General features: G+C 35.9%; 4 protein-coding genes across 10 annotated transcripts; 2 read left to right on the top strand and 2 right to left on the bottom strand.

Annotated features, from left to right (window-relative positions):
* The first annotated feature begins 4,503 nt into the window (after positions 1–4,503).
* On the top strand, positions 4,504–11,418 carry LOC125662617 (prostaglandin E2 receptor EP4 subtype-like). The gene is made up of 2 exons (XM_048894896.2): positions 4,504–5,610; positions 10,637–11,418. Exons 1-2 carry the CDS (start codon positions 4,846–4,848, stop codon positions 10,892–10,894), a joined length of 1,023 nt encoding a protein of 340 aa, XP_048750853.1. The 5' UTR covers positions 4,504–4,845; the 3' UTR covers positions 10,895–11,418.
* A 4,140-nt stretch (positions 11,419–15,558) lies between these two features.
* LOC125662903 (receptor-type tyrosine-protein phosphatase epsilon-like) lies at positions 15,559–82,486 on the top strand. Of its 6 annotated transcripts, none has more exons than XM_056147054.1 (29): positions 15,559–15,720; positions 17,533–17,730; positions 22,219–22,443; positions 25,330–25,422; positions 35,086–35,181; positions 38,540–38,695; positions 40,091–40,225; positions 40,482–40,616; positions 42,039–42,170; positions 42,332–42,421; positions 44,488–44,637; positions 48,251–48,373; positions 51,985–52,131; positions 52,645–52,799; positions 54,512–54,593; positions 54,781–54,851; positions 55,003–55,039; positions 66,024–66,106; positions 66,439–66,561; positions 69,032–69,195; positions 70,226–70,361; positions 71,242–71,364; positions 71,579–71,672; positions 73,534–73,610; positions 73,785–73,919; positions 77,048–77,167; positions 77,243–77,391; positions 81,560–81,695; positions 82,251–82,486. In XM_056147054.1, the coding sequence occupies exons 1-29, from the start codon at positions 15,651–15,653 to the stop codon at positions 82,323–82,325; spliced, it is 3,510 nt and encodes a 1,169-aa protein (XP_056003029.1). In that variant the 5' UTR covers positions 15,559–15,650; the 3' UTR covers positions 82,326–82,486. The 6 variants fall into 6 exon arrangements, with proteins under 6 accessions (XP_056003029.1, XP_056003028.1, XP_056003031.1 ...); XM_056147053.1 differs by having other exon boundaries at positions 42,332–42,475; XM_056147056.1 differs by lacking the exon at positions 35,086–35,181 and having other exon boundaries at positions 42,332–42,475.
* A 1,699-nt stretch (positions 82,487–84,185) lies between these two features.
* On the bottom strand, positions 84,186–101,712 carry LOC130049448 (cartilage matrix protein-like). 2 transcript variants are annotated; one of them, XM_056147060.1, is made up of 9 exons: positions 101,476–101,712; positions 100,428–100,727; positions 94,474–94,737; positions 91,725–92,330; positions 90,570–90,614; positions 90,441–90,467; positions 88,048–88,292; positions 87,720–87,920; positions 84,186–84,365 (listed from the first exon to the last, which is right to left on the bottom strand). In XM_056147060.1, the coding sequence occupies exons 1-9, from the start codon at positions 101,540–101,542 to the stop codon at positions 84,243–84,245; spliced, it is 1,878 nt and encodes a 625-aa protein (XP_056003035.1). In that variant the 5' UTR covers positions 101,543–101,712; the 3' UTR covers positions 84,186–84,242. The 2 variants fall into 2 exon arrangements, with proteins under 2 accessions (XP_056003035.1, XP_056003036.1); XM_056147061.1 differs by lacking the exon at positions 94,474–94,737.
* A 5,128-nt stretch (positions 101,713–106,840) lies between these two features.
* Positions 106,841–123,675, bottom strand: LOC125662902 (cartilage matrix protein-like). The gene is made up of 9 exons (XM_048895248.2): positions 123,538–123,675; positions 119,808–120,107; positions 119,002–119,265; positions 115,528–116,118; positions 114,940–114,987; positions 113,426–113,452; positions 112,937–113,181; positions 109,640–109,840; positions 106,841–107,029 (listed from the first exon to the last, which is right to left on the bottom strand). The coding sequence occupies exons 1-9, from the start codon at positions 123,602–123,604 to the stop codon at positions 106,907–106,909; spliced, it is 1,866 nt and encodes a 621-aa protein (XP_048751205.2). The 5' UTR covers positions 123,605–123,675; the 3' UTR covers positions 106,841–106,906.
* Between the last annotated feature and the right edge of the window lie 4,512 nt (positions 123,676–128,187).

The following is a 128,187-nucleotide window of genomic DNA, read 5'->3' as shown; positions in this document are numbered from 1 at the left end:
TTTTAAAGAAAATGATAAAAGAACTGATTGAAAGGAGGGGATGTGCATGGTAATGTAGTTTTGTGTTCTAAAATCAAGATAATTTAAAAAATCAGGTTTGGGATATATGTCACTTAATGTTTATGTACGAGATATTAACATGCAAATCAGAGAAGTAAGATTCCATGTACGAGTCTGTCATTTTTCGCTCATTTTCAGATACATACAGATTTCGGTAATGTGGAATGTCTTTAGTGACTTCGAAACTTTTGTGTAATTCGCTAAATGAAGACCGCCGCGGTGGTCTAGAGGTTAGAGCATTCGCCCCGCATGCAGAAGGCATGGGTTCGAATCCCGGCCGCGACAGACCTAAGTCATTAAAACAGGTAGTGACAGTTTCGACGCCAAACGCTCGGCATCAGGTGTGAATGTCACGGGACCTCGGAGATGACCTTAGAAACGGATATCCCGTGTCACAGGAGGTGTGGCACGCCAAAGAACCCTCACTGCTCAGGGCCGTAAGTAGGGTTCTAAATCAGGGGAGGCAGGGGATTGGGGGCCGCCGATTGACTTTACGACTGAAAATGACACTTTTTAAATCCCAATTTATCATGTTTGTGTTTCATTTGTACTATGTAAAGAATCGTAATATGGTGTCAAAGACAAAGGTGCTTGTCTTCATTTTAAACATATATCCTATAATATAACATTTATATAATTTTATTTTCTTTTTTGCCAAAAAATCAGACGAGGCAGTTGCCTCGTCTGCCTCATCGGCAGTTACGGCCCTGCTGCTCAATGGCCGTAAGCGCCGAGCAAAGGCCTAAATTTGAAGCTTTTCACCGGTCTTTGTGACGTCTTCATATGAGTAAAAAATTCTCGAGACATACGTCAAACAAGATACAATTATTAATCAATCAATCGCTAAATGAAATGTTCTGAATATTAGACAATTTCACAATATGGATGTTGACGATAGCATATGCAGTATATATGAATATCTGTAAAAGACAACTTAAACAAATTACGAGACTATATCAGATATTTGTTTTAATTAGGTACCCCGCCAATAGTGATCAGCCTGTGTGTGCGTCTGTGCATGGGCAGTTTTCCCGATCTCTTTTGGCAATATCTGCAGCTAATGATTTGAAAATGTATACATTAAGGTAAGACGGAAGTTCCGAGTTCCCCAAGAGTTATTTCCCTTTGTCGAACTCTTCCGTAAATTATGACGTAAAATATGATGACAGTGGGTACATTTGCTAATTGCTATCGTTGTATTATTTCTTAAAAGATGATATCCAGAGATTCTGAGACCATCCTATCTCAGGGAAAAGGCAATTTTAGTGAGTTTATGAGTATTGGATAACAAAATGTCTCAAACAAATATTGTTAATTGCCATCTTTCTTTGATAAAAGCGTCACTCATGTAGAAGAGGAAACGAATAATGATTCAATACCCAATTTGATGATCTTATTCAAACAAATTATGCTTGATATGGCCAGAATATGCATACCAGTGATTGATATAAACAAAAGTTACGCTTTTATTACATTAATCGTACGTAATCGTTATGTACAATGCCAGTCTACGATATAATGTATACATTGTGTACCCACCATACGTCATAAAATGCGAAAGAGTTCGACAAAGGGAAATAACTTTTGGGTAACTCGGAACTTACGTATTCCATACTCGCATTATAATCTGATGAAAGTTTAAAATGTGTATTCCTTTCACTTTGTTAGAGTTAAAACTAATAAATTATCAAATATAATATATAGTTCATCACAAAACATACATACACAAAACCATATAACAACGTCAGAAAATTGCAATTTTCCTTCAACAGCATGATCAAAATTTCATAAAAACTGGATAAAAAGATACAGTGGTATTCATAATATTTTCATGAATCTGTTTCTTTACACAACTATTCAAAGGTTCTGGAATTTTTTTAAAAGAAATTCTGTCGCATACTGAACATGATAAAGGATTCAATGAAAACATTTAATATTTTGAAACTGATCATTGTTATCTACCTATCACTTTTGAAATATCTTATGATTTGTTTAACAATAACCATTGGAAAAGATTCCAACAAAATGTATGATAATATCATGCATAAATCTAAATAAATCATTGATTTTGCAAAATCTTATGACGTCACAGGAGGGTGGAACTACTTTGATTTATATCAAAGGGTTACATGTCATATTTGAGAATGGGCTTGAATAGTGTACCGATTTTTAAAAGAGTCGTCGACCCTGAACATAGGATACATGAATTTATTATATCGATGGGTTACAGATTAAATTTCTTTTGAAACCAAAGTTTTGACCTTATGACCTAAACCTATGAGTTAGACCCAAATTTCGAAACTTGAACCTTGCCTATAACTTTTGAGTGGTGAATGATAGGCCCGTCACATTTCCTTTGCACAATCCTTTTTTGGTATCAAAGTTTTTTGACCTTGTTTGTTGTTCTATGTTGGCATAGGGTGGTATAGTGTTTTACAAACATATCTTGTTGTTTCAGTTTTATGCTTCACACCCCCTTGTCTAGACAACTCACCCTCTTGGTTAGATAACTCGAGAATGAAATGTTGTTTTTTACAACTTACTGTCTATAATCAATCAATCATCAAATTAATTCTAATCACAAGTAGTAGATTTAGACATAATGACGACGTTTTGTTAATTAACAACAATAATTTTCATTCACATGTCAATTCGATCTATTCCTGTGAACTTGAAATAAAAGACACCACAGAGTCATCCACTTCTGCTTCATACTTAGATATTTTATTGAAAATAGATATCAACGACAAACTAACAACTCAACTTTATATGACAAACGAGATGATTTCAGCTTCTCCATCGTCAACTTCCCATATTTATGTAGCAATATTCCATTATCACCTGCATGTGGTGTTTATATCTCTCAACTGATTAGATAGACAAGAGGTTGTTCTGCTTATGGTCATTTTTTAAATCAAAGCAAGCTATTGACAAACAAGTTGATTGTGCAGAGGTTCCGGCAGTCTCGTTTAAAGTCAGCAATTTGCAAATTCTATGGTCGTTGTGGCGGTTTGGTTTACTGGTGCGGCCTGTCGTTGGCTCGAGTGCTGTCTGGCGTGTTTCATACCGATTGTTAGGCCGTTTTTGGCACACTGATTTTGACTAAGGATAACTCCATTTACCTGATCAAGATATAAGGCTCACGTCGGGTGTGACCGGTCGACAGGAGATGCTTACTCCTCCTAGGCACCTGATCCCACGTCTTGTATATCCAGGGATCCGTGTTTGCCCAACTCCCTATTTTTTTTATTGCTTATAGGAGTTTTGAGATTGATTGCTATTCGTTATCTTCACCTTTCATGGAAGCATTGAAGATGTGCATGTGGTTTTTTTTTTTTTGGAAACGATCGGACTTTCTTTAACTTGAAAAATTTACACGTACATGATGTTGTTGAACTTTGTCATTTTTATGCATGGTACCTACTTAGTGTAAGCAACTCCTCTCTATATGTAACATTTTTCAGATCTCGTACATTATAGATGTTATAAAAACATTGAAGATATATGTGTTCTTGAATCGATTTTGTAATACATGGCACATTATATGCTTTGATATGCGGATCAAGCAATCCCCATAGTGAAAATATATTTTATGATAAAACAGCAAAGTTGCAACTACTTGATATACCATTATTTCGCAAATAATATCGTTGTACCAGAGTTAGAATAGAGGTTTTACTGTGAATGTTTTGTGTACTTATGCCTTGTTTCACATCGAGAAAAAGTCAAACAAAGGTGTTTTATTGTGTGCGTTTTGTTCTGCTGATTTTCTACTTAATCAGATAACCACAGTACTGTTAAGTTTTCACTATAACTGTTCTATAATGATAATAATAAAGCCTTTATTTATCCAGGATTACATATTTAGCGATAACGCTAGTTTTCAATATGGTCCTGCATATAACATACATACAGACAGATATTAGTAAAATAAACACAGATTAAAAGAAGTAGAATACATATAAACTTAAGAAATAATTATGAATGTAAGATAAATAGAAACAAAATAACTTGTATTTACAACTTAGCGGTGCTACGATATAAAATTGTTTTAAACAGTAGTGCCGTTTGGATTGTCAAGTGAGCGTGTCCCCATACCAAGTTACATTATACAATATAAAGTAATTTTTTCAGTGTACTCAGCCAATCAAATTGCGTATTACAAGTAAAATTAAATCATTGATTAGTCTATATAATTTCTATACATTAATTATAGACCAAAATATAATAATTTAAAATTCCTTTTAGTATTTGGCGTACATGTATATCATTCTAGTATAAATGGAAATTGTGCAAAATATGTTATTGTTACATTAAACAAAAACAACACTGTGCAGAAGTTGAAACAGCTCACACTGATTCTATAAAACGGTGAATGAAATCAATAGGTGTAGCACCTAAAGCAGTCATAACTGACGTCACAATGAAAGACCACAATTTTCAACGAAGATAACTTTTATTGAAAAAATATTTTCAAAACGTTTCAATAATCTTTGATCCGCTCACTAATTGAATACACGTGATTTTGTGTGTATGAGAAATAAGGATGCATTAAACATAAACGGAAACACACACTTAACGAATAAATATATGTATGATATATGTTTCTAAATATAAGTCGGTCAACATTCACTCATTGAATGACTGAGATGGTAAAATAATAACAGTCACAATGGCGTCTTTGTGAGCATCAGCTGATGTTTACATCGTGTAGTTTACAGTCATACCGTTGCTCAGAGAAGCATTCACTTTTGTGGATTTGGATGTATGTAAACTTTCCACACAATGTCAGATAACACAAGTTATTGCAGTGGGAATGCTACAGAACATGATCACCAGTTTACGGTTACATCAGGGCTTTATATTGCTCTTGGAGTTATTGGGAATCTAGCGGCCATTGTTGTGTTGGTTAAACAATCAAAGTTTCACAATTGGAAAGTTTTTTACCGACTAGCTCTGTCGCTCGTCAGTGTTGACCTGTTAGGGGTCTTGATGTTTGGCAGTATCAGTGTGAAAGAAAACTCGACGTCAAAATGGGATGGTGGATATAATCTCTGTGTAGCAGAATCCATCATCATAATTTTCATTTCGTTGACAAATCTACTAACAGTGGCAGTCATATCTCTGGAGAGATTTCTAGCTCTATGGCATCCATATTTTTATTCCTCGCTGAAAAACCATCCAATTATAAAGTTGATCCCGGTAGTCATTTTGAGCATGGCCGTTGTCATGGCAATCCTTCCAGCGATAAGCATTGGACATTTTGAAAGAATATATCCTTGCGACTTCTGTTTCATTAACATCTATGACAGTGAATTGAGAAACTTTATTTACGCTTTACTGTACAGCATTTTCGGACTCATTTGCATCACAATTGCCATCGTGTTCAACGTTTTGGTGGTTACTGCTTTGTCTCGTGGTCAACGAGGTTACTCGAGACAACGCGAGAGTCGCATTTACATCAGTTACGACAGACGGGATTACTTTGGAATGATGTTTCAGTTGTTGGCCCTCATTGCAGAGTTAGCTGTGTGTTGGGGTTCAGTAATGGTAAGAGACATAGATAGGCGTATATTTCGTGAACTTTTAAGAGTGATTCAATTACTGCAAACTGCCTTCTCATATCCTAATTACTATACCACGACATGATCCTCGTCCATAAGTGTATCACTATATCATTCCCCTATTGATCTGGAATTTTAACTTATCAAATTACTTCCTGAAAGTACAGATTTTCATGAACATTGCACTCCCTCACAGGATCGTGATTGATGTAATCTAGTGTATCTGTCTTATGAGTGCATTAACCTAGTGAATGTGTCTAGTGAACTAATCTAGTGGATCTGTCTTATGAGTGCATTAACCTAGTGAATGTGTCTAGTGAACTAATCTAGTGTATCTGTCTTATGAGTGCATTAACCTAGTGAATGTGTCTAGTGAACTAATCTAGTGTATCTGTCTTATGAGTGCATTAACCTAGTGAATGTGTCTAGTGAACTAATCTAGTGTATCTGTCTTATGAGTGCATTAACCTAGTGAATGTGTCTAGTGAACTAATCTAGTGTATCTGTCTTATGAGTGCATTAACCTAGTGAATGTGTCTAAAGAGTGAACTAATCTAGTGGATCTGTCTTATGAGTGCATTAACCTAGTGAATGTGTCTAAAGAGTGAACTAATCTAGTGGATCTGTCTTATGAGTGCATTAACCTAGTGAATGTGTCTAAAGAGTATATTAATCTAGTGGATCTGTTTTATGAGTGCATTAACCTAGTGAATTTGTGTAGTGAACTAATCTAGTGGATCTGTCTTATGAGTGCATTAACCTAGTGAATGTGTCTAAAGAGTGAACTAATCTAGTGTATCTGTCTTATGAGTGCATTAACCTAGTGAATGTGTCTAAAGAGTGAACTAATCTAGTGTATCTGTCTTATGAGTGCATTAACCTAGTGAATGTGTCTAAAGAGTGAACTAATCTAGTGGATCTGTCTTATGAGTGCATTAACCTAGTGAATGTGTCTAAAGAGTGAACTAATCTAGTGGATCTGTCTTATGAGTGCATTAACCTAGTGAATGTGTCTAAAGAGTGAACTAATCTAGTGGATCTGTCTTATGAGTGCATTAACCTAGTGAATGTGTCTAGTGAACTAATCTAGTGTATCTGTCTTATGAGTGCATTAACCTAGTGAATGTGTCTAAAGAGTGAACTAATCTAGTGGATCTGTCTTATGAGTGCATTAACCTAGTGAATGTGTCTAAAGAGTGAACTAATCTAGTGGATCTGTCTTATGAGTGCATTAACCTAGTGAATGTGTCTAAAGAGTGAACTAATCTAGTGGATCTGTCTTATGAGTGCATTAACCTAGTGAATGTGTCTAAAGAGTATATTAATCTAGTGGATCTGTCTTATGAGTGCATTAACCTAGTGAATGTGTCTAAAGAGTGAACTAATCTAGTGGATATGTCTTATGAGTGCATTAACCTAGTGAATGTGTCTAAAGAGTGAACTAATCTAGTGTATCTGTCTTATGAGTGCATTAACCTAGTGAATGTGTCTAAAGAGTGAACTAATCTAGTGTATCTGTCTTATGAGTGCATTAACCTAGTGAATGTGTCTAAAGAGTGAACTAATCTAGTGGATCTGTCTTATGAGTGCATTAACCTAGTGAATGTGTCTAAAGAGTATATTAATCTAGTGGATCTGTCTTATGAGTGCATTAACCTAGTGAATGTGTCTAAAGAGTGAACTAATCTAGTGTATCTGTCTTATGAGTGCATTAACCTAGTGAATGTGTCTAAAGAGTATATTAATCTAGTTGATCTGTTTTATGAGTGCATTAACCTAGTGAATTTGTGTAGTGAACTAATCTAGTGGATCTGTCTTATGAGTGCATTAACCTAGTGAATTTGTCTAAAGAATACATTAATCTAGTGTATCTGTCTTATGAGTGCATTAACCTAGTGAATTTGTCTAGTGAACTAATCTAGTGCATCTGTCTTATGGGTGCATTAACCTAGTGAATGTGTCTAAAGAGTATATTAATCTAGTGTATCTGTCTTATGGGTGCATTAACCTAGTGAATTTGTCTAAAGAGTGAACTAATCTAGTGTATCTGTCTTATGAGTGCATTAACCTAGTGAATGTGTCTAAAGAGTATATTAATCTAGTGGATCTGTCTTATGAGTGCATTAACCTAGTGAATTTGTGTAGTGAACTAATCTAGTGTATCTGTCTTATGAGTGCATTAACCTAGTGAATGTGTCTAAAGAGTATATTAATCTAGTGGATCTGTTTTATGAGTGCATTAACCTAGTGAATTTGTGTAGTGAACTAATCTAGTGGATCTGTCTTATGAGTGCATTAACCTAGTGAATTTGTCTAAAGAATACATTAATCTAGTGTATCTGTCTTATGAGTGCATTAACCTAGTGAATTTGTCTAGTGAACTAATCTAGTGCATCTGTCTTATGGGTGCATTAACCTAGTGAATTTGTCTAGTGAACTAATCTAGTGGATCTGTCTTATGAGTGCATTAACCTAGTGAATGTGTCTAGTGAACTAATCTAGTGTATCTGTCTTATGGGTGCATTAACCTAGAGAATGTGTCTAAAGAGTGAACTAATCTAGTGTATCTGTCTTATGAGTGCATTAACCTAGTGAATGTGTCTAAAGAGTATATTAATCTAGTGGATCTGTTTTATGAGTGCATTAACCTAGTGAATTTGTGTAGTGAACTAATCTAGTGGATCTGTCTTATGAGTGCATTAACCTAGTGAATGTGTCTAAAGAGTGAACTAATCTAGTGTATCTGTCTTATGAGTGCATTAACCTAGTGAATGTGTCTAAAGAGTATATTAATCTAGTGGATCTGTTTTATGAGTGCATTAACCTAGTGAATTTGTGTAGTGGACTAATCTAGTTGATCTGTCTTATGAGTGCATTAACCTAGTGAATGTGTCTAAAGAGTATATTAATCTAGTGGATCTGTTTTATGAGTGCATTAACCTAGTGAATTTGTGTAGTGAACTAATCTAGTGGATCTGTCTTATGAGTGCATTAACCTAGTGAATGTGTCTAGTGAACTAATCTAGTGTATCTGTCTTATGAGTGCATTAACCTAGTGAATGTGTCTAAAGAGTGAACTAATCTAGTGGATCTGTCTGATGAGTGCATTAACCTAGTGAATTTGTCTAAAGAGTGAACTAATCTAGGGGATATGCCCTATGAATGTTCTGATCAAATAGGTCTGTCGTAAGAGTTAACTACTTTAGTCGATCTGCCTGTGGTATCAGATGCTTAGGAGGAGTAAGCATTCCCTGTTGACCAGTTACACCCACCGTGAACCTTATATCTTAATCAGGTAAACAGATTAATCTGTGTTCAAAATCAGTAGGTAAGGAAAAGCCTAAACAATAGGTATAAAACACACCAGACGACATTCGACCCAATGATGGCTTGTATTTGCAAATTAGATCATTATAATGACCATTACATTTGCGAAATGCTGACTCTAAACGAGACTGTTAAAACCTCTAATCTAGTAAATATTTCTTAGAAGTAAACTAACCGCGCACAGGTGTAGATCTGCCCTGTGGATGTTCTAATCTTAATCTAATAATTCTGGCCTATGAATGAACTAATATAGTTGATCTGCCCTATGAGTGAACAAATTTAATAGATTTGTCCTATGAATGAACTAATATAGTAGATATGACCTATGACTGTTCTGATTAAAATATATCGTTTGGGTGTAATATATAATGCCCCACATGTTGATATAGTGTGAGCATCTATATACATGTGTATGGAATATATCTCTAGTTCCTTTGTATCTATCAATGTATAGAATAATAAAAGCATTGAGATAATTCGCATTCATCGATTATGCAGAAATTGCTTCTTGCTCCATCGTTGCGCCCATCATATAGACATACACAAACTTGACATGACACACGTGTCTTATATAGACATACACAAACTTGACATGACACACGTGTCTTATATAGACATACACAAACTTGACATGACACACGTGTCTTATATAGACATACACAAACTTGACATGACACACATGTCTTATATAGACATACACAAACTTGACATGACACGCGTGTCTTATATAGACATACACAAACTTGACATGACACACGTGTCTTATATAGACATACACAAACTTGACATGACACACGTGTCTTATATAGACATACACAAACTTGACATGACACACGTGTCTTATATAGACATACACAAACTTGACATGACACACGTGTCTTATATAGACATACACAAACTTGACATGACACACATGTCTTATATAGACATACACAAACTTGACATGACACACGTGTCTTATATAGACATACACAAACTTGACATGACACACGTGTCTTATATAGACATACACAAACTTGACATGACACACATGTCTTATATAGACATACACAAACTTGACATGACACACGTGTCTTATATAGACATACACAAACTTGACATGACACACGTGTCTTATATAGACATACACAAACTTGACATGACACACGTGTCTTATATAGACATACACAAACTTGACTTGACACACGTGTCTTATATAGACATACACAAACTTGACATGCCACACATGTCTTATATAGACATACACAAACTTGACATGCCACACATGTCTTATATAGACATACACAAACTTGACATGACACGCGTGTCTTATATAGACATACACAAACTTGACTTTACACACATGTCCCAAGTTTGTGTATGTAACATTTTCAGTTTTTTCTCAATCTTACAGTAGAAAAATATCAGAAAGGAAAAAACGCTATTCAAGCTCTGACTTCCCCCATTGATTAAAGCTTTAACTTCAAAGATATCTGGAATGACTCCATATAAACTGCCCACCCCTTGTCATGAATGTATATACAGGGACATTGACACGTCCAGCTGATTTATACATGCATATACACTCTGTACTCATAATACAAGCAAAGTATTCTTGAAATGGTTTTATAAAAATCTTAGAATTCCGAAGACAATGCAACATTTAATTTGATATTTGTGCATACGATATTTTTTCGCTTTTACAGATTAAAAGCATTATCACAATGCTTTCAAAAGAAAATGACGAAGATACGCAGAAGGATAACTATTTATTTTTCCGTTTCGCTGCTTGGGTCCTGGTTTTGGATCCATGGATCTACGTCCTCTTAAGACGAGAAATCATCAGCAGTGTCTGTGCATTCTGCACACGACAAGAACGCCCCCATCTGACGTCATCAGAGGACAAGATGGAGGAAAAGTCCTTGCAAAACAATCAGTATAAAACAAGTTATGGAACGATATGATTGTGTAACAGATTTTACGAGTCATTCTCTGTAAGCATCAAAATTTCCTTAATACTGCTGGATATGACCATAGCTGGCTATAACCATAACTGGATATCACCGGTTTTGCTGAAATGTGATTTGATACCGTCTTATAGAATTTGGCACCAAAATTCGTAATTCAGGTGCCGTTGCCATGTTAACAAGAACACATTGAAAATGGCACCCAAGATGCTTTAAAATGTCCTATTTTTGCCTTGCTTTTTATGATTAAAGAACACATTAATTTTTTTCTGGTATACAGATGCCTTTATTGCTTTATTAGGTTCAGTATAACAAATAGATAATAAAATATCACTAAATCAAGATTGGATAATCAATTGTTTCTGAAGTTTAAAAATCAATGTTTTTGGCATATTGGGGGAAAATCAATTTAAGGTCATTTTATGGCATCATTTACAGAAAAATGCAACAGATAAAAGTTATATTTGTTTTAATTCATATCTTTATGTACAAGATATATAATAAAAACAACAGATGTCTTATTTTGCTAAATAATTTTTTTCAAAAACTTGAAATTTGGTTGCTATGGCAATATGAAAAAATCTCACCATCTGAATATTTGAGTCAAATTTCTTTATAAAAGATGCATTGAGCCCAGACTTACATATCCTTAAATGTAGAAAGAAGAAGGAAAATTAGCGTAATACCTCTTGAAAAACTTTATTTGGCGATTGTTGGCCACGACTGTTATTTACAATAAGGGAGCCATGCATCAACTATTACCTTTCTGGCATACATAAACAATACAAGCATGAACAGGTGGGTCTTGGGCATATATGCTCACCTTCTTGATCACCTAGTACGGAAACATTCATTCATTTAAACACTAGTCAGATAGGAAGCAAAGTGTTGAGCACTACTGGTGAGCCAAATAGCTGACTTGTCCAGAAATATTCAATCATTTAAACACAAAGTCAAATAGGAAAACTGTTGAGCACTACTGGTGAGCCAAAATAGTCACTTTGACCATAAGTGGTTGTTGGCGCAGCATGTCACGATTGGGATATTGGCATGTAAGGAATACACCCAACTGCTTATCTGAAATATAAACGCACAAAAGCAGAGAAAGCGACAGTAACAGTAAATTGTTGGATACGAGTTTTAACAACTATGATTAAAATGGGGTGTGGCAGAAAGGGTAGCTTTTTTATACAGACGACTGTGCGTTTGACGACACAGTTTTTACTGTGTTTGGCTAATATCCCAAAAACATGACATGGATGACTCTAAAACCGGGGTAGTGCCCTCAGGATGACGGAAATGATACAGTAATAAATTAACAGGCTCAATGTCACATTGATAAATGGATTTAACTCTGAGTAGACTTGCACATCCTTATGCAGAAAGAAAGAAGAAAAATAGCACAAAACCTTAAAAACTTTATTTGGCTATTATTGCCCATGGCTGCTATTTACAATAAGGGAGACAGGCATCAATTAATACCTTGCTGGGTATCCCTAAACAATACAGGCATGAACAGATGGGCCTTAGGCACAGATGCTCACCTGCTTGACCACCTAATCAAGAAAAATCCATTCATTTAAACACAAAATCAAATAGGATGCAAACTGTTGAGCACTACCGGTGAGCCAAAATAGCCGCCACGAGACCATGCCTAAGCATAGGCTGCACCATCAGTATGATACCACGCTGTCATGAAAAACTATCGGAGTATGATTCACACTAATAATACGAGGCAAATTCTCTCTAGCCAATATGTGGCTTTAGATTTTAAGTCCCCTGTCATCCTCCAACCCCCAATGGATATGCATGTCAATCATGTACTTGGTCAAAGTTGACCTAGACAATAACACTAAAATGACTAGGTGAGACAAATTGTCAATACAAAATCATAGACCTTCAATAGTCTATAACTGGTCAATAGAAGTGGAGAAAATGAAATTATGACTAGATGAACAATCAATCAGTCATAGCGCAGCCATGACCCATTTTCGCCAAGTCTCGGGGACATAAGAATAAAATCATCCTTAAAAATGAAAAAAAAAAAAAATAATGCTTGCAACAACTGTTGCTATCAATACGAGAAACAATTTTTTGCCCAAGTCAGAGAGGTGAACCTTATCTCTAAAATTTATGTATGCGTTGCCCTGATGTAAATCTGGATACACATGTATCTGATGTAACCCCCAGCCCTGACCTATGCAAGAAAGTAGCCACGTGGCTGTTTACTCGAATTCTTATTTCCATGGCAGCTTGGTCTATCCGCCCTTCCTCCAGTAAAGACGTTGCAGTATCTGTGACCATATCGATATTGTTGATGGTAGTAATGCTGGTAATTTTAGAAACACTCCCTTTAATTTTAAATGCAAATCACATGACTTTGCCCCTTTGTACAATGGAATGTTGTCCCCCTAATGGATAAAGGGGCTATGAAAGTAATGGCAACCATTTAAAAAAATAATCTCTCAATGGCATAGGAATATATATTTATTAATGACCAATAAAACAATTATTTTGTTCAACAAAAAAAAAAACCCTAATAAAATTATGTTAGATAACCGTTTTTAGTATAAGAAATATATATTAAGGAAGAATTATTGTCTTGCAAGACAATAATTATTAATCACCAAAATCACATATTCATGTGCCTGTTTTGAGGTTAAAAAGTGTTTGAAATAATCAAATACTGGCATTACTGAAATATATAATAGAGAAGAATTTTCATTGAATTCAATTTTGGTGACAAAAGACCTCCCGACTTTAGCTGTGACATACGGCCCCAATGATTTAGTAAAACATCAAAGTTTGAATTATGCAATTTACAATGCCCCAAGATGTTTATTAATACCTAAACGTAGAGGTTTGGCACTTTATTTTGATGAAAACTTCGTCAAGGAGGTACTCTACATCGTCATAATCGCTGACTTCCTTTTAAAACATGGATGAAAATATAGATATCGGACAAATGTCTGTTCATTTAAAAAAGCAACGCCTAGCTGAGTAGTTCAGTAGATTAGCGCATCGACTGCTGAATTGCAGTTCACGGGTTAGTCCAGCAGGGGTTTTATAGTTTTTTCCATATTGCTTTCTACTAAAATTGCACTTTTTGACTAAATAAAGTAAATTTGAAAGTTTTCAAATTCAAAATATTGTTATACATATCATCCACTTTTCATCTATATCAAAGTTCTTTGGTGTAGCATACCTCCTTAACATTGAGAGCTATGCCGTGTTTTGAAATCGCGTTTGTCAGTTTTTGTTAAATCTCTATTGTTATTCATCGAATGACAGGTTATTAAAGTCTTTGTTTATATCAAGCACAAAGTTGTCAAGATTTCTCTTTTCTACTTATAAGTCATTTTTGTAATAGAGAAAAGTATATCCAAAAGGCAAGACTGGACAATCTTGTGCAGGTGATGAAATTCATAAAAATAATACAATGAAAATCTACAAAAACAATACGTTTTCTTTCTACCTCATTTACCTGTACTGACCCCTGGTAGTAATTCTGAAGTTTTCAGACTGAGGATGACCATTTAAAACTTAGTTTCTCTACCATTATATTTCAATATTCCAAGGAAAAAGGACTGCACACTTACTGGAGATATATCAGTGTTTAATATTCACCGAGAAGTATATATAAATTTAATTTTTCTTTGAGAAGAGGGATGGTAAAAAGGGACCACCAGCTACAGCTAAACTATGTGTGTGTGTGGGAGGGGTAGGGGTCTGTACAGTTAAACTATATATATGTGGGGGTGGGGGGTGGGGGTCCGCACAGCTAAACTATGTGTGTGTGTGTGGGAGGGGTGGGGGGTCCGTACAGCTAAACTATGTGTGTGGGGGGAGGGGTGGGGGGTCCGTACAACTAAACTGTGTGGGAGGCAGCTAATGCCCCTTTAAACTTTACTGCCGTTATATATCGCATCCAGTGTGGACCGGGACATTGAGCTATATCCGCCAAGCGGGAAACAGGGGAACACAACTCACTACGACATGTATCTCCCATTGAGGTTGTAGTGCAACGGAACTTGGCATTCCCTTAGCCGTTGCAGCCTTGACGTCACAATGTAAATTTCGAAAACCTTAAAATAAAACATAAGAGAATATATTGCGGACGTCAACCGAGTATTACATGTACTTTAATTTATTGGATTATCTTTATTACATCATGCAGGAAAGGAGTTATATGTAGTTACAAAATAAAAACAATTGTATTTCATCCATGAGAAAGTATGGAGAACGCTATCAAAATAACTCGTGTACCTCGAGAGTCCTAAAATAAAATGCATGGAAACAAAAGTGATGATGAGGGTTTTCTTACTTCAAAGACTATAAAGAGCTATGAATATGACAGTGTCATCATCGTGTCTTTTACTTAGAGAGTGAATCGGTATTTATGTAAGTAGGATAAGGAGATACTAGAAAAAAGGAAACTCAAACATATACATCTAATACACAGTTATAGCACGGAAAGTGGCATATTTTAACAACTGATGTACAGAGGAACGTTTAAATACCCTTTTCCTGTAGGTGTATGTATTTTAATTGTCTTCCAGCCAATAAGATGATATATTTTTACAGTATACAGTTTTCATCCTTGAGCGTGTTCTCTGTAAGGCCTTCATTTTGAAGCTGTTGGTAGATTCCATTTTCTCTTCCTTGTTGTTTCATTTTGAAGCTGTTGGTAGATTCCATTTTCTCTTCCTTGGTGTGTTTCTATACAGACTTTCAGATCTATGTACAGGCAGTGATGAAATCTGTACATATTTCAGTATTTTATTTCGTTTTTCTTTTCTGTTTTCCTGTGCATAACAAACAAGGTGAGTTTTTTACTATTTGAATTGATGTTTAAAATTTTACTCATAGTAGATTATAAGACTCTCTTATGAGTAGCCATGAAATATAAGGTGATTACACCCGAGGGTTGCAAAAAATCTGTGAAACCCGAGGCTTTGCCGAGGGTTTTACCGCTTTTTTGCAACCCCGAGGGTGGAATCACCTTAATATTTCATGGCAACTCATAAGAGAGTATTTTTCTCTCATATTTTTAGAGTTTTCCGTTTTCCTTGAGCCTAGCGACGCCATTTTGAGAAATTTCCAATTAATTAAATTTTCGCTGTACATTAAAAATAACACCAGAATCGAATTCTACGACCTTCATTTTGGTAACTATGTTGCCGACAAAAAATCGGCCGACGAGTGTTTAAGTGAATGATATTAGAGTTAAATCAATAATCAGGGTGATGCGTGACGTAACTCGACAGTCCATCAGCGCGAAACATTTTGACAGACCTAATCAGAATATGAATCCTCAACTGCACGTTTTTTGTCTTAGAGGAGCATTGCTATTGATATTAATTGAGCAGTTATTTAATGACGAGTATGTGAAGAGAGATTCCAAGTGGTTTTTGTTGGTGGATATGGGCATGGCTAGGCTTTCGTTTTCCACGCGTGCAAGGACTCGAGTCTCATGGACATTGAAGGCACTTATTTCACCTGAGACACGGACAGTAGACGTTGACAAAGTGAATGTGGAGGTAGGCTTAGAACTAATAGAACGTGTGGGCTGGGTTTCTGTGAACTGGCATAATGCACAGGATGACATACCGTAGGTGTATGAGGAATTTGTGACTGTTGTTGACTGTGCGGTAATTGTTGAAGGAATGTGTATTTTTGTGTCCGGTCACATACACCTGGAGATTATCAGGGACATTACAATCTGTCATTTTTTTTTGTACAAGAGCTTTGCAGACGCTAGTGTTCGTCAATCGAGGCGAGGTATGTTGCAAGCTAGTTGTGTATTGATTATGACGTCACGGGATATGTAAGATAAACGTCACGTGATATGAAAGATTAATAGAATCCTTCATTAGTACGAGTGTGAGATAGGGAAATTCCACCGAGGGGACAAGATTCGCAGTCTTGGACGAGGCTTTGCCGAGTCCTAGACAGCGAATCTTGTTCCAGAGGTGGAATTTCCCTATCCCACACGAGTAAATAATGAAGGATTATTTTTCTCACATTTTAACTACAGTTTAGTGCATAAAATTAGGAGCTTTCAGAAAATTTTAGATTATCAAAATCGTCATTTGAACTTCGATGCAAAAACTAATTAGATAGGCAGAAAGAGCATACCCGAAAATGGTTTACACTGTAAGTGTAAACTAAAAAACCCAAGGTTGTCCACCAGAAAGCTATACTACATTAAAATTTAAAGATAACAATCCAAAATATTTTTACTTCACTGTGTAACGTAAATCTTCACCGTGTAATGTAAATCATAGAAAATATATGACGTCACAATCAAATGACGTCGCAGCAGTGTGAGACAGAAAAATCTCACATGGCTGTCTCACATGGGTAAAGTCGATCTCACACTGGTGATAATGTGAGAAAGAAATATCTTACATACCTTTCTTTCATAGAATATCTGTATCTTACATACGTAGATATGAGAGAAATACTCAATGCCAATATAATTGAAATTTTATTAATACAGTATTTAATTTTTACGTTATTTGAAGAAAAAACAATTTGATGTGTAGTATTTTAAAAGCATATTTAGATGCAAATCTCAAGTTTTAAATTAAACTTTCATCTTGGTACTCAATTTAATTTATTTCACATTTTAGAGAATCTGGCACTTAATAAAGATGCTAAGATGAGTCCTAAAGCCACTGAGGAACACAGAATGACGGATGGTAATAGGAGCCAGACCGAAAATCTTTGTACGCATTCCGACAGCAAAACGAAGAACTTCACATACGCCATCGTAGATTTGGGAAATTTGTCCAATATCTACAATATCACTATTTACTACGGAGAAGGTTGTAAGTATATCACCCAATCATAGGTATTTAATTAATTTCTATTATAAATAATTCTTTACACGTTTGATAATTATTTTGTCACTGTGAACGAATGTTCTCTTCAAATCAGCATTTTTTTTTCATTAGTTGCTTTTCAAAGATAGTGGGATCTTTATGGGATTTATGAGATTGATCTCTGTTCGTTATCTTCACCTTTCATAGTTGTATTTCAGCTTACATTGTATCATAAATATCATTTCATTTTTGTTCGTTATTATAGCCTTTTCGAATAACAGTATGTTTAACAGTTTCTGATTTTTGAATGCCTGTGAACACGCAAGGCTACTTTTAAAAAATCTTTTTGATCTGTCAGTTACGATGACACATAGTTTAATGTTTACAATACTATTTTGATTCGTCACGTGATTGGATAGTGATGTGGGTGCTGTTTCTCATACAAATGCAGCAGGTCAAGGACAAAACGACAGACGTTCAAGATATAGAATCAATTGACAAATATAATGCTCAAACTTGCAATATCTACTGTATAAGATGTATACAAAATGTATGATTCTGTCTAGAATTTTCAATTGAAGAGAGTGGGTTCTGGACCCTTGCTGGATCTGCCTTACAATAAAATACAAATGGGGTGGGGTAAATTTCAATTCAAAATATATGATAAAATAAAGTTGTTATGACATGCAGTGATATTGTTCGAATATATTTTTGTTTATATTTTTTAATCAAGGCAGGGGTTCTAGATGCTCCTACAATTAAACACAGACAATTAGGGCAAGGGATGGGTGGATAAACTTGATACTTCAAAAGATGAAATTTTCGTGATTTAGTTCAAACAATTTACACACGCGCGCGAAATTACTGTTTTAAAATGAATATTTGAATTATGACATTGTACATGTAAAAGAATCCAATAGGTTTGAACAAAATATGTATAGAAAATTGCCACCTTACTAACTACAGGAGAACCAGAAGTGACACATGCTCTTCCACAACTTGAGATGGAGGGTGGGTGGGTTGCAGATGTGTATAATTATGTTCCCGTTGTTAAAATAATATCCGGAGTTCGTCATTGATTGATTGATATAATATTGTTTAACATCCCGCACGAGAATATTTCACTCATATGGAGACGTCACCACTGCCGGTAATTTTGGGAAGGTCTTCTCACAAGAAATGCACATTCTTGATGTAAAAATACAGCACCTCTTGCGATTTGAATGATATGGCTTATATTCAAATTTTTCAAATAATCAAAGGTCAATGTTAAGGTCACTAGGACAAAGATTTGATGGCATTGCAAATGTCTCACCACAAAGAACACACATACCAAATATGAAAGGTCTATTTCTTTTGGTGTAAAAGATATGACCAAGATTAAAGTTTTTGCCACAGACAGACGGACAGGCCAAAAATTATACTGTATGTTCCCGAATGTTCGACTCTGGGACATAAAAACAAAGCAAACTAAACAAGGGAATACTTCTTGAGAGCATACCCACAATGAGCGTTTCTTACAAACCGCCACAGCCTTGGACATGGGAACGATGATTACCGAACTTATCGGTTTGCTGAGACCGAAGTCATAGGAAGATGGAAACTGACGTGAACAACTACAATTTTCGTTTCTTTTAAAACATTACACCGTGTCTTGTATGACTCTTAAGTTTTATAAGTTTAAGAAAGTAATGATAACGCAAATATCTGTCCTTTCAAAAGATAAAATTCTTCAAAACCATGCTTCAGTTTTAGACACATTTAATATCCCAGTCAATGGGTCGAATGAATATGAGTTGCCGTACCTATACTGGATTCCTAAACTACATAAAAACCCTTACAAACAAAGCTATATTGCTGGATCTAGTAAGTGCTCTACTAAGCCCATATCTTTCCTCCTCACGAAAATATTAACAACTGTGAAGGAGAAACTTCAAACTTACTGTGCGACTACATATGCCAGAAGTGTTGTTAATCAAATGTGGATTCTAAAAATATTCTGAAGAACTTTTAGTAAACTTGAAATCGCAAAACTTTACCCAAATCAATAACATCAAAACCTATGACTTTTCAACACTTTACACGACCATTCATCACGATAAATTAAAGATTAGACTTTCTGACATCATATACAGTTGCTTCTTCAACAAAAATGGAAAACGGAAATATTCAATATTCATATCTACATGTAGTGATCAGTCATCCAAAGAATTACTTTGTTAAACACCACCCCGATTCCACGCACAAATACTCTGAAGTAGAAATAAAAACTATGCTAGAGTTCCTCATTGACAATATATTCATGGTCTTTGGTGATCAGGTTTTCCAACAGTCTGTTGGAATTCCCATGGACACGAATTGTGCTCCTTTGTTAGCTGACCTATTTCTTGCGGAAGGCCGGGGTTCGAATCCCGGCCGCAACAGACCTAAGTCGTTAAAACAGGTAGTGACAGTTCCAAACGCTCGGCATCAGGTGTGAATGTCACGGGTCCTCGAAGATGACCTTAAAAACGGATGACCCGTGTCACAGTAGGTGTGGCACGCTAAAGAACACTCACTCTTCAATGGCCGTAAGCGCCAAGCATAGGCCTAAATTTGAAGCCCTTCACCAGTCTTGGTGACGTCTCCATATGAGTGAAAAATTCTCGAGTGAGACGTTAAGCAAGATATATTCAATCAATGTATTCATATGAAGTAGATTTTATTTTTAAAAAACTTCTACGTGAGAAGAAAAAAATCTCTTGCCGTGGCCTTCAATTCGACATTTAGATATATCGACGACGTTTTATCTATTAACAATAGTAACTTTCATTCATGTCGATTCGATATATCCCTGCGAGCTCGAAATAAAAGACACAAAAGAGTCGTCCACTTCTGCTTCATACTTAGGTATTTTATTGAAAGTAGACATTAATGGCAAACTGACAATTCATCTTTATGACAAATGGGATGATTTCAGCTTCTCCATCGTCAACTTCCCATATTTATGTTGCAATATTCCATTATCACCTGCATATGGTGTTTATATCTCTCAACTGATTCGATACGCAAGAGCTTGTTCTGCGTATGGTCAGTTTTTAAATCAAGCCAAGGTACTGACAAATAAGTTGATGGTACAGTGGTTTCAACAGTCTCGATTGAAGTCAGCATTTCGCAAATTCTATGGTCGTTATAATGAACTAGTTCGTCAATACAACCTATCATTGGGTCAATTGCTGTCTGACGTGTTTCATACCGATTGTTAGTCCGTTCTTGGCACAGTGATTTTGACTACGGATAACACCGTTTACCTGATCAGGATATAAGGCTCACGGTGGGTGTGACCGGTCGGCAGGGGGTGCTTACTCCTCCAAGGCACCTGATCCCACCTCTGGTGTATCCAGGGGTCCGTGTTTGCCCAACTCACTATTTTGTATTGCTTGTAGGAGTTATGAGATTGATCAGTGTTCGTTACCTCCACCTTTCATATGCCACTCAAATGAAATTTTGATAATGAATTTGCTATAAAATTGGCATATTAATTTGTTAACAAATCTGGCACTTCCGCAGTACTTACCTCTCTTCCGCATTTACCAAATTTGGTGACATTCGAGACCAGGGTATACCAGAGTTACATGTACGAACAGGAATGACCGTCAGGAGGACAATGATTCACGAATCGACATTTTGTGCTGATTTGACGGGTTTATCGCTTCAGATCCATTCAATGAGATTATATATATTCAACCACAAATATGTCATTAGTCCTCTACCGGTTTGTAAAACCGAAGGGGACTAGATGTGTTTTCCCTGTCTGCCCCGATGGTTTTCCACACATATATCCTCCGTTATGCGTGCAAGGATTCATTTGAAATTGTGGCAAACTACGGATCCATTTCTAATTTTGTGACGCTTGGTGAAGAAACAAATTCTCATTTTTTACGTTTTTAATCGGTATCAGATTCCAAAGGAAAGGCTGTAAATGTAGGACATCTGAAAAGAGGCAGTTGACAAAATCACTTCATTAATTTCACGTTTCAAGCTCATTAATCGCAAAAGGAGCATATCAATGAAAATATATGTCAAATATGTCAATCACGCGAGTATTTTCAGTAATCAGTGAGTGAAGTCTGATCAGTTGGTAGTACTCCGACTGAAATCGCTGGTATTCGAAATCGACCTTCAAACAGTTGATAGTAAGTAGTATTACGAACAGGGTTCAGAAGTCACAGTTCAAGGTCAGACAGCATCAAATGTACATTATCTCGAATATTAAAGCTGCCGGTGGGGGGACGTGTATTGCTTTTGTAATACTTTCAGAATACTTGTTCTATTTGTTATTTTATTTTTCAATTTATTTACCGTCAGTTACACACGTAACTTGTATTGTTTTAACGGTAGAGTTGTAAAGAAAATGGAAGGTCTTCGACTTTTGAACGATTTGTTACAATCATTTTCCATTTTACTTAACTTGACCTTTTTGCTCATAGATTATGCATGTTTCCATTCTTGTAGATGTACACAGATTGAAAGGTTATGCTTTATATCATTCAAAAGAGATGAAAGAGGGCCCAAAAGAGTGGGAAATATGTTACAAACACAATACCTCTGAAGATGACCCGGAAACAATTGTGTCGAACAGTTGTAAAGCCAGAGCACGCTACCTTTACGTATATCAAAACAACACCTCTGACAAAGAGAAGCGGCCATTTCTTGATATTTGTGAGATAGAAGTTGTTGGTAAGTCTTCATAATTTTGAAACGGATTTATAATTGATTTATACAAAAATTTCAAAATTAAGGATTATCTCCCTCATGCATAGCTCTTATCCTTGGACGAATTTGGCTCCACTTTTTTTGGCACGCTGTTTTTGGCTATATTTAGCTCTAAAACTTAATAGTTATATCGGATTTCAAACATTTCGGTTGAGCATCACTGAAGAGACATTATTTGTCGAAATGCGCATCTGATGCATCAAAATTGGTACCGTATAAGTTTTACATTAGTACTTTTGCTTAAATGAATAAGCTTAAAGTATGATAGTAGTTTTGCTCCAAACTAAGCATGAGTATTCCTCTATTCATTGCGTGAACTTAGATGTCCACGTATAAATGTATACGCGAAGTTAACCGGATGCTTTGTGGAAAAGTTAGCTTGCGCCTGTACGTTTATCTGAATCGGGACCGGCCATTCCCTGGCTCCACTAATGAGGAAAACTTTAGACTCTGTTTTACGTCCCGTCGAGGATTTTAATCTCACATTGATACATCACAAGCTGTAAGTGAAGTACAGAGGGGTAGCAATGTGCTTAACGCCTGCTGCGACACGGGACCTCCGATTTGAAGGTCACATGAAAGACCCGTGAATCTCACTTAAGACTAACCACTACCTATGTTTAGGTCTTCGGTTTTACGCGCCACGGCATGCATTCCAGGTTTATCGTGTGAAGGTTAATCAACTGGAAAAATGTCTGCCAATTTATTTGTTACGGTATTAGTTGATTAATAAATTTGTTGAGTTTTTACAGTACTTTATAGAAATAGCAGTTTAATGGGTTACTATATCAAAAGACTTATTGCATTAATATGAATTACGTATCAGTAAAACGTTTTCAGCGATAGTAAGAAGATGTAGAACTGATAACGATATTTTTACTACTACGTAACAGAGACGATAATACCATTTTTCAATAATCTTTAATGCATATAAAACATGAAAAAATGCGTTGATTTCAGATCAGAAAAACAATAAGGTGGGTGGGGTGCATGATCCATGCCGTAAGGCCTGTGGTTTAACATGGATTTATTCTAACGAACTGCACGTCAATGTAACTGTACATCAACGTATAATGTAAATCCATTCTCATAAAGTGCAAATACTGGCCATTTTATCTGAAATTTTATCACACCCTTCCGAATATATCAAGTATCAGCTAGGGTCTTATATGCAAGGTTTCGATTTAACATGGCATCTGGAGAAATTGTGTTGAAGGAGCGAAAGGGGATAGGGTGGCCTCTGGCTTCAAGTGGGCTCAGGCGAGAGTTATTTTAAAAGTAAATTGATTGATAGATCAAATATTGTTTAATCGAGAATTGTTATGAGCCCGCATAAAAATGCGGGCGTATTATGATATACCGCTGTCGTCCGTCTGTCTCTTTATCTTTGTCTTCGCAACTCCTCCTAAACCCTTTGGTTGATTTTGATGAAACTTGGTACAAAGAAAGATGACAATGTGGAGCTGTGCATATTGCAAGGGGAACACTGGTCAATGTTTTTTTAAAAGGAGTTGTGGCCTTTGGACTTAATTTTTTTTCTATTCAAAATACTTTGTCTTCACAACTTCTCCCAAACCCTTTGGGGGATTTTAATGAATCTTGGAACAAAGAAAAATCACAATGTGGAGGTATGCATACTGCAAGGGAAATGTTGTCCAATGTTTTTTAAAGGAGTTATGGATCTTGGACTTGGTTTTTTCTATTCAAAATACTTTGTCTTCGCAACTACTCCTAAACCCTTCAGGGATTTTGATGGAACTTGGTACAAAGAATATGACAATGTGAAGATGTGCATATTACAAGAGGAATGCTGCACCCCTATTTTTGAAGAAGTTAGGGCCCTTGGACTTATATTTATTTTATGCAAGTAACTTGTCTTCGCAACTCCTCTTAAACTCTTGGGGGATTTCAATGAAACTTAGTACAAAGGAAGATCACAGTGTGTAGGTGTGCATATTACAAGGGGAATGCTGACCCACTATTTTTGAAGGAGTTACAGCCTTTGGACTTAGATTTGTGTAATGCAAAATACATTATTGCAACTCCGACGAAATCCTTTTGTGGATAATCCTTTCTTACTTGTTCAAATTCCTGGGTCAATAATGTATGCGGGCGTATCATGTACCGGTTTATCGGTGCCCTATTTTTCACTCATATGGAGACATCACCATTGCCGGTGAAGGACTGCAAATTAGAGCCTATGCTCGTCACCTCAAAAACTAAATAAAAATGGGAACTACAACTAAACTACAAAATCTGATAACAAACAAAACGTCTACATATTAAAATTATTGAGTGTAATATGTGGGAATAGAAAAGTCTGTTCCCATCGAGCGTCAATACTGATCAGTCTTATTTAGTTTTCTTTTCTATGTAAATATTCTATCGTCCTGAGGAAGGGACAGGTTCTCCCGAAAATTTAACAATTCACTGTTGTTCGTGTCGTTGGTCATTTTTAGTGCTTTTTAAATCCTTTTTTATTTGACCTCGTATCTACTATTAGATCCGACACTTTGGATGTTGAGTGTTGTTGGATTATAGCTCTCTCTCTCTCTCTCTCTCTCTCTCTCTCTCTCTCTCTCCAAATCAAGTGAAATTTTCTGTGCTTTATATTAGATATTTCTTTACTTAGGGCAGGTATGTTCATTTAAGAGTTCATTGCTATTTCCGTGCTTTATATAAAATAGTTCAGATACAATGTGTAATACGATAATATTGCAAATTATGTTAAAATTATATATATATATATATATATATATATATATATATATATATATATATATATATATATATGATTGGACTATTGTTTTCACTGAAGTGAAAAATTTCGTCTTTATTGTATTCTACCAGGCTGCATTTCAAACCAGTACATGAAAGGATCGGACTGCGTGCAATGTCCCGGTGCATCCTGTAGAGAGTGCGATCCCGATGGAAAATGCCTAGGTATAGAATTTTTGGAACACATCAAATTAACAAAATAAAGCAATAATGAACTTGTGACGAATATTGTGATTGTTGCAGGTTATTTCATTTCAATTAACCTCTAAAATGAGTATATTTTTCATCAGCTTTAAAGCACGAAACACATTTTTACAAGGAAAACAAGAGGCCCATGGGCCACATCAATCCCTTTAGCAATCAAATGTCAATCTAGGCTTTATGGAGTTGTTTGCATACCAATTTGGATTTTATTTCAAACTTTGAAGACAAAGAGACTATGCCATGAAGAAATCCGAAACTTCACGGAAGAAAGATTTGATTGGTTGTACCACTTGAGGCAAAAGGTTTTCAAATATTTTTACTATAAAACTATTGTGATTCCACATTGGCTCATGGTATGAACAAACTTTGGGGGTATTCATGAGAAGAATTTTAAAGATAAAGACAGTCAATTCTGAAATACATTAAAATGTTTTCATCTACAGAGCAATATCCAATGAACCAGATTGTTCACCTGTTTAAAACGCTGTTGTGGCCCAACCTTTGTACTGGGGCTATTCAGCTGACCTTTTAGTTTCTAGAGAAGATGTTATAGAAAAAATTCTGTATATACCATTTTCAAACATTTCATGGTCCAACTTAGTCTTGTGAACATTTGAATGCTTGCATTTTAAGATGAATAAATGTGCATTTTTACAGAGATTCCCAGATATTCTACTAAGAACCCACCTAACCCGGGATAAGTCACAACAATATTCAATGAAGAGTTTTTCTATGTATTATCAACTCTTGTTGTGGCCACACCCTGGTACGGGATGTAATGTTCTAAACAAAATGATTTTCTATCACATAAAGATGTTTCTAAAAATCTGGCAATGTGGATTCTTTTTGGAAAATATTTTTCAAATCTCCATTGATTGTGTTTTTCAAAGTATATTTCAAATTCGCATTACATGAAGATCCCTGCACAGTGTATCGGCGGGTGAGACAGGTCGACAGGGGATGCTTACTTCTCCTAGGCACCTGGACGGCGTTTCATCAATAAGTGTAAATTTTTAACTAACTAAGTCTTACGCCGACTACGTAAATCTAGTTACGTGTAATCTTAGTTTAGCGCAAACCACGTTTCATGAAACGACGTAAATACATGCGTACGTTACTACTCGACTAAGTTTTCAAGTAAGCTTACGTGCTTAGTTACTGCGTCCTGAGCATGCGTACATAATACTTTCGGGTTTTTTCACTTGTCGTCTGGACCAAAATAATGAACGAAAAGAACGCAAAGAAAATGCACAAGCGGAACTGGGAGGAGATAGAGATGGCCGTGTTGGCAGAGGCAGTAAAATTTTCCTATACCATACTATTTGGGCACTGCATACTAAATCAAACATATCACTCTATAAACAAAATTTGTTTTTATCTATATAGGCCTATGTATATATTTTACATCTCTTCTTCTACAAAAAGTAGTTGTTTTATGATTTCAAAGGTTATTATATTTTAAGTGCATGTAGGTCGACACGATACATCTACATTGTATATAGATATTAACTATATATTTATACTTTAATTGGATAATTAATGTAGACTCATAGGCCTAAATGTGTTTTTAAAACAAATTGAATATTTGTGCATATTTTACAGTTTGGGATTATATACAGGCACGTACCGTCGTTTTGCAAAGTGACGGGGGGGGGGGGGGGGGGTGCAGCTGGGACATAAATTAGATGTTGGCTTTTCAAATAATCTTTTTATCTTGCGTTATAACGCAAAAAAAATGTTTTGTCCTATCTGCAAAATCCTAATTCGGAGGTGGGGTGGAGTGGGTGGTGTTGGTATCTTTTGCAGTGATTTCCACAATTTTTTCTCTTTCATGTTTCATTTTCTTCAATCGTGGGGGTGCTAGACTCTATTATTAAGAGTGCCTCAAATTTTCCTACAAACATCATGTGTGTGGGGGGTGGGGGGGGGGGGGGTAGACTTCTTCTATTAATGCTCATAATCATACCTCACTAAATAGTTTTTATTCATAAATTCCTCTCATTCACTTACAGTACAAAATTAAAACAAGAGGCCCATGGACCTAGAATCGCTCTTCTGATACATTGTAGAACAGGCAAAAATTCTCACTAACCAAGATTCATCAATTAACAAGGTTTTAAAGACCTATCGCATGATAGTGTATGAAGGGGATATCATACAGTACACTATTAGATTAGGCAATCAAAATATTACAAAATGAAGTTACTTAACCCACGTGCATATCTGGGTAGTACATATTTCTCTTCTACATGAATTTTTTCAAAGGACATAGAGACGGCTGGGATGCTAAATACCGAATTTACTATAAATACATTTAGAACAAGGGGATCGCATTGTATTTTGTCCGATTTTTAATGCAATTATATTTACTATATACAGAGGATTGATTATCATTTTTTGAAAGGAGTGGAACATCAATGCTAATAGATTTGATAAGTATCCTTACCAACTTTGAAACAAGCATAACTTGAACAGAGAAGATTTATCTATCTTATACAAAATAGCTGTAAATTCAGGGATTACATCGTTGTGACATACTGTTTGTTTGATACACTATGAGGCCTTGAGATACATCAACTGACAAAGTTTAATGATCCTAGGCTTAACAATTCATAAGGTAGCATCTAAAACAATTTGACTAACTGAAAAAATATAAAAGAAGGGGGTCATCCTGACCTACTTTTATCCTGAGGTCCTGAGATGCATCTACTAACAAGGTTTGATGATCCTTGGGTTTTTAGTTTGAAAGATGTATAAATCTGCAAAAAAAAGCAAAAGTAGGTCACAGTGACCTACGTTTTAGCTGACACACTTTGAGAAGCCAAGATGCATCAACTTAATAAGTTTGATGGATCTAAGCCACTTAGTATCTGAAATATCTAAATATAGCCATGAAATTCAAAAAGTATATCACAGTGACCTACTTCTTAATTGACACACTCCGAGGACTCAAGATACATCAACTGAAACAGGTTCATGATTCTAGGCTTCTTAGCATTTGATTTAAATATAGCTTTGAAGTTAAAAAAAGTAGATCAAGGTGACCTAATTTATAGTCTGCACACTCCGAGGAGTCAAGATGCTTCAACTGACAAAGTTTGATGATGTTAAGTCAAATAGTACCTGAAAATTTAAATGTAACTGTCCAAAAGTAGGTCACGGTGACCTACTTTTGGTCGACACACTGAAGACTCAAAATGCATCAACTGACAAGTCAAATAGTATTCAAATATAGCCGTCAAAATCCAAAAATAGGTCACGGTGACCTACTTTTTAGTCAACACACTCTGAAGACTCAAGACCCATCAACTGACAGTTTGATGATTGTAGGTCAAATAGTATCTGAAATATTAAAATATAGCCGTCAAATTCCAAAAGTAGGTCACGGTGACCTACTTTTTGGTCAACAAACTATGAAGACACAAGATGCATCAACTGACAAAGTTTGATGATCCTAGCTTTCATAGTGTCCAAAATATGCATCTAAAATTGAAAATGTGAAATTTGAATGTTTGTAAAATTCAAAAAGTAGGTCACTGTGACCTACTTGTTTTTAATAAATATGTTTCGAGGCTTCTAGACGCATTAACTTACAAGGTTTGATGATTCTAAACATCTCGGTATCTGAAATAACAACCTAAAATGTATTCATAAATGATTAGCCATAAAATTCAGAAAGTAGGTTATGGTGACATACTTTTCACATGACGCAGTTCAAGGTCTCATGATCCATTAACTGACAACTTTTGATAATCATAGGCTCAAAAGTGTCCAAGATATGCATCAAAATCTATTTAATAATAATTACCTGCGAAATTCAAAAAGTAGGTCACCATGACCTACTTTTGAAGCAACATGATATTAGGTCCTAAGACGCATCAACTGACAAAATTTGATGATCCTAGTCATTATACTAAGCAAAATATCAAAGTTTTAACAAAACAAAATTTAAGGTCAACTTTGAAGTGACCTTGAGACCATACCCTTTGCTCCAGGATGATGCCTTGAACAATTTTTTTTACATATCCTCATCCTTATGCATAAGTTTGGTGATAATTTTCCAAGTGGTTCTTGAGAAGATTTTTTTTTAGCAACCACTACTTTTGTTTGCATTTTCCTAATTATCCCCCCTTGTTAAAAGGTCACAACCCTAGTTTTAGTACAAATGAAAGCCCTTGGGCCAAGGATACCCTGTGACAAACTTGACAAAAATTGACCAATGGGTTCTTGAGATATAGCCCTCTTTTTAAAAAGTTGACGCACATCGCACGCCAGATATATGGCCATATGATTAGCTCTTTGAGCCTTCGGCTCAGAAGAGCTAATAAAATCGTATTGTTAAAAAAAGTGGAGTAACAAGGCAGGGTGACCCCCCCCCCCCCCCTCCCATTCACTCCGATTCGTGCCTGATATACATGTACATGTAGATGTTTTTCTTTATTTGATAACATAAAATCTATATCTGTACGGTTTATCCTGCACATCACTTATCACCGAAATTCGTCAAGTATCGAACTGTTACGAAGACCTTTTTTTTTTATTTGGAAGAACTTTATTATTGATATTTTAAAAATCTTTAAAAAAAAAAGTCTTAATAATTAAATACATAATATAGTTATATGATGTATCTCTTAAAGGACACATCGCATGTTTTTAAACTTTTTAATTTTTTCAGCAAAATTAATTCATTTCATGCCTAAAACTACTTTACATGTGTTTTAAATAAAACATTTTGCGTAGTTTTCGAGTTTGAAAGCGATGAAATTCAAATTTTGCGATATGCATATTTTCTTCGATAATTTACGCGCCATTATCTGTGACGTCATATGCGACCTCGAGCGAGAAGATTTGAAAACAGTTGTTAGCCATTTCATAAACATATTAGATTTAATTGACAAACAAACAATTATCACATTAACGGCTTGTAAATAACACTGCATTAGGGTGTTTTGTGCCGTTTAAGGGTGCACTTGCAGTCAGTAGAGAGGCTTTGAACTGTGTTTTTTTCAATTTTCGAAGGAAGGTATGAGGGACAAGACGTGAATATTTTTTGTAGGCACAACGACTTTGCCATAAAAAACCAGTAGAATTTGTCCCTGTACTTTTTTAAACAAGCACTTGGACAAAGACGTAGATAAACTGCGAGAAAATGGTTCTATCGAAGCTACGCACTGTTACATATAGGGCTACGGCTTATGCTTTCCGTTCTGCTTTCAAATTCAATACACACTCGCACCAACTGACCTTCACCTTGTAACAACATAAAGGCAGAACTTCGCTAGCAGTGTCTGCCAACTGGTAGTTTTAAAAAAAGAAATTTAAAGATAAAAGTTAATTGAACTTTCAATTATAAATAATAAAATATGATATTTCCCAACTTTGAATTGAATTATAATGCTTTCATTTTTTTAGGGACCGCGTACGTGTTTACAACAACAGCATGCCGCGCTCCCACTTCCTAAGTAACAACGTGTAGATAACAAAAAAATAAGGATTAATAAAATTGCTTGAATAAAATAATATAAAAGTATTGGGATTTTCACCATAAGTTTGATCATTTTTCTTTTCTTTTCGAAATGCACCCGTGACAGTAGGCCTAGTTGTCAATGATACATAATCGTATCATAATTTAGGTCTATCTAACTTCTCCAAAAATAAATTTAATAATATTTGCACTGTTTATTTTCAAAAAGCAACAACGCTAATTACAGTTGTTTACAGAAATGACATTACCAAATAGTGTTTAGACAGTGATCCCAAGTAAACATTATTTACTCACAGATTTCATACTCGCTTTCCTCGCTACATTTGGGTCGCTATTTGTGTGCACTGGTGGCTAAAAGATATAAGACTCGGGAAATTTGTCAACATCGAAATAAATGTTATCCATGGTAAATAAATTAGGGCCCTAAAACCCGAGTTTTTAAAAATATCTAACACTACTTTTACAACAAGTTGATCGAACGAAGGTCGCATATGACGTCACTGTACCACGTGACTACCTATCTAATTAACTAGGCTTTTTGAAATCGGGGCTTAGATTTAAGTCCGTATTGTGGCTGATTATCGCAATACTTCAGCGAACGAACTATTACAATTAATTTCTATTAGCATAAGGAAGACAAAATGCATATAATTTTGTATACTTTGAAAACACGATATGTGTCCTTTAAGACGGGATATTTTTTCAAGATTTAAGATATACAATGGAAAATAGTATATCCTAAAGTAACTGTTCATGAAATATACATTACACTCCCGTAAATCCACCCACCATAAGACAGAGATCGAATTCAATCGGGGTCGCTAATCATTTGTTCCAAGTTTGTCAGAGCGGAAGTTTTGAAGAGATTTATAAATAGCCTACATACAATACAACACAGTGAATGTTCTCTTTACGGTGGACTACTTTACAAAGGGATTTGGGAATAACACTGTACATTCATCATTCATGTACAGATAGGCACTTGTGAAAAATAATCATACAGTAAAGGCAAGCCATTTTACTAGTTTTCAAAGGGAAGTAACCCTTATGGCCTTACATATTTATCGTTGTAAACGTCTTCCAGCATCCTGTCTTGAAAAAATCGATCACGACGTAGGTAAAAATTCCATATATATTTACAAACAGCTAACAGTCGACCATGATTTTTGCTTACGTAGGTACTTACGTAAGAGTTCGCCCTGACGTAGTGTTTCTACTAGTTAGTAGAAAACTTGCGTAAATTCTAATCTTACGCCATTTGATGAAACGGACTTACGTCAAATATTAAGTCTAGTCAGAAGGTTACGCCAAACTAAGCTTACGCAACTAGTTACGATGTTTGATGAAACGGCGTCCAGATCCCAACTCTGGTATATCTAGAGGTCCGTGTTTACCCAACTCTCTATTTTGCATTGCTTGTAGGAGTTACGAGATTGATCACTGTTTGTTATCTTCGGCTTTTATTCAATTTCTTTCGGTTTTAAATTTTTTGATTTTTAAAACCAAAATCTTTTCGTTTCCACTTTAAACACACACAGATCCGCATGATCATGGTTTGCACTAATTGTCAGTACGTACGGAGCTTACACTGGGAATGTGATGGTTCTCGAGATCCTGAAATCCTTAAACCTCAGGGCCGTAAATTACATGGAGGCGGAGGAGGCAGCTGCCTCCTCCAACTTTTGAGCCAAAAAAAATTAAAATTTAAAGTTCATTAGAATTTATGTTGTTTCCAATAACTAAGAACATGATACCTCCCTTAAAAAGCATTCCAAATCTTTCTTTTAGAATGAGTTAGTCAAGTAACATCTTAGAAGGCCCTAGAATCAAGGATTTTGCACGAAACGTGTTCAGTGTGCACAAAATGTGCCCCGCCTAATTTCCTGCCTCCTCCAAATTGAAGGTTAATTTACGGCCCTGAACCTAATGCTATTTTGTATTCAATTTTAATGAAATCGGCCACGTGGTTTATGAGAAGAAATTTACACAGACAGACCACAGAAAACTATGATCAAAGATAGCGGTATTAACTTGAGCTAAACATTAATAACAATCCGTAATTCGTATATGATAGATAGAAAAAATGACAGTAACAGTGATCAATCTCATAATTCCTATACAAAATTAAGGGTGTTGCTAAAACGCGGAATGGAACGGAAGATTTTTAAAAGAACTAGAATGATTAATGTAGACCCTGTAAAATAACACCGAAAATCGGGAAAATATGCTTGATTTTGTTGAAATCAAAATTTTAGGATTTTGTTTACAAGCGGTAAAACAATCTTAAAATTCTACACTATCAATTGATTAAGTCAAAATGGTTTTACAAGAGTGTACCTAGCGAGTCACAAAAATCTTGAACTTTCGGCATTGACAAATTGGAAAGAACAAGCAGGGTTCTCTCGTGGCAAAACGTCTTTAACGTACATGCATTTTCACATTATAGGTGCATGTGCGTACTTAAAGAAAGCAGTGTGATATATATTAAACAACGATAATTCATGATCTTATCAAGCCAACAAGTTAAACATCTTGTGTTTGATTTACTACTAATAGAGAATTAGTGACCGCAGCATTCCATTCCTAAATAGGCGAGGACTTCTAGCAGTTTATTGCTAATCTAAATATTTATGTTAATAATCAGATTACCTTTTAATTCCATTCAAACATAAATTCTCCTTTAGCCATTTCATATATTATGAAATAAATCTGTTAATTCCTCTTTCTAGGATCATAAACTTCACCAGAGTTTTCATTGGATCTGTTTCAATCTTTCTTTCCCGTTGTATCTCTTCGGGTTCAACACATATCCGTAGGATACCAACACATGTACAGTGTATTAACTTTCACTTTACATAAATCGATCCCAAATAATCGAGGCACACCTTTAATGCACACCGGACTCCTTCGCTTTATAATTTGATGTCATACATAATTGCACATTATACCAGGTGTGAAACTTAAATCACTTCAAGTTTAATCATGATGAAAATATCTAGGTGCCCACAGGTGTTTGCTTAATATTTTTCATAATAAGTTATAATGGTTTTAAAATGCATATGCATTACTATGAAGTATATAAATTTTAAGGATGACTTCCCGTTCTCTCTTTAAGAAGCAGGTACAGTTTCTATTGTCAACTGGCCCAGAAAATAGATGATTTCAGTAGGGGTCCCAAAATCTGGCTTTCAAATAAGGAATATATAAGCAAATCAAAACTAGATTTAATTTGATCCGAAATTGCTTTGTGTTGTATGACAGGAGCGTGAAGTTGGCATAAAATTGCCAAAATCAATGAAAAATTTCATAAATTCAGGGTGTTTTCCTTTTAGAAAACATACAGCCCATGTGTCGAGCAAATTCATATTCAAATACATTTTTCGTCTTTTCTTAATACACAATATATATTAATTGCATTTTGCTCGACGGATGGGCACACCTCTTCCTAAGCAATAATCTGGATCAAATTTAACAGTTATCAAACTCTTTTTAAAAAATGGCGGGAAAAACTCTTATTTATGACGTAATAATGCTATAAAATTAGAAATGACTTTGATTTAAGTTGAGATAGTATACTTGGCATGTATTGAACTTATTAAAAACACATATCAAGCTTGATTCAAGACGCATTTAAATCAGTGAAATTTTTTGGGCCTTTTTATGTACACAAAATGCTTATATCCTCACAATATTATTGCATACATTTTCCGTTGCGGGGTTTAGGGATACCTCAAAATTAATAGTAGGGTAAACAAACTCCTGCACATACTAGAGGTGGGAACAGGTTCATAGGAAAATTAAACATCCCTTGTTGACCGGTCACACCCGTTGCGATCCCCACATCTTGGTCAGGCAAACGGAGTAATCCGTTGTCAAAATTAGTATGTAAAGAACGACCTAACAATCGGTGTGAAACACGTGAGACAGCATTCGACCTAATGGCAGGGTTGTAAATTAGATCATTATAACGGTCATAATTTTACATTAAATGAGACTGTTGAGGTATTCCAAATAATGTTGAAATATTTCAATTACAGCGTATGGCATGCTTTAACAAGCCATTTTAAAGAGTTTGGTTCCACTTTTTTTCCAAATGTGTTTGATCTGTATATGTGTTACAATGATATCCATTGTTTCAGATTGCAGGAATGGAACATACGGGGATCATTGTGAACAGAGGTGTTCCGAATCATGTAAAGATAATAAGTGTGACTTAAATACAGGAAAGTGTGAGAGTAAGAAGAGTTTTGCAAATTTAGTCTCATATCTATACTCCCTCGCAATAAGGGTTTTTGACCCGTCCGTCTGTCTGTCAGTCATGTTCTCGTCAACACAACTCCTGAAACTGCTTTACAGAATTTTATGAAACTTTGTACCTAATAAGGACATACTGTGTAGATGCGCATTCTGATTTGTTTTTGTTTTTTTATGAGAGATATGTCCCCTTTAAACTTACATGTTTGGCCAAAATAAAATAAGCTACTGAAACATTTTGTCAGCGCAACTCCTCTGAAACTTTTATATGGACATACTGTGTAAATGCGTAGGAAATTGATTTGATTTCTCTGGAAATTATGCCCCATTCGAACATAGAAGTCTGGCCAAAATCTACCTAGTACTAACTGGTGCAACTTGCTTGAAATCTGTTTTCTAGCCATATGTACATGCAATCAAAATATTTCTATTTACAGAATTTTCATTTCTAAATAATATCACATATGACCTGACAGTAGTACCATCTAGTTACATCCGTGAAAATAGTACAGTATAGCACAAGTGCATAATTTTGTATATTTTATGCATTGCATTGCCATTCTTTATGGATGACCAGGAACAGGTAGCAATACAAGATCTTTATCACCTGGTTTGAATATTCTGTTCCTACCAAACTATCATTTTGACTTGCCCAATTTCCAAGCATTGTAAAGTCTCACTTTTGAATTAGATACATAGTCTAAAAGGTTAAGTCCCGTGGGGGATCCAGGATAGAATAGGTCCCCGGTATCCCATGCTCGTTGTAAGAGGCGACTAAATGGGTCGGTCCTTCGGATGAGATCGCAAAAACTGAGGTTCCGTGTCACAGTGGGTGTGGCACGATAAAGATCCCCTTCCCTCTGTTCAAAGGCCATAAGCGCCAAGCATAGGCCTAAATTGTGCTGCCATTCACCGGCAATTGTGACGTCTCCATATGAGTGAAAATGTTTCAAGATGGACGTTAAACAATATACAATTGTTTAATCAATCTAAAAAGTTCAGAGCACTAGTGTCAGTCAAACCACTTGTCCTTTAGAATTTCAAAGGACCTCTAACTGTATGACCGAACACTAATTCAGAGGACTGAAACCAAGAGACTTCTGAACTGCTTCTCGTGCAGCAAATAAAACAATGTGAACCTCTTCATCCCACTCACTGATGACAATATGTCTTCAGCATAGTTTTAAATGTTTAATCAAGCGCCTCTTGAGACTCGGTTTAATAAGCAGTAGACAAGTACAGTCTGGCACTTAACTCATGCATGATCTGTTGAAACAACTCTAACATAAAATTGGAACCTTGATTTGATTGAATGGCCTTAGGTACTCCTGTAAAACTGAAAACAAAGTTTGGTAAGGGTCTTATCATACACACAATAGTAAGCAAATATTTGTTCCCTGGCCTAGTCTTAGGGGGAAATCCTACACAATCCACTTCCACTCTACTAAAAGGTTCTTCAAAAGCTGGAATGGGTTGAAGAGTTGGAAATGGACCGGCAGAAATCAATCACAAAGGATTTAACAATTTATTTACAAAAGCTATCGATACAAAATAACCAACTTACAGTAGGTCTAATCAAATTTCATAAAGCAGTGTCCGATGCTGGTTTACTTACCCTCTGGAAAACATGAATCGGAAAGATCCTTTCTCAACTTAAGCCAATAAAAATGACTCAAAATTCTGTTGACATGTCATGGAATTTCCAAGCCCTATACTGGCCTGCCATGGGTGTGTCGTGATTCAAACTCATGACTTCCCTACGATATATTACTAGGACTACTATCTGGTGAACGACACGCCACACGTCATCCGGGGATGCGTCAGGTGGTCGCCGTTTTGCATTAGGATCCCATCTTTGGTGTAGAAGCATTCAACTTCCACGGCCTCTTATGATGGAAGCGCCCTCTTGCTAATATCGGGGTCCTTATTTTGCTCGGACAACATAACTGCTCTCGATTAAGGGTGTCCTTGGCCTGGTCAACCATAATTTGGACGATACATATTTTATACATTTCATCTCTGGTTTTCACCAGACTTGCTGTATATGGCTGGTTGTTGTTGTTGTGGTTTTTTTTTTTTTTTTTTTTTTTTTTTTTACGTCTAATGCCATCAAGGTTGATGAATCAGTCGTATAAGTTGAACATGGTTAGCCTCAATTTCCTTTCTTCTTGTCATAACTCTGGTAACGGCACATACTGGATATAGATCGTCTTTAATGGATGGGATATTGGAAATGATTTTGTAACAAACTATGGGATCTTGTTCAAATTTGCCACCACCTAAGTCGTTGCCTAGCAACAAGGAAATGCTTGATTGATTTTATATTGTTTAACGTCCCACTCGAGAATATTTCACTCTTATGGAGACTACACTATCGCCGGTGAAGGGCTGCAAAATTTAGACATATGCCCGGCTTTTACGGCCTTTGAGCAGGGAGGGATCTCTATCCTGCCACACCTGCTGTGACATGGGACCTCGGTTTTGCGGTCTCATCCGAAGGAAATTCTTGAAGAAAAAAGAGTTGGTTGAACACCTACGATGACTGGTCCAGTAATTAAGTCTTCCAATTGAAGTTTGGAGGCATTATTTTTCATCGCTTCTTGGTATTCTTTCTCGCGCCTAAACTGTCCGCAGTCATTCTCCGTAACCCGTAGATGAAAATATTAGATATTCCAGGATATGATAGGTTAAGGTATCCAGTTGTGCAGAAATGTTTTAGTTGTCAGAATGAAAGGGGATAGGGTACATTGGGGGATCAAATGGGGATGGAGTTTAACATATGGGTAAAAATTAATTCCAAATTTCAACAGACATATAACAAGTATGACAGTCTTTGGAAGCGAGAAGAGAATGACATTGTCAAGAAACTAGTATCAAAGTCAAGTGACACCATTAACCGATCAGTATATAATGACCATGCAACAGGTTGAGAATGCTTCCCCTATAGCGAGATATTCTTGCTAAAACGCAGTTATCCCTTTTTAGAGAGGTCAAATATATCTCATGCAATCGAAAAAGACGGTCGAGGAATACGTCTATTCGTATTTCACGAAAAAAGAAAGAAAATGTGCTAAAATGTCCGAAACTACTGTAAATATGTAAACCAAAACAAAAGTACTCATTTTAGCCTCCTCTCTTACGCAGCAATGTTCATATGGACTTTCTTGACTGTGATATCAATTTTACAAAGGCAATTCGAGCCACTTTGAGTTGTGTGTCACACTTATTCAGTATTGCTTACTTTCTCGCCAAAGAGGGATAATGGCGTGTTAGTGAGATCTCGCTATAGGGGAAGTCTTCCAAACCTGTGCAATACGAAATATTATTATCCCGAATTAGAATGCCAGAAGAATAAATATGGTTTCAACTGTACCGAAACGTGTGGTCATTGTGACGTTGATCCAAAGTACAAATCCTCTGACAATTGTGATGACGATAATGGCAAATGTGTAGAGGGATGTATGCCTGGTTTTTCCGGACGACTATGCACAGAAAGTAAGGATTCTTTTAATCAGCGAATGTTTTACAATTAGTCATATTATATGCATTGCTGACGTGGCATGTTCGTTATCTTCACTATGTTTATATTACGTATAGTTAAGGAAATTTTCGAAGACATTCTTTGCAAACATTTCAACAATTAGGTAACAAGTGTTTTTTATGAGAAATTTTTCTCTAAATCTGGTAATGTAATATAAGCATGCTATTTTTTTTTTTAGCGATTTCATGTGTTGACAAAAATAAATATATGTAAATGTAAAAGAAACAAGACCTTAATTCAATCAAGGTTGCATGTAAAATATGATATCAACATCCCAAAGTCCGGTTGCATAATAATGTTGTCACTCATATATTTCATGCATCAGAAATTCCACTTTCTTTAAACCTTTCTAGAATATCTGATTTGCTTTTCAAATAGTCTTATAACTTTACCAGGCATTTTGCTCCTAATGGCTTCATACAATTCAAAGACAGATTGACATTTATACACGCGGTGCAGCCTTCACACAACCTGTTGTGAGCATACCACTTCTAACTTGCGTTTCATAAAACCGTTCGCACACTCTTATTTACGTTAAGATCCATAGGTGCAGTTAGACGGAACGGTCACATACTGAAGTCGATGTTTTTTCTCAAAAGATCATGAAATTTGTCAGTCATTTGATCGCGAAAGCAAAAAGCTTATTGGGTTATCGAGATACCCCCCCCCCCCCTCATCATGCACGTTATTTACATAATGGACAATGATCTCTCTCATGTAATCTTTCATTGTTGATTCACTGACCCAGTGGTTCTCATAGTGGGTAGTATTTTCTTCATTTAGAAGTTCATGTGCCGGAGTGAAATGTCCTATTTCTGGAAGTTCGAATTTATTTCTTCTTCAGAAATCTCAGTATCGCCATTGTGGATGCAATGACAATAAAAAAAACTGAATACAAAGTTTGCAGTGAATACAATTTTTATTGTCATATTAATTTTGAGAACATCTCACCAAACCGTCTCTACGGAAACTTGCCTGTTACAAGTAGGTCTATAGGGAAAACTATTTAGTTCCATGAAATTGTCCAGAGCGTGTCAAGCAGGATTTAACAGTATTTGTTTTTTAAGCAAAATTATAGCTCATGTCAGTGTATCATTAGCGTGAATTATTTTTATCATTACCAGAACCACTGCTAATAATGCCAAAGTTAGATTACCATTAACAAACCCAGCTACACAACATGTGATTCATCTTACCAACTCTTTTAGTGATTGAACAAAAATAGATTTGATTGACAAAAAGTAATCTAGATCAGCTTAGTTTGTGGATTATACTTCCTCTCCTTCAACACGACAAATCTATAATCAAATTCAGATGAATTAAGTAAATCATTCAATTTGATTTTTTAGAATGTACTAAATATAAGTATGGTAAAAACTGTAACGAATCCTGCAGTGAGGTATGTGTGGACCAGCAATGTAACAGAACTAGTGGGGCCTGCCTCAGATGTGTGGCGGGGAAAAGAGGAGAGTTATGTGACGAAGGTACATGTATAGAATGAAAATAGCATTACCGGGTCTTACATTCATATCGAGCTTAAAACACAAGTTACATGTCCTTTTGCCATATTCTTGAATTACGCCAATTAACATCCTTGCATCTTTGATAGTAGTGATCAGTCTGATTAATTTCCCACAACAAGGTAGTGAACACTGTGATACTATAGTGCAGAAGAAATTATGTTTTCAAGTGGACTATGATACCTTACTCGTTGACTTTCTTTTTGCAAATTGCCATCAGAATGTGGCGCCATGTCTTATGGTGAGAATTGTACATTTAAATGTGGACATTGTCTGAGAAGAAAATGTGATCCATCGGATGGAAAGTGCATGGAAGGCTGTGATCGTGGATACCACGGATCATACTGCAGAGAAGGTAGATTTCTGTAAAAAGTCCCTATAATGAGTCTTTGATCAATTTCGGTTTAGCATCACTGAAGAGACATTTCGAAATACGCATCTGGTGCATCAAAATTGGTACCTTATAAGTTTTACATAGTATAGAAATATTAAATCTTAGAAAATCTTCCTCTTGGACATGGGTGGGAAAAACTAAATGCATGGTTATGATGCCCATTGTGAAAATCATGGCCCCTGGGTTAAAGGTTTAGACCTTAGGTTGAGGGGTCAATACGGCGATATACAGTTAAAATGCATTAAATCTTAGAAATAATATACTTCTTTACTTCTGTAGTAGTTAAGATAAGCTGAATGCATGGTTATGATGTTCATGAAGCCTTAATCTACATTTACTTAAATTGTGATATGCATTGCTCCTGGCCGGGTCAGGGTTTCAGACTATGGCTGGGCCAATATGGCTCTTTAGTGAAAATGTATTAAATTCTAGAAAATCATTTTCTCTACTTCCGCAGCAGAAATTCCCTTTAATCTTGTATATTGTGACAATTATTTTTTGCATAAGAATATGATAATGTCCTTGGCCTTGATGGTCAGGTCAGTTGAGACGGGGTGGGGTAACTTGGCCATATTGAAGGCAAATGAAGAAGGACTGAATTGAATGCTTCAAACATTATCTTTCCTTCTATTGTAATTGAATGGAAATTGTATGCATATTTAGAAAGATCATAGAGCTGTGCACAAAAGACTCCGGAATGAGGCTTAAATGCATATGTGAGACTTTCTGACAGGCCTATGTATGGGCTATGGTTCTCGGGTGACCATTAAGTCATGTGGGACTCTTGTTTATTTAATTTTTTTGTAACCTCTTCGTGAGTTTTTCACTTATTGAGACGTTACCAGGAGCCTCCGTGGCCGAGTGGTTAGAGCATCGCGCTCACAATTACACGGCCTCTCACCTCTGTCGGTGTGGGTTCGAATCCCGCTCGCGCCGGTAAGTGAGAAAGTTTCCCAGTTTACTTTCGGAGGGTCGGTGGAGGTACATTGTATCTGGGTTCTCTCTTCCACCAATAAAAACTGGGCGCCACCAGATAATTGAAAAATTGTTGAGTGTGGCGGAAAACATCAATCAATGAGAGGTTACCATCTGTAGATGAAGTATCAGCAGTTACGCCTATGTTTAGCGTTACCATCTGTAGATGAAGTATCAGCAGTTACGCCTATGTTTAGCGTTACCATCTGTAGATGAAGTATCAGCAGTTACGCCTATGTTTAGCGTTACCATCTGTAGATGAAGTATCAGCAGTTACGCCTATGTTTAGCGCTCAGGGACGTTGCAGTGTGTGTTTATGTGCATTTTCACATATTAGTAAATGTATGCATATAATGTACATGTTCTTATATGCTATGAAATAATCAACGTGAATATGATTTTATGTAGTTTGTGTCAATAAAACTTTCGGCGAGGACTGTGTTAATACATGTGGACACTGCATTAACGATTGTGACCCCTTCAATGGATCATGTGCCGGTGGTTGTCAGGATGGGTACCAAGGAACTACCTGTACCGAAAGTAAATATAGTAAAATATAAAATTTCTGAAAGATTGTTAAAAACTAATTATTGTAAACACTATCTTTTATGCTTTTCCAATCGGTTTATATCTAGTGACGTGTTTAGTCCGTGAATTACAATAAAAGAGAATACCTCCATTCTTAGATTTTTTCTTCACAGGATGTGATGACGGTTATTACGGGAGTAACTGTACTGAAACATGTAATGAACACTGCTTAGTATCAAAGACCAAATGTGACCACGTTACTGGTGAATGTCTACATGGTTGCAAAGATGGTTGGAGAGGGAAATATTGTGAATCTGGTATTCATAGGATTTATCAGTTGCCTTTATTACCAGCAGTCCTATATGATAATCCATCCATGTGCATGCATCCTTGTTGAATGTTTGATAATATCAAATATTACATTGTTTAGGAGAATACCTGCAATATATATTTCATATAGAAAAAATTGAACAAAAGAGATGTTGTACATATTGTAGCCCTGCCGTTGAAAAACATATCAGTGTTCGCAATGCCAAAACCTATAAATAAGAAGGATTGTTATTCAGTCAAATTTCGGCTTGAGCATCACTGAAGAGACATTATTTGTCGAAATGCGCATCTGGTGCATCAAAATTGGTACCGTATAAGTTTAAGATTATGACCCCTTGGTCGAGGCCTCTATTGGTGGACTGTTAGTCCCCGAAGGTCTCTACAGCCCAGCAGCTAAGTACTTAGTTACTAGCTTGAAAATACCGATGTATATTTAATTGCTGGGATAAAATTTGGAAATTCATTTCAAAATCAAGGATGATATCTCCCTCATGCATAGCTCTGATCCTTGGACGAATGTGGCTCCAGGTTTTTTTTGGGGGGGGGGGTGGCACTCTAGTTTTCCTTTTAGCTGTTACAAGTGTTTTGTCATTTCGAATTTCCAAAATTTCGGCTTGAGCATCACTTAAGAGACATTATTTGTCAAAATGCGCATCTGGTGCATCAAAATTAGTATCGTATAAGTTTAAGATTATGACCCCTGGGTCGAGGCCTCTGCTGGTGGACTGTTAGTCCCCGAGGGTCTCTACAGCCCAGCAGCTAAATACTTAGTTACTAGCTTGAAAATTCCGATGTATATTTAATTGCTGGGATAAAATTTAGAAATTCATTTCAAAATCAAGGATGATATCTCCCTCATGCATAGCTCTGATCCTTGGACGAATGTGGCTCCAGGTTTGTTTTTTTTTTGGGGGGGGGGGGTGGCACTCTAGTTTTCCTTTTAGCTGTTACAAGTGTTTTGTCATTTCGAATTTCCAAAATTTCGGCTTGAGCATCACTTAAGAGACATTATTTGTCAAAATGCGCATCTGGTGCATCAAAATTGGTATCGTATAAGTTTAAGATTATGACCCCTGGGTCGAGGCCTCTACTGGTGGACTGTTAGTCCCCGAGGGTCTCTACAGCCCAGCAGCTAAGTACATGTACTTAGTTACTAGCTTGAAAATACCGATGTATATTTAAATGCTGGATAAAATTTAGAAATTCATTTCAAAATTAAGGATGATATCTCCCTCATGCATAGCTCTGATCCTTGGACGAATTTGGCTCCAGGTTCTTGTTTTTTTTTGGGGGGGGGGGGGGGCACTCTAGATTTCCTTTTAGCTGTTACAAGTGTTTTGTCATTTCGAATTTCCAAAATTTCGGCTTGAGCATCACTTAAGAGACATTATTTGTCAAAATGCGCATCTGGTGCATCAAAATTGGTATCGTATAAGTTTAAGATTATGACCCCTGGGTCGAGGCCTCTGCTGGTGGACTGTTAGTCCCCGAGGGTCTCTACAGCCCAGCAGCTAAGTACATGTACTTAGTTACTAGCTTGAAAATACCGATGTATATTTAAATGCTGGATAAAATTTAGAAATTCATTTCAAAATTAAGGATGATATCTCCCTCATGCATAGCTCTGATCCTTGGACGAATTTGGCTCCAGGTTCTTGTTTTTTTTTTTGGGGGGGGGGGGGGGGCACTCTAGATTTTCTTTTAGCTGTTACAAGTTTTTTGTCATTTCGAATTTCCAAAATTTCGGCTTGAGCATCACTGAGCATATTTGTGGAAATGCGCATCTGGTACATCAAAATTGGTACCGTATAAGTTTTAGATGATATTAATCTTACGTTTGAAGGTACACCATTGATTATGCTGTTATTGATATGATATTAATCTTACGTTTGGAGCTACAACATTGATTATGCTGTTATTGACATTATATTAATCTTACGTTTGGAGCTACAACGTTGAATTTGCTGTTATTGATATGATATTAATCTTACGTTTACAGAGTGTACTAACGGAACCTTTGGAAAGCAATGCACTCTAAGGTGCAACCGATGGTGCTCAGGAAATTCGCAAACGTGCGACCCAATGAATGGACGATGTTTAAATGGCTGTATTGCTGGTTACAGTGGCTTACATTGTAACATAATTGATCGTATGCTTTATAATCATGTTTTTGGATTTATCTATATTTTATTTATTTCACTCATGTAAAGACATCACCACGGTTAGATGAGATGTTATCAATGTTATATCTGAAAGACCCGTGATTTCACTTCTAATGTCGCTTGTTTGGGGAAGGAACACTCATATTTAAGATTCAGATATAGAGAATCGAACTAAAAAAGCTAGCATCCTAACCATTAAGGTACTATAACCAGTTCTTACTTACTTACACCAATCTACGTTCAACGGTCGTAAAGAGCAACATGACCGTCTTAAGATTGTTTCATTGTTGTAAACTAGAACTGTCCTGATGGGACTCATACCACCGCAGGTCACATTGGATGGTGGGAAATAGTGAATTTGTGCTCAATGAAGAATAAACACATCCTTTTGACATGAAGAGGAACTTTGTTGCGGGTGTACAAATTTTCTCTGAAACCCATGCTCTAGTCTCCTAAAAATGTTTTTGACAAAAGCATTCTCAAAAACAGATGGGCAGGCTGACAAATGGACTGATGATTATATTACACCCTCTCCTAAACTTATGTAGTAGTCTCCGTGAGAGAGCAGGTCGTTACAAATTCTAAAAGAAAATGACTAAGTCCATAAAGTTGAAAAAAAATCCATAACTTCCTTGAATGTTTTTCTTGAATCAAAATACATGTAACAGGTGTACAACTTCATTATTCATATACATGTAAGAATAGGATATACATAAAGTTTTAATCAAATCTATTCATATAAGATATACATGATAGGATATACATAAAGTTTTAATCAAATATGTTCATATAAGATATACATGATAGGATATACATAAAGTTTTCATCAAATCTGTTCATCGGTGTTAAAGACGAATTGTGTCTATGAACGGACAGAAAGATTCTAGCATACCCCCTAAACTTAGTGTGCGAGGAGTATCAAAAGGTAATCTTCTTCAGAATTATCATTTCTTTTGATCTCTTCCTAAAAATACTCCCTTTTAAGGGAGAAATATAACTTAAGAATTAAAAAACATACCAGCAATTCCTCATCTTTCTGAGATAAAAAGTTAAACATTTTTAAATCAATGTTTTAAAGTCACACTTTTTATCGACATTTCTATGCATGTCACATTGATGTCTATGTTAAACTTATACGGTACCAATTTTTATGACCATGTATGTAAATGAACAGCAATCCAAACATTCTCTACCTATACTGTGAATGTCTATCAATCTATGATTCATTGCTCCAAGTGAACTTGCATTTCTTCGTAGTCCCTCTATAAAGATAGTTATCAAGGACCAAAGTGTAATGCAAGTATGTTCAAATAATAAAATATAGTAACTGTTATTCTAAGTTCATAATAATAGGCAAAACTACTGACAAATGAATTGATATTATAGGGGTTTAACAGTCGTTGAATTCAGGATTTCATTATAATGATCTTCTTTCCAAATACAACCTTTAGGCCGAATGGTGTCTGATGATGTATCTCATACCATTTTAATACTAATTGTTAGGTCACATGAGTAAACTCAGGTTTACTCAGGTGACCTATTGCAATTGGTAGTCGTCCGTCGTCCTTCGTGTGTTAACAATTGAACATTTTAACTTCTTGATAACTACTCTTCCACTTCTTTTCAAATTTGGTATGAAGCATCATTGGGACAAGGGGGACATAATTGTAAAGTACAGGACTCTTGGGGCCCTAGGGACGAGGAAAAACTGCCCAAAACTGTAAATTTCATGATCCCTGGGGTAGGGGTTCTGATCCCAGTGTGGGGCCAAACTTACAATATAGTGTTTAAGTGTAAAACACTTAAATAACATCTTCGTTAGTGTTATTGATACTAGATTGAAGCTAAATGGATTGACAATATCTTCGTGGTCTTTGGTGATCAGGTCTTCCAACAGTCTGTTGGCATTCCAATGGGCACGACTTATGCTCCTTTGTTAGCTGACCTGTTTCTATATTTATAGGAAGCAGAATTTATTCAGAAACTTCTACGTGAGACGAAAAAATATCTTGCTGTGTCCTTCAATTCAACATTAAGATATATCGACAACGTTTTGTCTATTAACAACAAAAACTTTCATTCATATGTGGATTCGATATATCCCTGTGAGCTCGAAATAAAAGACACCACACAGTCGTCCACTTCGGCTTCATACTTAGATATTTTATTGACAGTAAACATTAACGGTAAACTGACAACTGAACTTTATGAGAAATAGGATGATTTCAGCTTCTCCATCGGCAACTTCCCATATTTATGTAGCAATATTCCATGATCACATTCATATGGTGTTTATACCTCTCAAATGATTCGATCACCAAGAGCTTGTTCTGCTATAGTCAGTTTTTAAATCGAGGCAAGCTACTGACAAACAAGTTGATGGCACAAGAGGTTTCAACAGTCTCGATTGAAGTCAGCATTTCGCAAGTTCTATGGTCGTTATAACGATCTAGTTCGTCAATACAACCTATCATTGGGTCAAATGATGTCTGAGGTGTTTCATACCGATTGTTAAGCCGTTCTTGGCAGACTGATCAGGATATAGGGCTCATGGCGGGTATGACAGGTCGACTGGGCATGCTTACTCCTCCTAGGCACTTGATCCCACCTCTGCTTTGACCAAGAGTCCGTATTTGCCCAACTCTGTATTTTGTATTGCTTATAGGAATTATGAGATTTATCACTGTTTGTTATCTCCACCTTTCAAATTTAGAAAGAGCAGGTAGTCCGTTACCAAAATTGTAAATTCGATGATCCCAGGGGTAGGGGTTTTGGTATCAGGATAGGGCCAAAATGGTCAATTATTAAATATGTGAACAATAGAAATTTTTACTTCTCCTCGATAACTATCTTTTGAATTCTTTTCAAATTTGGTATGAAGCATCTTTGAAACAAGGGGGCATAAATTGTAAATTTCAGGATTCCTGCACCCATGGGGCCTTAGATGCGGGGTAAAAACTGCCCAAAATTGTCCAATTTTCAAAAATCGTCGCCTCTAGAACCGCACATGTTTAAGAAGAATTAAATGGACAATGATATAGCTCTCTAGCAGGAAGGCATCTACCAAAATTGTAAATGTCATGATCTCCGGGGTAGGGGTTCTGACCCCAGGGTGGGGCCTAACTTAGTATATAGTGTTTAAGTGGAAGTTTGCTGATACGGTATAAAATCTAAATGGATACTTAGGAATACATGTAGTAGAAAAGGATGTAAAAAAAAAAATGGTGAATTTCACAACCTAGGGTTTTGATTCTAGGATGGGTCCAAATTAGTCATATCTTTTAATGCTAATACACATATTATATTATGTAAAACCTTTCATTAGTGTATGTACTTTTGAGGGCATTGAAGTTTTAAGAACACATCTTGTTTTATACTGTTGCTAAACATTAGACTTTAGCTTAGATATTGAGAACAGGATTTTTTTTTTCTAAATTTCAATGCCCTTGGGAGTAGTGATACTTATTCACTAGTACTCAGGTGACCGATAAGGCCTGTGGTCCTCTTGTTTTGTAATGCATCCAGAAAAGTTTGTCATGTGGTCACATCTTTGTACTGCAAATACAGGCTGGTTCAGTGTTATATTTACTTATTTTGTAGCTTGTGATGCCGGCAGATATGGAGTGAATTGCTCTAAGTCTTGTGGAAACTGTTTTCTGGACATCTGTTCTTATATTACGGGGGAATGCATTTTTACGGAGCCCATTTCTACATACAAGTATGGTTGGTAATTTGTTTTACATCCCGTCGAGAATTTTTCATTCCTATTGAGGTGTCACTAGTTGTAGGTGAAGTCCTATTAAAGATTAGATTTTTTGACACCATAGACAATTGCTTCTTCAGCAAAAATAGAGAAACGAAATATTCATATCTTGTGATCAGTCATCCAAGAACTTACTTTGTTAAACACCACTCTGATTCCACGCAGAAGTATTGAAATAAAAAATATGCTAGAGCTCCTCATTGAAAATTTCTTTGCGGTCTTTGGTGATCAGGTCTTCCAACAGTCTGTTGGAATTCCCATGGGCACGAATTGTGCTCCTTTGTTAGCTGACCTGTTTTTATATTCATATGAAGCAGAATTTATTCAAAAACTTCTACATGAGAAGAAAAAATCTCTTGCTGTGACCTTGAATTCGACTTTTAGATATATCGATGACGTTTTGTCTATTAACAATGATAGCTTTCATTCATATGTCGATTTGATATATCCCTGTGAGCTCGAAATAAAGGACACCACAGAGTCGTCCACTTCTGCTTCATACTTAGATATTTTATTGAAAGTAGACATTAACGGCAAACTGACAACTCAACTGTATGACAAACGGGATGATTTTAGCTTCTCCATCGTCAACTTCCCATATTTAAGTACCAATATTCCATGATCACCTGCAAATGGTGTTTATATATCTCAACTGATTCGATACGCAGGAGTTTGTTCTGCGTATAGTCAGTTTTCAAATCGAGGCAAGCTACCGAAAACAAGTTGATGGTACAGGGGTTTCAACAGTCTCGATTGAAGTCAGCATTTCACAAATTATATGGTCGTTATAACGATCTAGTTCGTCAATACAACCTACCATTTGGTCAAATGATGTCTGACGTGTTTCATACCGATTGTTAGGCCGTTCTTGGCACACTGATTTTGACTACGGATAACTCCGTTACCTGATCAGGATATAGGGCTCACGGCGGGTGTGATCGGTCAACAGGGGGTGCTTATTCTTCCAAGGCACTTGATCCCACCTCTGGTGTGTCCAAGGGTCCGTGTTTGCCCAACTCTCTATTTTGTATTGCTTATAGGAGTTATGAGATTGATCAGTGTTTGTTATCTGCACCCTTTCGTGCTTAGTGTTTACAGCCGTAGCAGTGAGGGTTCTTTAATGTGTGAACGCCTTCCCCGACACGGGACCTCCGTTTATAGTGTCATATCACTTCTAAATGCTGAACGTTTGGCGAATGAGTAATCACTACCTACGTTTACATCGTAGGTTTGACGCAGTTATCCAGGACGAAATTGTGATGTAAATATGTGCAATTACTAGTCAACACAAATTACTATGCATTATTACAGTATAATACAAGAGTACTTAATTTAGCAAATCTATGTTCAGCGTAAATTCTGGAGAACGTAAAATCATAGTATTTTTACTAGTTTTGCACGGTCACTGGAATCCTGCAACTAATGGTGTACATTTCTGCAGTTACCGAGAGTTAGGAGTGCGCTTACCATTGTGGTCCTCGAGTTTCACATAAATAGTATTACGTTACCACATTCTTTATTATCATGAGTTTTAACAGGTTCTATGACAAAAAACAAGGCTTACTTTCTTCGAGTTTATGAAGAAATTTTTTGGAAATGTGCATTTCGTCAATTTGTAGAGTTGGAGAAGGGGGGAGGTGTTATGGCCGGATCTGTCGTTTATTCCTGTTCAAGATATAATGCAATTGATAACGAGGAATTCAGAAATAATTGTTTTAAAAACAACAGACACCTAGAATTCAAAGCACAATGAAAGCATGTGACATAATCAGGCACGTAGCATCGTCAAATCAAATGGAGCGGTGGAGGGGGGACGTTGACTTCATAATATTTCCTGTAAGTTCTTGACAAGTAAATTTTATAAGAAATTCAAAGCTCTAAATACTGAATCTTGGGTGAAGGCAAGGATTAATCCTTCAATGCAATTCTGATTAATTCATCGGATACATTTTACATTTCCACAACGATTCGAAAGAATACTATCTGTTTTTAAAAGAGGAGGAAGGCAATCAGCCTTCCTATAGATCGATCTCTGCACGTAAAAATAACAAACTTTGCATGTGATACAAAGACGACAGACCCTTTGTTACTAAGTACCTGATAATTGGATGTATTGTTGTTCATAAATGAGCCGTTCCTAGCAAAAAGACCCTTGTCTTATACAACAATGTTTTTTAAAAAAAACGTCATGAGAAAACGTGACATCAGTTTTTGCACACTTGTCGAGAAAAAAGGACACGGTTACCAATCACGCGTTGGTTGTTATCTTTGATTGACTGTAATATTTTAACAACAATGAAAGCTGCTGTAATATTTTGAGGGATTGTTCTTTATAGTTAACACTTAAGCACTAAAATACGTAAGGGCCTTTTTGCTAGGAACGGATTAAATGAAGAAGAAAAAAACACTCAAGCTAAATGTGACATCACAATTCACCGTTTACGTCGCTGGTGTTATATTCTCCGCATTAAATAAATAGGTGGATCATGTAGTTATTCTCATATATTCTCTCTTTAATATTTCGATGTTACTGGGCGATTAGCACAAGGGAAATTTCACAAATGATGTATATTTTGAAGTGAATGGTTATTTCTACTTCTAATACTTCTTATTACCAGCTTGTCAGAGTTATGGCGCTTTGATGACTCTTGTGGGTCATTGGATAAGATGTGTTAGATATATTGACGACGTATTATCTATTTACAAAAATAATTTTCATTTATATGGCGATTCGAAAAATCCCAGTGAACTCGAAATAAAGGACACCACAGAGTCGTCCACTTCTGTTTCATACTTAGATATTTTATTGAAAGTAGATATTAACGGCAAACTATCAACTCAAATTTATAACAAACGGGATGATTTCACCTTCTCAACTACCCATATTTACGTAGCAGTATTCCATTATCACCTGCATATGGTGTTTATATCTCTCAAATGATTCGATACGGAAGAACTTGTTCTGCGTATGGTCAATGTTTTAAATTAAGGCAGGCTATTGACAAACACGTTGATGGTGGAGGGGTTTTAACAGTCTCGTTTAAAGTCAGCATTTCGCAAATTCTGTGGTCGTTATAACGATCTAGTTTGCCAATACAACCTATCATTGGGTCAAATGCTGTCAGGTGTTTCATACCGATTGTTAGGCCGTTGTTGGCTCACTGATTTTGATTCTTGTATATCCAGGGGGCCTTGTTTGCCCAACTATTTTGTATTGCTTATAGGGGTTATGAGATTGATAATTATCCGTTATCTTCACCATTCATACTGTAGACATCACATAAAGGACAAAGTACATATAGTGATGATATGTACTGTAGTTATTTAAGGACCTATATTATACGATATAATGTATAATTTAATGTAAAAAGACAAAATTACACTAAATAAATCTTCATTTATACAAAAAAGTAAACAAACACTGAGAAATAGAAATAGTTTGCACCGCGCAAGGATTCACTTAGCGACAGTATACTGTCAGTTAAGTCCAAAGATGTTAGATGTGGAAATATGTTGGAAAAAATGAATTACTTATAAGTTATTGTCATTAAAATCGATATGTACTTTTTAGAGTCAGAAAGAAATCCAAGCAGTGAAGAATTCAAAGACTTCCTTCTCCTTGTTTGTGTCAGCACTGCGGCGTTACTGACGATTATGGTATTGACAGGGACGTGGAGAGTAGGAATGCACTACAGGGCTCGACGTGGAACCAACCGTAGTAAGCAGCAATGTTAAAACAGATTTAAGTTTAGAAATAGACTGAGGATGTTTTATGCTTATTTGTTGACATCAAAGTGACATTGTATTTCACCCTTGATATACATGTAATATCCGAGTACACCGTGGACAGCGTGTAATTTACATATACAGTGTAGTACGTGTAATTTACCGTGTAGTGCGTAAGAGTTACAGTGTAGTACGTAAGAGTTACAGTGTAGTGCGTAAGAGTTACAGTGTAGTACGTAAGAATTAAAGTAGCTGCATTCAGGTAGTCTGTATTGTCCATGTTGACATTTTCAAATATATAATTTGATATTCTGTAAACGCGTAATATTGTAAATTTAAACATCACCATTGCTACGAATATCAAAATAGTTTTAATGTCTTTTAAAGTATACTGAATATGAATACCTCAACTTGAAGATGTTGAAAACCAAGAATTATGAACTGATATTAATTTAATCGTATTGCAGGATATGGTTATGAACTAATTAATTCAATTGTATTGCAGGGCATGATTTGTTTGACGATATGGCTGTCGGGATGTCAGAGGAACCATTCATACCAACGTTTGTAACAGATACATGTATTCCAATAGAGGCATTGCACAGTGTAATTGATACAAAAGCACTGGACAATAATTCGATATTTGTTGCAGAATTTTCGGTAATATTACGGTCCTGAAAATTACTGTATCAATATTATGTGACCCCTCTTTCAAGGGGAGCATTTTGTTTTTGTACTTTCTGTCCGTCCGTCTGTCTGTCAGAAAATCTTGTGAACACTTCTCCTATTTGGCTTATCGGATGGATTTGAAACTTTGTACAATGCTTTATTGTCATTTGTAGATGTGCATATTGTCGGGACAGGAGGATCCAATTATTTTCCTAAAAGTTATAGTGGATCTAAAAGGGGTGGAGGATGTTAAAATAGCTTGTGAATGCTTCTTTTCCTACATGGCTTATCCGATAGACTTGAAATGTTATACAATACTTCAATGCCATTTGCAGATGTGCATATTGCAGGGACAGGAGGATCCAATTGTTGTCCGTAAAGTTATAGTGGATCTGAGGGATATAGGGTGTAACATAGTTTGCGGACACTTATCCTACATATGTATATGGCTTATCGGAGTTCATAATGTCTCTATTCCTGCTCTTGCATTCTCCACCATACCATGCAGTGCATTAAGGGGAGGAGGTTTCAATTGGAACACTTCTAATTTGGGGAGACATTTGTTTTTCATTAAAATAATCTCTATTTTCTTTATATCATCGTAAAGAGGCACCATGGTGTTTTGACATCATTAAGGCTAGTATCGAACTAAAAAGTAACATGGGGATAGCTACCGAGGGAGGTCATGCTATACATATGTATTATTCTTATGAAGATCTAAATTCTTTACAACACCACTGACGTCATTTGTTGTTAACCTTTGTTCTTAATATCATAATAATGGACATGCATACATGTATTACATTGCGCGATATTCATCCGTTCGTCTGATGTACTACGAGTTTAAAAAGGAAAAACGTTAAAATGTCCATTTCCACACACGTCTAAATGTTCACTCAGTTTTATTTTACGGTATTCCGGTACTTGAATGTGTTGCTTATGTACACGAATTCTGGCTCTAGGAGTTGTTCCTGTCTCTCCGATATAGAGTTTTCTACACCCGCTACATGTAATTCTTAGAGCCACAAGACATATTCGCATTTACGTTGAATTCCTTTCCGTTGAAATTGAAAGTTTGTCCCTATATATATATATATATATATATATATATATATATATATATATAAAGCACTAGAAATGACCAACGACACGAACAACAGTGAATTGTCAAATTTTCATGTCAACCAGTCCCTTCCTCAGGACGATAGAATATTTACATAGAAAATAAAACTAAATAGAAAACGAAACTAAAACTACAACTTAACTACAAAAGCTGATAACAAACAAAACGTCTACATATTAAAATCATTGAGTGTAATATGTGGGAATAGAAAAGTCTGTCCCCATCGAGCGTCAAGACAGATCTGAACTGACTCATCCTACGCTGGATCAAGTCCATATATATATATATATATATATATATATATATATATATATGTTTATGCCATGACCATAACACGATTCTGATTTATAAATATAAAAAAAAATAGAAGACGGATTTATATACGTGCTAGCACTTGTTTCCGAATCCTGTTTCATTATACACCTCTTTGTATGTTTCATGCAATGTTTCATTCAATAAATATAGTTTAAACCAAAACGAAATGAATCTAGTCCATATGAAGGGGCTCAGTGGATTTAGGATTTTAAAACCATGTATTTAAAGTTTTCATATAAGAAATAATTTATTCCTTGTATTACAGTCACTTCCTGTTGGAGTGATCCATGACCACGAGACAGAAAACGTATCCAGAAAAAGACATTCCAAGATATATATGGCTTCGGGTACGTTTCTTTGTTGTCATTATCAAAGCCATTTTTATCAATAAAACCACGAGGCTATTTTTTCATGCAAGGTTAATCCATCCATTACTATCCCATGCAGCATAAAATAAAACTCCAAGATTAATTCGTTTACTATGTTTCATTGAATAAAATACTGGGTTTTTGTTGTTGTTTTTTTAACTTAAAGATGAGGGGGGAAAGAATAGTGTACCATTTGGTATCAGTTCCTCGGATTCTATATATGCCAGCTATATAAAGGTGAGAAAAACAACCTATGTTAAACTACTAGATGTATATGATTTTAGATATATATTTTTTCTCGCTTCCATGCAGAACGAGAAATAATCAATTCATACAGATCCAAAACTAACTCGTATTTTAAAATGAAAACAAGTATTTATTATTGTAGAATGTTGATGGTAAAATAGCCTACATTGCTTCACAAGGTGAGTAGTAAAATAATTACGTTGGAAGTTAATGTAAATAATTTATAAGATGGCAACTATACTTCATCTGAAACGGAGTACATGTATATTGCAATACCTATGCAAACTACATCTTTTGTAAGAATTTTTTTTTCGTGTTTTTTTTTTCCATTCATCCCATTCACGAATTTTTCACTCTTGTAAAGACGTCACCAGCTGTACGTAAAGTAACCACAAATTTTCAACTGAGCTTGACATTCAAAGCTGTAACTGGGAGAGTTATGTGTCGTGTCAATCTCTGTTTAATATATACATGCATGATGTTCTAGGCTTTAGGAGGGAGAGTTATGTGTCGTGTCAGTCTCTGTTTAATATATACGAAATACCGTGTGGTTTACTACCGGGTCTTTGGTGAAGTAAAATTACCCACCTGTATGAAAGCTGACATTATTTAAGAAGTAGAGTAGATTCTCTTTATCCGCCATATTTCTCTGCCTATCCGCCGTATGAGATGAATGTTTTATTGTTCTATGTATCAGGGTTTGCATGGTATATAAGGGGATGAGTTTGCTACGCTTCACATCAGTGGTTTCGATTTACCTGTGCTGGTAGCTTCGACAGTGCTCAAAATTCCGATAAAAATCATTCTAAAAGCTTTAAAACTAAATTTAAAATAACTTTTCTTTACAAAACTATACGAAAACGCGGAGAAATATTTTATCTATTATCTATTGATAGAATGGAATAAGCAAAGGACATAAAATTTATGCCATTCACTTCAAGCAAAATGCAAATGCATAAATACTACTGTACTTATGCACATGGCATAACAAATGTAATGATTGAGTTAATCATATTCTGAGTCGTTATCAGGCACATAGAATCAAGGGGAGGGAACAAGGGGGGCCTGACCCCCACCTTTATTAACAATGACCATTATTTGTTATTTTGTAATGCAAATAAAAGATATATTGGGTGATCCCCCAATTGACCCCAGCTTGAAAGTTCTGATATGATAGTAAAATACACCCATCACCACCAATTTAGAAAGTGAAGATTGGGTAAAAACAAAATTATGAGGCACTCATAGTAGAGGATTCTAACCACCCCATCCTACCCAACATCCAAGGTTTGAGGAAAATGAAGTTTGGGGGAAGTTATTGAGGCAGTGAAAGTAAAAGATTCTTTAAACCCCTCCCCAACTAATTAGGACTTTGCTCAAGTGTATATGTACGTGCAGTCATTATCAGATTCCTGATTTCTATAAACTGCAAAACACCTGACTAGTCAAGCATTCAATATAGGATTTTTTTTCGACTCTGATATCTCCCCTGATTAACGGCATCCTGATTCGCACGGGTGAAGTGTGTCGCAGTCTGTATAATGGAATGACAACGTGTTGTAAAGTAATGTTTCGAGGATTTATCAGAATAAAGAGAATCAAACATTTTCGGTAAGTGCACATCTCCGATACCTGTTGAAAAGATGTCCGAGTATGACATGTGCATTACACATTATGCATATAACATTTACTGTATTTTGTAAGAATTGATGTGAATAATATATATTTTATGCTCTTTTTCAGTAGTATACATGTCCAATAAATACTTTGTAATTTTGAGCAAAACGTGGTGTTTTAAATCATGTTTTAAAATGTTATTTTATTTATTTCTCATTCCCTATGTATTACTATCGGAGATGTGCGCTGGACGAGTCAGCCTAGGAAAAGCACCCAGGTGTGACAATCACACTAGGGGTATATACAGGTAGAGTAAATTTGGCTACCTGAGATAAATATGGCGGTTAAGATGAGAAATGTGTACGTATTTATTAATTCATGTCAGCTTTAAATGTATCATTGAAGCAGCTCTGGCTTGGAGAACAGAACCCGGCGTCTCCTGTACATAACGTCAGCGCACTGAGCACTAGGTTACGACGGTGATCAAGCGTACACGTGTTTTCATTCACCTTTACAAATTACTCGGGACTTACATCTGAGATTATCATGCTATATGTAGACTTTCCAAATGGTAATCAAGTCATGTTTTGATATTAATCGATAATTTCCACTGTTTGCTAAAATGACAGCCAACCAATCGAAAACAAGAATTAAACCATAATCTCCAGGACTAATATTCAAGCATAACACCACAACTGTCCAGTTTCTGTATCAGCTTTTATTGTAGAATGTAGTGATGATTGTAAATGCTGCTATATGTTCTTTTGTGATGTATTTACTCTGTTTACCTGATCAAAATATAGGACTCACGGCGGATGTGACCGGTGGACAAGGAATGCTTACTCCTCCTATGTACCTGATCCCACCTTTGCTATATCCAGGAGTCCGTGTTTTGCCCAACTCTCTATTTTGTATTCCTTATAGGAGTTATGAGATCACTGTTCGGTCCCCCCCCCCCCACATTTTCATCTAAACCCTTTGACGGAGTCTGGCATGAGGCTTTAATTCACAAACTTCAAATGTAGAGAAAAAAATCAAAGGACCACTTCTAAAAGTTGATAGTTGTAAGAACACAATAAGTAATGTATAGAAATTTATTTTCTTCTTTGGAAAATGTAAACGCTGGAGTTCCTCAGAGCTCGCTTTTCGGACCACTTTTTTGTTGTACATGTATGAACATGTAAATGATGCAGTTAACATTGTAGATTATGTGCTGACGATAAGTCGTTACATCACTGTTCAGATAATGTCTGTCTTATACTAAGTAAATGGTCAAGCAAGAGATGTTTGTAAAACACATATGCCCCCATGGTGCAAAATTGAAAAGGGTTATACATACCCATCATTTAATTGAGAGTAGTATCATCAATTCAAAATATTGAGCAGACAATATCTCCCTATGTCAAGAGTGAATTGACCATGTGACCTAAAAATCAATAGGGGTCATCAACTCCTGATGATGTACCAGTGTACCAAGTTTGATGTCTGTCAAGCAAAGGATTCTAAAGATATTGAATGTACAGTATATTCCTATGTCCAGTTTGACCCTTGACCTTTGACCATGTTACCTCAAAATCAATAGGAGTCATCTTCTCCTAATGATGTACTAGTGTACCAAGTTTGATGTCTGTCAAGCAAAGGGTTCTCAAAATATTGAGAGGACAGTATATTCCTATGTCCCGTTTGACCCTTGACCTTTGACCACGCGACCTCAAAATCAACAGGTGTCATCTTCTCCTGATGATGCACCAGTGTACCAAGTTTAATGTAGGTCAAGTAAAGGGTTCTCAATATATTGAGCAGACAGTATATTCCAATGTCCAGTTTGACCTTTGACCATGTGATATGAAAATCAATAGGGGTCCTCTTCTCCTGAATATATACCAGTGTACCAAGTTTGATATCTGTCAAGTAAAGGGTTCTCAAGATATTGAGCGGACAGTATATTCCAATGTACAGTTTGACCCTTTACCTTTTGACCTGAAAAACAATAGGGATCCTCTTCTTTTCATAACCAACCCACATATGCAATATCATTATGATCAAGTGTATGGTTCTCAAGATATTGAGCGGACATGTGGTCTACCGACCGACCGACGGGTGCAAACCAATATGCCCCTCTTTTTTGAAGGGGGACATAATAAATGTTTATTGAAATTTAACTCTCACCAAATAATACAAATGTACAAGAATTCCCTAACTTAATTTCGAATAACTCACTACGCAAATTTAGATATGCATCCGAGTTATTTCCCTGTAGAGAACTCTTGTGAACAGTAAGGCGCAAAACAATTTCTTGACATGCGAGAGTGTGACACATATCGATCATTGTATAAGTGACTGTGCTCAGTCAGTTTCTCATACAAAGTTTCATTACCCAAATTCGACTGATACACAAACTAAGTAAATGATAAGTACTCGGAGAGCAATTTTAAAATACATGGAATTCTTATTATGTCACGTTTGTCGTATGTATCATATCTTGGATATTACTTGCAAATATGACTTTGTGTCAGTAAAAAAAATCTTAACATTTTGTTATTTCCTACAGTTATACAGAAGCTGCTTTTAATACATCGTCTTCCTCACTGACTGTAGATCCACTCATTTAAAGTTCCACTAAATGCACCTCCTACACAAAAGAACACTTATCTCGAAACTGGTTAATCGGAATATGTCAGAGAACACACATGCTTGAAGACTTTGTTGTCTTCAAAATTAGGGTGGTCAGATTGCATTGATAAGCATTTTTGAAAAGCTTACAAAAACATAGATTGCTTTTTTCTGTGTTAAGGGATATTCTATCTTATTACATTCTATACACAATGTATAATTTATCAGACCAAAACATGAATATGCTGTTTAAGTATGGTCTGGATGCACAAAAGCAGACACAGAAAATCTAGAAAAAGTTTAACTAATTGCAGCGTGGTCTTACGTGGACACAGGTTGGGAACCTGTAAAAGGTAGAAGAGACAGAGTTAGGCTTGTAACAATCTATAAGATATACATGTACAACACTTTACTTCCCATGTGTCTACAAAGTATAGTATCTAATATAAAGAAGTTAGTTTCTGGATTTTCTACTCGTATTTCTTTAAACTATTGATTATCAAATGCAGTTTGGAATCAATCAGCACATACTTTATTCCTGATACTGCCAGAAATTGGAAAATTCTTACTATTGATACAAAACTTATATTAATAATTTTTATAATCTGCTAAATGATGTTGCAAATCCTCCGCATTATTTTTCATATGGGAAAAAGATCTTTTAAATATAGTTCAAACAAGGTTGAGAAACAGCTGTATCTTAAACACTGACTTATCTTCATTATAATCCAATTTGCTATGTGGACCATTAGAAGATGCTTACCATTAGTTTGAACCACCCAGCACATTTTATCGTAATTGGAAACACGTTGATTCATGTATTATTTAATGTAATAAGTCAAAATACATAACAAAATATCATCTGATTTTCAAACAATACTTTTAAGTTCAAGTGGGTGAGAAGTTAAGCACATGCACCTGCATAATCTTACGCATGTCCCTATTGTGATAGTTCTTCCAGATGTGATAAAGAATGGTTGCAGAAGATGAATTGAGATATTAATCAAAGCAACTGTGGAGTTTTAGGAAACTCTAGAAGGTAAATTGAAATACAGTTATTTGTATGTTTAATATAGTCACAGGTCAATCAAAACTTCTTGTCATTGTCCGTTACTAATTCACAGACTTAAATGTCATAAAACCAATTTGAATTCTGTTTAGATGCATATATAACGCAATTTGAATTTTCATTTGAAAAAGAATTAAATATGTCCCATTCTATCAAAGTGGGCTGTAACTTCGCACACCTATACTATATTTACAAAGAGTTTTCTTGCACAGATTTATATAAAATCATACATGTGAAATCTACAAGTATTTATTATTAATGCTGGACAACTCGCCCTCAAGACAACTCGCCCCCTCTTCGAGACAACTCGCCCTCAAGACAATTCGCCCCTTCTCAAGACAACTCGCCCCCTCTCTTAAGACAACTCGCCCCCAATGCTATATATATATATTATCACACTTTATTCCTATTGTTGTTTGTACGAAAATCTACACTTTTAACCTGTTAAAGATACATCTTTTTATTTCATACTTTAAAACGAAGATCATGGTGAAATTCTAATAGAATTATACACAAAATTGAAAAATGGTATATTTTTCATAATTCATTATTGACTAAGAATTATATTTACTGATCTTCACTTAATTATTTAAAAGAAATAAATGTCTCCAGTATTACGAACATTTTGGGATCTTTATTGGGGGGGGGGGGGGGGGGGGTATCAATACGGTATGTATTACATAAGTGTAAGGCATGGGAGCGTTTCTCAACTACATTTTTATTCTTGTTGAAAAATCATGAATTTCCTATTCAAGAAATTTTATTACGGTTTTGTTTTATACTTATTATTTTCACGCGGCGATTTCAAAGTGAAAAGTTAGTATTTTAACGTTTGAAGTAAATACTTAAGAGCGGGGGAAATCAAATAATTAGATTTAAAGCAATACAAACAGATAATTGATAATTAATTATACTACGCCGGCTGGGTAGCCAGCTAACACACTCCCTACCAAAACCCAGCTCGTGTCTGCTGTAATTATATATTTTACATCAAAGTGATGATGAAGGTACTTAACTCAAGCACGGAGTTAAAGCTAGGTTTTGGTAGGGAGTGTATTAGCTGGCTACTCAGCCGGTGTGGTATAGTTAATTAAATAAAAAGACGTATCTTTACGCGGTTAAATGTGTAGATTTTTGTACAAACAAAATAACAAAAATAGGAATAAAGTGTGATTATATATATATACATATATATATATATATATATATATATATATATATATATATATATATATATAATTCTATAAAAAAAAAAAGCAGGAAAATATACAGTTCCAAAATATATTTAAATCACTAGCGCTTTTTGGATTTTAACATCCATCCTCAGGTGAATACAAATTAATAATTAATACAAAGTTGTTTATCTTAGAGACGTCTATTGTGACGTCATGATAGTCTTTGCGAGGAGGGAATAGATACATGACGTCATAATACAAAAGTTCGGGAAAGGTGACTTGGACAAAATAAGCATGAACATTTACATGATAAAAGTTGATGAATTAAGAGGTTTAACAATCAGAATTTTTCATATATTGATACAGAAAAAAGCCCTTCAAAAACTACAGAATGACTATGAAATTATCCTCAAAGAGGCAGACAAAGGAGGAGCAATAGTCTGTATGGATAAAGCATTTTACAAATCCCTTGTGCTTCTACATATAGAGGATAAGAACTTTTATGTAAAACTACCAGAAAATCCCGATAAAAATATTTTGAGGAATTTAAAACAGATGTGCCGAAAACACGGACACTTGTTAAAAGAAAGTGAATTTGACTATTTAACAAACTTTGAAATGAAAACTAGTAATTTCTATGGGCTACCGAAAATACACAAAAGCAACCACATCAAGACCGCTATTGAAGAACAAAATCAAACATACATAACTACTAGTGAACCTATGGATCTAAAACTACGACCAATTGTGGCTGGACCTGCATGTCCAACACACAGACTCAGTAATTTTATAGATATTTTGTTAAAGGATATATGCCAAAAAGTTCCTAGCTACATTCGGGATAGTATGGATTTTCTTAACAAACTCCCAGAAATTGTAGACCAGAATACCTTACTTGTAACGAGTTTATATACAACTATAACTTTTTGGATAGAAAAACACCCGGAACTTATCCCAAGAAATTTCTCAATGGAATTTATTATAGATTCCATAAAATTCATTTTGGAAAACAACACATTTCATTTTGATGGCGAATTCTACAAACAAATCAAAGGAACAGCTATGGGAACTAAAATGACCCCTACATACAGCATTGTAGTAATGGGATATTTCGAAGAAATGTTATATCGAAAAGTCGATGAGCAAATGAGTCAGGAGCTTGGACAAAATCTGAGGAATTCATGGAAAAGATATCTAGATGACTGTTTTATATTTTGGGAAAAATCCAAAGAAGACCTGATCAAGTTTCACAATTTGTTGAATACGCTCAATCCAAATATCCAGTTTACCATGGAATACAGTGATACTTCGATTCCCTTTTTGGACATCAAGGTGATAAAACATGAAACCAACATCCTAACTGATATATTTTACAAAAAGACGGACACACACCAATATATGAATTTCAAAGCATGTCATCCTACACACACTAAAAGGAATATCCCGTACAATTTGGCCAGAAGGATTTGCACTATTGTTAAAGATGATAATACTAAAGACCAAAGACTGGCAGAATTGAAAATATTTCTTACTGCGCAGAATTATCCGGAAACACTCATTCTTTCAGCCATAAATGAAGCAAAGAAAATTCCACAGCATACACTTAGAACAACAAGAGAAAAAGAACACGATCCTTTCCTAATACCATTTATGACAACTTACAACCAAAACATATGAATATCTTTCAGGAATCTAAGAAGAATTTTACAGTTATCGAGCGTGATTTAGAACTTCAAAAAATTATTCCCAAATCCGACCTACTTCACAGCCAAAGACAACCATCCAAATTGAAAAAATTATTAACAAAAGCCAAATTCAATTCAACGCCTGAAAAATACGCAGTTTCTACATGTGGTGACTCAAGGTGTGGTACATATCCCTTCCTAAAAACAGGACCTTCTATTACTTTTAAATGCGGAAAATATTTTACTGTAAATGATAACATGTCATGCAAGTCGAAAAACTTACTATACTACATTATTTGCAACGGGTGTGGCGAGGAATATATTGGACAAACCGGAACACAACTAACAGCGAGGATGCGTGTCCATCGCCAACAAATTAACGATCCCAGTACAAGAAATACCCCATGCAGCAAACACTTTGACACCTGTGCTAGAGGCAACTACAGCGTATTTCCATTTTATAAACTTAAAACAGAATCAACGTCCATGAGACTTGCTAAAGAAAATTATTTCATTAAACTGTTTTCTCCTAAACTAAATTTTAATCAATGCATATATGAAAAATTCTGATTGTTTTATCATGTAAATGTTCATGCTTATTTTGTCCAAGTTACCTTTCCCGAACTTTTGTATTATGACGTCATGTATCTATTACCTCCTCGCAAAGACTATCATGACGTCACAATAGACGTCTTCACCTGAGGATGGATGTTAAAATCCAGAAAGCGCTAGTGATTTAAATATATTTTGGAACTGTATATTTCCCTGCTTTTTTAATTGAATTATTTTGACTGTGATATCAACTCTTTCTATTTGGATTATATATATATATATATATATATATCTTATCCTTAGACGGTACCAATTTTTATGTATATATATATATATATATATACATACATTTATCAAAATTGGTACCCTATAAGTTTTACATCATAACCCCTGGGTCGAGGCTGTTGGACTGTTAGTCCCCAAGAGTCTCTACAGCCCAGTAGCTAAGTACTTCGTTACTAGCTTGAAAATACGGATGTATATTTAATTGCTGTTATAAAATTTAGAAATTCATTTCAAAATTAAGGATTATCTCCCTCATGGATAGCTCTTATCCTTAGACGAATTTGACTCCACTTTTTTTGGTACACTGGTTTTCCCTATAATAGCTCTAAAACTTCATTGTTTTTCGGATTTCAAACATTTCGGTTGAGCATCACTGAAGAGACATTATTTGTGGAAATGCGCATCTGGTGCATCAAAATTGGTACCGTATAAGTTTTACACACACACACACACACATATATATATATATATATATATATATATATATATATATAATATACATTGGGGGCGAGTTGTTCCGAAGAGGGGGTGAGTTGTCTTGGGTGGCGAGTTGTCCTGATTTATTATTATACTTTCATGTAAAATACTCGAATCTGATTGGTCGAGACGCATTTGAAAAAACATATTGTTACCCTCTGAGAACAGATAGCATGCGCCCCAGGGTGATAATATCTAGCAACGGGTAACAGTACTTGACAACGGGTGATATCATAAAAAATTATCACATGCGTCAAATTTATGCTCGTATGGTTCGCCGTAGATTGTTAGACGACGGTATTTGAGCGTTTGTAATAAACGGGATTACCCGCATCGATATACGAAATGTCGCATGACAGTGATTGATCAAATGTCAACAGACGTAAGTTTTTCTGCTCTCCTGTTTACATAACATCCCTCGAGAAACCATTGTCAACCTCGGCTACGCCTCGGTTCACAATGGTTTTATCGGGATGAAAATTTTCAATGTTACCCTCAACTACATGCAATATTTATATACTATGTTCCCAACATCTGATATACAATTCCCTTTAAGATGTATATAAAATGTGAAGATAACACCTATAAGGAATACAAAATGGAGGGATTGGCAAACACGGACCCCTGGACATACCAGAGGTAGGATCAGGTGCCTGGGAGGAGAAAACATCCCCTGTCGAATTTTACTTAGTTTAAGGCCTTCGGGAGCTAATAACAATATGAACTTAGAGGAATAAACATTATTTTAGTTTTGCTAGTAAACGTCGTTGTTCGACTAAAGACAACAGAGCCATGAGGACTTTCACGAAATAATAATCCAAATATTTACAGAACAATTGGTATAGAGCCATTATGCTGAGCAAAATCTTAGATGCCAGTAACATTTTAGAGTTGTCGTGGGGGTGTTAAAGTTTACGGAGGTTTGATCTGAGCTGTAGTAAGGGTGTTAAATTTTACAGAGTTTTGTATTGGGGTGTTAAGTTTTAGGGAGGTTTGCAGTGGGGATGTTAAGTTTTAGGGAGGTTTGTAGTGGGGTGTTAAGTTTTAGGGAGGTTTGTAGTGGGGTGTTAAGTTTTAGGGAGGTTTGTAGTGGGGTGTTAAGTTTTAGGGAGGTTTGTAGTGGGGGTGTTAAGTTTTAGGGAGGTTTGTAGTGGGTGTTAAGTTTTAGGGGGGTTTGTAGTGGGGTGTTAAGTTTGAGGGAGGTTTGTAGTGGGGTGTTAAGTTTGAGGGAGGTTTGTAGTGAGGGTGTTAAGTTTTAGGGAGGTTTGTAGTGGGGTGTTAAGTTTTAGGGAGGTTTGTAGTGGGGTGTTAAGTTTTAGGGAGGTTTGTAGTGGGGTGTTAAGTTTTAAGGAGGTTTGTAGTGGGGTGTTAAGTTTTAGGGAGGTTTGTAGTGGGGTGTTAAGTTTTAGGAAGGTTTGTAGTGGAGTGTTAAGTTTTAGGGAGTTTGTAGTGGGGTGTTAAGTTTTAGGGAGGTTTGTAGTGGGGTGTTAAGTTTTAGGGAGGTTTGTAGTGGGGTGTTAAGTTTTAGGGAGTTTGTAGTGGGGTGTTAAGTTTTAGGGAGGTTTGTAGTGGGGTGTTAAGTTTTAAGGAGATGGTCTGATCTGAAGCAACAACATAGAACACAAACATACTTTTTTTTCTAAATGAAAAAACTCCTTGAGTTTTTTTTTTAATTGAACTTTAAATATAGTGGTGTCCAAGTTCAACTGGCACATGGTTTGGAATGAAAACGTCCACAAGATCGTCCTCATTTATGACAATCAGGAACACAAGGTAAAGAGTTTGTTTGCCGTTTTATTTTATTGTCATAAAAGTATAATCAACAGAGAAACAGTTGCATGCAAACTTTTGTTTTTTGACTACAAATATGATATAGCGTTGTTGTTTTTTTTTTTCATAAGTTAAAAGTGATTACTTCTGTACATTATATTTACATTTGCACTGCTCGGTTATAGTAGTAACAGTAATATATACATGTATACATATATCAAACGAACTGGCACAGATCTGAATCTGCTTAATTGTTTTATTCAGTGGTAATATCTTACTTTCAGCTTATAATGTTTCATAATTAACTGTTAAGAGAATGATATTTGATACTGTAGGATGAAAGTGTTCCAAACTGGCCAAAAGCTGGACATTCCACGAGATCGGGACCTTTCCTTATTTCGACAATTCAAGAGCGTGATTATGCTTTCTGCTCCTTGCATTTATTGAAGGTTCAAAAGGTATACATTATAAAATGTTTACAAGATATAAGAGGCCAATGGACCACATCGCTCTCCTGAGTCACCTTAGTCTTGCTGTTGTGGTATTGAAAAAAAATTTTGCTTATCAATATTCCCATGAACATTTTTTACCCCATATCGTGGTCATAATCTAGCCACAGCATAAGCATGATACCAGGTGACATGTTTATAATCATGATATGAAATGCAACAACTTACCACAAGGAATCAAAATGAATATGAAATCCATACCTTAAACAGTTCAGACGATAATGCCTAAGGTAACTGCTCTTAAACGAAGGTCAAAATCTAAGGTTAAGGTTACAAGATCGAAAACTTTAGGTACCAAAATAAAAGGTTTTGTCACAAATAATGCATACTATTTTTATGCATACTAGTACATAAAATCTAGAAGATATATCAGTCACCATTGAAAAGTTATAAGCAACGTTAGTTTTGAAGTTTGGGTCAAACGTCAAGGTCACAAGGTCAAACATGCTAAAAGGAATCTATGTAAAACATTTGAAAGCTCTACCTTTCATACTTTAGGAGATATTGCCTAGATTTTGTTAGAAGTAGGTCAAACTCCAATGTCAAGAACACAAGGTTAAAAACGTTAATACCAAACAAAGGTCTTGTCTTTAGAAATACACATATGATGTATGGGAGCCCTTTGACTCACCATTCAGAAGTTATGAGCAGTGTTAAAAGTTTTAGACAGTCAGATAAACAGTCAATACAAACACAATATACCCTTTAGCCATTGTGGCATAGAAAAAACTTTACGAACATTTCCATTTTGATTTGATTTAGTGTGGCCCTACTGTTCTTGAAAAGAATTTATCTTAATTTTCCTGTATATTCCTATCTAATGCTTTGATATCTTATTGTGCCCCACCCTACTAGTCATATGCTCCCATACCCTATACCCCTGAATTTGAGCAAACTTGGATGCTGAAGATGCTTGCATGTCAATATAAATAATCATGACCCAGCGGTTGTTGAGAAGATTTTAAAAAGATTCCCAATTTGATCCCCAATTATGTCCTACAATACCCCGGGGGCACTTCAATCTGAACTGCCTAGGGGTGCTTGCATATTAATATGATTCATCATGAACTTTGAACGATTTCCCCTATATATCTTCATTTAAGTTTTTGATCCCCAATTGTGACCTTACCCTAATCTTATGGGCCGTGATTTGATCTACACTGTCAGGAAGCGTTTATGTAAATTTCAACTTTTCTAGCCCAGTTATTTTTAAAAGACTCACCCTATTTTAGCATTTTCTTGATTATTTCCCTTCTTTGAAGGGGACATGACCCTTCATGTGCCATATTTGATTGAAATTGGTCAGTAGTTCTGGAGAAGATGAACATGTGAAAAGTTAACGATGACGACTACAACATACTGCGGGTTAATAATGGAATCAAATTACATCAGCTGTCCCATTTTCTTCATTTATACTATGACGTCCTTATCAACCATTATTATTCACAATTAATATTATTATCACCTTGAATAAATACATCTCTGAGATTTTAATTATTGTATGTTGATGAATATATGAAGATAAAGAACAACGATTAATCAAATAATTCCTATAAAGAACACAACTGTAAGAGTAAGACAAACACGGACCCCTGGACACATCAGAGGTGGGATCAGATGCCTAGGAGGAGTAAGCATCCCCTGTTGACCGGTCACAGCAGCCGTGAGCACTTTATCTTAATCAGACAAACGGAGTTATTCGTAGTCAAAATTAATATGTAAACAACGCCCTAACAATTGGTATGAAACACGTCAGGAGCATTTAGCCTAATGACATGTAATGGTGACTTAGATCGTTATAACGACCATAGTTTGGTAAATGCTGACACTGAACGAGAATGCGGTGGTCTAGAGGTTAGAACGTTCGCCCTGCATGAGGAAGACCTAAGTCGTTAAAAAAGGTAATGACAGTTCATCGCCAAACGCTCGGCATCACATGTGAATGTCACGGGTCCTCGGAGATGACCTTAAAAAAACGGATGCCCCGTGTCACAGTAGGTGTGGCACGCTAAAGAACCCTCACTGCTGCTCAACGGCCGTAAACACCAAGCAATAGCCTAAATTTGAAGCCCTTCACCGGTCTTGGTGACGTCCCCATATGAGTGAAAGATTCTTGGGAGAAACGTTAAAGAGGGTACAGGTACAATCATTCAATTAACCGAACGAGTCTATTGAAATCCCTATAACATAATTTATTTGGCATTAGCTTGGCTCGATTTAAAAACTGATCATATACAGAGCATCTTATAGTGTATAAAAATAAATATATTCGGGTGAAATGGAACATAAGTACATAAATATGGGATGTTAATGGTGGAGAAGTTGAAGTCATCCCCATTTGTCATAAAGTAGGTAAAATGAATACTACATGTAATATAGAGCAAACATTCTCACATTGGCATAGCAAAATTTGTTGCAGGATAATTTACATTTTGTACAACGTGATGTGTTACTTTTCCACTACAAAAATTGGCTGGGCGAAAAGGAGCCTACACTGGTGGACTTAGTATCCTTTTACTTCCGGGTCATCGCTTTTCGTACCGATGTTGCCAAACCCTGTGGTCCATTGCTCGTGCAATGCAGGTAAAATTACTAGAAACAAGATGTTTGTAAAACATCTATGCCCCCTCCCCCCTAATGCAAAATTCAAAAGAGTTAAACACATGAATCATTTAATTGATAGTAGTGCCAAAACAATTCAAGATATTGAGTGGATAATATCTTTTTATGTCCAGAGTGGATTGGCCATTGGCTTTTGACCATGTGACCTAAAAACCAATAGGGGTCATATACTCCTTAGGATGTACCAGTACACAAAGTTTGGTCTCAATCGAGCAAATGATTCTGAAAATATAGGAGACAATATTTTGCTTTGTCAAGTTTCACCCTTGACCAAGTGACCCCAAAATCAGTACAGGTCACCTACTTTTTAGGATGTACCAGTCTACCAAGTTTTATGTCTGTCAAGCGAAGGGTTCTCAAGATATTGAACGAACAGTATCTTCCTATGTCCAGTTTGACCTTAGACCATGTGACCTCAAAATCAAAAGGAGTCATGCACTCCTTAGGATGTACCAGTGTACCAAGTTTGATGTGTGCCAAGCAAAGGGTTCACAAGATATTGATCTGTCAATTTATTTCTATGTCCAGTTTGACCTTTGACCATGTGACCTCAAAATCAATACGGGTCATCTACTCCTTACAATGTATCAGTGAATCAAGCTTGATGTCTGTCAAGGAAAGGGTTCTCAAGAAAATGGGCGGATAATATCTTCATTTGTGTAGAGTGGATTGACCCTTGACCTCAATAGGGGTCCTCTTCTACACATAAACAACCCACATATGAAATATGAACGGTTCTCAAGATACTGAGCGGACAACATGTGGTCTACCGACTGACCGACATACAGACCAACCGATAGGTGTAAAGCAATGTGCCCCTCTTCTTTGAAGCGGGGCATAAAAAGTAGAAATTTCAACTGAAATCTGCAGCTTTTGTATTGAATAGCATACCGAAATGCACTTCCGCTCTATAACGTCTTTAATTTTCAAAATCAAACAAAATACAATTTATAATGGAATTTTGAAATATATTTGCAAATCGTCTCTACAGTGATGGCATTGGGAAAACTGGTGTCTTCATAGCTTTAGACGCTTTGTTCAACCACGGACTCCACACCAAAATGATTGATGTTCCGCACTATATACAGACAATGCGGCAGACCAAACCAAATATGATAAAATCCGTGGTAAGTTTTACTATTCAGTACCAAAACCGCTGATGTAATATTAGGTCGCAAAATGCTTTTTTAAAACTTGATTTATTGTACATTCAATGATATGCACAAAGAAATTGAAAATACTGAGTTTCAGTTCTATGAGAAATGTTTTTTGATACTTTATAGATTGAAAATCGTTCGATACATTGCTTTTGGTATGTCAAACGCTGAATTCTTTTAACAATATATATCTATATATTGTTTTGTAATCTAACTTAAGGTAGCTCCATCCTCATGTGACTTATCAATATTAATGGTTAAAAGTGGAAACACTTTATTAATTTCCACTCAATATAGTTTAATTCAATTATTAACCAAAGAAAATGTGTATGTTACAGCCTTTTTAAAGATGTCAGACATACAAATACAGAAGTATACATCAACATCAGAAAATCACATATTTTCGTTAAGCAGAATAATAAAAATTGATAAAAACTTGTTGAAATGACAAAATTTAAATATCAACAGTTTAAAAAAAAACTGTTAATTCATATTAGGGAAACAAATGTGTAATAGACGTCAAGTAGAGGAAATTCCAGCATAGGAGTTATTGCCCTTGACAACATTTTTTTTACTCATAAATAATTGATTATCTATGGAAAATATAAACTTGTTCAGTATCAATAGTTTACCAGATTTTTTTATTATATCTAGTGAATAACACTCCCCAGAAATATATATTTCTACATGTATCATGTGCAAAGTTTAATTTATTAAGATTTTTGCAAAAACCTATGACACTACATGAGGATCGATCAACCTTAATCTCAAAAACATCAAAATGATAGAAAACGACAATGTGTCAGGGAGCACTGTATCGAGTATTTGCAGTTTCAGTTTTCTTTTAAAGGGAGAGTACATCACACTACACCGGCTGCTTCTGGAGGTTTTCACTAGCACGCCCAAACCTTTATCATCCCAAAATTTTTTGCTGGATAAAGTGGACAATGAGGCAGTACTTCAGATGTTTTCCGTATGCTTTTTTATACCAAAATTTAATAGATGTGAATTAAACAGATTAAAAAAGAATATATCTTTTTATTTTCGTTTTATTTGATAAAAATAACTCAATGATATCATGGGGGGGGGGGGGGGGAATGTCAACCAAACTCGTATACATATCACAATTCTTGTAGTTATGCAGAAGTTATAATATCATAATGTACCTTTGGTTTCACTTTTCTCAGGGAATCAACACAAAAAGACCGACTTATAAACTGTGTGATTATGAGCAGGCTTTCCAAAATATGGACCTAGTTTCCAATATAAATGCTTTACCGCGTAAGTATGATATTTTTCAATGTCTTATCTTCGCTACCAAAGACAATTGAAGGAATGGGATAACCCCTGTTTCTACCTATTATACCAGTCATATCTTCTCGAAACTTTCCGTGTTGACTATAGGTTGAGGGTTTCCATAGTAAAATGCACCATAATTATGGGGTGAAATTACACCTCAAATTCACAATTACAATATATTTCAATGCTCTGGGATCTTTTACTTGAACAGAAGCGATATATTGCAAGATGATAATATACATTTTTATTTTCGTGATTGGCACTTGGGGGTGTTTTAAGACCACATCTTATTTCATACTGCTGCTGAATAATTTGATGGAGAATACGAAAATTGTTGGCCTTTTGTTCCAGAGCGTTCCATGTTGTATTTATTTTGTTTCACATCGTTTTTAGCTCACCTGAGTGAAAGCTCAAGTGAGCTTTTCTGATCGCCTGTCTGTAAACTTTTTACATTTTCGACTTCTTCTCCAGAACCACTGGGCCAATTTGAACCAAACTTGGCCAAAAGTATCCTTGGTTTAAATGGCTTTCAAGTTTGTTCAAATGAAGGGTCATGTCCCTTTCAAAGGGAAGATAATTACAAAAATAGGGTGGGGTAATTTAAAAATCTTCTCAAGAACCACTGGACCAGAAAAGCTTAAATTTACTTGAAAGCTTCCTGACATAGTGCCAATTCAAGTTTGTTAAAATCATGACCCCCGGGGGTTGGATGGGGCCCCAATAGAGGATCAAAGTTTTACATGCAAATATAAAAGAAAAAACCTTCTCAAGAACCACTGGGCCAGAAAAGCTGATATTTCCATGAAAGCTTCCTGACATAGTGCCAATTCAAGTTTTTAAAACAATGGCCCCCGGGGGTTGGATGGGGCTCCAATAGGGGATCAAAGTTTTACATACAAATATAAAAGAAAAATCTTCTCAAGAACCACCGGGCCAGAAAAGCTGATATTTACATGAAAGCTTCCTGACATAGTGCAAATTCAAGTTTGTTTATAGCATGGCCCCCAGGGGTTGGATGGGGCCACAATAGGGGCTCAAAGTTTTACATACAAATATATAGGAAAAATCTTTTAAAATCTTCTTCTCAAGAACCACCGAGCCAGGAAAACTGATATTTACTTGAAAGCTTCCTGATATTGTGCAGATTCAAGTTTGTTCATATCATGGCCCCCGTGGGTAGGATGGGGCCACAAGGGGGGGGGGGGAGTCAAGTTTTGCATACAAATACATATATATAGGGAAAATCTTTAAAATCTTCTTCTCAAGAACCACTGAGTCAGAAAAGCTGATATTTACATGAAAGCTTCCTGATATTGTGCAGATTCAAGTTTTTTCAAATCATGCCCCCAGGGGTAGGATGGGACCAGAAGGGGGGATCAAAGTTTTACATACAAATATAGGGAAAATCTTTAAAATCTTCTTCTCAAGAACCACTGAGCCAAAAGAGCTAAGATTTACTTGAAAGCTTTCTGACTTAGTGCTGATTCAAGTGTATTCAAATCATGTCCCCCAGGGTTAGGTTGGGGCCACAATAGGGGATCAAAGTGTTACATAGAAATATATAGGAAGAATCTTTAAAAATCTTTTCAAGAACCATTGGGCCAAAGAAGTTGACATTTACATGAAAGCTTTCTGGCGTGGTGCACATTTAAGTGTGTAAAAAGCATGGCCTCCAGGGGTAGGTTGGGGCCACAGTAGTGACTAAGGGTTTACATGCAAATATATATTGAAAGTCTTCAGATATGGGCCAAGGTGACTCAGGTGAGCGATGTGGCCCATGGGCCTTTTGTATGAAATTTTACAAATGAAGAAACACTATTTACATTAATATTTAATTTTTCAGTTGACAGGTTTCACTATTCTTCTGACCATGCAGTGCAAACCAAATCACCTTTGTTTACAAATTCCATTACAGTTCCCGTAAGCATAGTCAGGTCATATACCATCTTATTCCCTGTTTACATTCTTCAATTTCATTTAAATTCGATGTATTGTAGTACCATTAAACTTTATTGTGTTTGCTCAAACAGTTCCCAACAGCTACGTACATGTGTCAGGAGTACTAAACATCAGCGATTTATTCTATTCATTTAGTCTTACACCTCAAAGAACAGGTTTATCGTGTCGCAGCTACCGTGTTTATTCAACAATGAAAACTCAACAAGGGTGCTAAAAGGTATACCCTGTTGCGTCATGATATTGATGGGATCACGTGAAGAAACGGAAACAGTAAGTACATGTAAAATATACAAAAGTATTACAACAAACGTAGCTGACAGATGCGTCGGAAAGGCCAAAGTTGCTATAAAGGTTATCTACGATCAATTTTCTTCTAATATTTTGTCGCATAGGCTTTCTGGATAATATCCCGGTGAAGTCTTGAAACATTTATCGTACGAATTCACTTTTCGATGTATTTCCGTAGGGTAGGTAGCAGGGGACATTTTCGCGCTATAGGCGCTATAGGCCCGGTCAACTTTTTAAAAGAATGGAAATACCACATATTTGAAGTGATATTACATGTGTAAAAATGTATAGAATAATTTTGGATACATGTCAAATGTAGCTGAGTGCTTAATAAAAATATTGATGTACAACATGTAGGTGTCACCATGATTCTTAGCATATAGATGGGTGCAAATACGAAACTAAGGCACATGGTCAGTTGCTGAAGAAATTCCGGTGAAAACATGCATGGTCCAGCAAAAACTTTTCAGCTATTCCTGTAAAGCCTCTTTTTCTCAAATGCACCATAAAAACTACATATAAATAAATAAGGCACGCTTACATTGCTCACAGCTCTTACTGTGACATAAACTTCTCGATTACATGTGAGTTGGACCCAGGTATGATCGGGTAAGGTTAATAGGTCATATTTGTGACGTTTGAGGGTTATTCATCATTGGCCTGAATTAAATCAGGCTTGTCAATCCTAGTAGATCCTTGTGTTTTATGATAGTTTTAGTTTGGGGATTTAAAACCAATCTAAGTATAAGTCTATCAGCGGAATTAATTAGACCAATAGTTAATTATGTCATGATAAATTGTAGTATTATTTCATAGTTGAATACATGTTAATCTTTGAGATTGCCAATCAATTTTAAACTAGCTTATGATGCTTGCATTTCTTTGCAGCTTTCATTGATATATAAACACACATTTATGTCTGCATTCGACAGTCACAGACACGTTTAAGAGTAAAGCATTCAGTTGTCATTACACTGACTCGGGCTTTACAGATTGGTGCATATAAGTTACGAATGTAAGCCTGACAGATAATACTCTATCTTGACTCTGTTAGGGTATTTATTAATTTTAGAATGTATCCCAAACGACCGACTACGTAAATTTTGAAGATGTACAGTTAAACCTGTAAATTATGTATGTCATTACAGTGTTGATTGCTTCACTATAGTCTTTTCTTTTTCACATGCATTGTATATAATCATGAATATGAAAAAATTAAATAAAGTATGAAAGTTTAAATGCATAATTTGTCAAAATCTAAAAAATATACCAATATCGCACCCCCAATCATGTTTGTGCATGATTTTTGCATGCATTGAGTGATAAATATAATTTAATATCTAGAATGAATATATTTGGAACTGAATAACATGCAGTTTCCCGGTTAATGAATCAATAACCGAGGAATTTTTCACACCTTTCATAGACGGAGCATTACAATTTATGAATTCAATGCCCCTATTTTTTATCAAACACTATGATAAAAACAAAATAATATTCCATAATCAAGCTGTACATTCTCGTTTCAAAAAGAAAATGCACAAATATTTAAAGGTACTTTCAATTGTTTAGAAATAATATTAATTGATACAATTTAAAAAGACACTACAGCTCATTTTCCACATGTTTAATTAAGTGTTTTTAAGACACGTATCGATAAAGTGATAAAAATTATATCGATACTGACAATTTATAACCATTTGAATGCATCAATTTGCTCTCAACTACGCTTTGAAGACCATCCGAAATTCAAAGGTTTCTTCATGCTGACTTGAACGGACATTTTACATCACGTGACTTAGAATGCCAACATTATTTTGTAATAACGTACTTTGTGTTTCGTCTGGGATGTCCCTGTTCGAGACTGCTAATGTATTTTCCCTCGGCACCTTAAACTTCGGCGTTGTCCGTTGATTTTTGATTTACATGTAATTGTTCAAGTTTTCTCGATTTCCTCACACGTGTCCTTCCTGGTGTAATCTACGTCCAACAGTTTTCCTGGACGTTTTTGTGTTCTTTCATTAGAGATTGTCTGCGGTTTGTTTTAGTTTCTGATATGTTAAGCGCGGTATTCCATTACTCTCATTCGTTACTGCACGTCTGCTACTGTGAACTATAAATAATTCCTTGAAATAATTCATATTTCACATCCTTTATATTACACCCCAATTTTACTCCGTTACGTGTCAGCAATAAAAATCATATTTGAAGAGTCTAAATGATGACGACTTCCGCCATGGTTGTTGCAATACTTTCGGACACTTAGTATAGTTTTGCACGGTTGGTTATTGATACAATATGCCTATAGATTTATTTCATATAACCAGGGTACGTATATCATATGTTCAATATTCAAGACATACTTTTCAAATTACTATTATTATGTATCCCGTCTTTCAGGGGAGACATATTGTTTTTGTACTTTTGTCCCTCCGTCCATCTGGCTGTCACATCATCTTGTGAATGCATCTCCTCCTATATGGCTTATTGGATAGGCTTGAAACTTTGTACAATGCTTTATTGCCATTTGCAGATGTGCATAATGGTTGGACAGGAGGATCCAATTATTTTTCTTAAAGTTATAGTGGATCTAAGAGGGGTGGAAGATGTAAATGAGCTTGTGAACACTTCTCCTATATGGTTTATCTGATAGGTTTGAAACTTTGTACAAGCTTCATTGTCATTTGTAAATGTGCATATTGTTGGGACAGGATGATCCAATTATTTTCGTAAAAGTTATAGTGGATCTAAGAGGGGTGGGTGATGTAAAATAGCTTGTGAACACTTTTCCTCCAATATGGCTTATCTGATAGACTTGAAAATTTGTAAATACTTCAGTGCCATTTGCAGATGTGCATATTTTAGGGACAGGGGGATCTAATTGTTGTCCTTAAAGTTGTAGTGGATACCTCCGATGGAGGGTGTAAAATAGTTTGTGAACACTTCTCAGAGTTCATAATGTCTATCTTCCTGTTCATGCTTTCTCCTCCAAACCATGCAGTACATTACGGGGAGGAGGTTTCATTTGGAACACTTTCAATTTGGAGAGCTGTGGAGACTTTTGTTTTTCATAAAAACAATCTCTAGTATATTATGGTGTTTCATTGTAGGTCATTTCTCAACTGTTGGATGAAGGTCCAATGTATAGTAGTTTTTACAAACATAGAGTTGTAAACAAAACTACTGTCTCAAACACCTTGTGTTTCACTGAAGCAGTTGTCAAAAGCCAGGTAAATATTCTCTTTACTGACCTTTGGCACTGTTTTTGACCATATCAGACTTCTTTTCAATTCTTATATTTACAGGAGGAAGCAACAGAGCGCACACTGTCGATTTGTGAAATGTCATCTTGGCCCACTAAACACCTGAATACTGAGGCCTACACTGATATGCTCAAAACCCTGACAATAGTTCTAGAATCTGATAAAACATCACCCATTCTTCTACTAAGCCAGTAAGTACATCTAATATTTTGTTTCTTTGTGTTCACATACAAGATCTCACTAACAGATATGTACATGTAATAAAAACTTCAACTGCTGGAATTGCATGAGTACATGATCAATACCCAATATAAACATGGATAATAGAATTGATTGTGATATTAGATAGGTAGGTGCTGTACGACAGCAAACTCAGTATCATTTTGTGTTTACCTCTCCTGGGTCACAGGCTTAACGTTGTCGTTAATATCAGCATACAAGGTTTGATCAAAATATCTTGAATAGTTTCTTTGAAACTGAGCTAAACGCAAAATGTTCTTTTATTTGACCAGTCAAAAGAGAAAAATCTCACACTTAAGTCCAAGTTTTCAATTATGTGTTGTTGTTTTGTTTTTTTAGAAATGCCACTTCATAGTTTTTCGAATTTCCATTAGTTGCTCTGTCTTTGTATTCTTAGGAGTCAGAATTTATTCAAAAGATTTTACATGAGAAGAAACTATATCTTGCTGTTAACACCAACTAGACATTCAGAGACAGCGACCACGTTTTGCCTATTTTAAACAATATATTCACTTTCATTCAAATGTCAATTCGATATATCACAGTGAACTACATCATATAGTAGTCGTTCATATTTGAATATTTTATTGAACTCAATTTTATGACAGATGGGATTACTTCAGATTTGCAATGCTAAATGTTTCATCATTATCTGTATATGGTGTTTATGTATCTCGTATAATTCGATAACTGTGTATGATCGTCCTAAGTACCCCTTGCTTGTCGTAAGAGGCGTCTAAATGGGACCGCAAAAACTGAGGTCACGTGTCACAGCAGGTGTGGCACGATAAAGATCTCGAGAGGGACGTTAAACAATATAAAATCAATCAATCTGTGTATGATCAATTTTGAACCGAGGCAGGCTACTGACAAATAAGTTGTCGTTGCAGGTGTTTCAACAGTCATGTTTAAAGTCAGCATTTCAAACATTCTACGGTCGTAATAATAACATAGAATCTCGCAGCTTTATAGTTAACAGTTCACTTCACACTATATGACGTTACTATGAAAACTACGTCAGGACGTACAGGTCTATAGTTGTATCGCGGGGAAAATGTCATAATATATGGGTCCTGTATCAAGTGTTCAGCTGTTTTAATTATATATATATATATATATATATATATATATATATATATATATACCCAATAATAAAAGTCAAGAAACACAAAACTCGAATAACATTTCACTGTTAGCGCTTTCGGCTTTAATGCCTCTTCAGACAGTTATAAAATTTTATAACTGTCTGAAGAGGCATTAAAGCCGAAAGCGCTAACAGTGAAATGTTATTCGAGTTTTGTGTTTCTTGACTTTTATTATTGGGTGTATTTACTGTATGAAATATGAAATACCGAATTCTTCATTTACAAACTATATATATATATATATATATATACTACGAGTTAGATTTGATGACATTAGAATCGTCCCTAATGTGTAAACAAGTGAAAAGATGAGGATCGTTTGTGGATATTTTGTGTGAAACCTGAAGAGGAATGTTGCTTAAGGAAAAATACGAATTATTCTAATACTGATATAACCGGCCAGTCTTTGCGAAATTCAAAAATACCCTCTGTGACGATTCGACACTTTTGGTCAAATACTCGTATTGACGATGCTAGGAATGTTTATGTTTATAACAAACCTAAACATTTTCCCAGTAAATCTTACAACGTTTTACCTCTCTAACTCTCCACATGCACCGAAGCGAAGCAGGAACTTAAGTATGTATAAATATCGGGTCTTTTCTCGTACATATATATTAAATATTTCTAATTTCGTCTAGTTATCGAACATCTACGGACATAGGCTTTGGTGACAAAATAACATTTGTAAAGTGACATTCATTACTAACGTTACGTAGTTTGGGTCACATTAACATTGCTGCGTTGTCATTGGTCGAATGCTGTCTGATGTGTATCATCATAACATACAGATTTTGTGTTTCATACCATCGTAACATACAAATTTTGTGTTTCATACCATCATAACATACAGATTTTGACTTCGGTTTACTTCGTTTACCTGATCCAGATATAGGACTCGCTGGGATGTGATCGGTCAATAGGGGATATATAGGACTCGCTGGGGTGTGACCGGTCAATAGGGGATATATAGGACTCGCTGGGATGTGACCGGTCAATAGGGGATATATAGGACTCGCTGGGGTGTGACCGGTCAATAGGGGATATATAGGACTCTCTGGGATGTGACCGGTCAATAGGGGATATATAGGACTCGCTGGGGTGTGACCGGTCAATAGGGGATATAGTAACTCTCGTAGAATAGAGCAGGAACCGCGGGTAATCACACAATGAATTAAAACCCCTCGCATCTGTATGGACAACAGGGTTGTTTTACTGATAACATGAACTTAAGCCTAATGTGTCCGAGCATTAGCAGCATTGTAACCACTATTGTCCATATTTTCGTCTTTCTTATTCAGGTTCTGCATACGCGTATATTACAAATTTCATATAATGTCAATAGCATAGGAATGAATATTCATTAATGTAAAAACATTTCTTTTGTACAAAACAAGAGAAACCTGATAAAACTACATTGGATAACCGTTTTTAGTGTAAAGAAACATATAAAGAACAATTGATGTCTTGTTTAATCACCAAAATCACATATTCGTGTGCCTATTTTGAGGTTAAAAGTGTTTGAAATAGTAAAATACTGGTGTTATTACTGAAATATATAATATAGAACAATTTTCATTGAATTCAAATTTGATGACTAAATTACAGATAATGCCTCTTTAACAAACCAAATGTCGTACACTAATGTGCATGTATTTATACACTAATGTGCATGTATTTATACACTAATGTGCATGTATTTATACACTAATGTGCATGTATTTATACACTAATGTGCATGTATTCATACACTAATGTGCATGTATTCATACACTAATGTGCATGTATTTATACACTAATGTACATGTATTTATACACTAATGTGCATGTATTTATACACTAATGTGCATGTATTTATGCATGTATTCATACACTAATGTGCATGTATTTATGCATGGATTTATACACTAATGTGCATGTATTTATACACTAATGTGCATGTATTTATACACTAATGTGCATGTATTTATACACTAATGTACATGTATTTATACACTAATATGCATGTATTTATACACTAATGTGCATGTATTTATGCATGTATTCATACACTAATGTGCATGTATTTATGCATGTATTTATACACTAATGTGCATGTATTTATACACTAATGTGCATGTATTTATACACTAATGTGCATGTATTTATGCATGTATTCATACACTAATGTGCATGTATTTATGCATGTATTTATACACTAATGTGCATGTATTTATGCATGTATTCATACACTAATGTGCATGTATTTATGCATGTATTCATACACTAATGTGCATGTATTTATGCATGTATTTATACACTAATGTGCATGTATTTATACACTAATGTGCATGTATTTATACACTAATGTGCATGTATTTATACACTAATGTGCGTGTATTCATACACTAACGTGCATGTATTTATACACTAATGTGCATGTATTTATACACTAACGTGCATGTATTTATACACAAATGTGCATGTATTCATACACTAATGTGCATGTATTCATACACTAATGTGCATGTATTTATACACTAATGTGCATGTATTTATGCATGTATTCATACACTAATGTGCATGTATTTATGCATGTATTTATACACTAATGTGCATGTATTTATACACTAATGTGCATGTATTTATACACTAACGTGCATGTATTCATACACTAACGTACATGTATTTATACACTAATGTGCATGTATTTATACACTAATGTGCATGTATTTATACACTAATGTGCATGTATTTATGCATGTATTTATACACTAATGTGCATGTATTTATGCATGTATTTATACACTAATGTGCATGTATTTATACACTAATGTGCGTGTATTCATACACTAATGTGCATGTATTTATACTCTAATGTGCATGTATTTATACACTAATGTGCATGTATTTATACACTAACGTGCATGTATTTGTTTTTAAACTTACTGCATAAAATGAGAATAAACACATCTGTATCCAAAATGTTATTCAGGGACGGCGCTCAAGGCTGTGACATATTTTGTGTCATACACAATTGTTTGGAACAAGCATTACTGGATGATGAAATTGATTTGTGCTCGGTCATTCGTCAACTGCAGACCAGGAGACCAGAATTCATTGCTACTAAGGTTAGCATATTTTCGTTTTTGAAATAATTATTTGTAAAACGCTCAGTCAAAGCTAGATTCATATATGTGCAATTTCCGATTTCAAAGTTAAGATTAAAGATTCTGGTTATATGAAATATACTTTGTATGTAGAACCCCAAAATGTTTACTACATATAGAATCGGAATGATATTTCGTATTTTCACATCACTATCGACAATGCTAAGACGCAATAGGTGAAATTCAAACAAAACTGTCTCTACTTTATCGGTCGTATCCAAGGTTACGATTCTGCTTTTAAATGACGAGCAGTGTTGCCGAGGGAGAGAGGTCACCTCTGATTAAGCATTGCTACTAAGGTTAGCATGATTAACATCGGTTTCGAAAAGGTGTACGAATTGAGAGAATGTCATAGATATATGAGAATGCTAAACAAATTTAAAGTTCTAGATATATAGGAACAATACTAGTATATGATCATGTGTATGTACAGTTTTAAAAATATCAATACTTGTATATGTTATACCAAATAGTAGGTGAAACCAATGTCACAGTTCATTGCAATTTCTGTTACAGGAAGAGTTTCAACTTTGTCTGGAAGTTTGTCGTAAATGTCTCTCGGTGACCATGACCAGAAGCTGTGAAATATGAGGAAACATGTGATCCATGTTCCAGTAAACCAAGCCCAACAATCTAAAAACAAACAACAGAACTCAGAATGTTTTATTTGTTGTAATTATTTTTCTATTCATCCAAACTAACTGGTGTATTATATGAATGGTATTCAATTACAATACATTGTATCTGCTTTATCAATGTTCTTTTTGTATGAGCTGAAACAAATGTACCTCGCTTATCACTTCATTTCGTGGTGAGGTGTAACCATAAAACAACAAATGTTGGTATGAAACCAAGAAGATACATGTATGAAACCAAAAGATGATTCTGTGTATTTCATGAAAATTACCAGTAAAGTATTTTGTGGCGCCATTGATTACTTCGCTACGCATCCCTTAAAGAGAAATACAACACCAGATAAAATGGATATAGATGAAACGTTGGGGATATATACATTAATATCTGGAAATTGAAAAAAAAAACTTTCAAATTTACTTTATTTCGTAAAAACAAATGCAGTTTAGTAGAATGTGATGTGAAGAAAAGTCAAAACTGCTGGATTTCAACCCGCGATCGAGACGCTAATCCACTGAGCTAGTCAGCTATGTAATTAAATCTAAACGAAATGGACAAATACTGTTGCTATTTATATTTCCATCCATGTTTTAAAAGGATGTCAGCCATTATATTCCCGTAGGGATCCGGGTTAGAATAGGTCCTCAGTACCCCTTGCTTGTCGTAGGAGGCGGCTAAATGGGGCGGTCCTTCGGATGAGATCGCAAACTCAAAGGGCCTGTGTAACATCGGGAATAGCACGATCTATCCATGCTCAAAGGTTGTAGGCGCCGAGCATAGGTCTAAATTTTGCAGCCCTTCATCGGGAATGGTGACGTCTCCATATGAGTGAAAATGCTTCAAGTGGGACATTAAACAACCAATCAGCCATTATGAGGATATAGTGTAACTCCATCTATACTAGGTTTAGATCCCAAAGCAACGTTGATTCAACATATCCCATAAGGTTTATTCATCCATGCACTAGTTTTGATTAAACTCAGCGAACCAGCTTGTTCCATTTCTTCGCTTTATTTCACATTCATTTAAGTGAATCGACTCTTAGCTGCTGAAGTGAACAGAGCTAAATTGCTGACGACTGCACCTTATATATTAATGGATCAATCTATTCATTATAGGGGATAACAGGTTATCACCATGAATAATTTACAAAAATTAAGTCTCGAATGAGACGTAAAACAACATACCAACAGACAAGACTTCCAGATCCCCGTCCTCTTGTGAGAGATATTCAAGCTTCCATTACGTGACCGTAAGCTCGCAATATAATTTTGAATCGGGTCATACCAATTCATACTAACTGCGAGTAAACCAGATTCAAAATTCTATTGAGAGTTTATTGTCACGTAATACAAGCTTAAATATCTTGCACTGGACGAGGAAGTCTTGTTTGTTGGTATGATTTGTCAATTTGCAAAGGAAGTCCTAACTGGGTCCAATGCTATCTGACGTGTTTCATACTTATTGTTCTTTACATACTCAATTCGACCATGGATTACTCCGTTTGCCTGATCCAGATAGAGGACAAATGGCGGGTGTGACCGGTCAATAGGCGGTACTTGCTCCTTCTAGGTACCTGATTCACCTCTGGTATCTCCAGGGGCTCGTGTTTGCACTTCTCTTCTTTTGGTATTTGATTTATGAGAGTGATCCCTGCTCGTTATCTGTTCATCGACCATACAAAAGTTGACTCTTATACTTCATTAATACACGTTAATATTTTTTCTGAATGAATTGTAACGTCTTAATATGAGTGAAAAATGGTAAAACAATCAATCAATCAATGTTATATCATATTGAAACAAGTTGAACAGCATAAATGACTCAGATATGATTTAATGGAAAACGAATTACAAACTTTATACTAGTACACATTTATGTTCCACCGTGACAAGCAGCTGTTTCTAACGATGCCTGGATATCATGAAGCAACGAAAAGTCCCCTACAAGAATCGGTGTTCCATCGGAGGAGATGGCCTTTAACTCGCTGTTATCAACCTGAAATAGGCAAGAAAAAATATATACGGTCAACGTGATACGTAAAACAATACCATGCATTATGTATATAGACACTTACATGTGTATCACAACTTGCAGATATGAATGTGAATCAAAGTTAACATGATAATACAGACTTGGATAATTAACTGTCATCAACACCATCTTAAGCCATTTTGTCATGCATGTTTTTTTAATATGGCTTTTGCTTGTATTGCCTTGTATTGCCCTATACTAACTCGGTGACATTGCTTGTATTGCCCTATACTAACTCGGTGACATTGCTTGTATTGCCCTATACTAACTCGGTGACATTGTGCATCTTGTGAGATATGTCTATCTGCTTTCAAATCAAAAAGACAATAATTGCTATAAAATTGTGACTCCATCCTGGAACCATTAAACCTTTATCCCCCAAGATCTTCAAATTTTCAATTTTGGTAAATAATCACCTACTTCTTGATAATTTATCCATTAAGTTTCTATTTAGTATCAATAGCACATTTTTTGTTTTAAAAATGTGTTACACATAATAACTAAATATACCAAGGTTGGACCCGCCCTGGAGTCAGAACCTCTTCCCTAGGGATCATGGAATTTACAATTTTGGTAGAAGCCTACTTGCTCTACATCAATATACATTTAGGTTTTCTTTAAAAGATATGTGTGGTTGTAGAGAGGATTTTTGAAAATTGGTCAATTTTTGCCCCACCCCTAAGGCTCTGGGAAGGCAGAAATCCTGAAATTTACAATACATGTGCCCCATGCTTGATCCAGCTTGACGCAAACGTGTATTTGTTTATACTAACAACTGCGAGTTGTTCAATGTGCTTTCATTCAACTGTAGTGCAGCAAGTCTGTGTTTCAATGAACTGTTGTCCAATACATAGGAAGACTTCGGTGTGAAATCTACACCGAGAATACAGAACTCGAAGTTGTGTGACAATAATATTGAATGATTACGGTGGTTGATGAGAATCAATTTCGTTATCGTATACACTATACTTTAGCAAAAACTGATGGGTATAAGAAATTAAATCTTCGACCAGATGCAGAGCCAACTATTTTCAACTACGGACCAACTGCAAGCACAGCGATTGATTGATTGATTGATTGGTTGAATATTGTTAAACGTCCCTCTCAAGAATCTTTCACTCATATGGAGACGTCACCATTACCGGTGAAGGGCTGCAAAATTTAGGCCTATGCTCGGCACTTACGGCCTTTGAACAGGGAGGGTTTTTTATCATGCTACACCTGTTGTGATACGGGACCTCGGTTTTTGCGGTCTCATCTGAAGAACCGCCCCATTTAGTCGCCTCTTACGACAAGCAAGGGGTACCGAGGACATATTCTAACCCGGATCCCCACGGGACGCAAGCACAGCGAAGACGAAAAAATCCTCCAAAACGTTAACTGTATAATGACGGTAGTACAGATATTCATATTATAGTATTTACATGATTTAATTTGTTTATAAATGAAATTTTGATATGAAATAGTCATATGAAGCTCTTCTGATCATATTTTTTTCTCTCCAACGTATAAGTGAATAAATTGAAGATGAATAGATCTAACTTTATGTTGAAAGTTGCATTATCAGACCCTCCCTCTTTTTTATGTGTGAAAAATAATGTCCAAAGAAAATAGATACACGTATTGAAATTGCAAGTTTATATATTAAGTGAAATAAACCAATTTTACGGTCATGCGAGAGTAATACTTTTTTTCTGTAATGAAGCACGTCAGTTTCCTTACTGAGGACAAAAAGCACGTTAAACGTTAAATAAAGTGCTAGTAAATTATTCTTGATATAGGCCCCAATGTCGCAAATTTTATTGTGAAAGAATGTTGAGTAGCCACTTATATTTATTATATTCACGTGTTAAGCACACGATACATGTAAAATCCTAATGAAAATACGGTGCTTGCGATGTGTGCAAAGGAAAATCTGATTTGGTTTTGAAATATCTCTGAGTCGGGGTGGGGTTTAGGCATGTAGAATAAAAGGGGATGGGGTGGAGGTGGTGGCCACCTTTTTTGTCAGTCTACCTTGACACCCTCCCCCCTTTGGAACCCACGATGATGTGTGTCTGCATTAAGTCAGAAATATTGCAGGTAATAACTATCTACCTGTACATTAAGTCAGAAATATTGCAGGTAATAACTATCTACCTGTACATTAAGTCAGAAATATTGCAGGTAATAACTATCTACCTGTACATTGTGTATACAGCTCTTATTGTCACCAGAGAATGAATTCTGAAAATTATACATTGATCATAAATCAGTCAGTATTGTTTTAACCGCTTCGGAGTAGATAGGATTAAATTGTCTATGGTTTCCTTTTGTAGTCTCTCATGACGTCACAAATCTTAGGAATCAGGAACGATAATCGGGTAACGATTTTCTATTGGACAGTTACCATTGCACTTCGATTTCTTAGAGTTATTAATCTTAAAAAAGCATTTTTAGGAGGAGTCTACATGTATGAAAGAAAGTTGATAATTATGGAGATAAAAGGTATTATTAAAAACCGTCTCCTATGACCTTTAATCATTTCAACTAATTTGCTACATTTCTAAGCCCATTTATTACATGAATGTTACTTACTTTGCTTAGGTTTCTATAGATTTTCGGTAATCATGATTAGGCAATATTTGAGCCATTTTCATTTGGCCCTGGATGGTTATACGAAAGATGTTACACATATATCACTGCATTACATTGGTTATCTTGTCATGTGCCCACTATATCTGTCTTTACATGGAAACAACATATCAATACATCTAAAGAAAATATGGGCCTTACAGTCACATGGGTATCTGATACAAAACTTTTAAAACCTCTCTATGAATATACTTATATTGATAGTGCAATTAATGAGTGAAATTTTCTAATCAAGAGACGTCCTCAACAGAGTGGAAATTCTCGAGTGGGACGTTTAACGATACACAATCTAATCAAGAGAACGTACTGTACTTTACATTTTGATCCCCGTTTACACGTGATTTGTGCACCAGTATGATATTCTGATATCTCCTTATTACAGCATAGTCACTAGATGCAGAGTGGAATGCAAATATACAAGATTAAAATACGAACGAATATAAAAACAGACATTGTGATTCCTTTATACCATATAAATCTTGTTTGTAGGAAATCAAAATCAAACATTGAATTTATCGCACTACTAATCTTGTGCTCACATTGCGAGATAATCCTGTGGAACCTTTGGAAATTGTGTTTAATCTATTGATGTATTTAGACGTATTTCAGTGGTTCGCAAAAAAGCTTTCAAAAGAGATTTTGAAAGAAAATACATAACACTACATAACAAATACATGTATGTACCTGAGAACCTACTCCGACGGCATAAACTTGGACACCTTGCTGGTGCAGAAGTTGTGCTTCGTGCTTGGTAGCTGCTGGATCTGCCGATTGTCCGTCTGTTATGACAATCACGATCCTTGTTGCGTTTTGACGACCACCATTTTGTGGTTCGAAGCTATTTTCACGAACAAATTGGATCCCAAAAGAAGTATTGGTTCCTCCCTGCAACACGTGACATTTCACTGATCTATATAATACATGTATTCTGTACTAGAATATATTGAGAAGCCTTAATTTTATGAAAAATATAATTTAACTTCATGATTGATAAATCAATTGATCAGTTAACCTGCATGTAAGCAATTTTCTGGATGGCATTCAAAACATCATGTCGGTTGTGATATGTGTTTAGATAGAAATCGTTTCGGATTCCACTTGAAAAGGTTACTGAGCCAAACTGAACATTGTCTGGTCCGATGTGAAACTTTCTTGCGAAATTGTAAACGAATTCTATCTCCTTTGCAAACCCTGTAGCCTTTTCGCTCTCCGAAGCATCCAAAAGAAACACTATATCCGCGGGTTTCTGGCCACAGGCTAAAAAAACACATAAGAAATAATTATAGCAGTAATTCGAGAAAAACGATAATTCCGACTTATAAATCTTTGATAAATGTTCTCAACAAAATATTTTGCAAAACATCGTGATTCCATGCTTACACGAACTGCCTTACTGAAAATCTTCAGATCCGCATCAAAGATTGATTAACTGTCGTGAAGTTAAACAATGTCGATTTTGTAAAAAGATGATAAAAATGTCATACCAGACAGCTATGAGACTGGGGAATTTAGAGATGGGTAATGTTTATCATGCCGAGGCCTCCTGTTTTCATAGACAGACTCTCTAGTGCAGAGCAATAACGGACACCTGCGTTAACAAATCAGGTCTATCGCTATCAAACAAGAGTCTTCCGCACACGAAGCGAGCGCTCTAGAGACTGCGTAACCGCGACAGTTAATAACCCCTGGGGGGTCATGGTCTTAACAAACTAGAATGTATATTACATGAGGATTGTTGTTCATTTAGCTGTACACCCTAGTGGAACTTGTAAATAATTGTTTGAATGCATAAACCTTTCAACGAAACATATTGTGGTCCCAAGCGCCAAAGTTTTAAGTAAATCAAATTTGAATTTGTTCTTCATTAGGATGCATAGATATGAATTTGAGAAATTATACAATACATGTATAAAACTTTAAACTTCTGTTGTGGTCCTGCCCTGACCCTTTATGAGGAATATTCAGGGTAGCAATAGAAAACTCCCATTAGTTTTAGTCTTTACGAAAAGCTCATCCATAATCGTTCTAGATTGTCACCTAAGGCTCAGTAAATGTAATTGATTGTTTTTTAATGCCTTCGGTATGTGGACGTAAATGTCAATATTTAATAAACTTCTTATAACGATGTACTACAAATGTAGCATGGTGCATGTATTATTTATGCATTTTGAGCTTTATATAAAATCAACAAAACTCTTTTCCCATTTTCCCCATAGACTTTCTGGACAGGTACACACAACATTTCTTGTATAGCATGCTTTTTGTCAGTCGAGTAACGGAGAATTAATCTGATATACTCCGGCCGAATCGAACTAAGCCGTTTATACCTGGCGACTCGATAAGAATCAAGTGACCCAGCTACAGGACAGTAGTGAAAATGTTCACCTTCTATTGTATAAACATTAGTTGGCATATAAATGACCAACACATTTATTTCACCAGTGTACCTGGATTTAAAACATTCTGTCTTAGAACAAGCCATTCTCGATACTACAGTCCCCAGGGACACCAGCTTGAAGCCGCATTCGCTAATAACATTTCCCCGGCTCAATCGGCATAAAATGTCCTAAATTCAGAGAATCCCGATCTTTCAATTGGCGACAGAACTTCATCTCTATTATTAATTTTGTGAAAGATTATGCCAGAAGGTGGGCTAATATGAAAAAGAACTTGATGCCTTGTCATAATGGATAAAAAGTACAAGAGGGGTATCAAAATCACGTATTCGACACATCAAAACAAAAATGTTTACCATCTATCATTCTGTGTTGAGTAAACCGATGAAAGAACTGGATAGGTTAAATGTGTCTTCCACATCTGCTTTGTACTCAAATATTTTATTGAACATAAATTCTAACGACAAACTAACACTTCAACTTTGTGGCAAACGGAATAATTTCAGCTTCTCCGTCGTCAACTTCTCATATCTATGTAACAATATTCCACCATCACCTGCATAATGTATTTATGTCTCGTAATTGATTCGATACGCAAGAGCTTGTTCTGCATATGATCAATTTTAAAATTGAGGCAGGCTACTGACAAACAAGTCGACCGGAGTCAGAGGATGATCACTCATCTGGTGTGTCCAGGGGTCCGTGTTTGACCAACTCTTTTAATATGTATTCCTTATAGGATTATAAGAGATTGATCACTGTTCGTCATCTTCACTTTTTCATGCAAAAAAATCGTATAAGAAAAGAAGTTCCTAGTGTGACCCCGTCCTGGTCCCTTAAGTTATGTAATGAGGGTTTCTTCCAAGTTTTAGCTTTTCAAACAGCCAAATGTTAACATCAATACTGTTATGTTGATAGAAAAGGCACACTACATTTTTTTTTTTACGTTTCCATAACTTAGTATTCAGAAGGACAAATTTAATGTTTTTATTATTGCTATTTCCGGTACCTTGTTTTACAGTCGTTGTTGGCAGTTCTGAAAGTAAAAAAAAGTAATTTCAATTCTGAACTAATTCTTCTACAAATAAATTATACTTCTGAGTATTATTTTAAGGTATATATTTTGCATGGAACTTACTTGTCGTTGTAGGCATCGGCGTAGTAGTCGGGGGAGGTACTTTAACTATGAAATATAGAAAAGTTTGCTTCAATTCTACAGATATGATTTGTTACTGAAAACATAATTCATTTTACAGCATCAAACATAATTACCATATGTTCAAGAATACGAGACAATCAGGATAGAGAGATACTTTCTTTCCGATAGATTAGGTCAGGATCTAATGATTGAGTTCAGATTTATTTATAGTGGCGTCATATTCATCTGTTCTTGTACTTTCTGAAAGGGGAGAATTTTCTTCGTTTTCAAATTTTTTCACATTACCAACTGGCGACCATGTGATAAAGTTATCTCGAACTGGCCATCGTAATAAAGTTATCACCAACTGGCGATCATGTGAGAAAGTTATCACCAACTGGCGATCATGTGATAAAGTTATCACCAACTGGCGACCATGTGATAAAGTTATCTCGAACTGGCCATCATGTGATAAAGTTATCACCAACTGGCGATCATGTGATAAAGTTATCACCAACTGGCGATCATTTGATGAAGCTCTCACTGATACATAAAAGACAGCTGTCGGACATTTTCTGTCTAAGCGAAATATGCTCCCCTCACTTTATACAGGAATGTGTTTCGCTTTATTCGAGTTTTTTCACTCATGTAGCAATATCACCAGCTTCCGGTGCAGTGCCACAAGATATGCCCATCGCTTACACCTGTAGCAGTGGGGGTTCTTTATCTCGCCAACGCCTGCCGCGGTATTTTTGCTTAAAGTCATATCCCAGTACATGTGTGAATAGCCACTGTACGTTACAAGTGTTTTTCTTAAGTTAGGAAATTTGTTTCTCTGACTTCCATTAAGAGTTGGGAAATACCACTCCGCAGTTTGACATTATTTTGAGATGAGAATCAATCAGTTGGAGGGGCTGGAAACGTGTACCCCTCACTGCAGTGTGTGACGATACACATCGTAAAAACCTTATATATGATATATCAATCTTTTTTCAAAATTTAAGCCCCTAAATGCCCTATTTGACAATAAATATCGGTACTGTAACCATAGGAACCTGACCATAAGAAATGCAGGAATTATATGTACAGGCGAATAGAAAAGTACATTAAAGATAAGTGAAATGTTTATGGTTTGTTTGAAAATTCATTACTTACGTTTGCATATTGCGTCTACAATTTTTGTATGAATAGACTCGAGGTCGTTTGTTGTGGGTACTTGATAAATGTGATCTTTGTCGGAAGCTATCGTTAGTAGTTCGCTGCTGTCAACATGACGCCCCATTCCAATAGCAAACACTTCTACTCCCATGGCATGGAGTGTAGCGGCTGATTTCCTTGTCAGTAATGGTTCTAGGGATTGCCCGTCTGTAAGCACTACAGCAATTTTTGTCGACTGCGAGCGTGGACCGTACGTTACTGATTGATGCCCGTGGTGGTGACCATGCACATGCATATGTTTAGTATGGAAAACGTTATGGGCCAATTCGCGTAATCCAAGATGTGTGTTGGACTCTCCGTTCATCCAGCTTATTCGTGCAATAGCCTCCATTAAGGCAGTTTTGTCTGGGTACTGTGTGAAGAATATATCTGTCCTAGCAACTGTAGCAAACTGTGATACGGCAATCATCGTGTCGTTGTAACCGTAACTAAACTCGCTGGCCACCATAGAGATGAAGTTCCTCTCATTTTCAAAGTTTGACCCAGATTCACTTCCAGAGGAATCGATCAGGAAAGCTATATCAGCAGGGTAATCACCGCATACTGATAAAACAAAAAACAGAAGGTCATTTCAAATGCTGTCTGACGTGTTTCATACCGATTGTTAGACCGCTCTTGGCACACTGATTTTGACTACGGAAAATTCCGTTTATAGGGCTCACGGCGGGTGTGACCGGTCGACAAGGGATGCTTACTTCTCTTAGGCACCTGATCCCACCTCTGGTGTGTCCAGTGGTCCGTATTTGCCCAAAATCATTTTGTATTGCAAATAGGAGTTATGTGATTGATCACTGTTCGTTATCTTCACCTTTCATGCAATAAAGTCATATTAGTTTGATGCATATTGGAATGTGCTCTTGGTGGATGCGTGTGTATGCTCACTAGAGGGTAAAGGTTAAAGAAGCAATCAAACTTAGGGTTAGGCCTGTTTGGTAACCTGTGGTTAATGTAATTATGTTTGCTCAAACTAATTCCAATAGTCAACCGAATGGATTTTTTTTTCATGTAAAACAATAAGGCTGATTTGAAATTACAATTTTCTGGATGTAATTCACTTTTCTGTTAAGTTCTACTTCACAGCCTTACTGTGTGTTTTGAATAATAGGGAAAATTATTATCCCTTTGTACATGTACGATATTGTTACACTACATGGTTTTCCCATTAAATTTTGAATTAGAAATCTTAATAATTCTATTGGTAGAGGTAATGTCAGGCGTGTCTAGGAGGGATGAGTGTCCAAACCGACCACGCCTTCAGTTTGGTAGAAAAGGAATATTTGCCTATTTTTATCCATTTCCAGTTGTAAAGCACTAAATATTAGTCCCTAGATTTGATTGAATTGCATCGGGTGGAACTGACTTCCCTGGGGAATTTCTGGATTCTTGTACATATTTAGCTGTGCTATTTCTCTACAGGTAGCTTTGTCAAAATTTTAGAACACTCCGCGCTTATCAATCAGCAAGTTGGAACAGCCCTGGACGTTTTTTCTTCTCCAGGATTGTAAGTACCGCGTTACTGGAGCATTCGTAAGAAAGATAATTAAAATAGTTTATAAACTTGTGCGACTTCTCCACAGAATGCACACGACTGTAGTACCATGCAAATCAAATATGATATTTTTACAAAGCTCTTTTGTTGTTATTATTATTAGAAAATCATATTGGAATGTACATAATTTTGTTGATTTGATAACAGAATTTTCATTCTATCACCAGAGGTTGTGTTATGCAAGCTTCACTGACACATCTATCAAGGCTTGGAAAATACGCCCTGCATCATTTGATAATCACATGATATAAACAATCATTCTCTACCAGAGTTGCAGTTCCTTTCCATCCTCTTTAAAAGTTCTGGCACAGGTGACAAACTAGGCCATTGCCACATCCCTTGAATAGCACCAAAATCATGTTCATAATATTTAAAATATTATCTTATTTTACTATCCCTTTTAAAATATTTAGTTCAGAATGTAAACGATGCATATTAGAAACTTTTACAAGATTTCTGTTAAAAAAAGAAGAGCTTTTGTAAAAGATATAGCGCACGGAACTCTGGGTAGAGAATACTGATTATCACGATATTTTCCTATACAATCACTTTTTAACTTTCAAACACTATAACCTATAACTATTTTGTTCCTGGTTATCATATGAACACAAGTGAATCTACATCACATGGGTGTTTGTATATGAAACCTTTGTGCTTCTTGAAAAGGTGAAGTAGTGATCAATCTTTTAACTCCTATAAGGAATACAAAATAGAAAGTAGTAATTTATAGAATTTTCCTATAACTATTATATATTCCTTATCTACAACCTTAGTGTTGTCTTATCGAGGTCATGGGCCATGGTTTATAGAAACATGAATCTTTATTATGCACATCATCTTTCATCCACGTTCTTCCTTTTTCGGGGGGTTAGAATTCAATACCTGTCCTATTTACACTTTTTCTTTATTATAATAATTTGGAAGCAAATAGAAAATTCGTTTACGTAAATTTGAAATCCCTTTACCCAATAATTTTATGTGCTAGGTGTGATTGAAATTGTCCAAGCGATTCCTGAAAAGAAGTCGTTAATGTGACAGATGGAAATGCAGACTAAAATAAGAAAAGCTCAGTTAATTATAGATAAGTTCGTATCAAATAACTACAGAAATTAAGGTAATGAAGACAATACAACTCACAAGTACAGGTTTTATCGACTAACTCCACTTCCAAAGTATGGAGAAGGTCAAAATTATTAACGACAAAAGTGTGATTCCTATCTGTGGCGATGATGTGGAGTTCGTTCATATCAATCGCTTTTCCGATCCCAATAGCAATCACTGTCACATTTGGAACTTTATGGAGAGCACTTGCAGCGTTTACGGTCCTTGAATTGTCATTAGAGCGCCCGTCCGTTAGAACGATGACGTATTTAGCTACGTTGGACCGTGAGCCATGAATATCTGTTATTTAAAAAAATATGTAGTTTAAATCATAAGATAGCAATCCCTGTGTTGAGAGTAGAGCGTGTTCCCGGCATCTGTTCGTCTGTCAGTCAAAATGGAGTACACTTCACAAATCTGTAACCCCCTAAAAGTATCAGAAGAGTTATTCTTTTTATATGGATCTTCATTAGAGCAATGTAAAAATAACCCCTGACAATAGCAACGTTGGAGATAATCTGTCAGAAACACAGAGACAAAAACAGGCGCTTTGTAAGTGAAAACGGGTGAAAGGTTAATCTGTTAATGTAAACAACAAAAGAAGCAGTAACAGCAATGTTGATTGTTTACCTGTACAAGTTTCTCAAGATCATGTATTGTTCAGAAAGAAAGTTTTTAGAATCCCAAAAACTTGACCAGTCTACATATTTATTTAGGTACATGTAATGCATTTGATGATTTTTCATTAATCATGAAAAGAGGCCCACAAGCCACCTCGTTCACCTAAGGGTTATGCAATTCATAAAACGAATTGTTGTTCTGAATATCTAAGCTAAATTCTAATATTCAGCAACAGTATAAAAACAAGATGTGTTAAAAAAAACTTGAATGTTTCCGAAAGGGCCTATACTGATGAAATGATTTAATATGAAATATATAACATTATATATATAGTAAAATTGCCGAAAAAGTCCATGGTAAAGGTACATGTAGTAAGTAGAAAAATATTTCTCTCATATCTACGTATGTAAGATACAAATATTCTATGAAAGAAAGGTATGTAAGATATTTCTATCTTTCATATCACGTGACGTTTATCTTACATATCCCGTGACGTCATAATCAATACACAACTAGCTTGCAACTTACCTCGCCTCGATTGATAAACACTAGCGTCTGCAAAGCTCTTGTACAAAAAAATAACAGATTGTAATATCCCTGATAATGTCCAGGTGTATGTGACCAGACACAAAATTACACATTCCTTGAACAATTACTGCACACTCAACAACAGTCACAAATTCCTCATACACCTATGTCACCCGGTACATTATGCCAGTTCACAGAAACCCAGCCCACACGGTCTATTAGTTCTAAGCCTACCTCCACATTCACTCTGTCAACGTCTATACTGTCCGTGTCTCAGGTGAAATAAGTACCTTCAATGTCCATGAGACTCGAGTCCTTGCACGCGTGGAAAACGAAAGTCTAGCCATGCCCATATTCACCAACAAAAACCACTTGGAATTTCTCTTCACACACTCGTCATTAAATAACTGTTCAATTAATATCAATATCAATGCTCCTCTAAGAAAAAACCGTGCAGTTGTGGATTCATATTCTGATTAGGTCTGTCTCATATTCTGATTAGGTCTGTCAAAATGTTTCGCGCTGATGGACTGTCGAGTTACGTCACGCATCACCCTGATTATTGATTTATTCGAAGAGGAATAACTCTAATACAATTCACTTATACACTCGTCGGCCGATTTTTGTCTGCAACGTAGTTGCCAAAATGAAGGTCGTAGAATTCGATTCTGGTGTTATTTTTAATGTACAGCGAAAAATTAATTAATTGGAAAATTCTCAAAATGGCGTCGCTAGGCACAAGGAAAACGGAAAACTCTAGAAATATGAGAGAAAAATACTCTCTTATGAGTTGCCATGAAATATAAAGGTGATTCCACCCTCGGGGTTGCAAAAAAGCGGTAAAACCCTCGGCAAAGCCTCGGGTTTCACAGCTTTTTTTGCAACCCTCGGGTGGAATCACCTTATATTTCATGGCTACTCATAAGAGAGTCTTATAATCCTACATCCTAATGATCCACAATTAATCAATTTTAATTAAATCATTAATTAGTACATATAATGATATAATTATAATAATTAATTTAATTAATTAAATATTTGTGGATCATGTGTATTGTGTCATCGTTTGATATATATATATATATATATATATATATATATATATTATTATTATTATTATCATTATTAACACGATATGATCTATTTTGGATTTAGAGTCAAAATCCTGCAGTTACAAAATTCACAATTTCTGTATGCATTTAGCTTTTATGCTGTATCAGCAAACATAAAAAGTCTTTCAAATCAAAAAGACAATATGAGTTTGGCTTTTGAAATTCTTATTCATTTTAATTTGGATTGCTAATATTTATGCTCATATATAGTATGTATATATCATATATATATATATATATATATATATATATATATATATATATATATATATTGATGCTTTTCTAGCTTTGTTTTGATATTATCTGTCTTAATGCTATCATAATTTCCATTTACTACTTTTTATAACATGCTGTATCATTTTTTGTTTTGTGCAGCGCTTTATGGTGGTTATTTATAGTCATATAGGGCGCTATATAAATAAATATTATTATATATTATTATATATAAAACATATATGGTGATTATGGATTCCCTTGTCTGCAACCTCTCTGAATAATGATTCTATTAGAGAGATTACCACCTTGATTGATTGCAGATGTAATGACTGTATTAAAAATTGATATCCAATTCCTAATTGAGGGAACAAATTTAAAAAGTTTCAGTACTTTTTTGTATAAATGTCCATGATAGAGTATGAATAAGAATATCAAAGGCATACTGTAGATAAAGAAAACAAAATCTGATGATACCTTATTTATCCTTGATGGCATTGAAGAATCTCCCACAGAAACTTTTAAACCTTTAGATTAGTTTTCAGACGTATCTGGACTACATATCAATTATGTAATATGGTTAGGTTCCAAAAAGTATAGTAATGAAACTTAACGGCTTAGGTGATTTACTTTGTTAGAAATATATTTTGATATGGAATTGGATAAGATACCACAATTAAACTATGAACCAAAATTAGTACAAATTAAATCTATAATCAAACAATGAAAAAAAGTTTTTAACTCCCATAGGGAAAATTTCAGTTATTAAGACATTGGTTTTACCCTTACTAAACCATATTTTAATGTCAATCCCAAATCGTTCTGAACTCTACCTTAAGGAATTAGAAAAGACATTTTTCTTGTTTATATGGAATAATAAAACACATGGGGTCAAAAGGAGGTCATTGTAAAAACAAAAATGAAGATGGGGGATTAAAAATGGTAAACCTAATGGCATTTATAGCATCTATGGAATTATTCTGTATAACATATCTCATGTTTTCAAATAGAGTGATGGAACATTTTATTCCAATGTTGGACTAAAGCAAATTAATAAACTGTGGAATTGAATGCATAACAATATTCTTGAAAACATTGAAAAATATATTTTGGATATTAGATGTAAATAAATCATGGCTTACATTGCATAACCTTTGTAAAAAGTCTGATGTTGCTGCTGATTCACCCCTATTTCATAACACAAAATATTCATATTGGTTGAAAATCATTCTATGATAAGCATTGTTTACAGTGGCATTAGACAACTTTATTATATACATGTAATCAATGAAGATGGTTTATTTCTTGGTTTTGAATCGTTTTGCAATACTTGTCCAAATACAAAGATTAATTTTTTTTTTTTAGAATATAATAGCATTATTCATGCTTGGGTGAAAAATTGTGGATGTGACAAAATTATCAAAAAGCTCACAAATCCATTGATTATGCTAAACACATATACAGTGTTGAAATGCAACAAATCAAAACATTTTTTGAAATTATAAATCAAAATACCTCAGTCACATCAGGCAAAACAAAATGGAGTGAGCTTTTAGAAGTTAACACTAAAGAATGAATAAATACTTTTCAGAGCGAGAAAGCATAGCAAAATCCAATGGTTTCAATACAGAATTACAAATCGAATCTTAGCTACAAATTCGTTTTAGATCATAATTTTAAAAAATGAATCTAAGTACTGCAATCATTGTCTCAATAGAAATTATTCTATGGGAATGTGATTTTTTACAATTTTCCTTAGGAGAATTTGAGCATATTCTAGAAAATAAGACTGATTTACAGATAGCTATTACGAAATAATCTTATTCATGGTTTACTGAAAATACTAGTATGATACAAAACACTATTGTCTTGGGGCTTAAATACTATGTGTATACAGCAAGATGTACTGAGAAGTACTTGAGTGTGCGTGCTGCAATATCACAAATGATTTTTTTTATGAAACACAATTTTTTTTCGTATACAACTAGTAAAAAGGAAAAGTTTGATGTCCAATGGAATCGATGGAACCTGCTGTTTTCTTACCCCCCTCTCTCTCCATATAGTGTTTTCTTACCTCTCTCTCTCTCTCTTTCTCTCTCTCTCTCTCTCTCCATATGTTTTCTTACCTCTCTCTCTCTCTCTCTCTCTCTCTCTCTCTCTCTCTCTCTCTCTAAAATCCCACATACCTTCCGCTCATGCTTTGGTCTATTTTGTTTTGTTTTGGGTTTTTTATTTTCAGAGGCCTTCCTGCTCTCCATCACTTTGCATTTAGTTTTTCTTACACATGTGTGGTTGTGGAAAATATTTTTGAAAATTGACCAATATTTGGCAGTTTATGCTCCTGAATTCGTGGTCAGAAAAATTGCTGGTTCTGGACCATGTACCAACATATGAAAATGTCATTTGATAGGAATGAATTACAGGGTGTTGAATTATTTTTAAAGAGGAAAGTAATTGTAAACTTAGAGTAAAAAATGTACAGACAAAAATCATTTCAGTTGTTTATTAGCATTTTTCTGAATCTGCAAAGGTTTTGGTTGACAATGGTTTTCTCGGGGTGAAAATTTTCAATGTCACCCTCAACTACATGCAGTATTTATATAATGTGGTTAAAGTTGAGAATTTTTTTTTTATTTTTTGGCATTTTTGTGAACTATGTACATGTGTTCACAGAAGAAGTGCTATTTTTTGTTAATTCTTTATGCCTATTAAGATTTTGTTATTGCATTTATTCATATTGATATATATTTATTCGGTTCGCATCTGGTGTTTCAAAAATGGTACCGTATAAGTTTTACATAATGTTATTGGTGTGGTTTTACTTTGCCCCTCTCCACTAAACATATTTATTTAGTTTGTTTATTGATATGTTTCATGTCGATATGATGTGCGAGACACGAAGATGCAATAAATCCTATCAGCAAAGCTTGTGATTATCATTATGTCTTTCACATTAAATCTCAATTTATGTTTACACCGAGCATTTCTGCTGCTTTAAGGAAGTTTGAAGATTATGTTTTGACCCCCTAGTCTCCGTAAACAGTCCGAAATTTGCAACATTCATCTGTACGCCAAATACAAATGAAAGGCCATGCAGATATTGGACGAAGGTGTCCCGAGTTTACGAAAAGCAACGACACATATTGTAAAACTGTCGCCTGGCAGTTCCATATGGTTGAAATGCAATCCTGAAAACAGTTCTATATGGTTGAAATGCAATCCTGAAACTTTTCATTTCTTTCAAACCACTGCGAAGACAACCACATGAGATTCATTATATGCAGTTGTGTCTATTTTTGTAATGAAATCTGCTTGACGGGGCACTTCATTCGTATACACTATGGGAGATACTCATTGTCCTTTTATGTTTGTGTCGTAGATGATTGCTGTGCGTTAATGTATAAAGCATGACAGTTTATATGTATCTGCGTTCTATCTACATTTTTTAGTTAAGTATAATTGCATTTTGTATATCGTGTTAACGAGACTTGAGTTAGCTCTGTAATTTGCACCTACCCGTGAGAACGTTCTGTCGGACATAGTTCAGTCCTAAATCGGTGTACGTTTCCCCATCTCGATACGCAATCTTGTTGATGGCATCCAACACGCTGGCTTGATCCTGGTGCTCGTTAAGATAGAAGTTTTTGTAAACCGAGGTAGAAAACGTCACCGCGGCGAACTGAGCCTTGTCTGGTCCTACTTCAAAGTTTGACGTAAAGTTGGAGATGAAGGCCAGTTGTGTTTTGAATCCTCTCGAAGTTTCACTTCCGGAAGAGTCCAACAGGAACACAAAGTCAGCCGGAACTAGGTCACATTCTTAAAGTAGAGTGAAGATTCCACACGAACTATTTCATGATTTGAAGGCCGTGATATATCGTATGATTGATTGATAGATTGTATCTTGTTTAACGTCAGCAGGTGTGACACGATAATGATCCTTCCCTGCTCAAAGGCCTAAAGCGCCGAGCATAGGCCTAATTTTGCAGCCCTTCACCGGTAATAGTGACGTCTCCATGAGTAAAGATTGATTGATTGAATATTGTTTTAAAATCCCTCTCGAGAATATTTCACTCATATAGAGACGTTAAAGAAGGACGTTAAACAATATACAATCAATCAGTGACTCTCACTTGACAAGCGATATAACCACCCTTGACAACATTAGGATTCCTACAAGATATTGGAATTTCATGAGGGATCCTTATAAACATCGTATACAGGATATCTTTCCCGAAGGGGGTTCCTAAAGCTAGGAATTTATGCTTTCAGACAAAATTTACTTTAATGCGTTGGATTTAAAATTACAAATGTTTGAATGAATAAAATAGCATTTCACATTCATAGAAACTGACTGTAATTTCCTGAGTGATAGAAAAGTTCATTGTAAGCCTCTACCTCAATAGCATTAACGTTTTATATTGTCCTTTGATTTTGCTGTTTAACATGTCGCCCAGTGTCACTTGAAAGATAAGAACTTATTCTGATATAATGTGTACGTTAAGATTGAAAGTTAGAACAATTAAGTTAAATATTATTTATTTAAGATTGAAGATTAATTACTCACCTGCTTTGAACAATGCTCTGACAATCCCCAAAAGCAGATAGACACTAAAAAGTTGTAAAATCGACATGTTCTAGACTGTAACGTTTAAATCTACGACAGAAAACCCGAGGAAAGGCTGGGCCTGTTGAGGTCACACTGCGATATAGCGTTTCACGGTAGGCTATATTGTAAATCTAGATTACACGTAGTTCCAACGACCTTATAAGTACAATGCTAGGCGACAGTCAGCTCCAACCGGATCGGATTCCTTACAATATTGCCGTTTGAATGATGTGTTAAAAAATTGAATGTAAAATATATCAGCATAGTTGACTTTACAATTGCCTAACCATTCTTGACAAGGAAAAAAAACCCACTCAACCAACAGTTTTGCTCATACTGAGGTGGAAAAGGTGGTCCTTTATCACCAATACATGGCTTCAATTCAACAGTCACACATTTCCACTACCATTGACTACTGCTATAAAATATAATGTACTGGAAAGCATTTTCCCTTGGATATGCAACGACACTTTTATACTAAAATCCTGTACAATTCCTTTATGAATAAGTTTAAACCAAAATTAAGCATAATAAATTATGCAATATTTTACAACATGACTAGGCTAATACCACCCTTTTCAGGAACATGAGTGGGTCTTTTCTTTCAAATGATGCTAAAAATGTATATTCAATAAATCCCGAAATCGGGGCTAGCAGAATGAAAAATTATAATTCGTGTATTTTTTTATGACGATACATTGCAAAAACTTTATACTAGACCCTCAAGGTCATTTATGCTATGAGGGCTGTTCGATATGTAATATGTATTGTACGATATCTCAAAAGCATTCGATTCAGATAGTGAAATGAACATTACATCCCTTCAAATTATTCTCTGCGGTTTGAAAGACATAATTTCAATCTGAAATGCGTTATGGTACAAATTTAGGTAGACCTATGAGGCACTGTCTGATGGCTGAGCCAAGGGCTTGTCGGGACTTGTAACGACGACCAGATAAGAACTTTTTAAGTTTTGGAAAAAGTCACATGGGGCTTTGGAGAGTATGGTGGGTGTGGCAAGACGGTAACCTTATCCGACTTCAAAGATTGCCTCACAAGCTCAGATGTATGTGATGAATCATTATCATGAAGTAGACGAGAATGCCTAAATCCTGACACAGGGCGTCGTTTATGATAATATTTCTTGAGCTTTTTTAGTATAACATCACGGTAATACCGACCTGTAACACTTTTCTCCTTCGGCACCGGAATTTGTACGGCTATACCATCACATGAGACATCTTCGCAAGCCAAGTCTCCGATTCGTTCGGACCCTTGGCTTGCGAAGATGCACATGAGAAGAATATGCAATAAAGAACTTTCTTTGTGCTTATGGTCTTTTGGCAACTACAGACCTTCTGCCGTGTTTAGTTAGCTATATTTTGTTTCCAATTTCTCTTACTGGTTCGAAATAGTGAACTCATGTTTCGTCACCAGTAACAATGTTTACAAATGGTCTTTGGTTGAATTTGGGAAATATTTTGAGCAATTGCCTAGCGTATTATACTCGTACCCGCTTTTTGGTCATCTGTTAATATATGCGGTATCCATCTGGCAGAAAGCTTTCGTACCTTCAAAATACGCTTCAAAATGAAATACGCCCGCGATAACGATATGCCAACAGCTAATATCACGAACCGTGTATCTGCTCTCAATTTCAATTATTTCCCTGAGTTTTGAGACATTTGCCTTGCCTGTTACAGTCACAGGTCGGCCAGATTTTGCTGCATCTTTGCCAGTCAGAAATTTCTTTCTCCACTACGAACTGTCTCATAAGATACCTTGTCAGACCCATACACTTCCCCCAATTCAGTAAAAAAAAACTGCATTACCGAATGACCGACTTTTGTGCTAACTTTATATAAGCTCTAATTTCTTCAATATTCTCAACCCGTTTCCCAACCATTTCTACAACAGTGGTCAACGACTGGTTCTATTGAAATGAATATAAGTTTAAAACTACGTGGAGCTGAAAGCTCGTGTTTATACCGTTGGAATGGTATTGAATAGCACTATGCCAGAGTATCATCATCCACAAAATCGTGCAAAGCGCTATCGCGCTGTGGTACAATACACATTACATATTGAACAACCCTCATTTTTAATAGTAAAACGATTATCCTGATAAACAATAGATTCTGGCATATCTTCATATTGCAGGAGATGACCAGTATGGTCTCTGTATGTAATTTTCTGTACAGCGCCCCACCTTTCACTAGTATTTTAATCTATCAATTCTAGACTCTATTAGATTTATTTTGAAAGGTTTTTATCATGAATATTACGTAATTTGTAGCACAATGTCTCTCTCTTGAACTACAAGAAAACAATATCACCTTGGGAAAACTCTGCTGAGACAAACTTATTTGTCACTATGTGTGTGTCAGCCATAGCTACATGTAATTATCCATTGTTCAAAATATGGGGGAATGGCTATAAAATTTACACAGATGCATGTACTGGTATTTAAATGACTATAAATCAATGATTAAATTCCATCTGTAAGTTGACTAATATAGAACATATACATTTACCCACATTGTATTTGACCTAAGTCTTTTTGAGTTGTACTGTTTACTTATCGACAATCTGGGCATGTACATGTATAAACCATGTTTAAAACGTGTAATTGCTACATGTAACACGTTTAACATCATAACTGATGATTCAACTTCGCACCGTTACATTCTATAACATTCTTCTCAAACCAGAAAAACTAAACTCGCCCTACTCTAAATGCATAGAGCTGTATTCACGACACATGTCTGAGTCCTTTACTTTTAAAGTTATTCATTTTGATACAAAAATCATACATCAGCTTCAACAATTACATGCATTAGAACCCTAGGTACTGCATTTCCATATGGATGCAATGATAATGTATATGATGTGGGAAATTTTACTAGTCCACAAGGAAATAATGTGAATGTGATGGGACTCTTTCCCAATACTCAAAGACGGAAACGCATTCATGGACATCGTTCATATAAAAGACCATGCATATGTATGAATGATGTCACGTTTCATTCACTTTTATCTTACGTCAACATAGAATGGGGTCCACACCATATTCGGAGCTAGGGGACCACAAGATTGGGATGATAATCCTCGTAAGTTCACAATCTTAATCCAGAGTGTGAGTTTGCGAGATATTTGTAACACATGTATTTTTTTCAAATCATTGCGCTCTCTCAGTCGCGTGTTTTAAACTAGTCCATAATCCATTTATAGTCAATATGAACGGATTGTGTTGCGTGCTGAAATTGGTTGGTTCATAGAGGAAAATACAATTTGTAATATAAATATATTCATATGAAGCATAATTTATTCAGAAACTTCTAAGTGGGAAGAAAAAAAATTTCTTGCTGTGGCCTTCAATTCGACATATAGATATATCGACGACGTTTTTGTTTATTAACAATAAAAACTTTCATTCATATGTCGATTCGATTTATCCCTGCGATCTTGAGATAAAAGACACCACAGAGTCGTCCAATTCTGCTTCTTAGATGTTTTATTGAAAGTAGATATTAACGGCAAACTAACAACTCAACTTTATAACAAACAGGATGATTTCAGCTTCTCCATCGTCAACTTGACATAATATGTAGCAATATTCCATTATCACCTGCATATGGAGATTATATATCTCACCTGATTCGATACGCAAGAGCTTGTTCTGCGTATGGTCAGTTTTTAAATCGAGGCAAGCTACCGACAAACAAGTTTATGGTACAGAGGTTTCAATAGTCTCTTTTAAAGTCAGCATTTCGCAAATTATCGTTATAACGATCTAGTTTGCCAATACAACCTCATTGGGTCAAATGCTGTCTGACGTTTTTCATACCGATTGTTAAACCTTTCGTAGCACACTAATTTTTACTACATATAACTCCATTTTCCTGATCAAGATATAGGGCTCATGGTGGGTGTGACCGGTCGACAGGGGATGCTTACTCCTCCTAGGCGCCTGATCCCACTTCTGGCGTGTCCAGTGGTCCAACTATCTATTTTGTATTGCTTATGGGAGTTATGAGACTGATCACTGTTCGTTATCCTCACTTTTCTATTGCAACTGGTTTGCGTCTGGCGTTGTGCGTTAAGAATTGAACATTTTAGAATCTTCTTGATAACTACCATTCGAATTCTTTTTTCAATTTTGGTAAATTTCATGATCCTAAGGGTAGAGGTTCTGACTCCATAACGGGCTCAAACTCCATATCTAGTGTTTATTTGTAAAACATCTAAACAACACCTTCTTTAATGCTATTGATACTAAATTTAGACTAAATGGATATTTTAAAAGGAACAGAAAAACCCTTCACTGATATTTGTAAAAGGATTTACAAAATTTGTGAATTTCACACGCCAGTGTTCTGAGTCTAGAACGATTCAAAAATAGTCATGTAGTGTTAATATAATATATATTTTTTCTTCCTCAACTCCTCGTTTATTTTAAGCAGTAACTAATTCAGCTGCAGAACTGTAACTCTCTGAAAAAATATTGGGACAGATCAGAGAGCTTCGATTTACGGCTCACAAAAGAAATCGCACGGTTGTATCCTTGTATGTTTTTGTACTGCCGTCTCATAAATTTAATATAACAAAATTTCTAACATATTTCCCCACTTTACTTGTATCCAAACATACCTTCAAAACCCAGATTCAAATGATTTCGTTTGTTGGCGTAGCCATGTTAGATAGCCAGTTAATTCGAACCCTGTTGCTATTGATATTTATTCATAATATTCGACAGAGGTTGCTTACTCCTCCTAGGCACCCGATCTCACCTCTGGGATGTCCAGGGGTCCTTGTTAGCCCAACGCTTTATTTTTTATTCCTTATAGGAGTTATGGTATTGATCACTGTTCGTTATCTTCACCTTTCATTCATTATAAGTTATGGCTATATAAAATAAAATGTACATATAAGTTATGTATTCGGTCTTCAGTTATTATAAACACGAATGATTAAAATAAAAAAGTTGATCTAAAGGTAACATAGCTCATGATTATTGAAAATGCTACAGAAGCTTAGTCTGGTCCCTTACGCTCGTGTGGCAGGAATGGGACCAGACCAGACTAATGAAAGCCGCGTATCCGTGAGTTTACCTATTTGAATACTTATTATTTAACCGAACTAAAATATTTAGATAAAAAGATTGATGGGGATAGTACTTCACATCTAGACAATATGTGTACGTATGGAATTGAACTGGGATTCGAACTGACTGGCTACCTAACATGACTAGGTACGTTAATTACGGGAACGATGCACAATGGTCATCTTCACCGTAATTAACTCAAGTAACCATAAGATTCAATGGTTGAGAAACTCATTTTTAATCATTAAAAAACAATCTCATAAATGAAGTCAGGGAACGAAGTAGTTATGTCCCCCCGTGACAAGCAGCTGTTTCTAGGGATGTCTGAATGTCGTGAAGCAATGAAAAGTCCCCTACAAGAATCGGTGTTCCACTGGAAGATATGGCCTTTAACTCGTTGTTATCAACCTGAAATCAAATAAATCACATATAGGTATACTGTTGTCATGAGATATCTAAAGATAATGTGACAATATATTACTTGAAAAGGATCACTGTAAACGGGTATTGCGAGTGAAATACTAGTATTTTGCAATGTGGACGTTCTTTAATGTATATGAATATTTAAGTATGTTTATCAGCGATCCTGCAAGATGGTGGATAGCAATAACAATGATTGTGTAGTTCTGAAAAGGATGACCCATATATGTACATTGTAAAGTATCGCTATGGGTACATTTACAGGTATATACATGATGTACGCGCAATCAAACCTTTTCTTACAATCTGACGATATAATCATAGAAAGTTTCACTTCTATTTTGTGGGTTTCCCCCTTCTTTTTATAGTCCTATTGCACTAATCGCCATGTTATCACAGCTAATTATATATGCATGCCAAAGGTCAATCGGGATAGTGATGTTAACGTAAACAACAATGGACGCCTGCGTTATTCTTAAAGTCGTACACCGCGGTTTCTTTTTTGGTCTCCTACCGACGAAGTCGAAGGGGACTTTAGGTTTACACTCCGTCCGTCTGTCCGTCAGTCCAGTTTCCCGCACTTTTTTTTTTATCTGTTATTGCAGATATCTATCTTATATTTAGTACCTTGCTTTCAAATAACAAGTTACAGAACAAGTTCGAATTTCATCTCGGTCCGTTGATTTTTCACTTAGTTATGGCCCTCGGACTTGAAAAAAATAGCATGAATTATCAGTTTTCTAAACTTTTTTGTTGTGCTTGCAGATATTCATTTGATATTTGGTACATTGTTTTGCCATAACAAGTTACAGATCAAGTTTGAATTTGGTCCTGGTCCGTTGATTTTGCACGTATATGTAGTTATGGCCCTTGAACTAAGAAAAATAGCATGAATTATCAGTTCTCCGGACTTGATTTTAAAGTGCTTACAGATATATGTATTCATTGATATTTGGTACGTTGCTTTGCCATAACAAGTTACAGATCAAGTTTGGTCCTGGTACGTTGATTTTTATCCCCTCGCGCAACTAGTTGCGGAGGGGATATAGCATCGCTACTGTGCGTGTGTTCGTGTGTTTGTGTGTCCATTACAGCTTGTGGGTAAGATTTAAAGAGAACCTTTGCACTAACGATTCTCAGCCTTCGCATACATATGTGGCATTGTAAAAAGACGAACCCTATTCATTTTCAGGTTAATCGGTGAAATGTTTCTTAAAATATCGCGTCTTTACTACCTAAAACCGTGAAAATTTATGTACGAGTTGACAATACTCACTTCCGGTTAATTTAAACTGGTGCCCTGTCAAGTTACGATTCTGGTCGCTTCGGTTGCACCAATTAACAGGGAACCAGTTTAAAGAAAACGAGACAGCTTACGTCTGCTGCAGGTAAGTTTCAACTTTGTATTTGTGCATTGTCATATTAGTGCACGTTGGCGTGCGCAAAGACAGTCTGTAGGAATTAAAAGCGCCATCTCTGACACAGTAATTAAAATAATTTGATTACCCCAAGAATTAATTCAGATTACCACACGTGTCTGTTTACAGAATTAATTCTTGAGGCGTACGTAATTCTTGAAAGCTATAAAGATATTTCACAAGCTTCGTCGACCTGTCAACACCGGTATATTGTCTTTTTACATAACGAAAAAATATTGCTTCCGTGGGAATTTTCTGAGTTCATGCATTCTGCATACAACAACTGTGAGGATATTCAGGTAAGTAAATTACTGAAATTTAGTGCATACTGATATGTTTCTGCTAGGAATAAGGGAAACTGCCCAATCACGTATGTATACGCCTATATAAAGCACAGAAATAGCAATGAACTCTTAAATGAACAAAACTGCCCTAGGTGAAGAAATAATTGATATAAAGCACAGAAAATTTCACTTTATTTGGATACCCACTTCCGCCCCTACCCGGGGTTGAACTCACGACCTGCGGAACCAAATCTCCTTGCAGCATGTAACCAGCACGCTAGACCTCTCGATCATCTAGGCAAGTCTCTTCAGTTATACATTTTATAACTGTCTGAAGAGCATTAAAGCCGAAAGCGCTAACAGTGAAATGTTATTCGAGTTTCGTGTTTCTTGACTTTTATTATTGGAATATATATATATATATATATATATATATATATATATATATATATATATATATATATTGATTCACTGTGAAACACGGTGTAGGTGTAGATATCACGTCAATTTTGGTGTGTGCGGCACATAGTTAAATCAATTTCTGTTCCGATTGCTATCTGCATATTTAGAACTTACCGATAATGATCGTTTAAACTTTGTATGCACCCAATTTATTTAAAAACTAGCGTATTTTTACGGACAAGTTTTTGTTTTCGTTTGACTTGATGTTTACTACAGAGCAAGGGTCTGGATGTAAAATATATCCCCAATTGACCTTTGACACGATATGACGTCGGAGTGTGCAATAGGACTACTTTAGGTTGATGTACTCATATTGTCTACACTACTTATTCTAGATGCATTATAAACTATCAAGTTCTAAACTTCCGGTATGCAGAAGGAAAACCCTATAACTTTGTATACTTGTATTTGTTTTGTTTCTGTTTTATTTTTACCTCAGAACCCACTCCCACCGCATACACCAGCACGCCTTGGTGATGAAGAAGTCGTGCCTCGTGCTTTGTGGCGTCTGGATCCGCCGATTGTCCATCAGTGATCACAATCACGATCTTCGTTGCGTTTAAACGTCCTCCATTTTGGGGTTTAAAGCTATTCTCTCGAACGAATTGGATTCCAAAGGAAGTATTTGTTCCTCCCTGTAACATGTCACATTTTTGCCATTTTACGTTTTGATATACGTAACCTGTAGATTTCCTTTTAACTCATTACCTGGAGCGTTAGATGATAAAAGCTAAATTCATTTGTATAGACAATTCGTGGTGAAATTAATATGCAATATGAAAAAGAGATATATATTGAGTCCAAATTCTATAACCATTAACCCATAGCAAGTATTTAATCGTGTGGGCTTGATTAGAAAGGTCCCTACTGATTGCACATCTATAATTCCCATTGGACAGCATCGAAATAAAAGGTAACAGTTTCATTTAAATCACACAACCTCCATTACTTTTATAAAAACAATCCCGAAGTAGGAGTGTTGCTGACAATAAATCCATTTCATAAATTGCTGTTTAAATAATGAGAAATGTTTTCTTTAGTTTGTTAAACGGGAGATGTAGGTAGCAAACATTGCAGAAAATGTATAATCCGCATCAAGGGTTTATCACTCAAAGTCATTAGTTATAATAAGGCTCAATTCCTGAATAGAAATTGACCAAAATATATCTTTCAAATTTGTCATAAATGATCATTTTGTTAAACTTCATAGTTTCATTGGTCTGAAATTTGCAAAAATTCGTAATACCTAGCTTCGTATAGACTAGGAGCTAGGCGGAAATGTTTGCTAAAGACACGTGATTTCTGATACTATGGTTAAATTCTGAGCAACGAAATGCTTTTCTCTTGTGATTCCATATAGATTTAAGTTATTTTCGATTTTAAAAATATTGTAACTCATTAGTAACACTTTTCTCATAGTTTAAGCAATTGTTTTAGACATTTTCGAAATTTTATGATTGATATAATTCACTAATGCAATGAACACAAAGGCTTTCAAAAGATTCAGGGAAACAGAATATTTTAACGACAAACTCTCCATGAATTATTTATCATCGATTTATAAGATAAAATGTCTTTTACAAACATTTAGTCTACATTTTACCAAGTCATGAATTGTCATGTGTGCATCATTTTTTGAAAAGGCTGTCTCAAAGTCTTACACTGAAATTTTTAAAAACAAAGTACATGTAACATCTATTTAAGGCTATGTCACACAGCCACTACGTACAATTTGCGCATATTCCACGGATGACATTTGGTCATACGTGGAAAAGCTGGGGTCTTTACGTGACATTTTGATAGATGCATCACGAATGAACCACGTTAAAACCATGGGATAAGTACGATTAAACCACGTAAAAAAAAAACAAAAAAAAAAAAAAAAACACCACGTAAAATCCAAATCTGGCCCAAAATCGGCACACCATACGCGAATCGTCGTGAACCGTGCGCGATTATTGCGCTGTTTATCTGCAATTCATTGGTGATTCGTGCGTCAGTTACGTAATTTTACCGCGATATGTGCGCCGTATACGCGATTAAAAGTGATACATCTGTGGTTCATGCGTGAAACATACGTAGAACGGTCGTGGAAAGCCAAAAATTTACGTATGCATCTCGCAAAAATCACGCACAACTGTGTAAGATTTATGTAACATTTACGTAAGAATTGCGTATAAACTACGTAAAATACGCATAAACTGCGTAAATCTCAACCGACGAAATTTTGAGCAGCTCAAAACCGAAATCACGTAAATATTCGTCTGCCGAAATCCTCGATGGACATCTGCGCACATCGACGAATGAAAAACGCATGAAACACTTATGAATTACGTATATCGCGCATGTATCACGAATGACCAAACTACATGTATTATACGTGGAATATGCGCAAATTGTACGTAGTGGCATAGCCTTAAATTCATTTACATGTCATGTCCATTCGATAAATGTTAAAATGTTTTTATTTCTTCTTCTGGTATTACAACAAAATGATAGTGTAACGTATGTATCACACTAAACGCGTCTCAATTTGAGCAGGTGGAAACTTCTGTTCTTTCAAGTTAATCTCGTAGTAACACTTTTCTGAACCGATATAAAGTGAGCGTTCTATTACTAGAACACAAATGCCTTGAATCCAGGATCTTACTTTATGTTTGATCAAGAATACTTTATATAGGGCGATGATATCGTCGGATAATTTGTGTGCGTGTCGCCTCTCATGAACTCTACTTTGTCTGGCGACTGTTTCTACACGGTCGTCCGTCTATTACTTTAAATACATGTATGGAATAACTGTTTATTTTTTTTAATGATTCCATGCGTTCATATCAACTTATTTGCATTAAAAAAAAAACAATTATATGGTTCTTATATTCCAACAATTATAAATATGATTTGAAATAGTAATGTTTTATCGTAATTTCCATGATTTAATGATAATTATGCGTATGCAAGCCCATCCCGACGCCCCTGTTTACACGTGTATACGTTACATCCCGACGCCCCTGTTTACACGTGTATACGTTACATCCCGACGCCCCTGTTTACACGTGTATACGTTACATCCCGACGCCCCTGTTTACACGTGTATACGTTACATCCCGACGCCCCTGTTTACACGTGCATACGTTACTTGACACGTTACTGGTGGTAACCAAATTATTGGGTTTATTAAAAAAAATCGACTGCAATATATGGTCTAATTTGTTAAAATCAAACAGCCTTAAAAAGTGATAGGTAGAACCTTAACAAAAGCAAACAAGAGAAGTAAAAAATCTGAAAACTATATTGAAAACTTTACGAAGAAATGTAAAAGTAAGAGATAGAAAAATATCACGCATAAACAAGAGACTTACTGATATCAAATAGCACCCGAACGAAGAGCTAAACTAAAGAAAACTCAGCTCTGCTTCAAACATTCTACTCTCAGATGGTATCCTTGTCGAATACCTGTGTTAATGATTTTCTTGAAAGTCTTGTAAATCTATTTATGTTTGTGAGACTGTATATCCGAGCAATTTCATTGATATGATCCGATGCCAGTTCTGACGTTTCTTTTTTGATGTAGCATCTTTCACCTCTGCTAAGATCGCATTCGCATTCAGAAATTTTCTCCTAACTATACATCGTATCTGCGCCGTCTATTTGGTTCTAGATTGATATTATCATTTGCTCGTTCAGTCAGAGAACGCGGTCACGTACGGATTTAATTAAGTTTTATTGCATACCTGCATATACGCAATTTTCTGGATGGCATTCAAAACATCATGTCGGCTGTGATACGTGTTTAGATAGAAATCGTTGCGGATGTTGCTAGAAAAGGTAACAGATCCAAACTGCACATTGTTTGGTCCGATATGAAATCTTTTTGCAAAGTTGTAGACGAATTGTATCTCCTGTGCGAAGCCCTCTGCCTTCTCGCTCTCGGACGCATCAAGAAGAAAAACAATGTCGGCTGGTTTTTGGCCACATGCTGAATTGGGATATCAGAGTGATTTCTCTCTCTTAACTATACTTTATTTTATTGACAAATACCTTTTCATCCAAAATCTACATAATAAGTTATCTTTGACTTTGATGATTTCTTGAGTTTTTTTCTTTTTAGTAACTTGGCTTTCATATGTTATCCAGATCATTATATTGTGTTCATCTACGATCAATCATTTGTATATAAAGAGGAAAATGCCTTTAAGTTGGTTTCAATTCTATCAAATTACCTTGCTTCACAGTAGTTGTAGGCAGTGCTGAAAATGAGTAAGTTTTCAATTAGTTTTAACTCAATAAGATATAGTTCTCTCGTTTAATGGCGATAAGCCTAATTTCAATAATGTTATTGCTGTGAAAACTTACCAACATATTCAAAATTAATGAATATATCTTCTGTTGGTTAGCAAAGCATTAATTTTTATAGAAATATCAATGGATACAGATGCATATTGTGTATATTTTATCATTGCGTAATAGTGAATATAACACTTACAATATACAAACCAATCCTCATGAAATTGCGTTATACATGTAATGTACAAGGCAGACAAATTCCTGTCCGAAATATGTGATTGAATGTTAGTTTGTTAATATCATACCGATAAGGATTGAAATCTTCAGTAAAGAATATCTAAAACACTTGAAGTAAAATATTATATATACATGTAGAAATTGTCCGTACACATTCTCTAGAAACCTGAAATAAATACTTATCAATGTTTTAAAAATTCGATAAAAGTTATAAACGTCAATTTAAACGCCTGATATATCTATTTCACCAATTTGACTTTTTGAACTCTGTGATAATGTCGACATATTGGAGGAAAGAAAAGGTCTACCAAGACGTTATTCTTTTCTATAATACATGTACTTACTCGTTGTTCTTTTCTATAATACATATACTTACTCGTTGTTCTTTTCTATAATACATATACTTACTCGTTCTTTTCTATAATACGTGTACTTACTCGTCGTTCTTTTCTATAATACGTGTACTTACTCGTTCTTTTCTATAATACGTGTACTTACTCGTCGTTCTTTTCTATAATACGTGTACTTACTCGTTCTTTTCTATAATACATGTACTTACTCGTTCTTTTCTATAATACGTGTACTTACTCGTTCTTTACTATAATACGTGTACTTACTCGTTCTTTTCTCACATTATCACCAGTGTGAGATCGATTTTACCCATGCGAGACAGCCATGTGAGATTTTTCTGTCTCACACTGCTGCGACGTCATTTGATTGTGACGTCATATATTTTCTATGATTTACGTTACACGGTGAAGATTTACGTTACACGGTGAAGTAAAATATTTTGCATTGTTTTCTTAAAATTTTAATGTAGTATACTTTCTGATGGACAACCTTGGGTTTTTTAGTTTACACTTACAGTGTAAACCATTTTCGGGTATGATCTTTCTGCCTATCTAATTAGTTTTTGCATTGAAGTTCAAATGAGGATTTTCATAATTTAAAATTTTCTCATAGCTTATAAATGCACTAAACTGTAGGTAAAATGTGAGAAAAATAATCCTTCATTATTTACTTGTGTGGGATAGGGAAATCCCACCTCTGGAACAAGATTTGCCTTCTAGGACTCGGCACAGCCTCGTCCTAGACTGCGAATCTTGTCCCCTCGGTGGGATTTCCCTATCCCACACTCGTCCTAATGAAGGATTCTATTATTCTATAATACATGTACTTACTCGTTGTTCTTTTCTATAATACATGTACTTACTCGTTGTTGTTGTGGGCAGTGGCGTTGTGGTAGGCGGAGGCACCTTCACTGTATAATACCATACAAAAGCACTATCTCAATTCAAATATGCTTAATTCTGTATACAGCTGAAATACTTGTACGTTATGGATGCGTTACAAATGCCTAGATCGTTTGTATTATAGGATTATCAGTATATAAATTGTATGTGATAGAAGCATAAAACAACTTGCTAATTACCCACAGATTTCCAATGTTTCCCTGATAATCCATGTATGAACAAACTAGACATTTATTCCCTAAATCTATCAGTTGTATAAAAACTAGTACTGTTTTGATAAATACAGGATTACTGGTAACTCACTGTTCATAGTGTTCTCATCAAGAAGTGACCTAATACACTAGTGTTCTCATCAAGAAATGACCTAATACACATGGGGTTTATTACTAATAAAACATTAGTGGATATATATAATATTCCTTGTCATTCCAGGTCTCAGACTAAAACGAAATATACTTTTTCCAAATATTTGTAACAAAGGTGATTCTTATTGTTGTACACTGAACAGGACATCCATGAATATGTTACATGTTACTAACTGAACTTACGTTTACAAATTGCATCTACGATTTTTGTATGAATGCCATCAAGACCGTCTGTACTTGGCACACGATATATATGATCCCTGTCGGAGGCTATATGCTGGATTTCATTGAAGTCCACATGATTTCCTATTCCGATAGCGAATACCTCCACCCCCATGTCTTGGAGTTGTTTGGCAGTTTTTTCTGTCAGTGTGGGCTCTAATGATCGGCCGTCTGTAAGAACTATAGCTATTTTCACGGACTGAGATCGGGGACCATAGGTTACTGTCTGGTGGTGTACATGGTGTGCTTTTGTGTGGAACACGGAACGAATCAATTCGCTCAGTCCCATATGTGTGTTGGATTCTCCGTTCATCCAGTGTATTCGTGCAATAGCCTGCATAAGGGCGTCTTTGGATGGATACTGGTTAAGGAATATTTCTGTCCTAGCACTCGTTGCAAACTGTGATACGGCAATCAATGTGTCGTTGTAACCGTAACTAAACTCGCTGGCCACCATAGAGACGAAGTTCCTCTCATTCTCAAAGTTTGACCCAAATTCACTTCCAGAGGAATCGATCAGGAAAGCGATATCAGCAGGGTAGTCGCCGCACACTGATAAAAACAATGATAAAATATTGTATTTCTATATCATTTCATCCCGTGGGAATTTGGGTTAGAATATTTCCTCAGTACGCCTTGCTTGTCGTAAAAGGCGACTAAATGGGGCGGTCCTTAGAATGAGACCACAAAAACCGAGGTCCCGTGTCACAGCAGGGTGTAGCACGATAAAGAAACCTCCCTACTCAAAGACCATAAGTGGCGAGCATAGGTCTGGGTTTTTGCAGCCCTTCACCGGCAATGTTAACGTCTCCACATGAGTGAAATATTCTCAAGAGGAACTTTAAACAATATACAATCAATTTCAAATACAGGCCATGCTGCCTTCCAAGTTGATGCAACCAAGGAATAATAAAAACAGATGAGGTATTTAAAGATGTTTACCAAAAAAACCCATATAAGTCAAATATTTTTCATATCGAAGGATTTATTTAAGCATGACGATCAGGGTAGTATCACAATAGTGGCTTAAAGTTTTATATCATTTGTAAGAAAATTATATGAACTCCAAAACGTCTTTATAACAATATCGATGAGTAAAATCTAGGTTCAAGTTTGTTCAAATCCTCCCAAACTTACCCACCCGAGACCAGAAAAGATCCGTAAAATGGTTGCAGATTTGCACTACACAGACACTGAATGTAAGTTAATATGCATGGAGCCCCCTCTTCAATCAAATTTGGTGATACAAGGTCCATGGGTCAATAGAAATTGAGCCCGGATCGCAGAGGTTAGAAGTGAGTACGCTTCTCTGACATCCACTAAAGTATATGATAAATTGAAAAGTGATGATAAATACAATGTAACGATAAAAGGAACCAATATCGTATCTCCCTTGTTTCATATTGGCGAATTATGTGGATTTTGCTGACATATGACTATATCCCATCATGTTTCCCTAACATCACGTATTATGTCTTTTCTGGTTATTTGTGTTGTTTATGGTACGTAAGAAAAAAGATTTATTCGACTTGTTCTATCAATGCCAAATTCAGAAGTGGCTATAAATCGCAAAGGAACAAGACTAACACCAACGGTACATAATACGCCCTTGAAAAGGTAATATAGGATCTTTTCCTTACACCCATCTTCACAAGTCAAGGGTTATTGATTCGTTACCTCGCACTAACCCTTGACATCAGTCGCTATTTAAAAGTTGGGCTCGAGAAGAAGCATATGATTGGTTTGCAGCCTGAAGCTGCAAACCAATCAGACAACGGCTTTTATATCGGTCGAAAACAAAACTAAACAGTAAACACGCATGGCGAAGGCATTATGGTGTAAAATTTGTGGCCAATTAGTACAAGACAGATACCGTCGATTGATTTTCGGGAGTTCGTTTTGCTTGAAGAAACAATTAGACGAGGATTTGGGGTATGATCCGAATGAAAATGATGGATTGTCGAAGTACGTTTGTCGACTATGTTTTAACAAATTAAACAAATTGTCCAAAATAATGCGAACAACTTCGTAAGATAGCGATTTACCACTGCCGGTTTTAGTCCCAATAAAAACATCTTTTCCTTCTCTGATACATGATATCGAAAGTTTTGGTTTTCAATCAAATGATCGATTTGATGTTTTTCACATATCTTTTCGTCAACGGACGCCAATTTTTACTTTTTGTTTATTCCCTTACCAAACTTTCATCTGAAACAAGAAATTCCATTGGCTGATTAATTTTAGCGTATTGCGTCATCCTTCTTCTCGAGCCCAACTTTTAAATAGCGACTGATGTCAAGGGTTAGTGCGAGGTAACGAATCAATAACCCTTGACTTGTGAAGATGCCTTACACCATGATTTATATAACATGGCTTCAGGTAGTTTTAGCAATCATCAGGGTGTGATGTATTTCTTTGCATCATAAAAATAGACAAATCATGTATTCTCTATGTAATATTTACACTTGGCATATGGAGTGTGTACCAAGTTTGATGGTCCTAGCCCTAATGGTATCCTACAACTACAACCTTGACATTGGGAAACAGCAGGCATCCTCCACTTTGCATAAGGTGTATGTGTACCAACTTTGACGGTTCTAGCCCTAACAGTCCAGTCTATATCCTGCCTACAATGTTTTCCTACTTAGTGATACTACGACATTCACCTTTGACTTAAAAAAAACCCAATAGGCATTTTCCTCTCATCATGATGATCAAATATTCCAAGTTGTAAAATCCTGAAGCTTACGGTTCGGTCTGTATCTTGCCCACAATGTCTTCTTACCAATTGATAATACAATCTTTACCTTTGATCCTCAAAAAACCAAAAGGTTTCCTCCACTTGGCATGTCAAGTATGTGTACCGAGTTTGATTGTCCTAGCCCCAACAGTTAGGTATGTATTCTGCTTACAACGTTTACATATTTATTGATATTACGACCTTGCTCTTTGACCTCTGACCTTGAAAAATAGTTGGCATCTTCTTCTCATCATGATCATCAAATATACCAAGTTGTAATATCCTTGAGCTTGCGGTTCGGTATGTATCCTGCTTACAAGGTTTTTCTTCTAAGTGATGGTACGACCTTGACCTTCGATCTTTGATCTTGAAAAACAACAAATATCATCATGGTGACCAAGTGTACCAAATTGTAATATCCTGGAGCTTACGGTTTGGTCTGTATCCTGTCTACAAAGTTTTCTTATTAAGTAATACTACGACCTTGACCTTGAAAAACAATAGATATCCTCCTCTAATCGTTGTGATGTAATATACCAAGTTCGGTCTGTATCCTGCCCACAAAATCCTGCCAGACAGACGGACGACGCCATATCATAATACGTTCCGTCTTCGACTGTCTTATAAAAATGATATGGTTTTTCAAACAAGAAAAACGAGCAGATTTCTCAACAAGGAAAATTGATCAGACTCACATGTACAGGTTGTATCCACAAGTTCAACTTGCAGTGTGTGGAGAAGATCGAAGTTATTCACAACAAATGTGTGGTTCCTATCGGAGGCAATTATATTGAGTTCGTTCTTGTCAATTCCTCTTCCGATTCCGATGGCTATGACTGTGACGTTGGGAACATTGTGCAGTTTCATGGCGGCGTCTACAGTCCTAGAGTTGTCGTTAGACCGCCCATCCGTCAAGACGATGACGTATTTAGCCACGTTAGGTCGTGCACCATGACTGTCTGTCGTAAACGTGAAAATACAATGTGTAAAATTGCGAATTCAAGTTCCCATTTTTTCATTAATAAAATCAAGGTAAAATGCAATATCATAGTATATATCTCGCCCATGCGTCAACTGTCGGTTAGAAAGGGGGGTTTCTTCTCATTGCAAATGTACCTCTTATACAATAAATCCATAATATCAAATTTTCACACAACAGTATGTAGTACAGAAATGTTTAAAATTTTGCAACCAAAAAAAAAAAAAAAAAAATCAGTTTCCGTTACGTTTAGTTAAGAAATCTCACACCAGTATATACTATATACAAATGCTTCAAATGCAGTATTTATCATTATCTTTGGAAATTTACGTTTTAAAAATATCGTATTTCCTTCATCTATGGTCATGCAGCGCGTGACAGCATAGCGAGAATTTTGTCCTCATCGAAAGGGAGGGGTTTTTGTCGAGCGATCTAGCGCCCTAGTAACGTGCTGCTAGCAGTTTTAGTTCCGCAGGTCGTAAGTTGACGTTTTAATTAGGCAACAAGACCCTTCACACCTACCCTGAAGAATGTTCTGTCGGACATAGTTCAGACCCAAATCAGTGTATGTTTCCCCATCTCGATACGCAATCTTGTTGATGGCATCCAACACGCTGGCTTGATCTTGGTGCTCGTTAAGATAGAAGTTTTTGTAAACCGAGGTAGAAAACGTCACCGCGGCGAACTGAGCCTTGTCTGGTCCTACTTCAAAGTTTGACGTAAAGTTGGAGATGAAAGCCAGCTGTGTCTTGAATCCTCTCGAAGTTTCACTTCCGGAAGAGTCCAACAGGAACACAAAGTCAGCCGGAACTAGGTCACATTCTGAAAGTAGAGTGAAAGATCGACAAATGAGAATGACCTACTGGAGAAAAGAGTGGTTGAATATCTATAGATTGATTTGATAAATCTTAGGACTCAATCTAGCCAACTTCTATGATTTGGCAGATCCTGGAATTCACTTTAGTCAACTACATTCTCATGTGATTTTGCAGACCCTGAAGCCCAATCTTGCCAGTCCATACTCACGTGACTTGAAGAACATTTAGGCGCATTATGACTAAATCTATGCTTATGTGATGAAGTGGTACCAGGGAACAAATTGGACCAAATCCACACTCACGTGACTGTGGACCCTGGATTCTGGGATCCATCTGGCCAAGTCCATACTCACGTGAAGATAGAAAATGCAACGGACCAACCCGGTCCCCCTGAATCTCTAATCAGGTGCTCTACCGACTGAGCTATCTGGTCACCGGCGATCCTCTCCTTAAATGTCTTTGTACTCGAAGACACAACCCAGATTCTTTTTTGTCCCTGGCAGGACTTTCACTTGCGAGTCTAGGGGTGGTCAACGGCACCAAATGTAACAGAAAAGGAGAAAATGCAACGGACCAGACCGGGATTCGAACCTGGGTCCCCTGAATCTGTAGTCAGGTGATCTACCAGTTGAGCTATCTGGCACCAGGCGATCAAGCCCGGCTGATCGCTACAAAGCAAATTCGGGTTTAGTTTAAAACTCATTATCAGGGATAATGAATATAATTTTCATTAAGTAATATATTTCATTTTGAAAAACAAAAATGAAGATATGAACTGCAACGCTTCACTTGGATGATATTCACGAAGCGCGTTGAATGAAATTTATTTCTTACACGTATATTCAGATTTACATCCTACTTTCATTTCTGTTGGAATTCCTAGAAAATAAACGTACTATATTTATCAAGATTCATACGAGCAATGTTTACAACTGCAGCGCGTTCATGAGGAAAGGATTATTGTAATTTATAAAAACACTTTAATTCAGAATTGTAAATATTCAGAGTGTAGCTATTCTTCTGTTGATGTCGTCTGAGTTTTGTTAGTAATTGTGTGGTCGTTCCTGCTTATCACTAAAGACCTATCCCTGCTTATGTACTGAACGAAACAGAAAGGAATAGGTCTTTATATCTAATATTTTCCACTTGAATTTGAATAAACGTTTTAAAGACCTTATCGTCTATTGTGATAAGATAATCGTGATTATCCAAGCGTGGCTGTTTTAAACGGAAAGTGAGTACATTGGGTATAACGTGCGGGCTGATCATCAGTGGATTCAGTGGTTTGAAAACATATTCAGAGAAGGATTGTTGTCCTCTGGGTAGTTCCCACAGCCTGTGCTACTGCAGTATGGGACATGTCTGATTGGCGGGTCATTAATTATGGGACGCTCACGTTGATGTTTGGATAGTCGTAATATATGGGAAAATGAGAACAAATTGGAAATAATCTTATTTTCTTTAAGGATTAATGATAGACATTTTGTAAACTGAAGATGTACAAATCCACGTGATGCACGAGCTTACACCCATTGGAAAATAGCCACGCTTGAATAATCACGATTATTTTTTCACAATAGACTGTAGGTAAGGAAATTTTGTCTTTCAAACTTTTATTCTAATTTAATTGAAAAATATTAGACATATAAATATATACCTTTCTTTCTTTCTTTTTTGTTCAGTATACTAGTGAGTTGATATATACGTGCTTTACGCATTGCGTTGGAAAACACTCAAAGGTAAGGTCACCCCTGCTTGTGTACGTGTCCATTAAAGTTACGACGGTGTGCAGAATATACACTGTCTGCACAAGGCGTTTGATTAAGTCTGCACTAGTAGATATCACAACATATCAGGATTATCTGTTGTAATGACGGGTACGAGCCCGCGGGGATCACAGGAAGCTTTGCATGTTTCACTTGTTTATGCATGTGCACACTGATTTCCCTTTTCATCTCTTGATTTAATACGTCTAAAAATGTCTGAAATATATATAACATAGAATTATACGTTGTTATTATCCCCTCACACAACTAGTTGCGGATGGGATATAGCATCGCTACTGTGCGTGTGTCCGTGTGTGTGTTTGTGTGTCCATTACAGCTTCTGGACAAGATTTAAAGAAAACCTTTGCACTAACGATTCTCAGCCTTCGCATACATATGTGGCATTGTAAAAGACGAAACCTATTCATTTTCAAGTTAATCGGTGAAATATTTCTTAAAATATCGCGTCTTTACTACCTAAAAACCGTGAAATTTTATGTACGAGTTGACAATACTCACTTCCGGTTAATTTAAACTGGTACCCTGTCAAGTTACGATTCTGGTCGCTTCGGTTGCACCAATTAACAGGGAACCAGTTTAAAGAAAACGAGACTGCTGCAGGTAAGTTTGTATTTGTGCATTGTCATATTAGTGCTCGTGCGCAAAGACAGTCTGTAGGAATTAAAAGCGCCATCTCTGATACTGAGTAATTAAAATAATTTGATGAACGTCGCGGTTTCATTACCAGATTACCCCACGTGTTTACAATACAGAATTAATTCAGATTACTACGCGTGTCTGTTTACAGAATTAATTATGAATTAATTCTTGAGGCGTACGTAATTCTTGAAAGCTATAAGGATATTTTACAAACTTCGTCGACCTGTCAACACCGGTATATTGTCTTTTTACATAACGAAAAAATATTGCTTCCGTGGGAATTTTCTGAGTTCATGCATTCTGCATACAACAACTGTGAGGTATATTCAGGTAAGTAAATTACTGAAATTTAGTGCAAACGTGATATGTTTCTGCTAGGAATAAGGGAAACTGCCCAATCACGTATGTATACCCCCCCCCCGATAATATTCACCTTGATAGGTTTATTAAAAATGCCATATTAATTACCCCCCTCTCCCCCCCCCCCCCACCTAATGATGTTAGAGGTATCTGAATTTTGATTAATAATAAATAGCTATATATATTTAACAAAAACCTATATATGAATATAATGCATGCATATATTCATATTTCCTGCAGCGAGGGGATGCCGCTTAGCGGTGCCCTTGTTATATTTTATATTTGTAACAACCAAGACGTTAAAAGAATAAAAATGATAAAGCATCAGGCACTTTCGCATTACGTATATCCCCGTAGGGACCCGGGCTAGAATAGGTCCTCAGTACCCTTGCTTGTAAGAGGCGACTAAATGGGGCGGTCCTCCGGATGAGACCTGAAAAATCGAGGCCCCGTATCACAGCATAGGCCTTTTGCAGCTCTTCACCGACAATGGTGGCGTCTCCATATGAGTGAAAAATTCTCAAGTGGGACGTTAAACAATATACAATCACATTAAGTATAGATAGTTAAACGTTCGACGAAGTGACAAGATAATAGTTCACGGCTAATGAATTAGCAAAAAAAAAAATTAAAAATTTAACGTCTTACCAGCTTTGAATTCTGCTTTGACAAGCAAATGGGAAAGCTGAAATATAAGCACAATCAGCACCTTCATCTCTGTTTGATGAGAAGACCGAGGCCACAATTCCAGTGATCACTATTTCATAACATAGTGGCTTGGGTTATATAAGGATTTACATATCTGTAAAGCACCAAAGATAGGTCACGATTCGAGGTTCTGTGTCTCGTAGAGTACTAGAAAATTCACATTTAGAATGCACCAATCACCCCTCTCAGTGTGAAAATCAGGGACTCTATAACCCACACAGCAGGAGTCACAGACAAGTGCCATGATCATCTGCATATGTCAGACATAGTTTTATAAACAATAGCCATTATTTAAAGCTGTGCGTCCTGATGTCTTATTTAGATATATACTTAGAATTCGATAAAACATTTGGATTAAGTTTGTTCACTAATCATTCCATGTAAATCCCTCTGTAACTATGCTATCATAGTATCACAAAAAGGGGTCATTCTGTGAGTGCGTCTGCTGCAACGTTATCTTTAAGTCTCTAACTTCTCCGTTTGTCACGTAACTCCCCGTGATCTCATCTTTCTACTCAAACATTATAAAATATATGTATGTTCAACAGTTTGAAAATACTATTAATTTAGCGAATATATTTAGTAACACAAAACCATCTTTTAGCCATTTGATGGTATTTGTTTTGAAATGTGACAATAATTATACATTTGCAAGTTAAATATCAATAAATTATAAGAAAGCAATATGCCAGTATGAGAAACGTCCCTAGTCTATTTTTGATTACCTGTGATCAGAAAGTTCTCAGGCCATGTCGTACTATCGTGGTCAAACTGCCTGTTACAATGAATGAGGTGTCCTGTTGTAGAGCCTCGATCTCTATAATGTGAATATTCTATATGAGGAACTTTACATATCCTGTTCATACGGAGACTCCTATTCCTATTTGGTTCACTTTACATTTGCATTCACACAGAGAATATTCAATACAAATTAAAGTATAGCAAATCATCGAACGCATTAAATCAATTATCACATGAATGCTTATTTGAATTATTTTTTGGTGAGAAAACATTTATTCAGGTTTACCTGGTCAGGGTTTTACACATCCCTTACAGCCCAACCTGACCAGGAGGCACAGGATTTAAATCAATCCCTTTCGCTCACCTATTCACACAAACATTAATTCTCAACAAAGGCTAGAGGAAAGGAAGACAGAAAGGTGGACAATTTGTACTCTGGCTGAGTCACAATATCACACTATTGATTAATAATCAGATGCATGTTGTAATACCAAGGTTGTTATTAAAAGGCACTACATTTAAAGTGTTTTCAAGTGAAATTTTAATGCCATCTACGAAAAGAGAAAAGATGAAAATAACGAAGAGAGATCAATCTCATAATTCCCCACAACGAATACAAAATTAAGAGTAGGGCAAGTACGAATCTCTGGACAAACCAGAGGCGGGATCAGACCCGTGTTTAGGACAGCATTTGACCCAAAATAACAGGTTATATCTATGAATTAGATCGTTATAACGACCATAGAATTTGCAAAATGCTGATTTTAAACGAAAATGTTGAAACTCCTGTAACATCAACTTTTTTGATCAGTAGCCTGTCTCGATTTAAAAACTGATCATATGCAGAACATGCTCTTGTGTATTGAATATGTTGAGAGACATAAACACCATATGCAAGTGACAATTGAATATTGCTTCATGGATATGGGGAGTTGACAATGAAGCTGAAATCACCCCGTTTGTTATAATCTTGAGTTGTTCCTCGTAGTTTGTCGTTAACATCTGTGTTCAATATCCAAGTATGAAGCAGATGTGGAAGATGTCTTCTATTTTGGGTTCACTGGGATATAACAAATCGTCATGTAAATGAAAATGAGTATTGTTAATACACTGCAGATACATCGATATATCTAAATGTCGAGTTGAAGGCTACGGCAAAATATTTAGAAGTAGAACATTGATCTAAGGTTGGTTATTGTTTAACGTCCTGCTCGATAATCTTTCACTCAGATGGAGACTTCGTCATAGCCGGTGAAGGGCTGCAAAATTTATACCTATGCTCGGTGCTTACGGGCTTTGAGCAGGGAGGGATCTTTTTCATGCCACACCTGCTGTGACACGAGACCTCGGTTTTTGCGGTCTCATCCTAAGGACTCCGACTGTCCCATTTAGTCGTCTCTTACGACAAGCAAGGAGTACTGATGACCTATTCTAACCCGGAGCCCTACAGGATCATTGACCTAAGGTAAATAACTGAATATATTGTCATGTAAAGTTCTATGTACAATAAATAAATTAGACTCCCTAACATTAATCCTTTTTTCCTGCTAAAAACAGTTTTTCACATATAATATAAAACACTTTTTTAAATTCTCATGTTTGATCTTAATGAAGCGTCCTTGATTTAAAGATACGACCTAACAAATATAAATAAAATATAAATAAATATATATAAATAAACAAATATAGCACGTGACCGAACACATGGCGAGAAATGTTTGTCGGAATCTGCAATGGAACATCGTTGGGTCTTTTCCGTTGAGTGGAGAGGTAATCACACATTCTCGGGCCTCTCCGTCGCGTAACTTTTCCGAGCTTGCCGAAAAGACCAGGGGTGCGTTCAAAATCGGAGCAGCTATCCTAGCCGCTAAGTCTACAGTGCGCAATGTATGGATTAATGCTTGTTATCCCAAGGGCTAGCGTAGACAGTGGCGGATTTAGAGGGGGGGCTCAGCCGCCCCCCCCCCTAAAATTTTCAAATTTAAGGTAAATCGCGGTATCTTGTTTCGGAAAATGTACTAAACGATAAAAGAAGCAATGATTTCTTCCACTCCCAGAGAAATAAATTTTAAAATCTTTTCAATTTCTTGAATTACTTTATTGGGAGAACTTCATTTTTTCCAAAAAAAGCCTTAAAATTTGGATCATTTTATTAATTTCACCCTTCAAAATGATAGAAAATAGTACAAATGACTAAATAGGAGAAATATTTCAAGCCCCGTAAAATCCAGGAGCTTCCGGGGGCTTCGCCCCCTGAACCCCCACGAGGGCTTCGCCCTGGACCGTCTGCCTCATAAAGTGTCGCCCCCTGTAACTGCAATTCCTGGATCCGCCCCTGTTAGATGTTCGTTCAATTCCAGAGCACTATCTAGCACTACGTAGCCGCTACGATCTCGAACGCACCCCATCATCTTGATTGGTGGGAAGGAGAGTTTTTCTCGACTTGACGGAAAAGGCCGAACGATGCTCCGATGAAAACGTACACTTGTGCATTCCCAAGCCGACTTTTCCCCATGACATCCGCTGCAACCTCGCTTATTGCGTATACCTTGATTTCCACACAGAAAATATATAAGTAAGGTTAGACCGGATGTGTCCTTGTCAAAAGATGCTGATCGATTAGGAGAGCTATTTGGCGTTCTACTTCTGGCTACTGTTCTGTTTTCTAAATTTCTGAAGTATTTCACCTCGCAGCGATTCCAATCCCAACTCAGGAGACGACAATCGTTGATCAAGACTTTCTGGATTCCGATTGTCCTCTTTGAGCCCCACTCTGATTTTTGTAGGACTTGGAATATCTTTTTTCTCGATCCCTAGCTCTACATATATGAAAGGATTCTGATTCTGACTCCTCGTCCGACGCATTTCCTTTTGTGATCTCTTTAATTTTGGATCATTTGTCATGAGTATGAATGACTGCATTGAGAAACGTGCAAGCTTTTGTCAATACCATCTTCGACCTAGGTCAACTGTAAATTAACAGCATATTGCCCAGCATCTCTGTCAAAACAACCATGGCAAATTCTGTGAATAATTTGGGAAATCATATAGTTCTCAGGCAAATTTTGAAAATTACCAATTGTAACACCCATTCGCCTATTCTTCAATACCTTCCTCAATCATTTGTCTCAGGATTTTAAGTTTTACTTGAGCAGTTTCAAGTGTCTCAATGAACCCAAATCTCTTTTTAAGCGTTGCATAATCTCCCTAAACTCCAATTGTCCTTCCTTTTGCAATATAATAGCTCATTGACCTTCCCCTAGAGACAAAACCATAAATTATTTTTATACTCGTGGGGAGTCCAATGTTTTAAGATCGGCATACTTTGCAAATTTCATTCGAAAGGCCCTCCTGTTGTCTCTCCCGTCAAACCTAAGTGATATAGGCGGTTCAACAAAACGTGGAGGCTGTGGCACGTAATGTTGCTGCATATCAAGTGTTAGGGGTGGTGGATATAATGGTTGTTGTACACTGTGCGTGTGATTGTGCCTGTTGTCATTGTACATGTGGCTGATCATGTTTGTAATCTTATCTATGCAATGGCTCACTTTTTACTTTGTTTTAAAACATGGCGCCTCCCTAAGGATTTAATTGAAAAGGTTCTGAATTCTCTAATTTGGCTGTTACACCTACCCATGATTTAGACTGTTGCATAGGAACAGCTTGATCCGTTTGATGTTAGAGATCGCCAATATGTTATAACACAGATGCCTTAATAAACAGTCAAAACGTTTATCTATAGAGTTCACAGCAAAACAACAACGTGCACACACAATAGTAGACAATTCGTTCCTTTACACGATTACAGTTAATTAACTCGTTCACAGTCACTTCGATAAAACACACATA

The sequence above is a fragment of the Ostrea edulis genome, chromosome 8, assembly GCF_947568905.1.
Source record: "Ostrea edulis chromosome 8, xbOstEdul1.1, whole genome shotgun sequence".
NCBI classification, from domain to species: Eukaryota; Metazoa; Mollusca; class Bivalvia; order Ostreida; family Ostreidae; genus Ostrea; species Ostrea edulis.
Note: the sequence above shows the minus strand (reverse complement) of the source record. Positions and strands in the feature narration are given on the sequence as shown.

What these genes read in the sequence shown, in the direction of transcription:
- LOC125662617 (XM_048894896.2), top strand. Translation starts at nt 4,846, where the DNA reads ATGTCAGATAACACAAGTTATTGCAGTGGGAATGCTACAGAACATGAT. An exon ending in TGTGTTGGGGTTCAGTAATG is followed by an intron (nt 5,611 to 10,636) that starts GTAAGAGACATA and finishes TCGCTTTTACAG; the next exon opens with ATTAAAAGCATTATCACAAT.
- LOC125662903 (XM_056147053.1), top strand. Translation starts at nt 15,651, where the DNA reads ATGAAATCTGTACATATTTCAGTATTTTATTTCGTTTTTCTTTTCTGT. An exon ending in AGGGAAATATTGTGAATCTG is followed by an intron (nt 42,476 to 44,487) that starts GTATTCATAGGA and finishes TTACGTTTACAG; the next exon opens with AGTGTACTAACGGAACCTTT. An exon ending in CAATATAAATGCTTTACCGC is followed by an intron (nt 71,673 to 73,533) that starts GTAAGTATGATA and finishes TTAATTTTTCAG; the next exon opens with TTGACAGGTTTCACTATTCT.
- LOC130049448 (XM_056147060.1), bottom strand. Translation starts at nt 101,542, where the DNA reads ATGTCGATTTTACAACTTTTTAGTGTCTATCTGCTTTTGGGGATTGTC. An exon ending in CCGACAGAACGTTCTCACGG is followed by an intron (nt 94,738 to 100,427) that starts GTAGGTGCAAAT and finishes TTTAAATAACAG; the next exon opens with ATATTCATGGCTCACGGTCC. An exon ending in AACAACGACTGTAAAACAAG is followed by an intron (nt 88,293 to 90,440) that starts GTACCGGAAATA and finishes GTGTTTTTTTAG; the next exon opens with CCTGTGGCCAGAAACCCGCG.
- LOC125662902 (XM_048895248.2), bottom strand. Translation starts at nt 123,604, where the DNA reads ATGAAGGTGCTGATTGTGCTTATATTTCAGCTTTCCCATTTGCTTGTC. An exon ending in CCGACAGAACATTCTTCAGG is followed by an intron (nt 119,266 to 119,807) that starts GTAGGTGTGAAG and finishes CGTTTACGACAG; the next exon opens with ACAGTCATGGTGCACGACCT. An exon ending in AGAAAATTGCGTATATGCAG is followed by an intron (nt 109,841 to 112,936) that starts GTATGCAATAAA and finishes GACATGTTACAG; the next exon opens with GGAGGAACAAATACTTCCTT.